At 41.2% G+C, this 144,179-nt stretch overlaps 3 protein-coding genes across 4 annotated transcripts; 1 reads left to right on the top strand and 2 right to left on the bottom strand.

The window, feature by feature from the left end:
* Positions 1 to 4,562: 4,562 nt before the first annotated feature.
* On the bottom strand, positions 4,563 to 6,324 carry LOC134215513 (transmembrane protein 177-like). Its single transcript, XM_062694690.1, has 3 exons — positions 6,086 to 6,324; positions 5,036 to 5,492; positions 4,563 to 4,974 (listed from the first exon to the last, which is right to left on the bottom strand). The coding sequence occupies exons 1-3, from the start codon at positions 6,241 to 6,243 to the stop codon at positions 4,648 to 4,650; spliced, it is 942 nt and encodes a 313-aa protein (XP_062550674.1). The 5' UTR covers positions 6,244 to 6,324; the 3' UTR covers positions 4,563 to 4,647.
* A 42,591-nt stretch (positions 6,325 to 48,915) lies between these two features.
* Positions 48,916 to 58,563, top strand: LOC134211228 (uncharacterized). Of its 2 annotated transcripts, XM_062687924.1 has the most exons (3): positions 48,972 to 49,001; positions 49,091 to 49,290; positions 49,731 to 58,563. In XM_062687924.1, the coding sequence occupies exons 2-3, from the start codon at positions 49,248 to 49,250 to the stop codon at positions 58,031 to 58,033; spliced, it is 8,346 nt and encodes a 2,781-aa protein (XP_062543908.1). In that variant the 5' UTR covers positions 48,972 to 49,001; positions 49,091 to 49,247; the 3' UTR covers positions 58,034 to 58,563. The 2 variants fall into 2 exon arrangements, with proteins under 2 accessions (XP_062543906.1, XP_062543908.1); XM_062687922.1 differs by having other exon boundaries at positions 48,916 to 49,290.
* Positions 58,564 to 78,622: 20,059 nt separating this feature from the next.
* LOC134215512 (sodium channel protein Nach-like) lies at positions 78,623 to 126,782 on the bottom strand. The gene is made up of 10 exons (XM_062694689.1): positions 126,496 to 126,782; positions 126,234 to 126,434; positions 95,377 to 95,721; positions 95,179 to 95,284; positions 82,646 to 82,749; positions 79,467 to 79,545; positions 79,315 to 79,405; positions 79,088 to 79,223; positions 78,881 to 78,993; positions 78,623 to 78,805 (listed from the first exon to the last, which is right to left on the bottom strand). The coding sequence occupies exons 1-10, from the start codon at positions 126,675 to 126,677 to the stop codon at positions 78,678 to 78,680; spliced, it is 1,485 nt and encodes a 494-aa protein (XP_062550673.1). The 5' UTR covers positions 126,678 to 126,782; the 3' UTR covers positions 78,623 to 78,677.
* Between the last annotated feature and the right edge of the window lie 17,397 nt (positions 126,783 to 144,179).

Raw genomic sequence — 144,179 nt, 5'->3', positions numbered from 1 at the left:
ACAGATGTTTATGCAAAACAACTAGATTTGGAAATGGTGGATGATTGTCTAATTTATAAAGGTCGGGTGGTCATTCCACATATATTGCAAAGGAAAATCCTGAAACTTCTACATGCGAACCATTTGGGAATTATAAAAATGAAACAGTTTGAACGCCGTACAGTTTTTTGGTTTGGAATAAATACCGACATAGAAAAATACGTTAATAATTGCGAAGCTTGCAACAGCATGGTCATTCCTCAAAAATCAAATAATATTTCCAAATGGATACCAACAACAAGACCTTTCAGTAGAATTCACATTGACTTTTTTTTCTTCGAACATCGTACTTACTTACTTATAGTAGATAGTTTTTCGAAATGGATTGAAATAGAAAGCATGCGGCATGGAACAGATAGTAATAGAGTTTTGAAAAAGTTAATAGCATATTTTGCTCGATTCGGTTTGCCAGATGTATTAGTATCTGACAATGGTCCTCCCTTTAGCTCCTTTAGCTTTGTAAATTTTCTTGAGAGGCAAGGCATAAAAGTATTCAAAAGTCCACCATATAATCCTTCAAGCAATGGTCAAGCCGAAAGGTTGGTGAGAACAGTTAAGGAAGTCCTTAACAGATTCCTAATGGATCAAGAGGTTAGAGAGTTGGATATGGAAGACCAGATAAATCTTTTCTATTTAATTTTAGAAATTGTAATTCGACGAAAGACGGACATTTTCCGTCCGAAATTATATTCTCATATACACCAAAGATAGTTTTAGATTTAATCAATCCTAAGAAACACTATAAAAAACAATTATGTGTACCACCACCAAATGATGAGTTTATCAATGAGCATCTAGATAGAAATTCTTCTAACAATAAAAATGATGCCCTTGACCAGCTGATACTAGGGGATGAAGTGTGGTACAAAAACAATAATCCTCATCACGCTCGCTGGATAAATGCAACCTTTGTTAAATGGTATTCTCAAAATATTTTGCAGATATCCATTGGAAGCGCCAGCGTAATGGCACACCGACAGCAAATTAGGATCGGTAAAAGCGGGTTTTCGAGGCAAGGGCCGAACGTTATCATTACGAGACACGAACGCATGGAAGATTCGGGAAGGAGTGATGAAATAGAGAGGAGCAACAGCCCAATACACACGAACGAAGAGCAAATCACAAGTAGCCTAGCAGCTGGAATGGAAATTGAAACTTCTAGGGGAACCAGAAGAAGGAAACGGCGTATTTCTGAAAACCAAACAGAGCCCCTAGTTGAACTTCAAAGATCAAAGCGTTCGAGAAAGATGAACCATTCAGATGATTTTTATTACGAGTGATTACACTATCGGATATTTTTTGAAGTGTTTCTTAAATAAGCAATTATGAATTTATTACTACTTTTTCTTAAAATGAACTATAATCGATTGACAAATGTCAGCTCTGAATTATATTTATATCTCATTAAAAGAGGGAGAATTGTTATATACCTGTAAGTAAAAACATTGATCATTTGCACAGATTTCAATACTGCGCGTTCCTAGATGAGCCAAGCGAGCCAAATGGCCCGAAATCAGGCGAACAATAAATGAGACTTCAGTCTACTCTAGAACGTAACCGTGTACAGACGTTTTCTTCTAAATACCCGGATACTAAAGAAACCCTTCACCCTTCACTGTTAGTTTCGCCTACTTGCCTTTCTCCTGTTCGTTAACCTGTGATTTGGTTTGGTCTTCTGGACGTACAATACACTCCAAATCCAATCCAAATCCAATCCAAATCCAATCTTTTAAGGCTTTGGAATCCCAAAAGGATATTCCTAGTACAGAAACAGAAAAAAATCCATTCAGATGCCCAGATGGCTCTACCCAGAATTCCAAAAATTTTCCTTTCGAAAGTCTAAAAGGAATCCGTTTGAAAGTAAGCCCAACAAGATTCCGTTCTATTTTGGAAGCCTAAAAAAATTTCCTTCAGAAATATAATGGAATGCTTTCCAGAATCCGAAATAATTTCCTTCGGAAACCCAGAGAAAGGATTTGTTTTGGGTTAATGAAGCGACATTTTTTGGTTTTCTGAACGGAGATCATTTTGGCTTTCGGAAGAAACACTTCTGGATTTTCGAATGGATTCCCTTTGCGCTTCCAAACGAAATTCTTGTAGGGCTTCGGTAGGAAACCCCACAAGCATTCTAATCAATTACTTGTCCCACCGCAGAAAAAGATTCCATTCAGAAGCCTAGAACGCTCCAATCGAAATTCCAAAAGTATTTCTTCCGAAAGTCCAAAAGTATTCCGTTTGGAAAACCAAAAGTATTTCGTTCGGAGTTCCAGAATGTTCAGAATCCCATTTTCCATTTCTTAATGCTAATATACATAGATTGTGAAATATTTAACATATATTTATAATGAAAATTAACTAGACATTCAATAGGGCAGATAAAAATGTTATATGTTTTGTCTTATGTTGCGATTTCGAATTATATTAAAATATGTTTTAAGATTTTGCCGAGACATTGTAAAGTCGATAGCTTCGCAGTGTTGATTGTAAATGTCCATTATTCGATTTAAAGGTCCAAATTTGGCATACTCGCTCACTCGAAAGGTATTGGCGATAAGACTGCAGGTCTGCTGTGGCTTCAACTGGCCCAACTCCATATTCTCGATGCACTTCGGTGAATATGCGATGAATATGTTCAGGAGACGATGGTAGTCCTTCAGCAGGTTGGCGTCAATCCATCGATGCATACATTTGGGGACTGGTCTTTCATGTACGCAAGATACAACCGAACAACCCTCATGATGGTAGGGTCACGTAGTCTGGCTTTTAAGAACCGCCCGTCGCCTTCCGTAGATTGTTGCGTCAGATGAACGATGGGTAGTCTCATTAGGTCTAGTTCGAATTGGCCGTCAGGATTTGGTGGTTGTTTTTGTTGCTGTAGTTGCTGCTGCTGCCGTTGCTGTTGATTCTGTTGAGTATTAGCGTAAGGTGGTTGTGGTGCCATTTATGATTTTTCAGTTGGATAGATGGTTTCACCCTCCTTAAAGTGGATGAAAGATTTTGCTCTAGGAGCTGATAGAGCTGCAATTGGATGTTCTATTGCTATTGGAGGACCAGAAAATTGACTTTTTGCCATTAGCAGTAGTTGCTTGTCATTTGGTTTGTTGTTGCTTTTACTGCGTCGTTTAGGTCGTTTAACCCTTTCAGTGGTTCGTTTGACATTCGTCTTGCTAACGATGTTGGTTTTGATATTGCTGCCTTGGGTATTGGTGCTGTTAATGAGACGGCCTTTTGGCACGACGCTCAGCAAAAAGCTCAGCAATGGCATTACGCGCAAGTTTATTCTTAGTGGGCGATGGGGGGTCTGGTTGCAGCTGTTGTTGTGCGCACTGTTGAAGCTGGGTGATGAGAGGTAGGCTACTATTTTCTGTTAATTCTTCCTCCAGATATTTCGATTGGCAAGTCGGTTGGAATATATTCGCGGACACAAATTTTACTTCGTCGTGAATTTCTTGAAGTTTTGATTCTTGACTCGATGATGTCAGTGTTTCTGTACTTTTTGTTAAAAGAACTACGTCATTTTGTAGGCAAATAAGCCTCTCGTTACAAAGATGGTGAATTTGTTGTGACAATGCCGTATTCGACTTGGTGTTGGCAATTGTGGAGGTCGCACATGAGTGACACGACTTCATATGTTCATTTAGCGAAATGCATATGCGTTCGTTGTTTTGCTTGGTCGTAGCCAGTATGTTTTTGACATCATTGAGCAGGTGCTCAATGTTTGTTTGAAGCCCCAAAATGGACAGGATTCTATTTGGAAGCCCAAAGTTTTTGAAAACTGAATGTCTTTAAAAGTCTGTAACTTCAATTAAAAGTCTGTATAATGTCTGTAAACTGTATGATGTATGTATGCAAGACCAAATGTCTGTGTACATACGGTACATACAGTGGTACGAAGTTTCTCCCTGCCCTCCTCATGCCCATTTGTTGACAAAAAAGAACGAACAGGACAACTTCGAGCTGCTCTTTGGACAGCACTACTGTATTTGACTTTTAAATTTAAAAACTTTTGAATTTTAAACGGCTAATTGAGTTCTACATAGCCAGAATCACCAACACTAATGTCACTGTGTAGGATGTATAAAATAAACGTGGGTGGTAATCCAGTTGCAGCAAAAACATCAAACACTGCAAGAGGAATACAGCGGAGTTACGCACACTTTTATTCATTTGGAGAGCTCAATACTCTCTCAATTCAACATATCAGTTTAACGATGAACAACAATACAATACATTGTCAAATGATAAAATTAATTGTACGAGAAAGACAAATTTGTTTCAGAATACAATCTTGTCTTGATCTAGACGCGCAATTGAATCGTTTAGAAATTTAAAAGATGTTTTAGTTACAAGATAAAGTTTGTCGCTGTCCGGAACATCTTTTGCCGGCGATGATAGGGGAGCTAAATGTCAAAAAAGGAAAATCCATACGATTTGACAGCTTGGTACCCAAAATGTTCCGGACAGCAGAACAAAGGGAACCGAAGCGACAATCTTTATCTAGTAACTAAAATATATTTTAGAAATATCTTTGGAATAAGTTCTTTTAATAAAAATTAAATGGTATCATTTAGGTGTTTGATTTTTTCTATTCATATTAACAGAAATGATTTAACTCTTTTCCTGAACAGGAATAAAATCCTTATAATCTGTTACGAAAAATTCTTTCCTAATTGTTAAGGGTGTCGCTTTCTGGCGGATCAGATAATTCACATTTCCTTTCGCAGTATAGTAGTCGTCACCCGTCAGCTTACGAACGGCAACATTTTTCTTTAGCACTTTATCGTAAAATCGCGCACCTGCATCCACCACCTCTGGGCCCAATGCTGCTAACTGTTTATCAACATCCGTATCGTAGTAAATCTCAGTCATGTCCTGTGAAAACGAGTACAAACCGTAGCCAAATAAGCTACAGATCGCATAGAGCATCAATCGCAACTGAAAAAATATATTGCGGTTAATATTGAATACATTAACATCGAACTAGCATGACACGTACGGAGAGCGGTCTCACATAGAAATTACACCTCTGGTTAATTGATGATGCGGCACTGTAAGTGAAGAACCATGAGACGGTGGGTATAATAGCCTGGATCAGTCGCTTGTTGGTGTTTAGAGTCAATATCTCACGAGCGATTCCGAAAACTTGTTCGTCCTCCGATAGTATCAGACATTCGTCCAAAAGCTTTCCTCCTTCAGAAGCCCAGTCTACCTTCCTGTTACCGATCAGCATATCGGATTTCTCGATGTCGGTTGAATTATCATACTGAAAGTTAATGGGAATGCCAACAACACCCCCGAAGCGGGCTTTCATGGAACCTGCGTTGCTTACATCGAAGCCATACACCATGAACGGGGAAACGTATTTCCGTTCGATATTGGAAAGGTTCAGAAGTTGCACTGCACGATTGAAACGCTGCTGAAGTTTATCCGATACCTGGCGTTGTTCTCCGTTTCTGCAAAGTACAATCATGAGAAATGAGGTAATATTATAGTGCTGATAGTTTTAAACTTGTTTTGCAATATATTTTAAGAAATATACGATAAAATGCATAGATTTAATGTTAGGGATTTTCCCGAGTAAAAAGCAGAAGAATAACAAATTTTACCATTAATATATGAATAATAGAATAGCAAAATTGGATGTTAGTTTGTTTGATACAGTTGCTATAAGAACAAAGCTAATAACAGACACTGTTTTAGCAAATAGCTCATAAATAACTCATTTCGCTATAACAATAACAAACCAATGGCAAAATATTCATTCAAAATATTATAAATCGCCTAATTTTACTACTCAAACAATATGACTGAATGAACTATATCAACTTATCAACCATATAACTTTCAGTATGCCTAAATATGCTGTGTATACTGATTTAGTCCAATTACCTACGAATGATATGCTTATTTCGATTGATTCCAAAATGTTTCAAACCATGGCACACTTTTGCACTACTTCAAACCATGAATGAATACCCTATAACATCTTAATTAATCCAATCAAGATATTAAGATCAAAAAAAATCATCCGATATTCATAACTTACTTGTACGCTTGAAAGAGCTCTTTATAGTATCCTATTCCGATCGTGTGTGGCAAGTAGTGTCCTGCAAACAGCCCAATGGTCAATGTCGTTGATCCATAGAACACCAGCCGGCGACCAGTTTCTGTGAGAAAGAAAGGTATTTTTCCTGCTCGGACCATTTCCGCTTATTTTACTTCTGGACAATATTATTACTTAATCACAACAAACAGTTTGTTTACGGTCTTATCATGCACGCACGTGAGTGGAATGTCTGCTGCCTGCTTGGATGCTGTCAGTTTGTAGGCGTAAATATCACACGCAGACCCCTCGTTTATTCCTATGGAGACTGCGCATCATTTTAAATTGGACGTTGTGTCGTTACCTTAATAGAAGTAAAAAAAACTAAACGGAAGATAATTAATTTGGACATATTTATTGGCGAAAATCCATAAATTTTAATTTTAAGATTTATATGTGCGTACATAACCTAACCATCGACTATACCAGGACGCATTAAAACAAATTAGTGTAATATATATATATATATATATATATATATATATATATGCAGCTGCACATATATTTCATTAACGCAAAACAATTTGTATTAGTCAAACAAAAAAACCATAACAAAAAAACCACATTTGTAATACGTGCAGATTATTCTGAGTATACAGAGGAAGATTGTTGTAGATTTTATAGTATTTATTTCATTTAATACGTGAAGTGGAATAAGCATTTTTGTTAGCATTAATCCAAATTGAATGGCTGTATATGATTAGTAGAAACATATTTACGGCTTGTATCTCCATGCGAAACTTCATACATAGGTTAACAGTTACATCCCAACAAACAAATTAAGTTGAATAAGTTAGTTTTTTAGTTGAAGAAGACTATTTTTAGTTTAATAAGCACTCTATCAGTTTCCTATGTTTGTTGGGATAGGAAATAGGTACTGTATGTGGTTTCTCATACCAATAATCTTTATAATCTTTTGTAATAATCACATAATGCAGTCCTTATTGTCGTCGGGGGTAGGGTTTTTAGTACCGACCCTTTTGGGGAGTCCCGGTACTACGGTACTGAACCCCTCAGTACCGGGAGTACCGGGAAAATACCGGTACTGGAAGTTTTCTAAAAAAAAAAGTTAAACTTTGTTCGCGAGAAAATTGGCGCCAAATCATTTTCGTTCCGAATAACTATCAATCTGTCAAAACTCAAATGGGTCGGCTTCCGAACAACCTGAGGGGAAAATAACCATCGAAGTGTCAAATTTCAACTAAAAGTTAAACGAATCAGTGGAATGGTTCACAGCTTAAATGTCAGCGAAGGAAAATGAGTACGTTTTGACAGATAGGTAGCCAACATGTTTGAAGACGATAACAAAGGGAACCGCAGCGACAATCGTCCTCTATAGTTTATTACCTCTATTGTCAGGTGTTTGAAATTTTAGTAAAAAAAAATAATATCTTTCTTACTAGCTGCTGCATTTAAATAATGTGGTTTTAACCATCGGAAGTTTTAACCAAAACTTTTTCATTAGTACCGACAATACCGGTACTTTCATTAAGCCAGTACCGGTATTTCGGTACCGAAAATTGGTCGGTACTCCCGGGAATTCCGGTACCGGTACTCCCGGTACTAAAACCCTAGTCGGGGGTGACAATGGGTCGAATGGGGTGAGAATGAGTCACTGTTTTAACTACTTAGAATGCTTGTGGAATAGATTGAATGTATCTGAGGGCAAGAAGACTGAAATATAAGAGACCGTTTTGAACGGTTTTTCCCTACGACCTCCAGCCTGTCGGTGAGAGCGCTGAACCATTTTTACCCCCCAGACCCATTGTCACCCCCGATGGCGGCAGATTTAATACCTTATTACAACAAAATCAATCGATGCTCAGAAAAAAAAAGTTCGTTTTTGGAGCGAACATATAGCCTTTACGTATACTTTGTATACGAGAAAGGCAAAAAGCTAGTTTTTGACTGAAGAATTCTTTTTTTGACTACTTGAGCGATTTACCAGCGTCCAATATTTGTTGGGATAAGATAAATTAATATTTTTCAAGTTGCAAGTAAATAGAAATCAGTAGATTTTTTTTCAGCTAATGCACGAAAACGGATTTTCGGATAAACTGACACGGTTGATCAAAGCGACGATGGATCGGGTGATGTGCGTAGTTCGAGTTTCAGGGGCATTCTCGAGTACCTTCGAAACCAGCAGAGGGTTACGTCAAGGTGATGGTCTTTCGTGTCTGCTATTCAACATCGCTTTGGAAGGGGTAATACGAAGAGCAGGGATTAACACGAGTGGTACAATTTTCAATACGACCGTCCAGCTATTTGGCTTCGCCGACGACATAGATATTATGGCACGTAACTTTGAGAAGATGGAGGAAGCCTACATCAGACTGAAGAGGGAAGCCAAGCGGATCGGACTAGTCATCAACACGTCGAAGACGAAGTACATGATAGGAAGAGGTTCAAGAGAAGACAATGTGAGCCACCCACCGCAAGTTAGTATTGGTGGTGACGAAATCGAGGTGGTAGAAGAATTTGTGTACTTGGGCTCACTGGTGACTGCCGAAAATGATACCAGCAGAGAAATTCGGAGACGCATAGTAGCTGGAAATCGTACATACTTTGGACTCCGCAAGACGCTCCGATCGAATAGAGTTCGTACCAAACTGACAATCTACAAAACGCCGGTAGTCCTCTACGGACACGAGACCTGGACGATGCTCGTGGAGGATCATCGCGCACTCGGAGTTTTCGAAAGGAAAGTGCTGCGTGCTGGTGGGGTGCAGATGGCGGACGTTACGTGGAGGAGGCGAATGAACCACGAGTTGCATCAGCTGTTGGGAGAACCATCCATCGTTCACACCGCGAAAATCGGACGACTGCGGTGGGCCGGGCACGTAGCCAGAATGTCGGACAATAACCCGGAGAAAATGGTTCTCGACAACGATCCGACGGGCACAAGTAAGCGAGGTGCGCAGCTAGCAAGGTGGATCGATCAGGTGGAAGATGACTTGCGGACCCTCCGTAGACTGCGTGGTTGGCGACGTGTAGCCATGGACCGAGCCGAATGGAGAAGACTCTTATATACCGCACAGGCCACTTCGGCCTTAGTCTGAATAAATAATAATAATAAAAGATTTTTTTTTAGCAAAAGTGAAGAATTACCGATCCTGAGATAAAAAGCGTGTTTGTTTTTCGATCCGATTTAGAAAGTTTTCTTCGAACTTCGGGTGGGAACAATTTTACCTCATATTACACAGCTCAACAAGATTTTGTCGTCAACACCACACAAATTATCGTTTGTAGTTTATTTTTGGGTGATTGATGTCATTACAATTACACAGAATAAACATGTCACAGCATATATAATGTAACAAAAAGGCTCCGTTCGATTCGACTCATTTTTCCATCATTTTTTAAAATTACAGGTCGTCGTTACTATGGAGCTTCTATTCAATATTGCATACAAGAAAAAGTTGAATGTGAAATTAAAGGCTATTGAACAAAAAAATAAACGTTTAAATATTTCCATGGCGTAGAATTTTCATAATTTTTAACTGTGTAAATATTATTTATTTATTAGTGAGATGTAGTGTAAATAAACCGTTTGTTAGAGAAAGTTCATATGTATCATCTTTGGCCAAAATGAGAATCTGAATTCTCGTCCAAAAATATGTATGTTGAGAGAAAAGCAAAGTGAACATCTCTAGTAAATCTATTCTCTACTCTCTTTTCTTTATTTTTCAATTTGTTCAGAGAATTCCTCATATGAAATTATATTGCAAGTACTCATATGGACTTGCAAGAGACTGGTTCGCGTTAAGATCGCAGTATTCGGTAACGATATTCCAATTATTTCAGTCGTCTTGCTTGAGATCCGAAAATAATTATTCCCTGTGGTCTGCTGTGGTCTGCGGTAGAAATTCCCTTAAAACTAACAGAATTGGGGGCTAAACTGGGATATCACGCGACGCACATGACCCGTATGTGACTGATGTGGTTCAGCGTGTGTTCAACATTTATCATCGTAGCTAGTGATAAAGTCGTTCATAGCCGTAGTGATAATACCACCTACTAAATTAGTGATATAGTGTCATTTATCTATAATATCCGTGTGGGGTTGAGTTGAGTAGAGTGAGCAAAGAAAAACGTGGTTCTGTGGACAAAACCAATAATTCTGTACAACAGAAGAATCAATTGTTCGTCTGCGTTAATCGTTCCTAATATTGTGCGGAACTAATACCACTGGAAAAAATAAGAGAGGATTTCAGACCAGTAACGTCGTTCTGCCTATTGCTAAAGAATGAATCCCTACAACAATCCTCCTCCTCCTCCCCTTTATGGGCATCCACAGTATGCGAACCCAAATGATAACACTTTCGCACGACTGGTAGATCAGCTCAATTTTTCAAATATGACGTTGGCGAACGTTACTACCCAGTTAGAAGAAGTGCGAGGTGAATTGAACATGTTGCGAGCAGAAAACTACAGATTACATAGTGCAATTGGCAAGCTTCGAGCTCGTCCACACGTATCCAGCACACCACAGCAACATGCTCCTATGCGAGGAGATGGATTACGTGACTATCGAAATGTTGAAAGTGAACACTCTCTCTCGAGAGTAATAGTGAACGCGGTGCGATTACGCAGATTGGACACCGTAATGTCCCACATGGTGATGGACAACGTGGCAACCGGTGTGGCGATGAAGATGATATTTTCGATGAAAATAGCGAACATGGATCAGTGAATAGTCGTGTTAATCGTGGTGATACAGCAAACGCCCGTTTTGAATCGAATACAATCGCCACCGGCAATTTGACAGTTTCGGAAGTTGAATCAGCGTTCAACGAGTTCTCCGATACTGACCTTACTTATCCAGTACTGAAGTGGATTCAAGATTTCGGAGAAATGGCTGAGTCGATTGGGTTATCGGAATTAAGGAAGTACGTTGTGGCAAAAAGAAAACTAGTAGGACTAGCGAAATCTTCATTAAACACAGTGCGTCATATTACAAATTGGAACGCATTGAAGGACTTCCTTGTGGCAGAGTTACACTGTCGAGAAAATAGTGCAGTAATCCACGATCAACTACGAAAAGGAGAAGAAGTTCCCATGAAACAGTGTTCGAGTACTATTTAGTGATGAGAGAGTTGGGTGCGAAAGTTGACCTGGAAGTGGAGGCGATTATATCATACACAGTGAACGGCATAGTGGATAATAGTGCGGACAAAACAGTGCTGTATGGGGCAAAAACAATCCCCGATTTCAAGGAGAAGCTACGAATTTATCAAAACATAAAAAATAGTAAAGATATTTCCACATATATGCAAACAGTCGAGTCGAGTCGGATATCGCGATAGTGCATATCGACCAAAAAGTGGTACTGCAGAAGTTAGACGTCCAGTCTGTTATAAGTGCCAGGAGCCTGGACATATTATGCGAGAATGCCCGAAGGATAAGCGATCAGTAAAATTGTGCAATCAAAGATCTGTGGTTGATAGTGGGACATTCCTGTCGGTTATTGTCGGTGCAGATGTTAAACAAGTGTTTTTCGACTGCGGGGCTTCCGTTTCCCTTATTCGTGAAGACGTGCATAACAGGCTGAACCTACCGTTGAACGAAGAAGAAAAGCAGGAGTTGTACACACTCAGTGGCCCTGTGTGGACCTTGGGAACGGCAGTGCTACAGATACGGATCGCTGATACAGTAATGCCGCTGAAATTCAGTGTCATGTCAATGGAACACCTTAACATGGAAATGTTGCTAGGTCGCAATTTGCTGTTATACGGTGATGTGAAGGTATCGGTAACAGGATCGCAATTCTTTCCAAAAGATGACAATTTTGTACATTGCATTGATACTGCAGACCAAAGTGAAGATGATCCCTTGGCGCATATAAATAATCCAACAATAAAAGAACAAACACTGAACCTTATAAGCAACTACAATCCCCGTGTGTCACGATCATCGGACGTCGAATTGAAGATCGTATTGAAAGATGAGACGCCAATTCAACAGCTTCCCCGTCGACTGGCTCCATTAGAGAAGGAAATCGCTCAGAAGCAGGTGGATCAATGGCTGAAAGAAGGAATCATTCAACCGAGTACATCGGAGTTCAGCAGTCCAATCGTGCTGGCTCACAAAAGAGATGGTACTAGAAGGCTTTGTGTGGACTATCGGCGGTTGAACAAAGTTTTGGTCCGCGATCATTTTCCCCTACCGTTAATCGAGGATATACTGGACGACTTACAAGACGCGCGGGTGTTTTCAACTTTGGACCTTCATGTTCCGGTAGCCGACAGCAGTCGTAAATATACGTCGTTTGTAACCCCATTTGGCCAGTACGAGTTTCTTGTCACACCATTTGGTCTTAGCACATCCCCGACCGTTTTTCAGCGATACATAAACCACATATTTCGGGATTTGATAAAAAAGAAGGTCGTAGTCGTCTACATTGACGACCTTCTCATTCCGGCGAAAGATGAGCAACAGCCGTTAGAAAAGTTGACCATGATATTGGCAATTGCAGAGGAGCACGGGTTGAGAATAAAACGGTCGAAGTGTCATTTCCTGATGCGGAAAATAGAATACCTTGGTTACGAAGTTGAGGATGGATCAACAAAACCAACATCAAACAAAACAACAGCAGTTCAAAATTTCCTGGAGCCTAAAACATTCAAGGAGATTCAGCGATACTTGGGGTTAACTGGATACTTCAGGATGTTTATACCCAATTATTCAACCATCGCAAAACCGTTGACAGATTTGCTGAGAAACGACGCTGTATTCTTGTTTGGTCCTGCGCAGAAATGATCCGTGGAGTAATTAAAGGATGCCCTTTCTAGAAGACCAACTTTGGCGTTGTATCATCAGCAAGCGGTGACGGAGCTGCACACGGATGCCAGCAGGGACGACTATGGAGTTGTTTTGTTGCAGCAAGATGCGATAGATAATAACTTCCATCCAGTTCAATACTACAGCAGAAAAACTTCAGCGGCGGAAGCTAACTACCCAAGCTACGAACTCGAAGTTTTAGCAATCGTGTCAGCATTGAAAAAGTTTAGGGTGTACCTGCTCGGAGTATCATTCAAGATCGTGACCGATTGCTCCGGGTTTAAAATGACCGAGAATCGCAGGATGGGCTCTGCTATTGGAAGAATATGACTACACAATAGAGCATCGCCCAGGGATTCGCATGAAGCATGTTGATTGTTGATGCTTTAAGCCGCTATCCAGCGGTGCATATTCTGCAAAACAACGTGATCGAGCAAGTGAAAGCAAACCAATGTAACGACCAAAGACTGCGAGCTATAATGAAAGCTCTGGAGCAAGGGAATTTCGACGATTTCTATGTGGACCATGGGGTGCTCTACAAGTATCACGCCGGTGGTAAACTTCTGGTGGTACCGTGTGTGATGCAGTATTCGGTAATTCGGCAAGCCCACGAGCAAGGACATTTCAAGGCAAATAAGATGAAAGAACTCATCCAGCGTGAGTATTGGAACGAAGGTCTACAAGCAAAACTAGAACGTTTCATAGAGAACTGCATCCCATGCATTCACGTTTCATAGAGAACTGCATCCCATGCATTCTGGGAGCTAGGAAGGCCGGGAAAAAGGAAGGACTGCTGCATCCAATCCCCAAGGATGATCTTCCACTATCGACATACCACGTTGATCACTTTGGTCCCCTAACAGCATCTAAGAAGAACTATCGTTACATATTCACCGTCGTAGACGCTTTTACCAAATTCGTCTGGATCTACCCGGTGAAATCAACGACCGCAGAAGAAGTTCTCAAAAAATTGGAAACTCAAAAAACTTGCTTCGGTAATCCGATGCGAATAATTTCCGATCGAGGGGCAGCATTTACATCCACTTTGTTTCAGGAATACTGAGAACGTTAAGGGATTCAACACCTTTTAACGACAACTGGAGTTCCTCGAGGTAATGGGCAAGTTGAGAGGATTCATGGTATTATCGTCCCTGCATTGGCAAAATTGTCAATAGATAATCCAGATAACTGGTATCGTCTCGTAGCTTGCTTACAACGTTATCTAAACAATTCCTACCAACGTTCGATCGACCGGAGCCCATTTCTTTGCTGTACCAGCTAGTAGTCAATTCTGGTCTAGCATGTATTCGAGTAGGAAACATTATCGAGTGACACTTATTCATGCAATGGAAGACATACAAATGCTTCTAATTATTAACTGCTTTAGCTTTTAATTGTGAACGCTTAGTTAAACAGCTGGGGAAATTCCAGGTGGAATGTATACGAAGAATAAATTCTACTTTTAATTCAAACATCTCAATGTTACTTTTGTTCCAACTAATGCTAGTGAAGAGTGGCCAAGGGGAAAGTTCAATCTTTATTCACTGTTCCGTGATATCAAAAAGAGGAACACTCTCACTGAAGCTTATAATTCTCGTTCATTAGTAGTAAATTATGACTTCCGACCTGAATGCAATAAGAGATTTTACAGCCAATTAAAAATATACCAGGTGTGTACAACACGTGTACTTCATAAATTAACATTGATGCCGCTAGGGAGGGTGCCATCGAAAGTATGAAGGAATAGTTATGATCAAATTTCTATGGACTAAATGTTTATCACTACTTATGCATTTTTATTAAAATAAAACTGCATGCGTTCGTGTCAAATCAACATCTAGCGGTAATGAAGAATTTTAACCTAATTAAAGCAATTTTTATTGACACCCTAACAAGCATACGATGCAGAGGCATTTTATTATTTAATTCCATCTGGTGCGACACCTGTACAATTGTTAATGTTTGCTCAGTTGGTATCTGTAATAAAACATAAGTATTCAGTGACAGTCAAAAAACATTCTGGGATTTTGGAGAGATTTAAACAAATTTTACGATATTAGATCCTTGGAATTCAAACTCCGAAGAAACCCATATCTATGTCTAATAAGCAAGTTCGAGAAGCTTTGAGACACTCTCTTCAGCCATTGATTCTCAGCGCACAGCTTTTCTATGCCGCACCGTTTCCGATAAACGCTTTGTCTAAAGGTAACATGCAACGGAGAAAGAAGCTGAAAATAGGAACAATTTTCCACTCGCTCTGGGGCATTTTCTTGATTGCAGCTTCACTGGTATCGCTGATATATAAACGACGCTGGCAGTTAATTGATTTGAATGCCCCATTCTTCACTTACATACTGTATAACATTGAGCTTTTCTTGGGAGTGCTTAACAGTACGATGGTCTGGTTCTGTTGCCGATGGAAGCAACCACGTTATAACGATGTCATTAACCGCATAGAGGATATATTGAAAGAATTTCGTAATTTTGGCGAAGAACAAGACCTAACGTGGCTTCGTTACCAATTCAACAAATACCTTCTGGTTTGTAGTTTCTGTTTCGCCGTACTGTTTCTGATTGATTTAACGTTCTATTGGAAGGCCATGGGCACTATTTGTACGGCAGGAGCTTATTTCTTGCCTAGTCTTGTCCAGTTTCTTTCGCTTCTGCAGTATGAGTATGTGGTATTATTTGCATACCGTAAATGTAGAGCCATTAATGATTTTATAACGGCGATTCGATATTCACTGAAATCGCATTACAAAAGTTACTGTCCAACAATTCGTACTATGCGAAAACAGCATATGTTGTTACATCGTTTGGTGTTTGAAGTAAATCGAGATTTTGGGGTACTTATAATCTTCGCAGTTTTCTCTGTACTCAACGCCGTCAGTATCGCATGTTTGGAAATATATCAATGTCTATATTTCAAGCAAATGACTATTTCTACCATTTACTATTTGATTTACTCGGTGTTGTGGGTTTTCATGTATGTGTGCAAATTACTTATTGTTCTTATTCCAAATCAATTGATGATGAACGAGGTAAGGATTTTAACTATATTACTTGTATTTTGAAAAAGGTTCTAAATATTTGTAGTTATTAAACAGCGCGACCTAACTGGAATGTTACTTCAGCGCCTACCGTTAGTAGAAAATAGAGAATTTACCATTGAGGTTCGTTGAGGTTGAGAAATTTAAGGAAAAAATGTTATTAATTTTAGGTGACCCATTTCAAAATATAGGTTTCCACGTTTGTTCGCCAAATTTTGCATCAAAAAGGATCGTACACAGCAATTGGAATTTTTCGGTTGGACTTATCTGTATTAGTAAATGTACGTTATATTCAAATACAGTGAAATTAATTGATAATAATTTTTATATTTTTTCCACAGATTGTTGGTGCGTTAGTGACTTACTTGGTGATATTGATTCAATTCGATCAATCATCTAGGATTTAAATGACTAACTCTAAATAAGACAGAACCTTGATTTTATCATGCTGTAAAGCTTAAGGAGGCAAGACAAAAGCGTCATTCACCCTTTATTTAAAATGGATATAAATACGTTATTCGAGTGAACAAATCCCTTTGGTTTCGTCTTCTTCAATGGTCTACATTCCGACTGGAACATTGTCTGCTTTTCAACTTAGTGTTCTATTAGAATGACCTGCCCACATTTTTTAATTGAAAGCTTTTCTATGACCGTCAATAAGTATGTATCTTGTGAAGTATGGATACACTTCGCCCAGAGAGCCGAGAATATTCCCCATTTACATCCCCGATACATTTTAAAAATAATCAGGTTTTTGTTCAATTAAAGTTAATTACCTGTTTTTTTAGTATGCCCCGCTAGGCATAAGCAGGTTAGGCATAATGGACACTAGGCATAACGGACGTTAGGCATAATGGACGTTAGGCATAAAATGACCCAAAGAACAGCCTATAACATAAAGAAGGCAGAATTATGCCAAACGTCCATTATGCCTAGCGTACATTACGCCTAACGTCCATTATGCCTGACGTTCATTATGCCTAACGTATTTACTATTATATAGGGGAGACTGGGGAGACTTGATCCCCTTTTCTGATTTCCGATGTATCACAGCCAAAAATAAATAAACATACCTGATTTCTACACAGACTATATAATAAATATTTTTTTTCCTGACAACCCTTCATCAAATCTGTCAAATCTACAAAAAATTAGAAGCATGAGAAAAGATTTATATTTTTTGAAATTTTTTCGCCAATTTTTTGTATGGGTGACTTATGGGGGATCAATTGCCTTCAAATCCAAATACCTTCAAACTTTGATGGAATGTTGACATTTAGCATATTTATGGCTTTGTGCTGTGAAAAAACGAAAACATTTGGTCATTGTTATGAAAAGTTGTTTAAATTTTGGGAGGCCGATAAAAAAATCTTCAGGAAGGTCAAAACATACAAACCGCCCTGCAGAATAAATAAGGTTGTCAATCCAAAAAATAACTCACCACATAAAGGTCATTTGTCTAGAGGATCTATACTAGAATATACGCTAGAACAAAACTACTTTAGTCCTCATCAAAAAAGGGGTGATCAAGTCTCCCACCTTCCCCTATGTTTACTTTATTTACTGTACTTATGATTTTTTGGCGAAGCAGCTGGCATTTTTTAATAATTTAAGAGGATTACGTCCTTCGGGAAGATATGGGAGGTCATGCTGCAGATTCATTTTTGAGACCGTCACGAAAAGTTGTCAGGAAGTATTAGCTAATATCTGAGCCATCTTAAAACCGATTTCGGAGATTTTCGTTTCAATCGAATGACGAGCTTTCTAAGATTTTGCCCAACTATTAAAAATAATGCGCTAAACTGTTGGAAAATTGATTTTGGCCAGGAACTGTCAAAATCGGTAAACCAACTAATCCACAAGGACAGATATAAAAATCGTGCAACTTACGGGCTGGGCTCTAATCCTCAGTTCGATGACGCCGGTTGCAGAAAGCGGATCATCGAGAGGCCATCGCCAAGAGCATCAGCACTCAAGAGAAATTTCCACCCAATGTTCGGACCATCGTTTGGTTGTTGTTAGTGATTAGAAAAGCGCATTGTGAAAAGAAATTAGCTTCTTTTCCATTTTAATTCTAAAATTCTCCTGATTTTCAAAAATGTTTACAAGATTCCAGCAAATGTCACGGACACATTTCTCTAAATAAGTAATAGTTTCAAGATATGATTACTAACTTCTTGGACTTTTAATTGACTCCAGAAATTAAATGGATCGTAGCGCTCATAAAAGATTTGTGGAGTTCAGAACTCCTCGCAAACTATATATATTTTCTGTGGCCTTAGAGATGTTGGTATGTCCTTAGATTTCCATACATTCCTTCCTAAGGTTGGATGTTCCCAAAGAAATGCTATCTGCCTGTGGCGACAAAGGCTGAAGCATGTTCGAAAGGGAGTGAAAACCCAACTTAATTCACCGAGTAGTGATACTGCTTTTCTCGCATTTAGCCAAGACACCAACCTTATATGGTGAATATGGTTCGATGTAGGTACCATTTTCTTTATAACTTTTAAACGCAATGGTCGATCATTTTAAAATTCAATAGTGATCAACTAGCCTTTGCCCCCTGTCGAATGAAACTTATTGCGATGAAATCGGTTAAGGAGTCCCGACCAGTAGATAGTAACAGGTTTATATCAGAACTTGTTATTCTGTTACAGCAAATTTTTATAACAGCGGTTGTTATAAAACATGTACCATTAGTAGTTGAAATAGCAAAATCTCTTCTAGTTTTAACAAAAATATTACTAAATATGTAATTAATTGAACAAAATTATAACTGAATGTGTTACATAAAAAGTAGTGAGAGGAGCTTATTCTATAACAAATTATGTTATTGGAAAGGTTATAATTATCCATAATGTAGGCAATTAACTTTGTCCAGCTGGTTCAACTTAGAATGTAGGTTCAAGTTATACTGAAGGTAGTAGGGGAGAACGATCCAAAATGCACCCCTTAAGCTTTTTCGATGTTTTCGCCCGTAAAAACAAAAATACCCAACGATTTCAACGTATAGGTGCAAAATTTACAAACCCAGCTACATTTCACAATGATCTTCTATTCAAAAAATAAGGTTTTTATAACTATCTAACGCATTTGAAAAATGTTTTAAAAATAGGCCTGGGGCAAAACGCCCGAATGGTGGTCTAAAATGACTCAATTGCATGTAAAATGATGGTGAACGCATGGTTGTTTGTTTTTTCTTAATGCAATGAACTAAAATCTTACGGATGTGGTGGAAGAATAGCAAATCGTTAAATTTAAGTGAATATGAAGGAATTTTGCTTAATTTTTCCGATTGGAGCTCAATGATGGATAACTGATTATGAATTGTAATGGTAATATTCGTTCAAAAATGTACTACAACAGATTATATGAGTGAGGCCATTTTGCCCCGAGGGTGCATTTTGGACCATTCTCCCCTACCTTCGTTTTTTTTCAATTCCCATCTATCAAAAATGTAGGCAATTTTTTTTCGGTAAAAATAAACATAACACAGTATGTTATAATCATGTTACGACGATCATGAAATTCTCTCTCCTACATCTTTGACAGAGAATTTATAACAAAATTATTGCAAGTTTTGTTATTTGTAACACATATTGATATAATTGTGATAAAATTTTGTTATGACTAACTGGTCGGGTTACTATATGAAAAGTTGTCTAATGTTTTTCTTAGCTTTCGTGCACACACATACACAAACACACACACAAACACATACACACACACACACATACACACATACATACACACAGGGCACGCAGCTAACCTCGAGGGTGCGTTGTGCACTGGCCCTCCTTTGAAGCATTACTTTCTGGTTGTACCGAAGGGACTATGGGCTTGGCGGCAATGGAAACGGGTCGGGGATGTAGTCCTGCCTCCCTCGTTTGCTGTTGGAGGTGGTCCCTAACCCCGCACTTCCTGGACAACCCAGGATGTCTGTTGAGCAGATTCCCCCTCCATTGCATAGAAAGAAAAAAACCCAGATTAATCCACCTAGCGGTGATGGTGCCTTTCTCGTTCGTTCAAAAGGTTTAGAAAAATCTCAAATAACACCAATATGTGGATTGGTCTTATTTTTCATATTTGTTTATATGCATAAAAAAAATTCTCGTCAAACGCAAATTGTTGCAAACAAATCGAATGAGCATAAGAGCAAAAATGGTATTTTATTTTGTTGTTTTAAAATTAGTATTTTCGCCATAACTTTTGATCCAATTGTACGATCCGGCCAAGTTTCTATAGGAAACAATGAGACAAGATTCTGCGTCGAATGCAATCTGTTGCGAGCGACCTGAGAAGCACACATATTGCACATCAATCCCAGTAACTTATATATGACCGGAATCAGTCACGATATGGTTACTGCAACCAGATTTGTTGAACTTGTGTTGCTTGGGGAATAGATGAAGTCTAAGTGCTAAAAAAGTGAGCTAGACTTTTTTGAACTCTTTTTCACAATAAATAGTAATTTGACCATAACATCTGAGCCCATAGTCCAATCTGGCCAATTTTTAATAAGAAAATATGAGACATTGTGCGTCGAATGCAATTTGTTGCGAGCAAATCGGTTGAGGAAAAGTGCCCGAAAAATGAGTGACATTTCTTACGCGATTTTTTCGTATGGATTTGTATTTTGGCCATAATTCTCGATCCCATAGTTCGATCTGGCCAATTTCAAATAGGAAACAATGGGACAGGATTCTGCGTCGAATACAACTTGTTTCGAGCAAATCGGTTGAGGATAAGTGCCCGAAAAATGAGTGACATTTTTTACGAGATTTTTTCGTATGAATTTGTATTTTGGCCATAATCTATAGGCCAAACCCATAGTCCGATCTGGCCAATTTCAAATAGGAAACAATGGGACAGGATTTTGCGTCGATTGCAACTTGTTGTGAGCAAATCGGTTGAGGAAAAGTGCACGAAAAATGAGTGACATTTTTTACGCGATTTTTTCGTATGAATTTGTATTTTGGTCATAACTCTCGATCCCATAGTTCGATCTGGCCAATTCCAAATAGGAATCAATGGGACAGGATTCTGTGTCGAATGCAATTTGTTGCAAGCAAATCGGTTAAGGATATGTGCCCGAAAAATGAGTGACATTTTTTACGCGATTTTTTCGTAGGAATTTGTATTTTGGCCATAACTCTCATCCCATGGTCCGATCTGGCCAAATCCAAATAGGAAACAATGGGACTGGATTCTGCGTCGAATGCAACTTGTTGCGAGCAAATCGGTTGAGGATAAGTTCCCGAAAAATGAGTGACATTTTTTTGTATGAATTTGTATTTTGGCCATAACTTTTGATCCCATAGTCCAATCTGGCCAATTTCAAATAGGAAACAATGGGACAGAATTCTGCGTCGAATATAACTTGTTGCAAGCAAATCGGTTGAGGATAAGTGCCCGAAAAATGAGTGACATTTGTTACGCGATTTTTTCGTATGAATTTGTATTTTGGCCATAATTCTCGATCCTATAGTCCGATCTGGCCAATTCCAAATAGGAATCAATGGGACAGGATTCTGCGTCGAATGCAATTTGTTGCAAGCAAATCGGTTAAGGATATGTGCCCGAAAAATGAGTGACATTTTTTACGCGATTTTTTCGTATGAATTTGTATTTTGGCCATAACTCTCGATCCCATGGTCCGATCTGGCCAATTCCAAATAGGAAACAATGGGACAGGATTCTGCGTCGAATGCAACTTGTTGCGAGCAAATCGGTTGAGGATAAGTGCCCGAAAAATGAGTGACATTTTTTGACTAGTTTTGCGCACACACACACACACACACACACACACACACACACACACACACACACACACACACACACACACACACACACACACACACACACACACACACACACACAAGAGGTGGGAGCTCGGGACTTGTTCCCGAGCGCCAATGAAAAACCACCAATCGGCGTTTCTCTCGGGAGATGACCGGGCCCTGGTACCAGTTCACTGGTTCCCAGCCAGCCCAAGCGGAATCTGCCTAGGGGACGTGGCGGAGGTTTGACAGTGGGCTCTGTTGAATCTCTACAAAAAACCACATGTCTACAAGCAGCTCTGTACAAGCGACCCGTGCCGCTTCCAAAGCACTTCAGCCCCATCAACAGGAGTGCCAACCGGCACATTAGGATCGATACCAGTAAGGTCCTAATTACGATATACTGGTCACGGCTTACGACAACGGACAGAATCTGGATAGTGGATTGGAAACGATGACATTGGGCTGACGGTCGTGCTGTTCTACTCCCTGAGTAAGGTAGGGTGACACCGGCTTGAAATGGCGAGTGGGCCAACAGTACGGCCGCCTCCGTCCCGGTAAAAACTAGCAGTCCTCCGAATACGTTCAATACTCGTCCACCAAGTTTCTTGGTGAGTACTAAACTCGGTTGAGATTTTCCCGATTGCTCGATCGGCTCTGAACACGGCCATATAAGTACGTCCGTATCAACCCTCGCATGGACCTCACTGCTTGCAAAGATAATTCATGGATCATAAGCGACTACGTACGACTGGTGGAGATATCGGTTTGGATGTGGACCCTGGAAAATGAATAATTCAACAAATCACGCATGAGCATTTTCAGGAGCAGCGAACCCGTTCGCCAGTAGTGGGTTGGTGAGATCACCGCCGTCAGTGGCAGTAGTGCTACAGCAACAACAGCGGCAGAAGCAGGAGCAAAAGGAGCAGAAGAAGCAGGAACAACTGCAGGAGCAACGGCCAGGGCAGAGTGAGCTGGACAAGCCCCCACAAAAGCCGAAAATAGTGGCCGCGAAGAGATTGGTGGAGGAACTTCACAATTTCGTGGATGGGAGGAACAACGTCCATAAGGAGATTAAGGACATTGTTCACAGGATCCGTAAGGCGTTATTATCGGCAGTGAACGAATTCGATACAGCAACGCTGAGGGCCGATGTAGCGGAGCGCGCATTGGCACAAACTAAGGCACATGCTGTTGCAGTTCCGCCGGAACAGGGAGGTATCAGGACATTTCCGTTATATCCTAAGAAGCAGGGGAAAGGGAAACTGCTCGGGGTGGAGAGTTCACCAGCCTCCATGACTCCCAAAAGGGCAAGAACCTCACCGGGAGATGACAGGCCAGGCGGACTCAAGAGGCAGACACGGGCGGAAGCTGTCGCCGTCGAAGGGACAGACGCTACTCCACAGGGAGAAGGATGGAGTACCGTAGTAGGTCAGAAGGAGAAGAGAAAGAAAGAGCTGAAGCGAAAAGAGGCAAGGATGGAGCAGAACGGGAAAGAAAAGCCTCGTAGAAAGACGCCGAAGGGGAAGCTGTGCTAGTAAAGGCTAACGACGCTACGACGTATGCAGCGGTTCTCAAAAAAGTAAGAGAAGATCCTGAGTTGAGGGAATTGGGCGAAAACGTGATAAGGACAAGGCGCACACAAACCGGAGAGATGCTCTTCGAGTTGAAGAAGGACCCAGCGGTTCACAGCTCGGTTATGCAGGAGCGCAATGCGAAATCATTGGGCTCAGAGGCGGAAATCAAAGCCTCAACTCCACAGATGGTGATTTTGTGCAGAGACCTAGACGAGATCACGTCGGAAGAAGAGCTGCAGGTAGCACTACAGGCGCAGTGCAATATAGGCGAGGTACAAATGTCGATCCGGATTAGAAAGGCGTACGGAGGCACACAGACAGCGATGATTCGTCTGCCAGTAACCGCTGCTCATAAGGCACTGGAAGTAGGCAAACTGACGGTTGGATGGTCGAAATGCCCATTGAAAGCCGCCCCAGAAGTGAGCAAATCTATGGAGAGATGCTTCAAGTGTTTGGGCTTTGGACACCGAGCAGGAGCTTGTAAAGGTCCAGACAGATCTAACATGTGCTGGAAATGTGGGGAAACGGGTCATCTTGCGAGAGACTGCACGCAAAGACCGAAGTGTATGCTATGCACTTCAGAGGACGGAAATGACCATCAGACGGGTGGCTACAAATGCCCAGCCTACAAGAGGGCGATCGCAGGCCAGCAGTAATGCAGATAATTCAGATTAATCTGAATCATTGTGAAACCGCACAACAACTGTTATGGCAGTCTACAGCAGAAACGATGTGCGATGTCGCGATAATTGCAGAGCCGTATCGAGTTCCCCTGATAACGGTAACTGGGTGACAGACAGAACGGGTTTGGCTGCGATACAAGTCATGGGCAAATTCCCTATTCAAGAAGTGGTGGAGAGTTCGTGCAGAAGGCTTCGTGATTGCCAGAATTAACGGCGTCTTCATATGCAGCTGCTATGCACCTCCAAGGTGGACCGTGGATCAGTTTAGCCAGATATTGGATCTGTTAACCGATAAGCTGATCGGACGAAGGCCGGTAGTCATAGGAGGTGACTTCAATGCCTGGGCCATGGAATGGGGCAGTCGAGTGACCAACACAAGAGGATATATCCTGCAGGAAGCTCTAGCGAAGCTAGATGTACGATTGTGTAATGAAGGCTCGGTGAGCACGTTTCGGAGAGATGGGAGGGAGTCTATCATCGACATCACATTCTGCAGTCCTTCGTTGATGGCAAGTATGGACTGGAGAGTTAGCGAGGAGTACACCCACAGCGACCACCAGGCGATTCGCTACCGTATTGGCCAACAAAATCCTGGTGCAACACGAAGAAGGATATCGAGTGATCGGAGGTGGAAAACGAAAGCCTTTAACAAAGACCTATTCGTTGAAGCACTTCGACCGGACAGCAGTACTGAGATCATTGTTGCGGCCGAGCTAACAAGAATGATGGTAAGGGCTTGCGACGCTACGATGCCACGAAAACTAGAACCGAGAAGCAATCGGCGTCCAGCTTACTGGTGGAACGATAGGCTCAGTACGCTACGCGCTGCTTGCCTCAAAGCTCGGAGGCGGGCACAGAGAGCAAGGACGGAACCAGAGAGAGAGGAACGCAAAGCGGTGTTCCGGGAAGCTAGGACCGCATTGAAACGGGCTATCCAGCTCAGCAAGTCAGACTGCTACAAGGAGCTGTGCCGAGAAGCAGACGCCAACCCCTGGGGGGACGCGTATCGGGTCGTGATGGCGAAGATCAAAGGCCCATCGACGCCAGCTGAAATGTGCCCGGACAAGTTGAAGGCAATTGTGGAGGGTCTTTTCCCGAAACATGAGCCGACCATGTGGCCGCCAACACCGTACGACGAAGAAGGAGAAGCAAACCCTTAGATCGACAAGTGTCCAATAGTGAGCTTGCGGAAGCGACAAAACGCCTGAAAGCGAAGAAAGCCCCGGGTCCGGATGGAATCCTGGCATATCCGGACATGTTCAGGAAGGCGCTGCAAAAGTGCCTGGACGAAGGCAATTTTCCAGAAATGTGGAAGATCCAGAAGCTGGTGTTGCTGCCTAAGCCAGGAAAGTCACCCGGCAATCCGGCCGCGTACAGGCCTATATGCCTATTAGACACGCTCGGGAAGCTCCTTGAGAGAATCATCCTCAATAGGCTGACGAAATGTACAGAGGAAGAACGCGGGTTGTCGAATATGCAGTTCGGATTCCGTAGAGCAGTTTCGACGGTGGATGCCATTCGAACAGTGCTCGAGAGTGCTGAGAAGGCGTCCAAGCAGAAGAGACGAGGAGATCGGTACTGCGCAGTGGTCACGATAGACGTGAAGAACGCGTTCAACAGCGCCAGCTTTGAAGCCATCGCGACGGCGCTGCACAGAATGCGGGTCCCCAACTATCTGTGCAATATCCTGAAAAGTTATTTTCAGGGTAGAGTTCTGACGTACGATACGAACGAAGGACATAAATCGATGCGCGTTACAGCGGGTGTTCCCCAGGGCTCCATACTTGGTCCAACTCTTTGGAACGGGATGTACGACGGAGTGTTGACTTTGCAGCTACCCAGGAAAGTGAAAATCGTGGGTTTTGCGGACGACGTGTCACTAGCGGTGATGGGCGAGACTCTTGAAGAAGTGGAGGTGTTGGTGATGGAGACGATAGCCATGATCGAGCGCTGGATGAGCGGTGTTAAGCTGCAGATAGCTCACCACAAAACGGAGGTGCTATTAGTCAGCAACTGCAAAGCGATCCAGCGGATGGAGATCGTCGTCGGAGGCCATGCGATTACTTCGAAGCGATCACTGAAGCACTTGGGAGTGATGATCGACGATCGGCTAAATTTCAACAGCCACGTTGACTACGCCTGTGAAAAGTCGGCGAAGGCAATGAACGCAATAGCGAGGATCATGCCAAACGTAGGCGGTCCAAGAAGCAGCACGAGGCGTCTGCTAGCTAGTGTCTCGTCATCGATACTGCGATATGGGGTTCCTGCTTGGGGTAATGCACTGCAAACCAAACGGAACCGGGAAAAGCTGAAAAGTGTGTTCCGGCTGATGGCCATTCGAGTTGCGAGCGCATATAGAACGATATCGTCAGAGGCTGTATGCGTTATTGCTGGGATGCAACCCATCTGCATCACCCTGGAGGAAGACATCGAGTGTTATCGGCGAAGAGACACCAGAAACGTAAGGAAGGAGGTGAGAATCCGATCGATGGCGAGATGGCAACAAGAGTGGGACAGTACGGAGAAAGGGAGGTGGACCCACCGGCTCATCCCAAACCTGTCGGTGTGGATGAACAGAAAGCATGGTGAAGTGAACTTTCACCTGACGCAGTTTCTGTCGGGTCACGGATGTTTCCGGAAGCACTCCCATCGGTTTGGACATACTAATTCACCGTTATGTCCAGAGTGCGAGAATGTCGAAGAGACTCCAGAACACGTGGTATTCGATTGCCCAAGGTTTGCGGAAGTACGTAGAGGAATGCCTGCACTAAGGGCGGACAACATCGCAGAGCGAATGTGTCACGAAGAAGGCACGTGGAATGTGGTCAGTAGAGTCGTGACGCAAATACTGTCAGAACTGCAGCGTAGATGGAGAAGTGACCAGCGAATAAGCGTAGTCTCGGGGGGAAATCCAGTGTGAGTCCAGTGAGCAGTGTTTGGCCTCGGGTCGTCGGGGCGCCAGCGAACCGGAAGTCTTCTGCCAACCGGAATCGTTGGACCGACCTCGGCACTCGAATTGCCAACCTGCTGAAGAAAGAAGAAGGAAGTGCTTCGGGTATGTAGGGCACCGCCAGTGCGGACGTCACCCACCACCGGAACTGTCGGACCACCTCTGCAACCCGAAGACGAAGACGGCGCAATGCGCGAAAGCGTCCCCTGCGATAGCCGCCGGTAGTCGGGGCACCATCAATGCGGAAGTTTCCTTCACCGGAACTGGTGGACCACCCTCGACGCCGGGGGAAGTCAGGAGGATTCGAGTCAGGAAGTTCGTTGCATGACCGTCGAGGGATCGAGACTACGTTGCAGTGGAGCAGTGGATTAGCCAGCCAGTCGGAGAACTAGCCTAAGCTAGGGGCCGGAATTTTAGAAGAAGTGCATGAGCACAGCCCCCCCCGAAGTAGTCGCAGCATCCCGTGGTCCCGGGGGGATCGAGGCAAGGAGGATAAGGGACCCGATTTATCCGGGAGGCACATTTTTAGCAGGTCGGGAGGACCCCATCCCTGTTCGCCTTCGAGCATAGTGTGGATGCTCGAGGTGTCTGTCGCGCAGATTTTGATGGCCTTTACCCTTGTAAAAAAAAAAAAACACACACACACACACACACACACAAACACACACACACACACACACACACACACACACACACATCACCTCAATTCGTCGAACTGAGTCGATTGGTATATAACACTATGGGTCTCGGGCCTTCTATAAAAGTTTGTTTTTGGAGCGATCATATAGCCTTTACCGTATACTTAGTATACGAGAAAGGCAAAAACATAAATACACACGGACAGACAGACATTTGTTCAGCTCGTCGAATGGTATTTAACACTATGAGTCTCCGAAGCTTCTATAAAAAGTTCGTTTTCGGAGTGAAATGATAGCCTTTCGGTACAACTTTGTTGTACGAGAAAGGCAAAAACGTTTATCTTTAGGTTAGTTTGCCTTTCGTGGGAGGTGGATATAAAATTTCTTTACGGAACGAAATACAAAATAAAAGCAGTCTTGAATCATGAGCTAAACGGTACAGTTTGTTTTTCTATATCACCGACCACAACTCAGCCGGCTGGCATCCTTCAGGATGTTAGGCCGGCTCAAATTATCACAATGGTGGCAGCGAGTGGTTTCTTACCACACAAATCAGTGCTTCAATAATAAAAGGACATATAGTGTCAAAGCAGCTGAAAAAATTAAAAAAAAAGATCAGGATCAAGATTTGCATCAAACAGCAACAAATTGTCTTCGAACTGGACAAACTGGTAACATGGAGCGACCATTCGGCAACTTGAAGCGGCCGAGCATTGCGTTGGTCTACGTTGGTCTACGGTTGGATTTCATTCCCAACATTTGTTGAGTAGGTATATTATTATTATTATTTAATCAGACTAAGGCCGAAGTGGCCTGTGCGGTATATAAGAGTCTTCTCCATTCGGCTCGGTCCATGGCTACACGTCGCCAACCACGCAGTCTACGGAGGGTCCGCAAGTCATCTTCCACCTGATCGATCCACCTTGCCCGCTGCGCACCTCGCCTTCTTGTGCCCGTCGGATCGTTGTCGAGAACCATTTTCACCGGGTTACTGTCCGACATTCTGGCTACGTGCCCGGCCCATCGCAGTCGTCCGATTTTCGCGGTGTGAACGATGGATGGTTCTCCCAACAGCTGATGCAATTCGTGGTTCATTCGCCTCCTCCACGTACCGTCCGTCATCTGCACCCCACCATAGATGGTACGCAGCACTTTCCTTTCGAAAACTCCAAGTGCGCGTTGGTCCTCCACGAGCATCGTCCAGGTCTCGTGTCCGTAGAGGACTACCGGTCTAATTAGCGTTTTGTAGATTGTCAGTTTGGTACGGCGGCGAACTCTATTCGATCGGAGCGTCTTGCGGAGTCCAAAGTACGTACGATTTCCAGCCACTATGCGTCTCCGAATTTCTCTGCTGGTGTCATTTTCGGCAGTCACCAGTGAGCCCAAGTACACAAATTCTTCAACCACCTCGATTTCGTCACCACCGATGCAAACTCGCGGTGGGTGGCTCACATTGTCTTCTCTTGAACCTCTTCCTATCATGTACTTCGTCTTCGACGTGTTGATGACTAGTCCGATCCGCTTAGCTTCCCTCTTCAGTCTGATGTAGGCTTCCTCCATCTTCTCAAAGTTACGTGCCATAATATCTATGTCGTCGGCGAAACCAAATAGCTGGACGGACTTATTGAAAATTGTACCACTCGTGTTAATCCCTGCTCTTCGTATTACCCCTTCCAAAGCGATGTTGAATAGCAGACACGAAAGACCATCACCTTGCCGTAACCCTCTGCGGGTTTCGAAGGGACTCGAGAATGCCCTTGAAACTCGAACTACGCACATCACCCGATCCATCGTCGCTTTGATCAACCGTGTCAGTTTATCCGGAAAACCGTGTTCGTGCATTAGCTGCCATAGCTGGTGCCGATCGATTGTATCATATGCGGCTTTGAAGTCGATGAATAGATGATGTGTGGGCACGTTGTATTCGCGGCATTTCTGCAGTACTTGGCGAATGGCGAACACCTGGTCCGTGGTGGAGCGTTCGCCCATAAACCCGCCTGGTACTGCCCCACGAACTCCCTTGCAGTTGGTGCTAGTCGACGGCATAAAATTTGGGAGAGTACCTTGTAGGCGGCGTTCAGCAATGTGATTGCGCGGTATTTGCTACAATCCAGCTTATCGCCCTTTTTGTAGATGGACACACGACACCTTCCATCCACTCCTGCGGCAAAACTTCCTCCTCCCAAATCTTGGTAATGACCCAGTGCAGCGCTCTAGCCAGTGCCTCACCACCGTGTTTAAATAGCTCTCCTGGTAGTTGGTCAACCCCAGGGGCTTTGTTGTTCTTCAGCCGGCCAATCTCCTCCTGGATTTCCTGGAGATCCGGAGCCGGTAGAATTATGTCCTGCGCGCGTTCTCCCAGGTCCATCACCATACCGCCATCTTCGTCTGCCACATCGCCATTCAGGTGTTCTTCGTAGTGCTGCCGCCACCTTTGGATCACCTCACGCTCGTTCGTAAGAAGGTTCCCGTTTATGTCCTTACACATATCAGGCTGTGGCACGTGGCCCTTACGTGAACGGTTTAACTTCTCATAGAACTTTCGTGTGTTATTAGCGCGGTACAGTTGCTCCGTTTCTTCACGGTCTCGATCTTCCTGCTGGCGCTTTTTCCTCCGGAAAATCGAGTTTTGTCTGTTCCGCGCCTGTTTATATCGTGCCTCGTTCGCCCTCGTGCGGTGTTGCAGCAATCTCGCCCATGCTGCATTCTTCTCTTCCACTAACTGCTCACATTCGCCGTCATACCAGTCGTTTCTTGGGCTAGTCTACCATCTTGTAGCCGCCCAATGTTAAGCCGCGGCGTCCGACTTCGACGCGTATTGTACACCGTCGAGAGTTTTGAGCGCAGGCATACTGCAACGAGGTAGTGGTCGGATTCAATATTCGCACTGCGGTAAGTGCGGACGTTCGTGATGTCGGAGAAGAATTTACCGTCGATTAGAACGTGGTCGATTTGGTTTTCCGTTTCTTGGTTAGGTGATCTCCATGTGGCCTTGTGGATATTTTTGCGGGGAAAGAAGGTGCTTCGGACTACCATTCCGCGGGAGGCTGCGAAGTTTATGCATCGTTGGCCGTTGTCATTCGATACGGTGTGCAGACTATCCGGTCCGATGACCGGTCTATACATTTCCTCCCTTCCTACCTGTGCGTTCATGTCACCGATGACGATTTTGACGTCCCGCAGTGGGCATCCATCGTATGTCTGCTCCAGCTGTGCGTAGAACGCTTCTTTCTCGTCGTCGGGTCTCCCTTCGTGTGGGCAGTGCACGTTGATGATGCTATAGTTGAAGAAACGGCCTTTAATCCTCAGCTTGCACATCCTTGCGTTGATTGGCTGCCACCCAATCACGCGTTGGCGCATCTTACCCAGCACTATGAAGCCGGTTCCCAGCTCGTTGGTGGTGCCACAGCTTTGGTAGAAGGTAGCCGCTCGATGCCCGCTTTTCCACACTTTCTGTCCTGTCCAGCAAATCTCCTGCAGCGCCACAACGTCGAAGTTGCGGGGATGTAATTCATCGTAGATCATCCTGTCGCAACCTGCGAAACCTAGCGACTTGCAATTCCATGTTCCAAGCTTCCAATCGTGATCCTGTATTCGTCGCCTAGGTCTTTGCCGATTATATCGAGTCGCATTATCTCTTATATTGTTCGTAATGATTGGTTTTCTAGGCGGCTTATTGGGCCAGCGCAAACCTCCTGTCTCGTCGGAGGGCCGTCGTGTCAGGGCTGTTTAGCGTCCCACCTAACACCAGGACTTGGGCTAGGTATATATCTTTCGCATTTATGCCGTGTGACATTTTTAATGAAGCTTAAGTTTGTGTGATGTATCAATGTGTATCAATGTCTTACAATAAGTTTTCATTGATCTTTTTTTTTTGGTCGCATATTAGCTAATTTATTTTGAATATTTACATACATGTTAAAACTATCAACTTCAATGAAAACCAAATTTAATTTTTGCCATGAATGTGAAACCTGTTCTCATGAATGATAGGAAACGCTTTTATTTGTTTCATATTATATGTTCTGATTTGGTATTTTAATTCCAAGAAGGAATTTATTTTTCCATTATTTTAAGCCAGATGTCGGAATCCAGAGCCAGAGAGCCAGAGGTCCGAGCCCAGAGCAAAAATACCAGTGATTAGATCCCATAGTATATTCATGTATGAGCAAAAGTGCCAGTGGTCAGATCTCATAGCACATTTATAAGATTATTTTGTTATTACAATATAAGGAAAAATATCATATAATGAAGCATATCAGACTCGCATTAAATCATATTTTTAACTTTCGAGGGAGGGAGATAGGATCACGTTTCTACATGAAATTTATTTGGTTGCCTGAAACCAAAATGTTGGGGGAAGAGGGACCTGCACTATGAGCTCCATAATTATACCATCGACCAATAACGACAGTAAAGAATAAAAAGATAGTTGTGAATAAAAAGTGAAAAAACCCGATTGAATAAGCATTTTTTAAAGTGTTTTGGGCATAAAAAATAGTATTTTCTTCAATGTTTTTAATCAAAAATTTGTAATTGAGCTAGTATTACCGAAATGTGAACCTTTTATAAACGTTTTTTTGTTCATGGGGGAGTAATGTGATGATTCACCACTCTTATTGCAGTAAATACAATAAACAACGCAAATAACAATAAACTTTTAACTAGTTATCTGTACCCACGGGAAGAATCATAAAATATTCCCAAAGAAATGCTATCTGCCTGTGGCGACAAAGGTCGGACAGGCAGAAGCATGTTCGAAAGGGAGTAAAAAAACGTTTATCTTTAGGTTAGTTTGCCTTTCGTGGGAGCAGCGGGCTTGGTAGTCATATGGCTACTGCTTCTGCCTCATACGCAGGAGGTCGTGGGTTCAATCCCAGGTCCGTTCCATTCTCCTACTTTGTATCTTTCTCTATATTTCTTATGTTCTAGCAATCGCTAGAACTGGAAATGGACTTTCATACCGTTTCCATTACTATTCCTTATACCTTCAACTTGAGTATTCTGCTAGAATTGGAAATGAACTATAGAGCTCGTTTCCTACATCCAATTAGAAATTCCATCAGTTGCTTTCTCCTATCTATCATATTGGTAGCTCGTTAACCAAGACGGACCTTTGCCTCTCGAACCTAACCCAAAAATTCCAACAAATTCCGCATGAACTAGTGGCAAGTGCAGAGGTACATTCGACTTGCAGTGGGCGAGTGATTGCATCATCATTTCCTCACCCTTCCCTACATTGACTTGCATTCTGACGTGGCAGGCGCCAGTATCCCGGGCAGAAGCCATGAACAGAATAACAAAACATGATATGGACTTGATTGATATAAGAGATAAAAGAACAAGCAACAATATCGAAAGTTTGCACCAAAATATCATTTAAATATCAAGTAATGCTATGGATAAGAACAAACTAATGGCACTTGATATCGATCACTTATTACAAATAACATATCTTGATATCCTCATGATATTTCAGTGCAAAATCTTGATATTGTCGTCTGATCTTTTATCTCTTATATCAATCATGTCTATATCTCATTTTGATATCTTATCAACATTTGATATTATTGAGCTATTTTCGTCTACTCGGGATGACCTAACAAATGAGATCACCAGTACTTGTACATTGAAGATGTGTGCTAGTCCCAAGCAAACATCTGTTGGTTCCCTGTGCAAGAACAGCTGATCTGGTCATAATGGAGTAGCAACTACGAGCAGGTCAATCAAGCTCAAGCTCAAGCTCAAGGTTAGTTTGCCTTTCGTGGGAAGTGAATATAAGATTTCTTTACGGAACGAAATACTAAATAAAAGTTTTGAATCATGAGCTAAACGGTACAGAAAAAAATACCTTTGAAACCCCCGTGGCTACGCCACTAACATACAAATATTGAGTCTAAAATTATTCCTTTCATTGACCTCAATATCTCTATCTGAACGCAAGCTGCTATTTACTCATTGAATAATTAATCATTTTACGTGTTTGCAACAGTGATACCACATAATTAAATTTGATGAACAATCTAACGATTCAATGGTTTTCATTTGCTTACCCATCTGGCGCGATACATGGAACAGTTTTATCATTGCTCAGTTAGCTTTTGGAGTCAAAAATCAACATGGTATATTGAAAATCAGTAGATATGTAGTTCAATAATCTTTAGAAATTTGCTATAATTTCAGAACCTTAAAACTCACATATCAAAGGAGGTGGATACAAAGCCCGATCAAGACATAAGAGCAGCATTAAGATACTCCCTTCAACCATTGATACTTACTGGACAGCTGTTTAATGCAGCACCATTTCCAATAAAAGCTTTATCTGGCGGTAACAAGCAATGGAGCAAAAAACTGAAAATAGGAACAATGTTACAATCGCTCTGGGCTATCTTTTGGATTGTAGCTTCATCAGTGTCACTAGTTTATAAAAGGCGTTGGCGTTTGGATAGCATGAATACCCCATTTTTCACATACATATTGTATAACATTGAAATTATTCTTGGAATGCTGCATTGCACTGTAATCTATATTTGTTGTCAATGGAAGCGACAACGTTACGACGAATTTTTAAATGAAATGGTGGAGATATTGAGCGAGTTTAAAATGCTTGGTGAAGAACAAGACCTGGTGTGGTTGCGTTACCAATTTAGCAAGTATCTTCTAGCTTGCATTTTCTATTTCATTGTAATTGTTCTTGTTGATGCTACGTACTATTGGAATGCAATCATTACAATGTGCACGACAGGAGCTTATTTCGTGCCAAACGCTGTGCAATTCCTATCGCTTCTGCAGTATGCGTATGTGATTATATTTGCATATCGAAAGTGTAAAGTTATTAATGCAATGCTCGTGGTGGTTCGATACTCACTGAGATCGAATTACAAAAGTTACTGGCAAACAATCCGCACTCTAAAAAAGCAGCAAATGCTGTTACATCGCTTGGTGTTCAAAGTGAATCGAGACTTTGGGATACTCATCATTTTGGCAGTTTTCTCTGTACTTATCGCCATTAGCATAACATGTTTGGAAATGTATCAATATACGCATACAATGGAAATGAGCATTTCAACCATACAATATGTAATCTACTCGGCTCTGTGGGTTTTCATGTATGTCTGCAAATTACTTCTAGTTCTTATTCCAAACCACATCATGGCAAATGAGGTTAGATTTGTTACTACACGATTTATAATGGCAATGTGTTTCAAAGATTTGTTTTTATGTGTACAGCGAGACCTAACCGGAATGTTACTTCAAGCTCTACCGTTTGTGAACAATGAGGAGTTTACCAGCGAGGTTCGTAGTTAAAATTTTTCTAGTAGAAGACTAATTTAATAACATATTTTAAAATTTAGACCTCGTCATTTGAACGCCAGATTTTACATCAAAAAGGACCGTACACTGCAAATGGGATTTTTGAGATAGGTTTACCAGTTTTGGCTAATGTACATTTGGTTGATAAGATGAAACATGGAGATCCGGCAAAATAATTATATTTGTTTTATTTTGCAGATTGTTGGCGCGTTAGTGACTTATTTGGTGATATTAATTCAATTCGATCAATCATCGGGTATATGAAATTGGGCTTGAGTAAAACTATGCTCTATTTTATTGATAATAGAAGTTCAGCAATCGATAATAGAGGTTTATTTTTATTATAAAAATTGAAAGAAATTACTGCTAATTCTCGTGCATATAACCATTGTAACCACAACCAGACCTCCTTAGGAGCGATGCCCACGTAGCCTTTTTTTTCTAGTTGCGTCCACTAAAGATACACGGCATTTTTTTAATTAGCTTTATTTGCTAATTATCTAATACATGCATTCAGCTCTTAGACTAGGTGTTCCGTGTTTTCTTAACACTATCATCCTTATTTGCTATGTTATATTTTTAGTTATTATTAATATATTTCAATTGCCTCTGGCAGTTAGGATTTTTTCTTTGGTTGAATTGAACCATGTAGGAATTGCAATGTTTTCAACTTAAACTAAACTTAATTTATTACTAAGGGTACAAGGAGCTAATTGTTGCAATAGAAGATTGTAACGATTTTTGTCTAAAATTGGGAATTATTTTGATGGACATTTGTTGCAATGTCTCAATATTAGAAACTCTATGATGTTCATTGTGCCATTTTGAAGTGCTTTTTTTCTGGTATTGCAGCAACTAGTCCATATTGACACAACATACCATGGCTGGTCTAAAAATTTGTTTGTAAATCAAAAGTTTGTTCTTAAGACAAAGTTTTGATTTTCTGTTTATAAGTGGATATAGACACTTGATATATTTGTTACATTTGGCACGAATGCCTTCAATGTGACTTTTAAAAGTTATTTTTTGGTCCAGCAGAAGTCCTAAATATTTAGCTTCGCTAGACCAATTAATTGTAACTCCATTCATAGTGACCATATGTCTGCTAGAAGGTTTCAAATAAGAAGCTCTCGGCTTATGTGGGAAAATTATAAGCTGAGTTTTGGAAGCATTCGGGGAAATTTTCCATTTTCGCTAGTAAGTGGAGAAAATATCCAGAGCCGTAGCGTGGAATCCCGACGCCCATGGCGAAACATTCATTGAGCACCCCTTTTCTACTAAGGTGAAAATGTACAATAGTTTACATTTGGAAAACAATTTAAAATTCAGGAATTGTAGATTGCAGAAAATCCTCCATGTTGGAATGTTCGTGATATTTTTTGACTATTCGCATAATATTCTGGGACCTTAGCAGAACTATGTTGAGAAATTTGAGAATTGTGAGGGGGCGAAAATTAAAAAAAAGATCTCAATACATTTTATAAATATTTCTTAAATTATTTCTAAAAGCCCTTTGTAGTCTATGTACGTATATGGTCAAGGGTGTATGGATTGCCAAATATCCATAAAATTCCAAAAAAATAATTTCCGAACGATAGAATATACTTACGCAAATCAAAAAGAAAACGTATTTTTTCGTGAACCCTAGTTAAGTCAACAAAATCTAACTCTGGAGTGAGATGGTCAATGGTAAGAGTCCTTGTCGGAGCTAGTTGGATCACGAAAAGCCCTATGGTCGAGATCCCGATCGGCCCTATTTGGATAAATTCTATGCCGGTCGATGATTTGAAGGAATATTACTGGACTTAGTTACATCCAACTCTGACGTAAGTAGACCGATGGTAGGAATCACCATAACCCTGCTTGTTACCCGTCTCTGAAATGGATTTGTTAATGGCCCAAATCTACTCTAAAGTATGTCCATGGTTTGGAAACACCATTGGACCTGTTAGTTCAAGTCGCTATTGGACCATCAAGAAAAACTCAACTCTTGAGTGGGTTGGTTGGTGACCGAAATCGACATCGGACCTATTCGAGCCTGTCGGTCAATTGGAGGCACTACTGGGCTATGTAAATTGTTGAGTCAATAAAATATAATTCTAAACTGAGTTGGTTGATAGTCGGAGTCGTTATCAGAAGCAGCAGGACAAGGGAAAAATACAATTTTTGACCAATATCCGATAGTTTTTTTTTCTAGGAAAAATCACTGAGGACACTGAGGACATTAAGATGATGGTCTTTTTTTCAGATCACATGAACATTTTCTGAACAAAACAAGCAAATTTATCTCAGAGATGAGCCAGTTTTGGGCTGCAAGCCTCTATAATAAAAACAATAACAATAATCTTGAGTTTACACAAAACCTATGCCGCTCATACTAGTTTTTCCTGGTAGGTGTGGTTACTATGTCTTGACTTGATTATGCATATGTACAGCATGTGATAGAATTTAGTTCAGGAAAAGTATTGGAGGGTAACCGCCCTTCGGTGGGTTTGATCCCGACCCCAGTTCGCATGACAGGTGCTTTCCCTACTAAGCACGAAGGACCTCGTCGTCCACCGCAGCTTAGCGGGTACTGATGAAACAAATTCCCAGCACCGGGTACAGCCGATCTCTCGCAATAATTTCAGAACTACTCTCAAATGTATTTTGTAGCAATGATCAACCAAGTAGGATGAGTATTTAATATGTCGGCTCCTACACTTGCTTCATCAACAACGGCGCTCAATGAAGTAGGGTTGTGTGGGTTGTGCCAGTTTGGTCGTCAGATCCCAACACGACCACACAAGCGAAGAGTCGCCACTCGAGATCAGTACACTTCAAAGTTAATTGCCTATATGCCGGGTATTAAGCCACCCGGGTGGAAATTAATTACTATGTCTGAAACTTGATTATGCATATATGTACAACATGTGATAATTTAGTTCGGAAAAGGTATTGGAGGTAACCGCCCTTCGGTGGGGTTTGATCCACGACCCCAGTTCGCATGACAGGTGCTTTCCCTACTAAGCTACGAAGGACCTCCGTCGTCACGCAGCTTAGCGGGTACTGATGAAACGCAAATTCCCAGCACCAGTACCATCTCAATACCTTTCCGAACGTATCACATATTCGAACATATGTTCCAGCAACAATGTTTTCACCGGTGCGGCATATAGGCAGTGACTTTGAATGTACTGAGTCTCAGTGGCGATCTCTCTTCGCTTGTGTGTGGTCGTGTTGGGATCTGACGAAAACTGGCACAACCTCACACACACCCTACTTCATTGAGCGCCGTTGCGTGAGAAGCAAGTGTGTAGGACGGACAATAAAATACTCATCCCTACTTGGTTGACATCTAGATTGCTTTGAGAATAGGTCGTATGTGCAAGAGATTCTCTTTGATTACGCTCTCTTTCGCTAATATATCAGCTAGTTTGGCATGTTTTGCTACATTTCACTTCAGCATGATAGACAAAGCTATTGTCTTTGTATACCTGCCAAGAAATTCGAAGTAAACTGTTGTATAGTTTCGTCATAATCGAAGAAAATAGATCAAGAGAACTCTCTTTTGCATACGACCTATTTTCAAGCCTCTAGACATTGTGCAAAATACATTTGAGAGAGTTAGTTCTGAAATTATTGCGAGATCAGCTGGTACCTGGTGCTGAATTTGTTTCATCAGTACCGCTAAGCTGCGGTGGACAGGAGGTCCTTCGTAGCTTAGTAGGAAAGCACCTGTCTATGCGAACTGGGGTCGTGGATCAAACCCCACCGAAGGGCGGTTACCCTCCAATACCTTTTCGAACTAAATCTATCACATGTTGTACATATGCATAATCAAGTTTCAGACAGTAATTAATTTCCACTCGGGTGCAATACCCGGCATATAGGCAATTAACTTTGAATGTACAGGGTATTAGTTATTAAAGCAAATAATTCCTCAGAATTTGTGTAGACCAGCCATGCACAATGGTCGGATTCGTCAAATTCGACATAAATCGATAACTCGAAAACCATCAGTGCTAGAGTTTGACGTCTTCAGAGAGAAATGATCTACACGAACAGATCTATTTTTGGTGTAAGTTGTCATTAGGGTGGCCCTACGGTGAAATTTTTTTGAAAATGTATTTTTTACCTTTTGCAGTTAGGGTTCATATGATTCTACAAAGTTGTAGAAATTTAATTCTTAGCATTTTGCTTAATAAACATTTATTTTATCTCATATAGGTAATGTTTATGATAAAATTACTAAATTTAGATAAATTGGTCCCGAAAAAAATGTTTTAGCGTCCACTTTCATCTAATTCAGAATATTTTCAAAAACTGTCTTAGCATCGCTTCACGTCTTTGGATGGCGCATCTTTTGGTTACATAAAGATGGTTGATAGCTTCATTTTCAAGCATATTATAAGCGTTTTTCATGAAAAAGTGATATTTTTCTAAGCATTATACTGCAGCTAGTGCAAATATTAAAACTTATTTCAGTCGTAATCTGAATGTATACATGCAGGCCCATCAAATTCATGAGTATTTCATTTGTCCATCTTTGTCCACTTTTGTTTGACGTGTGTATTAGATGTTTTTGGACACAATATTGTAGTAACATCGACCAGAGGTCATCAGACTGGCTTAACCCAGTGGAATCCATCGACCTGTTTACCGACGATGTGCAAGCCTTCGGATCAGCCTTTAGACGCATGGCCACAAGCCTAAAGAATCGTTCTTTAGCTAAAATATTCAAATCAACTAGTGTAAAAAGAAGTCGAAAAAAATCATTTAGGCATTTCACTACTAGAATGATTTCAGAATGTTCTCGTGAAATAAATGCTAAGAGCGCTACTTTTTGTGGCAGAAATACAAAATCAAAATACAAGTTGGTTTTCATGGCTAATTCGATAGAATAATTTCATTTTCACAGTTTCTAAGTGAGGTCGCTAATGACTACATATGTTTCGAACATTGATAATTGGTCAGTAGTTCGAAAAACACGTTTTAAAATTTTTTTTTAATGTTAATTTTTCCGACCATCCTTGATCGAAATTGGACAAAATTAAAGCGAGTTTTATTTATTTCGAAAAGAATGATTCTACCAAATATTGCGAAAATCAGAATATGGTATATGTGTTTCCCTGGAATAGCTGATTTTTCATACAAAAAGTAATATGATTATCAAACAAAGTGGACAAACATGGACAAATGAAATACCATGGATTTGATGGGCCTGCATGTATATTTCTAGATTACGATTGACATTTTGTAATATTTGCTACTAGCTGCAGTAGAATGCTCAGAAAAATATCACTTTTCACGAACTTATAATATGCTTGAAAATGAGCTATCCCATCTTATGTAACCAAAGATGCAGCCATAGCCAAACTGAAGCGATGCTAAGACAGTTTGAAAATATTCTGAATTGATGAAAGTGGACATAAAATGGCAACACGCCGTTCGATTAATATTTTACGGTCTCTCGTCATTCGTGATAACGTTTTTATTCCATTTGCCATTGACGTTAATTCGCGATTTTCTTTGTCCCAGCCGTTTGTGCCGTGCTTCGTGTGACTAGTGTTATTTATTCGCTGTGTAACCAAACGTGTTAATACGGTCTGCTAGTTCGTTGGTGATTGTTCACCAAAACAACCCCTACTACCACCTAAATTTTTTAAACCAAAGCGACATCTGTCGGTAATTTGCTGAAGCTAAATTGTACCGTTACGGTTGCGGCATCCGAAGGCGCAGCTTATCAACACTCTCGTACGTTTCACTCAACAGAAATGGATTGCTGCCAATCTTGCGCTAATGCGTTGGACTTTGGAAGTGCAATTATTGCACGCGGATCATGTGAAAGAAAAATTTTCCATTACGCTGCGTGGATCGCAAACGCGTTATTCCTCTTGGTGTGCTAAAATCGGCATGTGTACTGGTTTTGCGACCTTGTCGGTTGAATTTCGATCCTGCCGTGTACGATAGAGAAAAAACAATCATGAAAGCTTTGTGGCTGCTCATTCGTACGGATTCAATGGACACGCGCCTCAGAGTTATGGGGAAAATCTTCCGCAAATAAATAGGACTTTATTTTACCCACAGCAAACGAAGACGTCATTCAGTTCACTTCCTAATGATAATTTTTCGCAATATTGACGAAATAAATTTGGATGATACCAGGAAGATCATGTAACCGCTCTGGAGTCGTGCGATGACCTTCCTTCTTCGAAGTCTTGGATGAAGTGAACACTTCATCGCCAATATTCGGATAAGTTTGTGTTGGGACCAATAAGCGTGTGCAGATAATCGAAACCATCACCAGTTCTGGATTCAGGAAATACGCCCATACAACAGTTTCTACTCCAGCCGCTCCAACTGAAAAGAAAGGACCAATAATGAAAGTACCACCTGCTGCTGATAGCATAAATCGTTCGTTCCCGACGGCGCCACTAAGGAAAACGGTTTTCGCGGCGGTTCATGCGGTATTCCTAAAGTTAACAAAGATCAAGCCCCAGTGATATCGAATCTTCTACGTAACCGTTTGCTCCTGACCAGGAAGTTGAGGAAGTAAAGTATGTCATTGAGATTTCCAACGTCGATGCTTCTCAAGTCACCGTTACAAAGCTTGTCCCTCGCGGCAAGAACATAGACGATCTCTCTTTCGTTTCGTTTAAAGTATCGGTCTGCCAAATCGGTCACAAAGTGGATCGGTGATGCTGTATTGGCCCGATGGCATCAGTGTCGACCTTTACCTAATCAAAAAACGGATCAGCCACTCGCCTGCCGAATCTACAATAAAATTACAGCATCACCCATCCATCGTTGGAAAGGACGCGACTGCCCAAAGTCTAATGGAAGCCTCGGACCCCCATCACAGTCAGGCCATTCCAGTCAACGACCAGCAGCCGTCCCAGTCCTGTGTTTGGGAGTCGTGAAGAGATCTTCCAAAATCCTAACACGAACAGTACCTTTCTTATTCGAACTTTTCGTGTCCTGAAATATCTACGACTTCCAGCCAAACCATCCATAACCAAATAGTCGTCCAGCCACGTTTCATTCCACCTCAATAAACCATCTTTGAAACTGGGACTGCACATTGCGAACCTATGGAAGCCTTGGACCCCTATCACAGTCAGGCCGTTCTCGACGACCAGCAGCCCGTCCCAGTCCTGTGTTTGGGGTCGGTGAAGAGGACTTCAAAATCAGAATTCGGGCAAGTATAATTCTTTCTCGAACACTTCGTGTTTTGAAATATCTACGACTTCCAGTCAACCGGACGAATCTAACCGTACTGTATGCATCGAGTCACCGGGACGCACACTTGCCGCAAGCTCTATGGAAGCCTCTGAGCCACCCATCGCAGTCGAGCCCTTTCCGTCAACGACCTGCAGCCATCCTGGTCCTGCGTATGGTGTCGGTGAGGAGGTCTTCCAAAATCCTCGCGCAGGCAAGTACCCCAATGTTTCGCATTATTCCCGCATTGATTCGTCCGCCGCTTGCAGTTCCAATAATATCCGATCCAGAAGCAACATGAACGACTGCTGCTTTACTACCAAAATGTGGGCGGCTTTAATTCCATGGTCGAGGATTACCGCCTTGCAGCATCTGATCAGTGCTTCGATATCATAGTTCTCGTTGAGACTTGGCTGAATGATGACACGCTTTCCAGCCAGATATTTGGTCCTGCTTACGAGGTTTTTCGATGCGATCGAAATTCCAACAACAGTCGTAAAACAATAGGTGGCGGTGTACTGATTGCCGTGAATTCTAGTCTTAAAGCAAAAGCTGTCGAAAAATCATCGGGACTGCCTCGAGCAGGTTTGGATAACGATCGAACTTAGTGACCGTAAACTGTTTTTGTGTGCGCTATATATCCCACCTGACTGAGTCCGATACAGAATATGTTGAAGCTCACTGCAGTTCACTTTTAATATTCTAGAAATAGCAACTGCGCTTGATGAAATCATACTTTTGGGGGATTTTAATCTACCGAGCATAACGTGGCTAACTTGACCCAATGGCGATCTCTATCCAGCCACAGCTCATTCTTCTCACACACCGGAGCGGTAAAGCTTCTCGATAGTTATAGTTCAGCAGCATTAGTTCAAGTTAGTTCATCGCCAACGAGAATAATCGTCACCTTGATCTCTGCTTCATCAGTGATCATAGCACAGCCACATCTTCACTGATTGCACCTGCACCGCTAGTAAAATCAGTGGCACACCATCCGCCGCTGCTCGTCGTGGTCAACCTCGGATTGACGCATGATTTCAATACCTCTTATGAATCCGTATCTTTCGATTTCCGCAAAGCCGACCATCATAACATCACTGAACTACTGTCTTCCATCGATTGGCGTAACATCCTGGACCTAGAAGATGTGAATATCGGAGCGCAAACTTTTTGCAATGTCTTGGCGTACGTAATTGATCAACACGTTCCAAAGAAAGTTTGTCGTAAGATAGTTAGTCCTCCATGGTACTCCAGCTCGCTGCGACGGTTGAAAACTACTAAAAAGCTGCTTTACGGCAGTTTTCCAAGCATCGTTCAGTCTCACTGCGCAACCATTATGTTAGGCTCAATTATGAGTACAAGCGAGCCAGTAAGGAGTGTTACTCTCGATATCAGCTTAATATTCAACGCAACCTCAAATCGCATCCTAAACGCTTCTGGCAATACGTCAACGAGCAACGCAAGGAATCTGGATTACCTTCCTCCATGACGCTCAATGACAACACGGCATCTACGACCCAGGACATTTGTTCGCTCTTTTCCGAGAAGTTTTCGAGCGTGTTCTCAAACGAGGTACTAACAGACGTGGAAATTGAGAACGCTGCGATTACTGCTCCGACCGTCAACCAAACTCTTGGCGCCTTCGACATTGATGCAACGATGGTTATCAGAGCTTCTTCTCGGCTTAAATGCAGCTTCTCTCCGGAACCCGACGGTTTTCCTCGGTTCTACTGAAAAGACATTTGGACGTTCTGGTGACCCCGATACTTCTTCTCTTCCAAGCATCAATCAATAGTGGTATTTTTCCAGCTTGCTGGAAAACTGCAAACATGTTTCCGGTTCACAAGAAGGGTAACAAACGCGATATCAATAACTACCGCGGGATCACTTCGTTAAACGCTGTTTCCAAATTATTCGAGCTGGTTATTTTGGAGCCACTTGAGGCCCATTGCAAACCGTTTCTCAGTAACGACCAACATGGCTTCCACGTCTGGGCGATCGACAGCTACTAATTTGCTCTGCCTGACTTCCTTTATAACAAATAGTATGGTACAACGTGCGCAAACCGATGTGATTTTACACGGACCTGGCTGCTGCTTTCGATAAAGTGAATCACGATATTGTGATTGCAAAAATGAACAAGTTCGGCATTAACGGTAGCTTCCACATTGGTTCCGTTCATACCTCACAGACTGCAAGACCGCGGTTATCATTGGAGATAACCAGGCTCCCAGCTTTATTTCAACATCAGGGATACCTCAAAGGTAGCCACTTGGGTCCATTCCTTTTTCTATTGTACTTCAATGACGTGCATCTAGCTTTGAAGGGACCACGATTGTAATACGCAGACGACCTCAAGATGTTTTGTCTTTCGCTCAACTGAAGATTGTTGCTTGCTCAACCTTGAAGTGTTCGCAGATTGGTGCAGGCTCAACCATATGCAGGTACACCCGAAGAAATGTTTAGTAATTTCTTTTTCGCGGTAAAAAAATCGATTCACTTCAGCTACCGTTTGTTGAACGCAGATATCGTACGCGTGGACAATATTAAGGATCTGGAGTTATCTTGGATTCCAACTCACATTTAAACAGCATGTATCGTATGTTGTAGCTAAAGCTTCTCGATCTCTCGGATGCATCTTCCAGAATCGCCAAAAACTTCAGCGACATCTACTGCCTGAAAGCGTTATACTGCTCTTTATCGCGCTCCATCTTAGAATACTGTTCTGAAGTCTGGAGCCCAAACTACAACAATGGCGTTGAGAGAATCGAGTCGGTACAACGCAGGTTTTTGCGCTACGCACTACGCAAATTACCATGGAGAAACCCTGTTCATCTGCCGAGTTACCACGATCGTTGCCAACTAATACATCTGGAGCCCCTGTACGTGCGTAGGAATACGGCGAGGGCTTTGTTCATCGCCGACGCTCTTCAAAGTCGCTTAGACTGTCCAACGATTCTTGGGCATGTGAACATTAACGTTGCCCCTCGGTCTCGGAAATAACCTCATGCTCCGTTTACCTTTCCAACGCACCAACTACAGCATGCACGGTGCGATTACTGGATTGCAAAGGATCTTCAACAGAGTGGCTTCAGTGTTCGACTTTAGTGTTAGTCGTTCTAATCTTTAGACGAAGGTTTTCCAATTTGTTTGCTCTTCGTACATAGTTCTACTTTTCGTTTATTTTGTAACTTGTTGAACCATTAAGAGCCTGTACGCTTTAGTATTAGTTTGAATAGCATTATATAAAATCATTTGGGCTGTAAGATGCCTGTTGATAAACACATTAAATAAAATAAAATAAAGTGGACGCTAAAAACTATTTTTTTCGGGACCACCCTATCTAAATTTAGTAATTTTATCATAAAACATTACCTATATGAGATAAAATAAATGTTTATTAAGCAAAAATGCTAAGAATTAAATTCTCTACAACTTTGTAGAATCATATGAACTCCTAACTCAAAAGGGTAAAAAAATACATTTTCAAAAAATTTTCACCGTAGGGCCACCCTAATGACAACTTACACCAAAAATAGATCTCTTCTTGTAGATCATTTCTTCTGAAGACGTCAAAACTCTAGCACTGATGGTTTTCGAGTTATCGATTTATGTCGTGAAATTTGACGAATCCGACCATTGTGCCATGTAAGAAAGTAAATTATCCTCACTACTGCATTACATCACGGTCCCTGGGTGATAGTGCAAAAATGGAACTCATCCGATTAGGCAGTGCAGGTATTACACTCAAATAATAATTTGAAGATGATACTTTTGGATACTTTTTATCAAACTGGCCCCTTGTAACCGCTTCCGGAAGTCCCCGAGAAACCAGAATAAATATTGGGACTTCAAAGTTTTCCATATGACATGTTGATGGGGAAATAAAGAAATATTATTGTTTGCTCTACATTACTCAAAATATCTCTCCTATCGATCTTTGGACTTTAAAGTCCTATTTTTTGGCCCCTTAGTAAAATTGTTCTATTTCTCATACGGTGATTCTTGATTTTGACACACCCCTAGAGGCAGGCGCCAACCCGGCCAACCGCACGCTACGGTGCTGAAAATATCCAAACTTTTTTGCAATCTACTACAAATTACACGAAGGCTTCGCCCTTTGGCTGAAAGGCCCGTGTCATCTGCAAACAAAAATTGTTGACACCTTGATGGTAAATCAGGTAAGTCAGAAGTAAAAATCTTATACAATATGGGCCCGTATGCTGCCTTGGAGAGCACCAGCTCTTACAGGTAATCTATCAGATTCAGAATTCTGATAGTTTACCTGCAGTGAGCGATCTGATGAATAATTTTGGATCAGTTTAATAATGTACAGAGGAAAATTGAAATTCATGAATTTCACAATCAAACCTTCATGCCAAACACTGTCAAATGCTTTCTCTATATCAAGAAGAGCAACTCCAGTCGAATATCCTTCAGATTTGTTGAGCCGAATTAAGTTCGTAACTCTTAATAGTTAATGAGTGGTAGAATGCACATGGCGAAAACCAAATGGCTCATCAGCTAAAATAGAATTGTCATTAATATGAACCAGCATTCTATTTAAAATAATCTTTTCAAACAGTTTGCTTATTGAAGAAAGCAAACTGATTGGGCGATAACTAGAAGCCTCAGCTGGATTTTTGTCCGGCTTTAAAATTGGAACAATTTTGGCGTTTTTCTATTTATTTGGAAAGTATGCCATATTTCCCTCTTTAAGCGCTGGAATTGACTTCTGAGGTTTGTTTTAAGAATTCTTGTTAATTTTCAAAAGGGTTTCGAACTGGGAACCAATTTCGAGACATTATTCTCAAAGTTGGTATTTCTCAGAATAGCAAAACGTTTTTAATTTCATTTTGCAAATCTCGCCAAATAACTTTCAACGCGGGATCGCGAGTTCTTTGGTATTGCTTTCACCTTACATTTTTAAGACGGATCAGACGCTGAAGATCGTCGTCAATAATAATGGAGTTGAATTTAATTTCACATTTAGGAATTGGAATGCCTCTGGCTTCGACAATTAAATTTGTCAAAGATACGAGAGCATTATCAATATCACTTTTGGTATCGTGAGGAATATCAATATCAAAATTCCTATCGATATATATATGTATATATATGTTTTAAATAAATACCAATCAACTCTATGATAATTAAAAGTAGAGCTGATTGGATTATAAATGGCTTCTTGTGAGATTTCAAATGTCACAGGAAGGTGATCATAGTCAAAGTCAGCATGAGTTACCAATTGGCCACACAGCTAACTTGAATCAGTTAAAACCAAATCAATTGTCGAAGGATTTCGAGTGGATGAAAAATAAATTGGGCCATTGGGATATTGAATAGTATAATATCCCGCAGAACAATCTTCAAATTTTGCCGTTGGAATTGCTTTGAGCATTATTCCATGAACGGTGTTTGGCATTGAAGTAACCAATTACGAAGAATTTAGATTTGTTGCGAGTTAGAATTTGAAGATCAGCTTTCAACAAATTCTTTTGCTGCCCATTGCATTGAAAACGCAAGTAGGCTGCAATGAAGGAAAATTGTCCAAAATTTGTTTCAACAGAAACTCCCAAGGTTTCGAAAACTTTGGTTTCGAACGAAGAAAATAATTTATGTTTGATGACAATGGCGACCCCACCACAGGCGCTGTCAAGACGATCATTTCTGCAGATAAAATAATTTGGATCTCTTTTAATGGAGAGTCCTGGTTTTAAATAAGGGGCCATCCACAAAGTACGTCACGCTCCTAGGGGTGAGGGGGGGTTCCGAACAGCGTGACGACTCATACAAAAAATTAGGTTTAATACAAAAAGTGTGACGAAGGGGGGAGGGGGGGTTGAAAATAGCCAAATTTTGCGTGACGTACTTTATGGATCGTCCCTAAGTTTCTGTTATAATGGCATATATGCACATTATGAACTGTTAGGAAGTTGAACAATTCATCTTCTTTATCCTTTAGAGAGCGGGCATTCCATCTTAGAACTTTCACATAATTATTTGGATCCATTAAAACGGAGTCCGATAACAATTTTTGTGTGTACTTTATGCCAACCTGAACAGCTTCAGGTATGGTATTTGCTTTGAACATTGCATCAATCATGTGATGCAATTGTTTAGTTAAAAAATCAAAATCGGAAGCAGACATGCTACCTGAATCGGCAACATGACCGATATTTTCCGTTGGGATATGGGTATAAACCTCATTTTGAGAAGAGATTTGAAATTTTGTCTAGACCTTTCAAGGCGACTTTGAATAATCGTTCAGTTTTGTCGTCATACGTGAAGAATTTATGCCGCTTCTCAGTTAAATACTGAAAAAGACGTTTACGATCGTCAAAGGATCACGGCAAAACGTGGCAGTCACCCTTTCTAGCAATATGAAATGAAACCTTGATCCCCTGAAGGTTACTCAATATTTCATTCCGAAAGCCAGAAAACTCGGCATCAGATACGACAATTGGCGGAATCCTTTGCTTTTTCGCATGGATCGAATCACCTGTGCTAGAGGTAGATTCGATTTGCTCAATTTCGTCATTAATCAAATCGAACTGATTACTCACCTAGAACCAAAGTTAGGGACAAAATACAAAAGGGTGCCCATAACCGAACATCTTCCCCTTGGAAGCGTTAAGCCTCATTATAATGCGTTTTGGAGTGATTTGCTCCGTGCATTTTGTTTCATCATTGACCAGATCGCACTTCAGTTGTGAATGTCAATGTAGCGAGGTGGTAGTGCGGAAAATCATTTCGCGTGGTCGCGTGTGAAGTAGCAGAAGAAAAATAAAGAAGAACAAGCATGTTCCTCCATTCCTCCGAATCAAGCCAATCGCTATTTCGATGGAGTTAGATACGTGACGCATTCTCCCCATCCCCATCAGAATGTGAGTAACCTTTGCCGCGTATCGGGGATTTACATTCAAACAACACTCGTTGCATTGGCTTTCTAATTCATGTGAATAATACCTCTTAGTTTTTCACTGCCATCAAAGTATGATGACAAACCTATATTGAAGTGAAATGCAACGAAACGATAAGAGGTTGTTCAATTTGAGGCTAACTGCTGCACTGATAAATCGTTTAATCAGTTCTACTTATGCCGTGCGGCGCGAAGTACTTAGTTTTTTACCATGGAGATCCAATTCAAGCAGTTTAAGGAAGTGACTCATTACGGTAATTAGTTCCAGACATGGATAGAAAAGCGTTGTAGCATATGATTATAGTCTACAAGTCAAAGGTAACCAAGGTCTTTTGTCAATTTTAACTTTGAACCGGGGGAGGTGTGACTAACGTGTAATGAGTGATTGAGTAGATTTCAGTAACAAAAATCGATCAACCTGAAATGAGACTAAGTGTGTGAAAAAGAATCGGGCAAATCACAATTTACACATAACTCTTCAAATTGGTAAAACTGGCAGTAATTCAGCATCGTCTTTTCGTTGTAAATGCACAGAGAAGACAGCAAATTTTTGAGATTGCCAATTGGAATGTAAAATTGACGAGAAAAGGTACTGTTAATATTTGACTTTTAAGATCTAATCATATGCCGTTTGGAAGAATTTAAACCTAAGTGAATTTCCGATAATATCGCTTTTAATTTTTTTCAAATGCAGATTCAGTTCTTCGAAACGCCATTTGGTTGGATTGTATTGAGTTGGCGCAGCAATCACTTTCCAAGGGAGCCAACATTAACTGCCGATATGCTGATGACTGGAACACTCCGCTACACTTGGCGATTAACAATCGTTGTCGGCTGGAGGTAATAAACGAGCTGATGAGCCACAAACCTGATTACAGTTTAGTGAATGGAGATAATTTAACGGCGTGCGAGGTGGCTTTGCGGGATGGATTGGAAGAACTGGCGAGGAGGCTGATTATCGAAGAGTTCGGAAAGGTTCAGGACCCAACAGACGCGATCTACGCAATGCTGAAACGAAATTCAGCGGAGGCTCTTGAAATGCTGATTGATGGGCTGAATTTGTCGGATTGTGCATTGGCCGGCTGCTTATCAATGACATGGAACAAACTGGAGGTGATGAACGTGGTACTGAATCCTGCAGTGAAAGTATTCGTTCACTCATTGCTCATTCGGTTAGAATACGACAGTGCATTTAACCGGAAACATTGCGGGGATTCCCCGGGTGTGATGGAAGAGCAAATGAGAATGGTAATAGCTGAGATTGAGTATTTGGAAAAGAAATACGACACTGGTTTGTGTCATGATGTCACAGATGAGTTCCTGGAGCTATTAAGGCTTATTTTGAAGTACTTGTTCGTGTTGAAAAATAAGGTGAATAACTTCCCCGCGATGCAGCTGGAGTATTGTTTAGCGATTTATCTTGCAATATTCGATAGAAAGCCCGAGTTAGACCAATATCAATTGGTTGTGAATAAAAGGCTAATTATAGAGTTTTTAAAGTTGTTCAAGTCATGGTACAAGCATCCTAGTGATGACCAGAGGATGTCCTGTGAGTTGTTATTCAATTTGGTGAAGTATATGGAAGCGAACGCGGAGGAGAAATGCGAACAAATCATTTTAAGTTGGAAACTTATTGCAAAATCCACATATACTAAGAGAGAACTAGTGCTGATAAGGAATAAAACATTGAAATGCAAGCAGCTGAGAAGTCTTAGCAGTGATAAACTGAAAGAGTGCACGGAGTCAGAGTGGAACGTGTTGAAAAACGAATCGGATAACATAAATAGAATGTTTGAAAATAAGAAATCTAAACGTCAAAACAAAAATTTAATCAAAACATTTTACAGACTGAAGCAAATGTATTCTCTTCAAAAATCTATTCACTATTTGAGTGTGGTCCAAAACCTGGAACTCAATCCTGATCGCTGTTGCTATAGCGAGATGCTCACAATTCAACGAATCATACAAGTTTTAGGAGAAACGCTTAAATCGACTAAGCTATCTCCAAACATCTCGTCGAATATGAAATCTATTTTGGATTTTGTTTCTCCCGATAATTTACTAAAATGGGTCAGCAAGCTTCGACAATATTTCTCTCATAATTACTCAGCCACGAAGCACACATTCTATCGGCGATTGCGAGTCAACGATACCGAAATGATAATTTTTTTCAAAAGAGTTAAGAATGATTTGTTGAAGCTTGTCCCATTGATAAGTAACATCTACACAGATTTTCTATACAGGTGCTTTAAAAGCTTTCTGGGTAACACATTGAAAATGCAGTCTGTTGAACATATTCGCTCATATGCAGAAGCCAGTCGTGTTCGACCTGGATTTAAAGTAGATTGCTATTTTCAGAGTTGTGGTTTACGGGAAATAAGAAGTAAGCTTACAGAATTACAACAAAGCTTCGATCCGGAACGGCACAGCTCCAGCTTGGAAATATTAACGAAGATTAGTTCAAAAATTGACGTCTACGAAGAGTACTTGGAGAATAGATCAATCAACTTCATGACGGATATGGTATTGGGTTGCATTGGCGAATTAATCATCTGTAATGACTTGCAGTATCAGAAAAATTTGGCTCATTTTTATTTAGGACATTTTTCCAGTCCTAAGGAAGGTGGATTTGGTGCAATAAAATTCTTACTTCTACGTTGTAATCCATTGTTGCGAGATCTTTTGGCTTTGGAAGCAAGAATTGCAGACACAACCTCTCATAGAAGAGCAGAAATGATTCAAAATTTTCTCAAAATGGGTAACGTTGAGGACATTCAACAATTGTACGATTTGACGCTGCTGAAGGACACCACTAGTTCTCAAAGTATATGCAATACGCTAGTGGCTGACAGTCTATCGCAAGCTCAGTCCCTAGAGTTACACAAAAAACTGCGAAAATATTATGACAACTTATTCTCTATAGATGACAAATATCGGGTAGTCAAAACATTTTGTAAAAGCAATAAATTGAAATATAAAGCAGATGCAGCTGTACAGTGCCGCAAAAAAGATATAAATGAGTGCCAGGACGTGATAAAAGATCTCATCTCGGATTTGAATGAGATTGTTTCACTTCCAGAGAATATGAAGACTTCGAAGCTTGTTTCATTGATTTCATCCTGCGGAGTGTACAATATTGATAAGGTTGAACTTTTTGCGCTGGAAACTATTTTGCTTGAATTACTGGAAATCCTATCAAGTCAAGACGTTCTCACGGATAATCGTTTTATGATGACGTCTTTCAGATCAGTCGTGACAGGCCGTAATTTACGTAACTATTTAGCTCACGACGGCTTGGTTTACGAAACTATTTGCAGAAATGAAAGTCCCGTCTTAACAATACTATTGAATGCCATTTGTTTAACTAAATATTGCAATGTTGAATTGTACTCAAAAAGTAAGCAGACTGACAATAAAGAGGCTCAATATACTGGATCCAAAACACACGAGTGGATAAAAACATGTATTAATGAGAAAACAAATGTCTTTGTGAACATCGAAAAAGGTAATTTTGATCTACTAACTTCTAAGGATATCGAATTAGGAGCTAGAGATTATAACAAACGAAGTGTTTTAATGGCTTTGATTGATAACCATTCCGAGCAGATGATACGACTCTTGTTAGAAAGACCCTCAACGATAAGGTCATTGATAGATGCTTTGATCCAAAGAATGCCTAATCAAAATCATAACTTCTATGATGATGATGAGTTCACCCTGGCGCAGCTCATTAATCAACAGAGCATCCGTGAGAGTATGTCATTTTACTTAGCTATGAAGTATCATCACTTTGATTTGGAACAAGAGTTGAATGTTCTACACGGTGGTGCGTATAGCAAAGATAGTCTTCACATGGCTATCATATTCAAGAATGAGAAAAGCGCTCTGTCCATCATCAACGATGAACATCTTTATTCAATTTGCAAAGATGAAGCATGGAATTTCCGAAATACTGTGTTGTTCCATGCAGTTTTGCACAAACTACCAAATGTCGTACGACGAATATGCGAAGTTAGTCCAGAGCTAATCGAGCGCACCAACACTAATCAAGAAACTCCTCTTCGAATAGCGATCGCCGGTAGTTGTAAAGAAATAGTCGAAATACTGCTCGAATTCGGCGCAAGGATCTTCACCATAGAAAAGCCTTCAATAATATACGCTCTCCAGGTGAGGAAAGACGATCTTTTGGAAACTTTAATTCCATCCGAGGAGGAACTGATCAAAGATGAAGAGCTCCTCAATCGTTTGGTCGTTTATTCTAGCTCCAGCAATTATACCATCCTGCTAAATAGACTTCTCCCGATTGTGAAGCGTAGGTCCACTCTAATAGAATCTTTAGGTTGGGCAGTCCAGAATAACCAATTGGACGCAGTTCAAGTTCTGCTAAATTTCGATGTCACTCTTGTGAATGAGGTGAGCGAGTTCGAGACTACAGCCCTTTTTCGTGCCTGCTACTTAGGCCTAGATAAAATAGTTGCAGTACTCCTTGAACGTGGTGCGGATGTTAACTATACGAAGGAAATATCCCCACTACAATGCACTATTGACACGAACCGACACAAACAGTTTAAGATGATGATCCAGCGAGGTATAGGGGAACCAGATCTTATAAATCACATGTTCCAAGATCTGTATTCCTTGTCAAGATATAGCTGGGTTTGGACACTTCTACATGCAGGATATTCGTGTGATAAAGACATCGTTAAGTCTTCAGTAAAGAATATAATAGACCACAGTACATTAGAGTTTTTGTTTAAACTAATTCGATTTAAAAGGGAGTTGATTCAGCATATCAATACACATACATTGGCAAATGCAATTTTACTTAAAAAATTCGAATTTGTAAAATACGTACTGGAACGTTTGGATGATTGGAGTGGGTTAGATCGGACAAGGCTCTTGAACTACGCCGTCAAAGCAAACGATAAAGATATGGTTCAATTGCTCGTAGAACACGGTTGTTCAGTTAACTCTTCAGATGCGAATGGAATAACTCCTTTGGCAACTGCTGTTTCAATTGGAAAATCTGACATGGTTAGAGAGTTGATTATGGTTGGCGCAGATCCAAACCTGGAATCTATGGAACACTGTGACCAATTGTTAGATGTGTGGAACATGGTGTGTGATAATATTGATGATCTTCCCGGTGGAAAATATTATCGTACATATCCGCTTATTCTAGCTGCAAAGAACTCCTCCAGTAAGACAGCTGTGTATCTCTTGAAGCATGGTTCTGATGCGGATGTAAGTGACCAAAGTGGGTTAACTGCCTTGGTTGTGGCAATGTCTTTCGGTGACGAGGAGCTTGTCGATGCTTTGATTCGTCATGGTGCCAGTGTTGACTATGTACGTAACTATTCTCATCCTTTTTTTAAAGATGGTAACGCTTTACACTGTGCTGCCACTTATGGACACCTGGACATGATTACACGAATGGTAGGAGAATTTGGATTCAATTATATGGCTACTGATTCTGACGGAAACACAGTGCTTCATTTAGCGGCCATGAAAGGGAACGCCAACATTGTGAACTACTTTCTGCATGACAATATCTGGCATCAGATAAACAAAAATGGAGATACGCCTCTTATGCTGGCCTTGAAACATCTTGACCTAACCGTGTTTAGAGTGATCAAAGGTTTGAAGACATGCGAGAAGGAGGTAAATCAATTTCGAGGAACAGCAAACCGAACCCTTCTTCACGAAGCTGTATTGAAAGAGGACATTACCTTGGTGCAAATATTGTTGAAAGAGTTCGATATCGATATCTACTGGGCTGATAATTCCGGATATACTGCTGTCCATTACGCCGTTCGTAGGAAAAACTACGATCTTGTTAAACTTTTAGTGGAGGCCGGGACTTCGCTTACAGGTCCTAGCGAGCATAACACAATGCCCCCTTTTGTAATAGCTGTATTAACGAACCAGTTAAATATAGTTCAGTTGTACTTTGAGAAAGAAAGGAATGCAATCAATCATGTGAGGAATCACCGTTACGATGGAAAAAATTTGTTGATTTCATCTATTCTGCTAAACAATTTTGCTATGTGCAAACTCCTACAGGAAAAAGTTCAATTCGACTTGAATGAATCCTACGAAAATGGATACACGGCACTTCATGCGGCAGCTACGAGTAATTCGGTGCGAACTATTGACTTTCTTGTAAATCGTGGATCTAAAATTGATTTAATTTCGGAGGACAATAAGACAGCACTCATCCTGGCGATTGAATATGGAAATTTCCGGGTGGCACACTACCTACTGACCGAAGGCGCGTCAAAACAAACCGTTACAGACTATCGTCTCAAAGTGGACGACGCGAATCTTCTTCATCTTATGGCATCAAAGGGTCAATTGAACTCACTCAGGTTCCTCTTGGATAGAGCTTTCTTTACTAGAACGGATACCGACGCAATCGGGAGAACAATCGGACACTTTGCGGCATTTAACAAACAACATGATGTCATAGAGTATCTCATAGCATCCCAGTTTCCGTTTGATCAATTAGATAATGAGGGACGATCATGTTTGGTGTACGCTTTGGAAAATGAAGATCTTCGACTAGCGAAAAGGCTTAAATCTATTGGATCATCCTTGGAAATTGTCCAGCTTTATTGTGAAAAGAATAATTTTCTCGTTCGAGCTTTAAATAATAAGAAAATTAAATTGATGAAATTTCTTATAAAAGAATGCTACGTAAAGGTGGAATCATCGATAGAACATGTGTTGATTGGATTATCTCAATCGAACTCGAACAATGCTGCATCTATCGTAGAGTCAGAAACGTCCCAATCCAACAACGAACCCGAAAATTCTGCATTGATTGGACATTTCATTAACGGCAATCTAACTTTTGCCGAAAATCTGATCGACGATGTTGCATCTTTAGAAGAGCTTAAAAATTACCGAACGACCAACAGAGATAAGGAAACTATACTTCATGTCGTTGTACGGAATGATTGTTTATCGATTCTTAGACTATTGCTTACGAAAGGTGTATTCGATATCGACGTCGGGGACGTGGATCAGACCACTGCTCTGCAAGTAGCGGCAATGCTTGGGCGGAAAGAATGTGTAGACCTTCTGCTACAGTTCGGGGCAAACGTCGACTTCGAGGACTTGCAAAAAACTACTGCTCTAACAAGGGCTTGCATAAACTCACAGAAAGATATTGCAGATATCCTTTTGAGTCATGGCGCCAGCGCGGAGAACACTAAGGCGTACTCATTCGCTGAACGAGATGGAGCCACTTCGCTGCATATTGCCGTTCTCGGGGATTTGAGTCTGGTAGAACTTCTGGTCAGGAATTTTGGAATGGACGTAAACGTGGTAGATACCTGCGGGCGCACAAGTCTACACATTGCGTCTCAGAAAGGGTCAATTGAAGCAGTTGAGCTATTACTAAAATTAGGTGCCCGATCTGATATCATTGATCGGGATGGAAAAACACCATTTGTGACTGCACTTGTTTCAGGTTTCGAAGAAGTGGCAGAAAGGATTCTCGCTGAGACGCAAGATGTGGAATATCTCCGACATTTTCGAATGCCCCAAACACTAAAATCCATTTTACACATTGCATTAGATAGAAAGTTTACTCATTTGTTGCTATTGTTACGTAACGATTACAGACTTGATTGTAGTTCGACAGACATCGAGGGAAAATCGATTCTCCACTATGTAGTGGCAGATGGTAACGAGTCGCTTTTGAAGCAGCTACAACCTGACGCAGACATGTTTTTTCTAGAGGATAATTTTGGGAAAACACCTCTCTCAATGTCAACAGAACAGTCAAATGTGGACATTTTTATGACTCTGATTCAATCATTAGCTGAGTCCGCGACATTGAATCAGCTGATCAGTATTTTCGAGAAATTGTCCAAATTGGAGGCTACCCAATTTGTGAACTTGTACGCCAGATGGTTGCTAGACAATAAAAAAAGTTCCATTGCAAAGAATCAACAATTCGCTGGCGTGATTACTCGAACTTATACCACTGATCCTTTTCTGCACGCCATACATGGAGATCATATAGACCTTGTTGAACTATTTCTGGAATGTGGGGTCGTCAGATCCTTTGAATTTGATGCTACTACTTGGTTACATGTAGCGGCTCTGAAAGGAGTGATCCCTTTCGTGAAAGTGATGCTGGAGGAATTCAAGTTACCTGTTAGCTGTGTCGACAATCTTGATAAGACTCCCTTATGCTACGCTGTGGCAATGCGACATACGAAAACTGCTCAATATCTTTTGGAACGCGGTGCCGACGTTAATTTCCGAGACAAATTTAAACGCACTCCTCTTCAGACTGCTTTAGAGAACAACCACACGGAGATGGTTCAACTGCTTTTAAAGTATCATGCCAGTATTTCACTTTTGCAGGAGTTTCGATATCAAAACGACAATGAGCACTTAGTCCAACATTATCTCGCAGAACGTGGACTTACAGAGGCACTCGCACTAATTATTTCCGAAATTGATATCTCCCATGGGGATAAGTTCGGAATGACTCCATTGCACTACGCTGCAGGATGCAACCAACTAGAAGTTATTGACATGCTGGTGAAGGCCGGAGCTGCGATCGATTGTTTAGATATCCATAAAACAACACCTTTGATGAGAGCCCTATCCAAGAATCATTTGAAAGCGTACAATATGTTAGTTGGATTTGGTGCAAACGTCGAGCTACTACTAATGTTTCAAGATACCGATTTTGATGGTGGATCAATATTGCACATAACAGCTGAGAAAAACCGAATGGAGGCAACTAAGTTACTGGTGGAGGATTTGAAATGTGACATAGATTGTGTCGATAAAAATGGAAACACTCCTTTGCATTGTGCCATACAAAAAGAATGTTTCGAGATAGTGAAATATTTACTACAGAAAAATGCTAGCTTACATTTGAAAAACAGCAACGGTCAAACCTCACTTCAATTATTGGAAGCGGTGAGTTACGATGTTGATAGCACTACTGGAGTTCAGTTATGTAACAAATGAAAAAAGTCATGATTACTCCATTATCATTGACATTGACTGCCGCTAACCGCAAGTCGAGCACATATGTATAAGGACGCCATATACAGATGTGCTCGACTTGCGGTTAGCGGCAGTTGATAACTGTTTTATACTTATTAGGAATGCCTAGTCTAATCTGGACTAAAGTGCCTGCATTATACAAGTTATTAATCCAGCCTTTTTATTTTGGACTACACAGCCAGTTCTTGACAGATTCCTGGTAATCGATAAATTCAACCATATCTGTCACTTTTCTTTTCATTATTTATGTTTGAGGTCCATAATAAATGTACTTTAGGGACACTTCTCACGGAATCCAGATTCAGAATTGCTCGCGTTTTCAAGGGCACACCACTTATTACGGAAGCAACACACAACTGCCATTTTTATTATTTCAAGACAAAATTTTCAAAACGACTTATCTGCTTATCTGCTGTTGCAAAGATTCAAACGACGATTTGACGAATCTGATAGCTCTCCCACGCAAACTAACCAGGGGAGAAGGCGAGGCACTGAATCCCTACCCCGACATGTGCTGGTTCTAAATGTAAACAACAGTGTTAATTATCTACCACCTTTTTGCTATGGCGAGGAATTTTTTATGCACACTTTTGTTATAGCTATTTTATCAAAATTAAACACTCAATCATATAGCAATATAACGATGTGGTATGCTTGGGGCAGCAGGGACTATGTCCAAGGGCTTGACGATCCATCCCCAGGCCATCTGCGCCTGTCTAGGATGTGGTGGGGTTTGACAGTAGGTCCTGTTAAACCTCTATAAAAAGCTGCATGTATCCGCAAGTAGGCTCCGCCAAAGCGACCGTGTGCCGCTCAAAGCGCACAAGCCCAAGTCCTGGTGTTAGGTGGGACGCTAAACAGCCCTGACACGACGGCCCTCCGACGAGACAGGAGGTTTGCGCAGGCCCAATAAGCCGCCTTTAAAAACAACCATTACGAACAACATAGAAGATAATACGACTCGATACAATCGGCAACGATCTGGGCGACGAATAAAGGATCACGATTGGAAGCTTGGAACATGGAACTGCAAGTCGCTAGGCTTCGCAGGTTGCGACAGGATAATCTACGATGAATTACATCCCCGCAACTTCGATGTCGTAGCGCTGCAGGAAATCTGCTGGACAGGACAGAAAGTGTGGAAAAGCGGGCATCGAGCGGCTACCTTCTACCAAAGCTGTGGCACCACCAACGAGCTGGGAACCGGCTTCATAGTGCTGGGAAAGATGCGCCAACGCGTGATTGGGTGGCAGCCAATCAACGCAAGGATGTGCAAGCTGAGGATAAAAGGCCGTTTCTTCAACTATAGCATCATCAACGTGCACTGCCCACACGAAGGGAGATCCGACGACGAGAAAGAAGCGTTCTATGCGCAGCTGGAGCAGACATACGATGGATGCCCACTGCGGGACGTTAAAATCGTCATCGGTGACATGAACGCTCAGGTTGGAAGGGAGGAAATGTATAGACCGGTCATCGGACCGGATAGTCTGCATACCGTATCGAACGACAACGGCCAACGATGCATAAACTTTGCAGCCTCCCGCGGAATGGTAGTCCGAAGCACTTTCTTCCCCCGTAAGAATATCCACAAGGCCACATGGAGATCACCTAATCAAGTAACGGAAAACCAAATCGACCACGTTCTAATCGACGGTAAATTCTTCTCCGACATCACGAACGTACGCACTTACCGCAGTGCGAATATTGAATCCGACCACTACCTCGTCGCAGTATGTCTGCGCTCAAAACTCTCGACGGTGATCAACACGCGTCGGAGTCGTCCGCCGCGGCTTAACATTGGGCGGCTACAAGACGGTAGACTAGCCCAAGACTACGCGCAGCAGCTGGAAGTGGCACTCCCAACGGAAGAGCAGCTAGGCGCAGCATCTCTTGAAGATGGCTGGAGAGATATTCGATCCGCCATTGGTAGCACCGCAACCGCTGCACTAGGCACGGTGGCCCCGGATCAGAGAAACGACTGGTATGACGGCGAATGTGAGCAGTTAGTTGAGGAGAAAAATGCAGCATGGGCCAGATTGCTGCAGCACTGCACGAGGGCGAAAGAGGCACGATACAAACGGGCGCGGAACAGACAAAACTTGATTATTGGAGGAAAAAGCGCTAGCAGGAAGATCGAGACCGTGAAGAGACGGAGGAACTGTACCGCGCTAATAACGCACGAAAGTTCTATGAGAAGTTGAACCGTTCACGTAAGGGCCACGTGTCACAGCCCGATAAGTGTAAGGACATTCTACGTGTAAGGAACCTTCTTACGAACGAGCGTGAGGTGATCCAAAGGTGGCGGCAGCACTACGAAGAGCACCTGAATGGCGATATGGCAGACAACGGTGGCGGTATGGTAATGAACCTAGGAGCACGCGCGCAGGACATGCGACTTCCGGCTCCGAATCTCCAGGAAATCCAGGAGGAGATCGGCCGGCTGAAAAACAACAAAGCCCCTGGAGCTGACAAACTACCAGGAGAGCTGTTTAAACACGGTGGTGAAGCACTGGCTAAAGCGCTGCACTGGGTGATTACCAAGGTTTGGGAGGATGAGGTTCTGCCGCAGGAGTGGATGGAAGGTGTCGTGTGTCCCATCTACAAAAAGGGCGATAAGCTGGATTGTAGCAACTACCGCGCAATCACATTGCTGAACGCCGCCTACAAGGTACTCTCCCAAATTTTATGCCGTCGACTAACACCAATTGCAAGAGAGTTCGTGGGGCAGTACCAGGCGGGATTTATGGGTGAACGCTCTACCACAGACCAGGTGTTCGCCATACGTCAGGTATTGCAGAAATGCCGCGAATACAACGTGCCCACACATCATCTATTTATCGACTTCAAAGCCGCATATGATACAATCGATCGGGACCAGCTATGGCAGCTAATGCACGAAAACGGATTTCCGGATAAACTGATACGGTTGATCAAGGCGACGATGGATCGGGTGATGTGCGTAGTTCGAGTTTCAGGGGCATTCTCGAGTCCTTCGAAACGCGTAGAGGGTTACGGCAAGGTGATGGTCTTTCGTGTCTGCTATTCAACATCGCTTTGGAAGGAGTAATACGAAGGGCAGGGATTGACACGAGTGGTACGATTTTCAGGAAGTCCGTCCAGTTATTTGGTTTCGCCGACGACATTGATATCATGGCACGTAACTTTGAGAGGATGGAGGAAGCCTACATCAGACTGAAAAGCGAAGCTAAACGGATTGGACTAGTCATCAACACGTCGAAGACGAAGTACATGATAGGAAGAGGCTCAAGAGAGGTCAATGTGAGCCACCCACCACGAGTTTCTATCGGTGGTGACGAAATCGAGGTGGTTGAAGAATTCGTGTACTTGGGCTCACTGGTGACCGCCGATAACGATACCAGCAGAGAAATTCGGAGACGCATAGTGGCTGGAAATCGTACGTACTTTGGACTCCGTAAGACGCTCCGATCGAATAGAGTTCGCCGCCGTACCAAACTGACTACCTACAAAACGCTTATAAGACCGGTAGTTCTCTACGGACACGAGACCTGGACGATGCTCGTGGAGGACCAACGCGCACTGGGAGTTTTCGAAAGGAAAGTGTTGCGTACCATCTATGGTGGGGTGCAGATGGCGGACGGTTCGTGGAGGAGGCGAATGAACCACGAATTGCATCAGCTGTTGGGAGAAAAATCCATCGTTCACACCGCGAAAATCGGAAGTCTGCGGTGGGCCGGTACGTAGCCAGAATGTCGGACAGTAATCCGGTGAAAATGGTTCTCGACAACGATTCGACGGGAACAAGAAGGCGAGGTGCACAGCGGGCAAGGTGGATCGATCAGGTGGAGGACGACTTGCGGACCCTCCGCAGACTGCGTGGTTGGCGAAGTGCAGCCATGAACCGAGCTGAATGGAGAAGTCTTTTATGTGCAGCACAGGCCACTCCGGCCTTCGTCTGATGATAATAATGCTTGAGATACCTGCTTGATTAAAGGGACTCGAAAAAGAATTTATTTGCAGTAACTAACCGATCATAAAAATGTTCGCATTAACGATTGCGCCCTAACAGTGGTTCTAAGCTTCGATGCAGAATACACGAGCTTTGTTCGGCGTATGAGGCCCTTGAAACTAACACCATCAACAGGTAGCAGAAACCATCACCTACATAAGTTCTATAACAATACCAGAACCACAGGTACCGAAGTAAACAGAAACAAAGTTTCTAACATCCAAATTAGCTCAAAAGCCTAGAAGAATTTAGTTTGAAGACAATCACCAGAGGGCAAGGCTTGGTGGCTCCTTTACGATTGCGATCCCGAACAAAGCGGAGAATGCAAATTGAAAAGTGAAAACTTGTTTATTCAGGAATTGCGCTAGTGTAATAAGTTCGCTGCCACCGGTATTTAACTTAACATTTATTTATTTTTATTTTTATATTATTATTAGACTAAGGCCGGAGTGACCTGCGCTGCACATAAAAGTCTTTTTAACTTTTTAACTTAACATGCCTAGATTTATTTGCCCTCGGGCATTACTGTACGTCACACATTTTTAGGATACTTGCTTGAATGTGGCAATGGGGCATGCCCCGTATCCGTATCGTAGGCTGCTGCTCTGGTGTCGCTAAGTCGGTGGCCTCTCTTTAAGTAAGTACTGCATCAACACTTCCTTCCTCTCCCTAGTTACGGTGAAGATGAGCGTGGCCAGGAGTAGTAATCCTCATGCTTTTGATATTTTTGTTTAAGACTGGAATCAAGGACCACTCCCCTTCTTGATTTCTGATAGCATTCTAGATAAGGATCTCAAAAGTAAAACTAGTATCACTAGTATCCAATCTACGAATTACACCGTAACAATGCTAATGCTAATGCATAGTAACATGATGCCTCGCCAACTGTCGCCAACAGCCAGATCTCCTTTTTTGTGACCTTCACTAAGACGCTCTGCATCCAGTCATCCGGAAAAGTTGCGGTTTCCTAGATATTGCAGAATAGTTGATGTAACATTTACGCAGAAATCACGGGCTCAGCTTTAAGCATCTCTGTTTAAATGCGAACGACCCCAAGAGCTTTGTTGGATTTCATACTTCAGATGGCTGCTTCAATCTCCTGCAATAATGCAGCTTTGGAGTTGACGTGGCTAATGCGGAGTTGACGCAGCTAATGGTTGGTCGGGCGTTGAAACTTTAAGAAGATTTTCGAAGTGCTCGAACCTACGTTTCAGCTGATCAGTTGGGTCGGTGAGTAACTGACCTGTCGCGTCTTTCACCGGCATCCTCGGATTCATCCTTGCTCCACTTAGGCGTCGTGAGATATCATAGAGGAGGCGAATACCGCCAATTTTTTTTCGTCGGCCAGGGAGTCCACCCACGATTACTTGTCCTGTCTGCAGCAGCGTTTAATTAACTTCCTTCTCTAGAGCCGAATACCGCTGACGGGACTCGTACTAGGCTGCTCTGGTTCTTGCCCGCTCTATCGCGGTCTTTGCTTCCCTATGCTCCTCGATTTTCCGCCAGTTTGCATCCGTAATACTCTCCTTTCGCTGAGTGCGCAACTCTCCCAGGTTGTTTCGATAAAAGCATTCTTGATGGCCGTCCACGGATCTTTCCACGGGAGACCCACGTGACTTTGTATACTGGTCGATGGGGAAGAGCGATCCTCCAATCACCATGTCGTTATTGACGTCCCATGACTTGCTCATAGTCCGTGTTGTAGGACCCGTTCTTCGCATTGAAGTCGCCCATGTAGATTTTGATGTCACCCTTCGAAACTTTATCGAGAACGGCATTAAGATCACTGTAGAAATTCTCCTTGTCCTGTAACTCGACAACATCGGTCGGCGCCAATATTATGGATTATCGTGAGGTTCCTCATCCGTGTTCTGAATCTGGCAAAGATTAGTCTCTCATTAATTGGTTCCCACTTGATGAACGCCGCATTTGCATGGGCCCTAAGCAGGAAACCAACTCCTCGGTGCCGGGGAGCGTTGTTCCCTCGAATGCCGGAATATAACAATACCTGCCCAGATGGTAGTTTGTGTTCTCCAAAATTTGACCAACGGACTTCACTTAAGTCCAGGATACCGAGCTTTATGCGCCGTGCCTCGATGATGGCGAGTTGTGCCAACTTACCTTGCTGAGCTAACGTTAAAGCATTCCATGTTCCAATTCGTGCCCTTTGTTTCGTGCCAAAAGTCGCCGCCGTTATATTCGTTCTCGATCATTCTTCGTTGGTTTCTCGAACGGTTTGTTAAGTTTCGGGAGCAGTTAGGTCCCTGTCTACCGGGATGGGATTGTTATCTTAGATATAGCTTCCGGGGAAAAGCATTTCGTACTCAGCCGCTGGATGGCAAAACAGAGGCTGTTGGAGCCGTACCTCCTTGGTGAACAGACACTCGATCATTCGGGCCAAATTTGTTTAAAGCCCCACCCAACATCAGTACTAGGCTAGTGTGCTTTGAGCGACGCACGTTCGCTTTGATAGGGTCTGCTTGCGGATACATGCTGCTTTTTATAGAAGTTCAACAAAGCCCACTGTCAAACCCCACCTAGGCAAGCCCCCAGGTCGCATCCTATCACTCTAGCATCCTATCACTCCTATCACTATAAGCAATCTTCTATTGCAACAATTGGCTCATTGTACCCTTAGTATCAATTAGGTCAAGTTTAGCTTAAGTTTAAAACATTGTAATTCCTTACATGGTTCAATTAAACCAGTGGAAGAATCCCAACTGCCAGAGGCAATTTAAATGTTATGTGTAATGACTAAAAATGTATTATAGCAAATAAGGATGGTAGTGTTAGGAAAACATGGAACACCTAGTCTAAGAGATGAATGCATGTATAAGATAATTAGCAAATAAAATTATTAAAAAAAAAAAAATGCTGCAGAAATGCCAAGTTTTGCCTCACAACTCCTATGTTCTTCCCCGAAGTAAGTCGTGCTCAAGCAACGACGATATTTTCTGTCATGAAATTTCCAGCACGCAAAATTCCAGTTCCGGCTAGTTTCTCACCTCAAGTATGATTTTGTCAAGAACATCTTGTGATTGATATCCGGAACAAATCGTTCGAAAGCGCCTCAAAAACCCTTTGGAAACCCTGAGAAGAATTCTGGAGAATCGCATCTCCAGAAGCGCGACGGAAATTTACACTATCTATATCTACAAGAGCGGAAAAGGTCTATCAGGATACCGATGTGTCGTCGAAGGACAGGAATACTTTCAACAGCTTCGCCAACAATACCTTCTAACGGATTGCAGCAGAGTTACAACAACTTCTAGTGAAATCCAAACAGCTGCCCCTTTGTAACTACCGGGATAAGTTGGCTAAGTACGCTTTTCCTGAGGGTGCTTAAAGCCTTCCCAAGCGTATCATGTCCAAGTTGAAGCATAGACGTGTAAGCCAACTCTAAACCAGCTCACATTCAGGGAATATGATGTCCAGGAATGAGATTTTCGAGATATGGACAGTAAGTCAATTAACAACAGGTAAGTGACTTCAAGCGAAACATGAAGGTGAGTTCAATTTTAATTTTACTTTACTGAATCACGAAATGGAACAATAGCTCAAAATCAGGCTTCCAAAAATCTCACGCATACACGAATGTGACCGTGAGCGATTTTTGCGACAACTCGGCTCATTTTTGTTTTGTTTTGGAGAGGCGCAACAACAGAGCATACACAATTTTACTTATACGAATGTGCCTTGTCGCATGCACTTCGTTTTACGATGTGCCACATGGAAGCAAATCTCATCGCATCTCCTGCTCACCGTGCTTGTTTTTGAGATAGCTGTGAGACAAACTCATGTGCAACAGCGCATTGAGATATCTCATGTGCTTCTCTACTTTGCTTTGCCATCTTCTTTATGAACTACCTACTAGGATACTACATTGATGAATGGGAGAATGTTGGAGTAGCTTCAATCATACACACAATTCGTTCCGTCGCTTTTTCGTTCGGATTAAGTCCTGATTTGTAAAACTGGCAATTGGTATTTTAAAAAACAATTCCACAGAACATTGTACCTACCTACTATGATTAAATGAACATTTTTTTAGTTTTCGGCTGATTTATTTGAAGCTGGATTATGTAGGTACTTTGAAATTCATTGATTTGATTTCACGCGCGTTTTAATATATGAGACCCCGTCGGGGAACGGGGTTCCGCTAAACCGCATCAAGCGCCTTTTTGACCATATCAATTCAAGCGCACATTTTTGATGTGGTCACAAAAAAAACGGGAACTTCAATACATCAATACTTATTTATGAAAATATTAATGGTTTCTGATAAAAATGTTCATATGTGAACGAATCCTTAGAATATGCAGAAACTTGTCGCCCACACACTTACAACATGTTTACATGTTTACAGTTTACAACATGCCGGCCGTCGAAAGAGGCATGAGGCAAGTACTGAGGCGCAGATTGTACATTTTTTTTTACAAGCGAACAGGATTGTGGAAATAGTAAACGGTGGATAGTTTTAAGCGTGGAAATGTTTCGAAAACTATTAAAGGATTTTTGGTCTACTGAGCTTCATTGTATAGGCCAGAGACACGAAGCAACTCATCAATAGGAACAGAAGCATCGTCCGGAAATTGCATACGTCCAGCGATCATTTGATACATATTAAAACAAGGCCGCACGGCGGACCACGGACCGCATGATATTATTCCACCTTTGCTATCATGCGCATGTTTTTCATGGCAATCAACGAATTCCAAGGTTCACAACCCAACTTCTAACGAATCATACGAAAATTACAAAAAAAAAAGATCATTTAATTAACGTACAATGTTCTGAGGAATTGTTCTTCAATATGCAGCTTTTTTTATAACTCTACACACTTACCTCATTTCACCGTATTCGGTAAATTTTACCGAAATCTCAACAGCAGAACTGTACGGTAGTTTATTTTACAGATTTTTTGTAATTTTCCCATTGCTCAACTCACCGAAAAAAATCACCGAAAATCAGTTAAATTATTTACCGAACAGTTCTGCTGTTGGGATTTCGGTAAAATTTTACCGAATTCAGCGATTTATTTTAAGTGTGATAGGCTCAATTAGACTTCCCGAGCCAGTTTCCAGAACGAAAGAGTGAGAGAGGTGTGTTTTTTTTATATTTTTCGGATAAAAACCTCATATAAAAATCAAATCAAATGCGCTACCTTATGTAACAACCGATTACGCTAAAATTTTCTGAGATTGATTTTCTAAACCAACGACAAAATTCTGGGGGTGCCGTAGAATTATAAAACTTTTTGTATACTTGCCTGATCATGTTTCAGGTTAAAATTTGGATTCCAAGTGTTAACATCGGGTTTAAATTTCGAGTAGAGTCGATAACAAAACACCGAAGAAGTTTTCAAGACTTGTAAACTTAGTATAGAAAACGAAATACGTTGCTATAAATATCTGTTGCTATAAACAAAGTGATAATATTTGAAGCAAATTGAAGAAATGTAAAGTCTTTTTTGCAAATCCGGATCATAATACCTGGTTTACAGTTTGTGTTTAAGGTGATTATACAATGAAGCCCGTGGTGAATTTCAAACTCACCACATGTTTATCTACATATATTTCCAAAAGCCCAAATCTGGCGTAATAGTTTTCGTACAGTGCCGAAAATCAAATTATGATTGTACAGCATAACTAAGCAAACGGTCTACCAATATTTCAGCCCCATACGCATTACGGTTCTTTTATCTTGTGCTCTTGAAACATACATTGGAAAAGCACGTTGTTTACAAAATGGCCGAATTCTGGCTTGATTGTATAATCACCTTAAGTGACGGCCTACTTTTCCATACAAACTACATTTCCATACAAATGAAAAGATTGCTTTATTGAACATTATGCAACCCAAATAAGTTGCATACACAATATGCATTGCAGCACTCATTAGGGTGCTATAATGGAAAACCAACATACAACAGTTTTTTTTTCATTCAACAGTAGTTACATGATTACATTTTGCTCAATGAATCGACTGCTTTGAACGTGCTTACAGCGGCACACTAGGAGTTAATTTTCTGAAATCAGTAAGGCGAAAGGCATCTAAGGTTCGATTTCTCAAAAATAAGAATATTAATCGAAAAAATATTTGGTAGGCGTAGTAGCGGACACCATCCTTCATAACCGGTACCGAATAGATTTTCATGAAAAGTTCCTAATTTTGAGAAAACCCGCGTTAGATGTCTTTCGCCATACAAATTTCTGGCGGTTAACTCTTGCTGGCTATTTTGCGCATATACCATAGCGCCTGGATGTGGCAACGGCGGGTAGAAAATCAGAAACTGCCAATAATTCATTAGCTTGGGTGAGTGTTCAAATAATGTATTCTATGCGTCGCGTAGCAAGTGATATAATTTGATGGACATAACATCAAAATTCTCCAAAGGCAGGGTAATCTTACTCTCTATGGTTTGTCGGGCTATGCAATATGGCACGATAACGTGGAATATGAATGTTTTCTGCAAACATGATTTTTCAGCAAGATTGACCATGTGAAGTAAATGAGATTGGACCGTTTTGGTCCAAATTTATCATATTCACTCGGCAAGCCTCGTTGGTTGGAATGTACAACCAGTGCTGAAAAAATATTTTTGTTGCATCTAGTTGCACAAACTACTATCAATTAAGAAACAGACGCTCAAAAATAATCAATCATTTAAATTTCAGTTTTATATCTTCTGAAGTAAAATGCGAGCATTGTGTGTATAGATTTACTTATAGTTATTTCCTCCTGAAATGAGCAAGAGCGATCAAAATGCATACAAATTACTTCACAAGCAACACAACTTGTCGTTGTTCAGTAGTTGCAATTTATTCATAACTTTACAAAGAGGCACAATATTGTTTTCAACTTCTTAAATCCGACTACCATTGAACGAAAAAAGCGCAAGAGGTGCAGTAATTATGTAACATCTATGTTTCATTCTATCTGTTAAAGAAGCAAAAAAAAATGAACGTCTTCATAACGCCTGATTTAGCTAATAGACTAGCTGTCAATATTAATTTCAGTTTATTTATATTTTTTCTCCATAAAATATGTTCATGAAAATACCATGAAGATTCTATGGTGGAAGTAATTAAGTCAGTCAAAATTAGTAAGTATCTTTTTGGTAGAGAATAACCCAAAAACAGTATGAATATCAAATTCAGAAACACAGAAAGCGATAAGGTTCATTTAAACATTTCATTTTAATCATAGATGTGAATCTGTTTTCCTAAACAGATATGACTTTGAAAAGGTACCACGCGTACCAAAAGTGCCATTTACAGAGTTACATACATCAAAAAACAGAAAACCGAAATTCTCAGTTCCAGAATTACGAGGTGAAAAGTTAGAATGAGACGAAAAATAGGAAAAATAACACGGTATGTAGTGCCTCCCCGAATCACCTCAAACTTTATTGCTTAAATAGTAAAGTTAAGCGAACCAATCACGTACTGAATTTGCACCAGTCCCCAGCCCCCAGTCCCCCTCCGCCAATGGCGCCATTTCAAAAGGCTAGTAAGGAAACGTCCACAAATTACGTAGCGCTTAGAGGGGGGAGGGGGAGTGAAGTGTGACGAACCATACAAAAATTTCAGATGCTTCATACAAAAAGTGTGACATAGGGAGGATGGGGGCTCGAAAATACTCATTTTTTCGTTACGTAATTAATGGATCTTCCCTAATGGTCGAAATAATAACACAGGAGTAAATTCAGTAAATCAGAAGAAAGCCATTTTTATCTCGAATCGATTGACCTAATCGTAGAATCGAAAAATAATTTATAAAAGAGTAAAATTGTAACTTTTATGCATGGAGAAAACTGATCATGAGTTGAACTAAAATATACCGTGATTTGAACTTGTCATTGCCGCCAAATTCTATTATTGTTCGTATTGCAAGCCCCCGGCGGAAATAATTTGTTAACATTTTGAATATAAAAAAACAATTTTCATATCGATAATTAGGGCGATTGACATTTCGAGTTACTAATCCAATGCAATATGATGCACAGGTAACCAAATTTGCTTCCTTATTGATTTTTGCAGTATTTCATACATGAACTTATAAAGAAAGTAATATAATTATTAGGTTTTTTCAAAGAGATTAATCATAATAGTGTAATTCTAAGATGTTTTCAGGTTTGCTGCAATAAAATGTTTCTATGCATAACTATAATAATTATAACTAGGGGTGGCGGAAGCCGCGAAATCCGCGAAATTTGATATTAGCCGCGATATTTCAAATTTTAAAAATAGTTGGAGACGTAAAAAATATGGACTCTTTAGGAAAGTTTATCCTAAATAAGAGAATTGATCGATTGCCTCAATAAAAATGTTTGATGGGAAAAGTCAATTTGGCCTAAAAAAATATACAATTATTCGGAATGTGCGCGCCAAACTGCCACCGAACGCTGTTTGGGCTGTTAGTTTGAAGCACACAAAACTAACAACACGAATCAATATAAGCTACACACGATACTCTGATTTGCGTGTACTTGCGGTCCAACTAAGTGCTTTTGACCAGTATTACAAAGAAAAAAAAATAATTAATAAACGCAACAATTTAAATAAATATGGAGTCTACATCATCTACATTGTCTTTTTTAATTTTTTGTACCGAAATTAATTTACCGCGAAAGGGCCGCGAATTTTCAGATTTTCTGAATTGGCTATCCGCAAAATTTTGAAAATTTTGCCGCTAGTTTCCACCTCCCCTAGTTATAACCAACGACACGCCAAGCGCCTACATTTTGGTTCAAAACATGGTTGGATAGCCTACACTCACCATATTCCACCACCACATCGCTCGCGTTCACTTCTCTTCCGTTCACTCCAACGCGAATTGAGTAGGTAGGAATAAACAAACTTTAAGGTGGTTATACAACAAAGCCACAAATCGGCCATCTTGGAAACCACGTGCTTTTTCTAGTGATTTTTCAAGAGCACGAATTGAGAGAACCACAACGCCCATGGAGAGGAAATATCCGTAGATCGTTTGCTTACTTATGCTAAACAATCGACTTTAATTTCAGCATTGTACGAACATTATTACGCTAGATTTGAACTTTTCATAATAGGAGTAGAAACCGTGTGGTGAATTTGAAATTCACCACTTGGCTTGATTGTATAATCACCTTAACAGCTAGCAGGTCGACAGTTGTACGGCTCAAGGCAGCACATGTGACTGCCTCATGAGCTGTGTCTCATGATATGTCGCATGTGAAACGGTAGCATGATGCACACTCTTCGTAGAATGCGATGCGTAAATCAATCGCATAGCACTCAGGGTCTGTCTCATTTGGAGAATTAAACTTAAAAGTGACAGTTCGAAAATTAAAAAATCACCCCGTTATAAGAATGGCTGGTGCTACCCAGCAATTCCAATAGGACATCGATGGAAAATGATTCGATATCTGTCAAAAGTAATCTTGCTCTGCGAGCAGGGTTATTTGATAATTATTGAAATGTCACTTTTAAGTTTAATTTCAGTTTAATTATCCAATTGAGACAGACCCTCAGAATGCCATGTACGTGAGATGCGATGGAGAGAATTACAGAGAGACCGCAAAAATCTCATCTCACCTACACGAACTAACTGTGATCGTGCAACAAATTTTGATGTGGCTCACGATGCGCAATGTGCGCTCTGGAAGCCTGCTTGGTACCAAATAAGATAAAGTATGGTGACCGCATAGCTTGGTAAAGATTGTTTACTCTACTGTATTGAGAAGGCACTAAATCAACTAGAGCTTGTATTTTGACTCAAAATACAAGCTCTAGTTGATTTAGTGCCTTTCTCAATACAGTAGAGTAAACAATCTTTACCAAGCTATGCGGTCACCATACTTTATCTTATTTGGTACCAAGAGAGTTTAATTGATTTTCATGTTTAACTACACTTAGTAAGGAGTCCAATAACGGTATTAGGTATGCATCCTTACTTATACCTTCAAATATTGTACTAGGTCCAAACATTTTGTTAAATTCATCCACTTACCTATAACTAACCGTAACCGAAGAATTTAGATTTTCACATATTCAGATGATTCTTTCCTCATTTCAAATCACAATCATTCTTCTAATTTGTGCTGTTTTCTTCCACCCACGAATATCAACCGTCCAGTTGTTTTTATTATTATGCTGAAGACGATATACGCTTTGTGCTCATTTTCCTTCTTTTTACTGCTTGTATTTTCGGCGAAGGCCTACGCCTCAAAGACAAATGCTACCACCCCGAACTTCCTCAATGAACTGGTAATTTTAACGGATTTGGCCAGCTGTCTAACAACTTTGAAGGCAGAAAATTCTCAACACCCGTTATTCAACTTCAGTTCGTATTGTACCACATTGAATTACATCTCATATTGTTATTGCCATTTCACATTATTCTGATATATATTATTGACTTACTTTTTTTAAATGAAATTCATCATATATCAAACAAACAAAAATTATTACTTACATTTCCTAAAACCGTATTCTTTACAATTGTTTTTTTATACACGTTTAAAATGTGGGCTATAGTTAATTTAATAATTATCGTGTACATGTGTACAATGATGATAAAATATAAAGATTTGGTTTAAAGACTAAACCATGCAATTTTCTGGTCGATGGACAATGTTTCGTAGTTTGTGGTGAAAAACATCTTTGAGTCACTCCTCTTTTCTCTATAATGAGCCTGAGAAATAAACGAAAATTGGGTTTCTTGTTGTTTTTTTTCGTTTCTTCATTTTTACTCCTCACTCACTTTTCGCGAAAATTTGTGGTAAGCAATTTCACTAAATTGTGTTTTGACGGTAGTTATTGAAAAAGAACGATTCTAAGCTAGGAAAATATGGAAATGTTGTAAGTAAAAAATATAGTATAATTTTATCGTCTTATCAGTTTTCTCTTGTTTTTCATCGCTTTTGTTTCTTTTCTTTTTCTCGTTCCAGAGAGCGAATAATGGCGCTTAAACCTAGTCCTATATGTACACTGATGTACATAAGTATTCGTCATGTTTTCATTGTAATCTATCTAAATTTATGTGAATGCTTTTGCTCATCAGTGTATAAGCCAGGACACTAGACTAAAAACTGTGTCCCATCCCAAGACGTCGAGGACCCAAGGAGTGTACATCCCCCTGAAGGTGAAACGGTTGGTACGGCTGTCCCCGTTTCTTCCTTTCGTAGATTCAAAACTCTTCGTTGATCATGTTATTTATTACTAAATAATCTGATTGCCGGGGAGTTATGGATTATCTCCCAAATTCAAGCCTGCGCCTGCACCAAGCCAGCCTGGTGGGCCTGGTCGTTTTAATACTTTTGTCATATTTATGATATGCTGCAAATATTAATGCAGACAAGAAAATGCTCGGAAATACAACCGACATTTCCAGGATGCTTTTCAATACTGGCTGTGCATGTGCTAAGACAAGGCAAGACAAGACAAGACAAGACAACTCCTATGGTCTTCCCCAGTTTATCGATATCTGCTTTCTCCCGTTATCAATCTCTTTTTACTCTTTTATATCTCAATTTCAACTTATCATAAAAGTATCATCGTGTTTGCCTCATGATGTACGAATGCAAGAATGGTAACAGGCTAAAAAACCTCGCGGTTAATAACTGAAAGTGCTGTAATGCCGGGACATACGATCAAGGGCACAGCGAAACTTTTCGTGAAATATTCAACCTGGACTTATGAGGGTTGTGCTTACCCGACTAGAAGGTCATATCAAAATTATATCAACATATGTTATCATGTTATACTAAATTTTTATAACAAAATTTGTTAGAAACATGGTGCAGGATATTGTTAAAATATCTAAACTTCTATCAAAAATTACACTACTTCAAACAAAAAACTTTCAAATTTTGTTACAGTTTTATCTTAAAAATAACATATTTTGTTAGAAATTTATAAAAGATCAGATACAAAATATATTGTTTACTGTGCAGTTGAATCCAAAGAAGTGGTTTGGAAGCTGTTCGTTGTAGGTACATATCGATTTTTCAAAATTAGATCAAGAACAAAACAATCATGTTTGCCACAGAACTAATTTAGAGTACCCGGAACTAATTTTGGGTACCCGGAACCGGTTCCGCGGAATATCTGGCGATATAATTCTGGATACGTTCAAGCCACACCAATCTTAAACGTTTTTTTTCCTACGAAATACATAAGGAGCAAGGCTCGTTTAACCGAAAGTAGTTGAGCCACAAGATAGACCGAGAGTAGTCTAGCCCAATTCCATTTAGCCGAATTGAACTTTGACCGGAACAGTTACTAGGCTTAAAACAAGTTGACCGAATATTTCAATCGGACTAATAAGAGGTTGGTTGAAGAAGCCATTTGAACGAAAAAGTCATTTGGCCTCGATAGAAGTTTGACGGGACAGATTATTCGACCAAGTATGTCGTTTGGTCGAAAATGACTTCAAGCCGACCAGGTAATACGGCCGAAAATATATTTTCGCGTTCACCGATTAAGTCATTTGGTCAAAAATGTTATTGGCCAAACACAGCATACCCCGAGAGAGATTTGGCCGAAAAACTCGTTAAACTTGAAACATGTTTTAAACCTAGACCACAGACAAACAAACATAACACATTGAACATTTACTCATCAAATTCATCGTTTCAAACACTAACGACATATGTTGATTTCAGTTAGTTGGGCAAATCACGAACCAGATGGCGGTAGTGAGCAAATTTCAAGCTCGAGCAAAAACGATGCGCGCGCCACGAGTGATCGATTGGCCAACTAATGATTATGAATTGACCAGTAAATCAGTGAACGATGGAAATTTGATGAGTGTTATGTCTGTTTGTCTGTGCCTAGACCATACATTCTACCAAATAGGTCGATTGACAGAATAGTCCATTTCGGCTTAAGCCGTATATGGCTCGGAGACCCGGAGACCGGAGTTCAATCACTCATTGTTATAAGAGACCGAGGAATGCTCTGCATCTCCGTGAGCGCCACGGGAAAGGAATCTTTGGTTAGTTGAAAAGGTAATTCAAGTGAAGTCACCTTGGTAAGCGACTAAATATTTATTGTAAACGAAGTTATTTTGAAGACTCGGAGACGAAAATGTTTCAAATCAATCCAACGCAAAATCAAGGTGATCCAAAAGCTTTTACAACACGATTGATAGAACTTTTTGACAAAGTTCTACACCCAAAACAATTCTGTGTGACATTCTTTGTATTAAGCATTTTGTATCAAATCTCGCATTCAAACCGATCAGAGAATGTCATACTTGTTATTACAGCTCATTGCATTGAATCGGTTTATTTGGTTTCGATTAATACATCCAAACGAATCTCGTTGGCTCCTCCTAGAACAAGTATATGAATCGTGTACAGCAATATAACTTTAACCCACACAATCTTCCTGATTCCATTTAGCTTGATAACGGAAAAGGACACAAATATGCATGGTGCTTATTCCACTCGTATCACTCATTGCTATCCCTGTTACCCTTCCACTTGTCACATCCGCATAGCATGAAACGTGGATTATGATTGCCTTTGGTCGCGTCGTTCCTCATCTGGTAAATAGTCCAGATGGTTAGCGCGTCAGTCTAGATGTGCTAAGTGTGGAGGGTTCGGGTTCAATTCCCGTCTTTGACCGAATTTTTTTGTATGGTTGCTGATGTTGTCGAGGTATACAGCATTTTACTCCTCGATGGGGGATTGTAAAATTAGATTCAATGTAGACACTAACACAACCAGTTCTTATTTTCTCGTGACCGGGTACCTAATACAAGGGTCTACCGTTGACTTAATACAAGCTGTGCATATGTCGCAAATTATGGCAAACTGTACGCGGAATTAATGCATGATTGTAATAAAATGTTGCAGTCTCTGGTTGGGTGTACTAATCTGATTCATATCTAATTCCATTAAAAAAAGACAGAACACCGTGTCTTCGACCAGAGGGTCGTACAGACTGAACACTTGACACCTAGACAACGGACAGGACACATAACACCCAGTGGACCGGTGGAGAATTTCTCGATCACGAAAAGTTTCCTCCTTACCGGGCGGGAATCGAACCCACGCTCCATAGCCCATGCGTCTAGACGATTGCCGTCGCTAACCGCACGGCCACGTAGCCCACCATTACAGTTCAAACCTGACGCCTTAAATTTTTTTTTATTCCTTTATTTATTTGGTAGGCACTCTGTGTTACATAACCGCTACTGTGCCGAGACCTACTGTGGTATTCTGCAGCCAGAATCCACACAGAATCTATTTTCAGATTTTACATTATTCATTGTTGCTGTCGTTGCTGGTTCATCTCGTCGTGAGTCCATTGTGTTCGTTTTGTCCATGTCGTGTATCCAATGATCGTTGCATTGTCCGGTTGCCATTTATCCGGGTAACGTTGGAGGAATGCCTCCGAGAAGAACAAGTTGTCAGCCGTCATCAGGCAGCCGTGACGGTGAGGCGTGCACCCCAATACGCCACTGCATAGGCTGCACATCCAGCGACTGGTGAGGGTTTTGTGGAGGGGCTGGTTATCAAACCCATGACCATTCGTTTGAAAGACGAACGTGTAGCCAACTACGCTACGGGACCCCCCGTCTTAAATATTGAGTCGGATCACTTTTGAAAAAAATAGGATAAAATAGTTAAGGATACTTTTCGTTTTCTGCTAGACATTTCTAACAAAAACTGAACTTCCGCTAACCGCAAGTCGAGCACATCTGTATATGACGAAACGAAATCAAGAAATCAGAGTTTGCCATGCTCAAATTCAGCGAGATTCCGGGGAATTTTCGATCCACCTGAAACGAAATTGTATGCTTAGATCGAAATATTTGGACAACTAGTTATCACTGGAACTGGTTCCGGGTGCCCAAAACTGAGAGAGTGCCCAAAAGTGAGAATTTTGGAAGAGCATTGTAAAGCGCGAAGTGGGAAGACACACGCCTCGCTCATTTATAACATCTTTATCTTATTGTTCATATCTCACCATTTCTATTTTCTCATAGTAAGAAGTCAAAAGTTTGAACTCATAAGTCTAAGTTAAACGAGTTTTAACGTTTGTTCTTTTAAACATTTTTTTCGGCCAAGTCACCCGTTCTGGAAAATAACATTTTTGACTATATGAATCGTTTGGCCAACTGAGATTTTTGGGTTACGATCTGTTCGACCAATTTACATTATGCCCCTTTTGAGTGAACCAAGTAACTTGTTCAGCCAAGTAACCTGTTCGACTAAAGGACCTATGCGACCGTAGGACCCATTTTTCCAAATTACATTATCGACAAAATAACATTTTCGGGTAAATTGCATGTTCGGCCGTATGATCTGTTCGTCCTTGCTACATTTTCGGTAAAATTACTTTTACGGCCATATGAGCTGTACCGCTAAACGCCGTTTTTGACCAAATGCATCTCTAAAATTATTTCAATGAATAGCTGTCAGAAATCATTTTTTTCAGTTTTATATGATTTTGTGTACAGTGAGTGTTTTGGGGGCTCAAAATAGTGAGTTGACATCCAGGAAGGGGCGTTTCTGTAAACGAGAGGCCACAACAGGTCGAAGAGCTACAAACGATATCAAGATCAGTTTATTATTCAATTTCTATTTGCCATCATACTGTGTGCACCGAAAAAATATGTTTCAGAGCATATCCTCCATGGAGGTTGCAAAGAGATACTATACAGGTAAGTTTCCACTTGTGCGATTAAGCGACCCTGAGATAACAAATCTATGCCGAAGGCGCATGGGCGTTATCGGCAGTAACATTGTCTAGAGTTGAATTGAGCTATAAGGGTCCCGCTGTGCATTTATGAGAAGTATGGATTTATACCTACGTATTGTTTTTCCATTTTAATTCTATAAATAATGTGTTCTTGATATGGAAATGCTAATATCATCTTCCAAACTTGGACGTACATGTTCATGATAGAATTAGAGGCGAAAGTATAGAATTGATAGTTCCGTTAGGATACGGCAGGCATGAAGAATGTTTTTATAGAAATCGATTTGAAAGCAAGCGAAGGGCAATATTTGTGATGGCACATATCACACGACCTTCCTTCTGCCAAGCTCCCGTATGAAGGGGGAGTGAAGAATATCAGTGTGGAAGCCTATATTAGCATTTCCATATCATTGTAAATCGTTTAACTTCACGTAGAAGTAACACACACGAAATCATTAATTTAATGTGTTCTTATTTTTAAACATTCATTTATAAATTCACAATTATCTGCATTATGTACGGTTATCCTACTGTTTCTTTCCTCGAAGTTCCCGTATGAAGGGGGAGTGAAGAATATCAGTGTGGAAGCCTTCATACGGGAGCTTGGCAGATGGAAGGTCGTGTGATATGTGCCATCACAAATATTGCCCTCCGCTCGCTTTCAAATCGACTTCTATAAAAACATTCTTCATGCCTGCCGTATCCTAACGGAACTATCAATTCTATACTTTCGCCTCTAATTCTATCATGAACATGTACGTCCAAGTTTGGAAGATGATATTAGCACTTCCATATCATTGTAAATCGTTTAACTTCACGTAGAAGTAACACACACGAAATCATTAATTTAATGTGTTCTTATTTTTAAACATTCATTTATAAATTCACAATTATCTGCATTATATGTACGGTTATCCTACTGTTTCTTTCCTCGAATCAAAACGATTACTCGTTGTATTGCCTCCGTGGTCAAAAATATAGGTAGCTCAGCAAACGCTAGCACATCCTTTCCAACAAACAGTGAGATGGCTCCGCCAAATGACACTAAAAATAAACAACGGGTAATTCTGTTATATAGATATACCTCCATGCGGATCTAACAATGCTGAAAAAACCAACCAAGTAAGTCTTCGAAAGTAAACAGCACATCTCGCCGTTGTCTGGTTTTCGGCTGCACCATTTCCCATCGGAAAGAAGCCTTCTGCTTGAATGGAATGCCCTCTTCTGGGGACCTGGCAGTGAAATAATCAAGTTGAATCTCGGCTTTCATCTTCAGAGAAAGCATCATCTTCCTGTGCGCAATGCGGGCATACAAACTGAACTTACCAATGGTTTATGTTGGAACCCGCGACGTAGTACACAACATCGGTACAAGGCTTCAAACAGCGACATGACTGCTTATCGTACCAGCTGGGGTGCTTTTCCAGGCAACGTAATCCATCGATAGTGCACACGGGAGCATCTGCCAGGCAAGTAGAAATTGGTTTCCATGTGAACAACTTTGCTTAACACGACCCACTCTCCTAACAAATGTCAGACGGTACGGCACTTACCTACAAATGGATAGAAATGTGGCTTGCAGCGGCAAAATTCCAAAGCTTTGCTGGCGCGGCAACGCATTATGCAGAGGTTGTAGCTATAAATCTGCCGGAATGATGAGACCTGTGTTAATAAATTCGACAGTAATGTATACTGGACGTCATACTTCGGCTTCTTGATAATTTTCATCACGGAAAACGCAGTTGCGTTGTTTTACCGATAAATATCGCAATCTATCGCTGGCTCTGGCGGAAACAGAAAGGTCGAACATCAGATTATCATTTATTATACCTTCAAACATATGCATCTAATCCATCCCGAAACTGTTTTGAAGCTTATCAAGTTTCAACCAGTTTGAGAAGCACGTAATTTATTCGTAATTGGTTGGTTTCATTCAATTGAAAAGTGCACTCTGGTTTTGATTAAACATGCAAAAGAGAATTCTGTTTAATGGAATTGTTTTCCTTACATCACAGTGGTTCGCTAATACTAGGAGGATCGTAGTGCATCTGGCGCTGGCATGTAACTTGTGAACAAAGTTTATGTTGGACTAATCCTGAGCAGAAGCGACGACCTCTATAACAAAAGTTGGTTGGTATGGTGCATAAGAGTTAAAATAGCAAAAAAATAATACAAAAAAAGAATAACAAAAAATAATTAATAAGCAAAATATTTTGAGCATACCATACTTCGATATTTTTAGGAATCAAACAGTTTAAGAAGTAAACAGTTACATGAAGTTGTTTGAAGGGTTGACCAAAAATGAAAGTTTCCAAAATTATAACATGAGCAATGAGCATCTGTCAGATCAGAATAAATGTTGGCATATCCTCTTTGCGCCACTTTACTATCAGAAACCACATCACGCTTTTGGCTGTACAAATTTCTAAAAATATGTTTCTAATTTCCGGAAAGTTACAGATCTATAACCATCATCGTGCAGGAGAGGTCAAAGGTCCGGTTTGAGCTAAATCGTTACATATATGGTCGGGGTTCAGCCAAACCGCACCAAGCGGCTTTTTGACTGACTTGTGATATTTTGTTCGTTCAAGGACAACGGAAATTTTTGCATATCAATTTAAGCATACATTTGCAGTAGAATATCCTCAGTTATGGGGTTGAAAGATATCCAATATGATTTGCGATCAATTAAATCTGATAATCGAAAGTTTGAGCAGAAAAATCGGTAATTTTTGGTTGGCGTTTGGTGTGCTTTGGCTGAACCCCGACCATATGGCACTCTATCAGTATTACTTGCTACATTCAACTAATGAAAACGATTCTGTTTATTAATGATTGAATCTAGATCAACATTTGAAAAGGGCGTAACAGCCAAAATTTATTCCTTCTGATTCTTCGTCTACATATACAGCAGTGGTGCTCAGCATTTTGTGCGTTTTTTGTCTTAATTTGCTTGTCACACAATAAAAATAAGCTTCCAACATACAAGTTAGTACTTGGACGAAAGCTTTCAAATATATCTATCAGCTGAGGGTAATAAAACGAATATTGGTGTTAAAATCACTCCACACGACTTGATCAAAGTAAAATTACACAGCGGCCCGCGGGCCGCACTTTTGTTTTAATTCGATCGTTTCGTACGGAGTGAATTTAACACCAATATCCGTTTTATTACCCTCAGCAGATAGTTATATTTGAAAGCCTTCGACCAAGTACTAATTTGTATGGTTAAAGCTCATTTTTATTGTATGAGAAGTAAATTAAGGAATAAAACGCCAAAAGTGCTGAGCACTACTGATATATAGCTATAAACGTGGACAAAGAATCAGAAGGAATAAATTTTGGCTGTTACGCCCTTTTCAAATGTTGGTCTAGGAATGTTAACTATTGCTGAATTGCCATGGTGATGTAATTTTTCATGTGCAGTATAGGGCACTGCACGGACTGCTTTGTCTCTTTTTCGCTGCAAAGACTTTAGAAAACAACAAGGCCAAATTTGATGAAGAACGAAAGAGAAAGATACTCGTCCGTGCAGTGCCCTATTTAAGCTTTCAAAACAGAAATCGGCACAATTAATCCGCCTAATACTCGAGGATCTCAGTGATTGTGTACGGGTTGAATTGATGATTTATCTAAAAATTCGATTTTTGAGTATTTTTTTTTAAATTGGATCATGGTCGGGTAAAAAGGACACGTTATGGTGTAGGTAATATTAATCGTTATGAAATACATACATTTTTCCACCGAGATTTTTTTTGGAAGGTTTGTTTTGTTTACCTCTGAAAACGCCAAGCATTCATTAGGAAACTCAAATTTTCGAGTTTTGTTCAGACCAATGGCAATGATTTTTGATTTTTATTATTGGCATGTTTTTAGTGAAATCATTGTTAGTTACCAAATTAAGTATCAATTATTATTCAACGATTTTATTTCAAGAGGCACATTTTATAAATGTTTGGTCTATGCATTCAATTCATCAACTGAATTCATTGATTATTCTGGTTTTTATTCTGGTTTTCATCGCCATAAAAAAAATGATTGTTTTCCACTAAATTGACTTCAAGCTATCGCAGTACTTCAGTTTAAGATTCTCGTAAATTAGGCACCCAATTACAACGTTTTCCATGTGAAATTGACGCGATTCTTTAGGTTGTCCATATTACCGCCAGCTCCTCTATCATGTAGTCGCGCATGTTCGTGAAGCACTATTTCTAGACCAGCATTTGAAAAGGGCGTAATGTTGGTCTAGATTTGACCACACAACAAGCTTCTTCTCTTCTACTACTTCTTATTGGCAATACATCCCCACTGGAACATTGCCGCCTCGCAGCTTAGTGTTCATTTAGCACTTCCACAGTTATTAACTGCGAGGTTTCTAAGCCAAGGTACCATTTTTGCATTCGTTTATCATTATGCTAACACGATGATACTTTTATGCCTAGGGAATTCGAGCCAATTTACAAACCCAAAATTGTATAGACCGGCACCGGGGATCGAACCCAGCCACCCTGGGGTCGTACACATATTACGTAAGCATTTTTGCTGGGTTTTTTCGACCCCCTCTCCCCCCATGTAAGATTTTTTTCATACAAATGATTTTGCATTTATATGATGCGTAAGAATATGACGGACCCTCCCTCCCCCATAAGTGCTTACGTAGTATGTGTACGCCCCCCCTCAGCATGGTCTTGCTTTGCAGCCGCGCATCTTACCGCTAGGCTAAGGAGGGCTCCAAACGCACAATAAGCATTGTTTGCTGCCACAATATAAAACTCAAATGATCGGATTCCTTAGTATTCATCATAACATTTTTGGCCAAAAGAACTAGGTCGTTGTAACACAACTTATTGAACAGATATTGTAGTTTGGGAAATTCTGACTTACACCGTTTCCACCACAACATAGGAGGAGACAAGTTCATCGGTTTCGCTCATCACAGCAAATTGTTCTTCACTTGTGGCCAACTCGTACGGGGAATGCAGCAGATACTGTTGAGGGAAGTTCAGATGTTGAAATATTTGCTTCGTTGATTAAAGTGTTATTGCACTAAATTCAATGTATCTGATACGATGAAAAGAGATACAGGGTTGGGCCAAAAGGTCTCAGATTTTCATAAAACTTTTTCCACATGCAGATTTAATGGATTTATGAACAAAAATAAAAAAAATATCTGAGTCTCCTATTTTCCCAAAAAAATCTAGTGGTTTTTAATTTTCATTATATATACACCGGGTTCTTTTTTTACACGGGTGGGTTTTCGTTGATTACGACCTTCAGCGTTGATGAAACTATGAGTGAACCCCATGAAAAAATTCACAAAAAATCAAAGAAAATTCAGGTGGTATTTAAACAGCTGTGAAAAATCAGGTTGACCGAGAAATTAAAGAAAACCAACCGTGTAAAAAAATATTGGGTGTACCGTGATTATCTCAAGAAATATCCGCTTTAGCAGGAATTTGTTTTTTAATGTTTGTTTAGAAAATGAAGTACTTACGCCCAAAGCGAAATTCGATCCAGAAAAAAAACACTGCATTATTTTTTCATTAAAAGAATTTATGCCCGACCCCGCAAAAAAAATGCAACATAATATTTTTCAAAAGAGAATATTTTTAGCACCAACCCATGACATTTTAGGATAACCTTTTCATTTTCATTTGTGAGCTAAGCTAATTTTGTGAAAATATCTTAATTTTGATAATAATCATATGGCGCACATGTTTATTTTTCACAAATTTATTCATAACTCAAAGACGTTCTTAAAATTTTTAGTTAAAGTCTCTTCTAAAAAATCTTCTTCTACAATGGCTCTACATTCCAACTGGAGGAGCATGGTTTTCAAATTAGTAATCTATTAGTATTTCCTCAGTTATTAACCCGTTAACGCCCAGTGATCTATTTATAGATCAGTTACATTTTTTATACCTGTTTGCAAGTTTTAGCTCAAAAGCTATACATGTCTTCGTCAATATTGTTCTATGAACTAATATCTTTCATATGGTGAACAATTTAAATCGGAACTGACTCACTAGGTGGCGTAGGCGTCCATAGAAAACTTTGCCATAGTCTTCAGCAAAGTTGTTCAGAGTACCTTGGCGGGTCAAGAACTGATCCAAATAATTCTGAATTTTTGTACGAGGTGGCGCTAGTGAGCATCCAAACTTCTTCTACATAAAACATCAATCTGTATCTCAAGAACCTGACTAGTTAGCTATATGGAGTCTTCAGCAAAGTTGTTCAGAGTATCTTGGCGGTTCAACAACTGATCGAGCTAATTCTGAATTTTTCCATGAGGTGGCGCTAGTGAGCATCAAAACTTCTTTTACATAAAACATCAATCTGTATCTCAAGCTATATGGCTATATGGAGTCTTCAGCAAAGTTGTTCAAAGTACCTTGGCGGGTCAAGAACTGATCCGAATAATTCTGAATTTTTGTACGAGGTGGCGCTAGTGAGCATCCAAACTTCTTCTGCATAAAACATCAATCTGTATCTCAAGATTCTGACTAGTTAGCTATATGGAGTCTTCAGAAAAGTTGTTCAGAGTATCTGGGTGGTTCAAGAAATGATCGAAATAATTCTGAATTTTTGCATTAGGTGGTGCTAGTGAGCATCCAAATTTCTTCTGCATAAAACATCAATCTGTATCTCAAGAACCTGATAAGTAAGCTATATGGAGTCTTCTGCAAACATGTTTGGAGCATCTTGGCGGCTCAAGAAATGACCGAAATAATTCTGAATTTTTGCGTTAGGTGGCGCTAGTGACGATCTAAACTTCTTCTGCATGAAACATCAATCTGTATCTCAAGAACCTTATAAGTAATGAGGTGGCGCTAGTGAGCATCCAAACTTCTTCTGCATAAAACATCAATCTGTATCTCAAGAACCTGATAAGTAAGCTATATGGAATCTTCAGCAAAGTTGCTTAGAGCATCTTGGCGGCTCAAGAAATGACCGAAATAATTCTGAATTTTTGCATTAGGTGGCGCTAGTGAGGATCTAAACTTCTTCTGTATGAAACATCAATCTGTATCTCAAGAACCTGACTAGTTAGCTATATGGAGTCTTCAGCAAAGTTGTTCAGAGTATCTTGGCGGTTCAACAACTGATCCAAATAATTCTGAATTTTCGCATGAGGTGGCGCTAGTGAGCATCCAAACTTCTTCTATATTAAATATCAATCTGTATCTCAAGAACCTGATAAGTAAGCTATATGGAATCTTCAGCAAAGTTGCTTAGAGCATCTAGGGGGTTCAAGAAATGATCGAAATTATTCTGAATGTTTGCATTAGGTGGCGCTAGTGAGCATCCAAATTTCTTCTGCATAAAACATCAATCTGTATCTCAAGAACCTGATTAGTTAGCTACATGGAGTATTCAGCAAAGTTGTTCAGAGTACCTTGGCGGGTCAAGAACTGATCCAAATAATTCTGAATTTTTGTACGAGGTGGCGCTAGTGAGCATTCAAACTTCTTCTGCATAAAACATCAATCTGTATCTCAAAACCCTGACTAGTTAGCTATATGAAAACAACGTTGCATCCTTCTACTATGCTCGCATCAATATTCGATAATACTCCTAGGAACACGAATATCTCCATCCAATACTAGATCATCATTGGCGGAACTTTCGTCGCTGGATTGTTCTGGTGCTGGTGGCAAAGCAACTATCTCCCGTTGAACCTTTTCAATGATATGATATGATATAATCGATGGCAGCTTCAAATGTTTTGAATTTCATCTCAAGCAATCAGAATCTTCATAATTTTAGTAATATATATATACTGCTGATAATTATTATTATATAAAACCTACCAGTACACCGACCGGATAGAGGAAAATAATCAAATTATACTCCACTGCGCACTTCTAAAGATCCTTCCTCAAACAAACTCGTTGTGAAACAAGGAAAGTTGCGGAAGACACATAAAAACCAGTTCGCTAATACGCGTACCAATTCTTATTGACCGATTTCGTAAACATGCTCAAGGAGGAATAGACGAAATCATTTTGTTGATGTTATGGAGGTACCGATTGAATTTGATATGATGTTCCTAGTTTGCAGTCATATGTTATATTGGTTTCAAAGCAGCCATATTGAGCAAGTCATGAACACCATGGCCGTAATAAAACCAAACAGTGCAGTACGGATCGTTATGTAGAGAAGAAATCTTTTTCAAAGCTTCGAAACCACCACCAATGAAGTTTGCTTCGAGTGATCCGTGAGTGTGCGTGTGTTGAGCTGTTAGAACATTTTTCAACAATGTGCGTCGCATAAAAAAAGGATGTGACGATGAATGAATTTGCTTCTTTATGCAATGAGCAACCAAATGTTGTAGGGAAAAGTATGGGTGAGAACGAGAGATAGCGAGAGAATGAGTGAGAGAGAGAGATAGAGTGAGTGTGAGAGAGATAGAGTGAGAGACAGAAAGAGTGAAAGAGTGAGAAGAGAAAGAGTGAGAGAGAGAAAGAGGAGAGAGTGAGAGAGTTAGAGAGAAAGAGTGAGAAAGGGCGAGAGAGAGAAAGAGTGAGAGAAAAGCAAGAGAGTGAGAGAGAAAGAGTGAGAGAGAAGAGCGAGAGACAGTGAGAGAGAAGAGCGAGAGAGTGATAGAGAAAGGGTGAGAGGGAGCGAGAGAAATAGTGAGAGGGAGAGAGAGAAAGAGTGAGAGGGAGAGAGAGAAAGAGTGAGAGGGAGAGAGAGAAAGAGTGAGAGGGAGAGAGAGAAAGAGTGAGCAAGAGTAAAATTTTCAATTACTTGATTCGTTCTCGAGTCAGGCACAAAAATGTGGTTCATTTGCGTGGGAGCCTCTGCCAAAACCCCCCCCTCCCCCTACCCAAAATGTAGAAGGGATTTCCAACTAGCATTAGGACTTTCTCCGGTCTCCCTGCGTCTCCCAAAAACTATATGATGCTTGTGCCGATTGTAATTGCTATCGAATATACTGCTCAATCGGTACAATCATTTTCAGCACATATGGCCCACCGTGCTAAAAAAAATTGTGACCGTAGATTTTCAATTAAATTATTTTAAGTTTATTATTTTAATGTGTTGAGATGTTCCTGAAAAAATCAAGTGATTATCATGAAAGTGAGTTAATTCGGGCGTTAATGGGTTAATTTAAAGCTTTTCCATTCCCGCCATTGTATGAGTATGTATCTTGCAGGGTTTGTATACCGGGAGTACCGGAACCGGTAATACCAACAGAATTTACAGTACCGATATACCGGTACTGGCCGTAGGAAAAACCGGTATTTTCGATAGTGATAAATTATTCAATATTTCTAATACGCTTCTCAGTTTACAAGAAAAACAACAATGAAAAATGTCCATGTCCTTTTTGTTGCTTACCCCCAACTTGAAAAATAATCTAAACGGCCGATGCAAGAGCTCTTGCACGTCGAAATAAAGTTTAGGATCCACTTCGATTTTAAATGCGTTTCTAATGCCTTAAATATGTTGTCTTATTTATTTGAAGCGATTCATCAATTGAAAATACAATTTCAGGTTTAGGTTTCAAATCGACTAAGTTCTTCTTAGTGATATATGTGCAAAACACTTTCGGATCGTTTTTGGTTCGCTCGCTGTAATAAACCAATCATCATTTTTGGCATGCATTAGTTTTGATTGGCACGACAAATGCGGGGTAAAGCGTACCATTGGTACTTCGTGTACCTGAAGGAATAAAATAGACCCCATTTCGTGGTCCACATCATGTTGCATCGTGTCAGCAATCCTGAAGGCAGCCCCTTCAACGCGATGCAGGTAGCGCAACCCCGGTAAGGTAGCCGAAGATTCTACAGTTATCAAGAAAGACAAAAGTAGAGCAAACGGATTGATTCAACGGCAACAGACAGAGAACGTGAATTCCGGGCGGTGGATCCCATAGCGAACACTTCATTTAAGTACCACATCTACCATAGAGGCGGTGACAGAGCAGAACGAGGAGTTGGCTTCATGCTGATCAAGAAGCAGATCAAGCGTGTTATCCGGTGGAAGCCGATAAGCGACCGCATTTGCATGTTGAGAATAAATGGCAAATTGTTCAACTATAGTCTGATCAGCATCTATGCCCCAACGAACGATAAGCCTGATAAGGATAAGTTCTATGAGAGCCTTGATAAGACCTACGGAGAGTGCCCAACACACGATGTAAAGATTGTCATCGGGGAGGCAAATGCGCAGAACTGAAGAGAAAGTTTCTTTCGCCCTGTCATTGGTACGGAAAGCCTTCATTCCGCTACCATGAATAATGGTCTGCGACTTGTAATCTTTGCTGCAGCTAGAGGGATGGCAATAAGCAGTACCTATTTCGCACGTAAGAATATCCGCAAACACACCTGGCAACATCCGAATGGAGACACTTGCTCACAGATAGACCACGTGCTGGTCGACGGACGACATTTCTCGGATGTTATAGATGTAAGGTCCTTCAGAGGTCCGAACATCGACTCGGATCACTATCTTGTAGTTGCAAAAATTCGGGCGCGACTTTCCAACGTCACGAATTCACAAAACAACAGAACGATGCGTTTCAATATCCAACAGTACCACCAGAAGCTGGACGAGCGGATAGGAGATACCACCGGATCTGGCGACGTCAACAGATTGTGGGAAAATATCCACGAAGCTGTGACTACACAAAAATCTTCATCTCATTCCACGTCGAGCATCCGTGCGAGACGGTTGTAAGTCCGCGTACGGTCTGCTTCTCATTCGGTTTTTTTCCTGAAGTACAGGTAGTGGTTTTTTTTCCGAAAGTGTTTTGAAGCATAGTGCTTGAGTGGAAGTGGTGCTTAGCTGTAGCAGGTAAGTAGCCATTTCGTTGGTTTTGCAACTACGCAAAACTTTGCAGTTTATTCGGCGTCCATCGCAGGCGCAGGCATCATCGTCCCACGCCGACAGTCATCATCCATCGTGCGTCTCCACCAACACAGACGCCGCCGTCCTGCCACCATCCATCCACCCAGTTGCAGTGTTGGGTGCGGCGAGAACACCAACAATAGCGTGGTTCGCTTCGACCGCACCACAGGCGAGTGTCCATCGAGCTAGTGTGTGCTGCCAGAACTGTTAGCCGGCAACACAGCAGTGTGAACGCAAGTATTTAATTGAGCTCCCTCTCATTGTTCCCCTCTCTTCTCCATCTTATTGGAATAGTTTTTTTTTCTTTTTTTTTACTCGTCTTCCCCTCTGTCCCAAATCGTTATTTTGTTTGTGTGTGTGTTTTTTTTCTGCCCTTGTGATAATTGTTTAGTTTTAAAAGAGATTGTGCCTCGCTGCAGCGGCGCATTTCGTGTCCGCAATGCGCGAAGGCGAAGTTGGCGGGGGTACTTCGTATTCCATGTCAGATGTTTCGTTGCATTCGGGTGTTCCAAACCAAAGCCCCCGTCCCAAGGTCTACCCTCACGACTCTAGTGGGCCGTATGTTGTTTTCTTTCGACCCAAAGGCAAACGTTTGAATATCAGCCAGATTAGCAAAGATCTGGAAAAGCGATTTTCGTCTGTCACGACCATTGACATGGTTGGGTCCAGTAAACTCCGTGTCACGGTCAGTTATCAAAAACAGGCCAACGAGATTGCCACCTGTGAGCTTTTCACTCTCGAATATAAGGTGTATTTACCGTCAGCAGTTTGTGAGATCGCGGGGGTGGTGACGGAGGAAATATGACATGCGACGATTTGAATCAAGGTTTCGGTCGTTTCAAGAAAGTTTCTTTGCCTCCTGTTGCGATACTGGATTGCAAACAAATGTATTCGGTGTCGCAGGAGGGAGATAAGCGGAGTTATTCCCCGTCTGACTCTTTCTGCGTCACTTTTCCGGGTCCGCACTGCCTGACTACGTAGTGATTGACAAACTTCGTCTACCTGTTCGGCTGTATGTACCGAAGGTGATGAATTGTGTTATTTGCAAGCAGCTGGGCCACACCGCTCAGTACTGTTGCAATAAACCTCGCTGTGCATCATGCGGAGAGAAGCATGTGGAGGAGCGTGCAAGACGGCACCGAAATGTGTCTATTGTAACGAAAGCCCTCCACATGCTCTTGAAGCTTGCCCAACGTACATACAGCAGCGAATCCACCAGAAGCGGTCTCTTCAGCAACGTTCTCGGCGAAGTTACGCCGAAATGTTGAGGAAGGCCGCTCCTCCACTCGTTTCTGACACCATCTACTCGTCTCTTCCTTTGGACGATCAAGGTAGCTCTGACTCCGAGGTTGGAAATGGGGTTCCCTTTGTTTTCAATGGCTCAATGAGGAAGAGAATAAAACAGAGCCAGCGTCCCTCGAAAAAGCCTAGAAAACAGCCTCAAAGTGAGCCCCAATCCAACATGGTTAAATTCAAAGCGGGAGGAAATTTTCTAAAACGATCAGTTTTGTGGTTTCACATCGGGATGATCGAGAGTTTCCACCGCTTCCGGGAACATCTAAAATCCCAGATACCCCATTTTTTGCGATTTCTCAGCCAGAAAGAGAGCATACAGAGCGAGCAGAAGAACTCCCGAGCGCTCCAATGTTCACACTTTCTGGCATCGTGGAGCTCATCCTCAACTTCTTTGATGCTTCCGACCCCGTGAAGAACATGGTCAAAACTGTTCTTCCTATTCTGACTCCTCGAGTCATTTGTATCCTTCGATGGCTAACTTAGTCAATAAGGGTAACATGATTTCGATTCTACAGTGGAACTGTCGAAGTATTCTTCCAAAATAATATATTTTTAAATTTTTAGTTAACAAATTACAATGTGATGCTTTTGCTTTATGTGAAACATGGCTAACACCAGATGTGAACCTTAATTTTCCTGATTTCAACATAATCCGTCGCGATCGGGCAAATCCATATGGAGGGGTGCTTTTAGGGATCAAAAACAGCACTGCTTCTATAGAGTCGATCTTGCGCCGATGTCTGGCACCGAAGCTGTCGCATGTCAGGTGACTATTCCAGGAAAAGACCTCAGTATCGCCTCGATATATCTTCCTTCATACACCGCGATATCTCGTAGAGATCTCTCGCACATCTGCTCGGTTATGCCCGAGCCACGGTTGCTCCTGGGAGATTTTAACTCCCACGGAGTAGGCTGGGGGAACTATACGACGACAACCGTTCATCAAAGATATACGACCTCTGCGACGACTTCAATATGTCAATTTTGAATACAGGAGAAGTTACACGAGTGGCTCCTCCAGCAAGAGATAGCCGTCTAGATCTTTCCATTTGTTCGAGCTCATTATCGTTGGACTGTACTTGGAAGGTGGTCCAAGATCCCCATGGTAGTGATCATTTGCCGATCGAAGTTTCGATTTCCAATGGACATAAGCAATCTGCTTCCATCGATCTTTCATATGACCTCACGAAGCACATCGATTGGGGCAAATATGCGGACGCCATCAGCGATAGCATACAGTCGATAGAAGCACTTGCCCCGCGGGAAGAGTACAAGTTTCTATCGCAGTTGATTCTTGAAAGTGCTCTTCAGGCACAACGTCGGCCGGTGCCAGGAGCTTCGGTTCGTAGGAAACCCTACAGTCCGTGGTGGGACATCGAGTGTACGCAACTTTATCGCGAGAAATCCGCCGCGTTCAAAGAATTTCGGAAACACGGGGCGATCGTTCTTCACAAACGATACACCGCGCTCGAAATCCAGTTCAAGAAACTGGTCAAAGTGAAGAAGCGCGGATATTGGCGCACTTTTGTTGAAGGTTTATCGCGCGAGACTTCAATGAAAACTCTGTGGACCGTCGGGAGAAGAATGCGCAACGCGTCGTCCGTAAACGAAGATCGTGAAAACTCGTCGCGGTGGATACTTGACTTCGCAAAGAAAGTTTGTCCGGATTCGGTACCGGTGAGGCAAGAGCTACGTGATGCTTTTGCAGACAGGGATGATATGGATCGTCCCTTTTCGATGATTGAATTCTCACTTGCTCTCCTTTCATGTAACAATTCCGCTCCAGGGATGGATAGAATCAGGTTCAATTTGCTCAAAAACCTCCCAGACGTCGCGAAGAGGCGCATATTGAACTTGTTCAATCAGTTACTGGAGTGCAACATTGTTCCGGATGATTGGAGGGAAGTGAGGGTGATAGCCATCCAGAAGCCCGGAAACCGCGTCGGATTGTAACTCGTATCGCCCCATCGCATCGCGATGCTGTCATGTCTTCGGAAGCTGTTGGAAAAGATGATTCTCTTCCGGCTAGACAAATGGGTTGAATCGAATGGTTTGTTGTCAGATACACAATTTGGTTTCCGCAGGGGCAAGGGAACGAACGACTGTCTTGCGTTACTTTCTTCAGAAATTCAACTAACTTTCGCTAAAAAAGAGCAAATGGGCTCAGTGTTTTTGGACATTAGGGGGATTTTGATTCAGTTTGCGTCGATGTCTTATCTGACAAACTCCACGCGTGTGGACTTTCACCACTTTGGAACAACTATTTGTACAATTTGTTGTCAGAGAAGCGTTTGAGTTTTTCTCATGGTGACTCAGCAACTTCATGAATTAGCTACATGGGTCTCCCTCAGGGCTCATATTGAAGCCCCCTTATTTACAATTTTTAGATGAATGTCTCATGCCAAATTGCTCGATGAGACAGCTTGCAGATGATTGTGTTGTATCCGTTTCGGGGCCAACATCGGTTGATCTGCAAGGACCATTGCAAGATACTTTGGACAATTTGTCTACTTGGGCTACGAAGCTGGGTATCGAATTTTCTCCGGAGAAAACTTAGATGGTTGTCTTTTCAAAAAAACTTAAGCCGGCAAAGTTCCCGCTCCAACTGATGGGTAAGACAATCACTCATAGCATATCTTCTAAATACCTCGGGGTCTGGTTCGACTCGAAATGCACCTTCGGGAAGCACATTGTGTATCTGACACAAAAATGCCATAAACGGATCAACTTCATGCGAACAATAACCAGAACATGGTGGGAGCGCATCCTGAAGATCTTATGACGTTGTATAGAACAACCATTTTGTCGGTCCTCGAATACGGTAGTTTCTGCTTCCAGTCCGCGGCTAAAACACACATGCTGAAGCTTCAAAGGATTCAGTACCGCTGTCTCCGTATCGCGTTAGGATGTATGAATTCGACACATACAATGAGCTTGGAAGTACTTGCGGGAGTACTGCCACTAACAGATCGTTTCGCGGAATTATCGCTCCGGTTCCTCATCCGCTGTGAGGTTCTCAATCCATTGATCATTGATAACTTCGAGAAGCTGCTCGAACAAAACCCTCAATCTCGATTCATGAGTATTTACCACTGGTACATAACGCTGGAGGTAAGCCCTTCTTCGGTAGATACCAATCGTGCTAACTTCTTAGACTCTTACAGTTCCTCTGTTACTTTTGATCTGTCCATGAAGCAGGAGGTTCATGGAATACCAGACTTTCTGTGTGCGGAGGTCATACCTCCATTATTTGCAAGCAAATACGGGCACGCCAGTGAGGAGAGAAGCTCTTTTACAGACGGGTCAAAAATTGATGACTCCACTGGTTTCGGTGTTTTCAACGGTGTTTTCATCACTTTAAACTCAAAGAGCCTTGTTCCATGTATACTGCTGAGCTATCAGCTGTACACTATTAACTCGAACAAATCGCATCCCTACTTCCTGCCCACTTTTCATCTTCACAGTCTAAGTTCCTTGGAGGCTGTTCGGTCATTGAAACTCAGTTAAGCACTCAGCGTATCTTCTGAATGGGATACGGAAAGCTTTGAGTGCCTTATCACAACGGTCTTACACAATCACCATGGCTTGGGTCCCTTCTCATTGCTCGATCCCGGGAAATGAGAAAGCGGACTCTTTGGCTAAGGTGGGCGCGTTGGAAGGTTATATTTACGATCGGAAAATCACCTTCGATGAATTTTCCACATTAGTTCGTCAGGAAACCTTGAACAACTGGCAAAAGAAATGGACAAATGGGGTGTTGGGTAGATGGCTGTATACAATTCGCCCGCAGGTGTCGAAGCATTCAAAAAATTAAATATGGGACGATACTTCATTTGAACCATGTGTCGTCTAATGTCCAATCACTACACTCTAAATGCACATCTTTTCAGAGTGGGGCTCTCGGAAGGAAATCTCTGTGTTTGCGGCGAGGATTATCAGGACATCGATCATGTCGTGTGGGCGTGCGAGGAGCATCGTGACCCCAGATCTGCGCTAACTGAACATCTCCGGGTCCGAGGAAAACAACCAAAGCCTATTAGGGAAGTGTTGTCGGGCCTTGATCTCGAGTACATGTCCCTGGTCCACCAATTTTTGAAAGTTGCTGATGTAAAACTGTAATTATTGTCTGCCCATTCCCTTGTCTGTCGTACCCCATATCGAATGTCTTCCTCTTGTTGTACATTTCCATGTCTGTCGTTAATCCCTTCCGTATGTATTCCTCTCGTCGTTGTCTCAAAAAAAAAGTTTGTTTATCCCGTTACAGATGTAAAAATGCGAGGAATGTCAACTTTGTGAACATCAGCATCGTAATTACTTGAGCACCCTAAAATCCTTTCCTATCCTACTGTATTATTGTATTCCCTAACCTCGACTAAACCGCGAGTCTTTCGGTTCCCCAAAACTAACACTATGTATAAGAATCAAGAAATGTATTGTTAAACTTGATTTCGGCTCCGTAACGCTTCACGGCAAATGAGCCTTCCAAATAAACGAAAGATAAAAAAAAAAAAGCTGTGACTACAACAGCGCAGTAAATGTTAGGCACTGCACAGCGACGCCAACGAAATGGTCTGTTTGATGAGGAGTGCCAGCGAATGACGGATGAGAAAAATGTTGCTAGGTGTCGAATGCTAGTGACTCGTACCCGTTCCAACAGAGAGCGGTACAGTGTAGCAAGGGCAGAAGAGAAACGAATCCACCGCAGAAAAAATACAACACGAAGAGAGTGTGATAGCTGAAGCACAGGAAAACATGGATAGAAACGATATGCGGAGGTTTTACGCAACTGTCAATGGCACGCGGGATAAGACTGCGCCAATGCCCGCCATGTGCAATGACCGAGAGGGGAATTTGCTGACAGACAAGACTATGGTGGCAGCCAGGTGGAAGGAGCACTTTGAAGATTTGTTGAACGGTGAAAATGAAAGTGTATTAAGGAGCAGGAAAAATATTTTCTGTAATTTTTTAATGGATTTATGCAGTTTCCGCCAATTCTTCATTAATCTACGTCACGGTGAAAAGGAATTTTTCAACAGGTTATATGTTTTCAGATTGCTGGAAAAACTGATGTTTCATTCATTCACGAACCAGTCTTTTTTCATTTATCCATAAACCCTGTTTCTGGAAAACGTTTTATGAAAATGGTAGACCCTTCAGACCAAAACCTGTACGGCGGTTAAAAAACCCCAAGGGATACATGTGGATAAATAACTGCGAGTCACGCTATATTTTTGTTCATCCCTGCAAAAGGTTAAAAAACTTACCGACATAGTTGATTCAAAAGTATCGATTTTCATATAGCATTGGTTTTTTGAATAGGCACAAGTTATTGGCTCATTAGGCATATCTTCGTGAATATCAATATTATGGCTGAAAGTTAACAAATAGAATAATAAAATCATTTTATATAAGTTCATATGGCCAAATAACTAAACACAAAAATAATTCATGTCAGAACCGACCTTCCTTTTGGGATGTACTGAAGCCGCGAGAGCGGAGCATTGAGCGTGTAGCAGATACCACGTTCTGTTATGACTTGCTTTATGGGCAAATCGTTGTAAGCAGGATCGAAGCTGTTTATGGCCACGTCAACGTGCGGATGTACGGCACTGACCACCGACAGGATGTCAACGTTGGACAGCAACGCCGACATGAATAACGACGGTGAGTTATGCGTATAGTTGCTATCGTTGGCCACGAATGATGCTAATGGGTTGAAATCCGAAACGGTTAGGTTGACAAGTGTTTGGAACAAAGTCAGGATGCGTTCGATGCGCTCTGTGTCTCCCGTTCTGGATAAGTTGTTACTGAAGAAATGAGAGGGACATTCATGTGTTTAATATTGTTGATATAATATAAATTAAAGTAAGACTATTAAAAAAACCAGATTAATCCACCTAGTGGTGATAGTGCTTTTCTCGTTTCTTTCAGTGAGTAATTTCTACGCACTTTTGGTATGATAAAAAGTATTTTGACCATAACTTCTGATCCTATAGTCCGATCCGACCAATTTTCAATAGGAAACAATGGGACCGAGGAAAAGCCATAAGCCCCACTCTGCAACTTCCTGAGAGAAAATCGGCTGAGGGTACATTTTTGAAAAATGTATTTTGACCATTACTCCGAATCCCATAGTCCGATTCCGCCAATTTTTAATACGAAACAATTGGACAAGATTCTACGTCGAAAAAAACTTGTTGCGAGTAAATCAGCTAAGAGTAAGTGCCAAAAAGTGAGTGAGAATTTTTCTTATAAAAAAATATATTTTGGCCAAAATTCCGAAGCCCATAGTCCGATTGGGGCAATTTTCAATACGAAACAATGAGACAAGATTCCGCGTCGAATGCAACTTGCAAATCGGTTAAGGATAAGTGCCTGAAAAATGAGTGAGATTATTTTGCGCACACACATACACACACACATACACACACACGCACACACAGACATCACCTCAATTCGTCGAGCTGAGTCGATCGGTATATAACACTATGGGTCTCCGGGACTCCTATCAAAAGTTCGTTTTTGGAGCGAACATATAGCCTTTACGTATACTTTGCATACGAGAAAGGCAAAAATGAATTTTGGCCATAACTTCGAAACCCATAGTCCGATTGGGCCAATTTTCAATACGAAACAATTGGGCAAGATTCTACGTCGAATGAAGCTTGTTGCGAGTAAATCAGCTAAGAGTAAGTGCCTAAAAAGTGAGTGAGAATTTTTCTTATAAAAAATATATATTTTGGCCATAATTCCGAAGCCCATAGTCCGATTGGGCCAATTTTCAATACGAAACAATGAGACAAGATTCCGCGTCGAATGCAACTCGTTGCAAGAAAATCCGTTAAAAATAAGTGCCTGAAAAATGAGTGAGATTATTTTGCGCACACACATACACACCCATACACACAGGCAAAAAATATAAACTTTGGCCATATCTGTTTAATACCGATCTGTTTAATTTTCAATACGAAACAATGGAACAAGATTCTGCGTCGAATGCAACTTGTTGCAGGCAAATCGGCTAAAAGTAAGTGCCTAAAAAATGAGTGAGAATTTTTCTTGTCAACAAATGTATTTTGGCCATTACTTCGAATCCCATAGTTCGATTCGACCAATTATCAATACGAAACAATGTGACAGGATTTCGCGTCGAACGAAACGTGTTGCGAGCAAATCGGTTAAGGATAAGTGCCTAAAAAATGAGTGAGAATTTTGTACGTGTTTATCATGTGAAAAAGTGGATTTTGGCCATAACTGAAATCCATTGTCCGATCTGTCCAATTTTCAATACGAAACAATGGGACAAGATTCTGCGTTGAATGAAACTTGTTGCGAGTAAATCAGCTAAGAGTAAGTGTCCAAAAAGAGAGTGAGAATTTTTGTTGTAAAAAAAATATATTTTGGCCATAACTCCGAATCCCATAGTCCGATTGGGCCAATTTTCAATACGAAACAATGGGACAAGATTCCGCGTCGAATGCAACTTGGTTAAGGATAAGTGCAAATCGGTTAAGGATAAGTGCCTGAAAAATGAGTGAGATTATTTTGCGCACACACATACACACACACATACACACACGCACACACAGACATCACCTCAATTCGTCGAGCTGAGTCGATCGGTATATAACACTATGGGTCTCCGGGACTCCTATAAAAAGTTCGTTTTTGGAGCGAACATATAGCCTTTACGTATACTTTGTATACGAGAAAGGCAAAAATGAATTTTGGCCATAACTTCGAAACCCATAGTCCGATTGGACCAATTTTCAATACGAAACAATTGGGCAAGATTCTACGTCGAATGAAGCTTGTTGCGAGTAAATCAGCTAAGAGTAAGTGCCTAAAAAGTGAGTGAGAATTTTTCTTATGAAAAATATATTTTGGTCATAATTCCGAGGCCTATAGTCCGATTCTGCCAATTTTCAATACGAAACAATGGGACATGATTCCACGTCGAATGCAACTCCTTGCGAGAAAATCCGTTAAAAATAAGTGCCTGAAAAATGAGTGAGATTATTTTGCGCACACACATACACACACACACATACACACACGCAAAAATATAAACTTTGGCCATATCTGTTTAATACCGATCTGTTTAATTTTCAATACGAAACAATGGAACAAGATTCTGCGTCGAATGCAACTTGTTGCAGGCAAATCGGCTAAAAGTAAGTGCCTAAAAAATGAGTGAGAATTTTTCTTGTCAACAAATGTATTTTGGCCATTACTTCGAATCCCATAGTTCGATTCGACCAATTATCAATACGAAACAATGGGACAGGATTTCGCGTCGAACGAAACTTGTTGCGAGCAAATCGGTTAAGGATAAGTGCTTGAAAAATGAGTGAGAATTTTGTACGTGTTTATCATGTGAAAAAGTGGATTTTGGCCATAACTTCGAAATCCATTGTCCGATCTGTCCAATTTTCAATACGAAACAATGGGACAAGATTCTGCGTTGAATGAAACTTGTTGCGAGTAAATCGGCTAAGAGTGAGAATTTTTCTTGTAAAAAATATATATTTTGGCCATAACTCCGAATCCCATAGTCCGATTCGGCCAATTTTCAATACGAAACAATGGGACAAGATTCCGCGTCGAATGCAACTTGTTGCGAGCAAATCGGTTAAGGATAAGTGCCTGAAAAATGAGTGAGATTATTTTGCGCACACACATACACACACACACACACACATCCACACAGAAGAGGAGCGTGTTGAACGACGGGTGGCGTTCGTGGCTGCTAGAGCCGCTCTGAAGACTGAGATTAGATCAAGCAAAAAAGCCTGCTTCGAGGGCCTGTGTCAAAGTGCCAACGCGAATCCATGGGGTGACGCCTATAGGGTCGTAATGGCCAAGACACGTGGGGCGATGGCCCCTACAGAGCGGTCTCCAGAGATGCTGGAGAGGATCATCGCGGGGCTCTTCCCACGTCACGATCCAAGTCCCTGGCCTCCCTTTGTGGAGCTGCCACGGGCCAGGGTGGCCGACGAGGGAAGAGTAACGGTGGCGGAACTTGCGGGGATTGCACAGTCCCTTAGTGTAGGTAAGGCGCCAGGACCGGATGGTATTCCGAACCTGGCCATCAAAGCGGCCATTGCCGAGGCTCCCGAGATGTTCAGATCTGCCATGCAGAGATGCCTGGACGAGGAGTCTTCCTGAAGCACGGAAAAGGCAGAGCTTGGTCCTATTGCCAAAAGCGGGATCACCGGGGGATCCGTCGGCATATAGACCAATATGCCTGCTTGATACGGCGGGGAAAGTGCTCGAGAAGATCATCCTCAACAGGTTGTTGATACGCACGGAGGGTGCGGATGGCCTATCGAGTAACCAGTTTGGCTTCCGAAAGGGTAAGTCGACCGTAGACGCTATCTTGTCGGTTACCAAATCCGCGGAGATAGCTATTCAGCGTAAGAGGAGGGGAGTTCGCTATTGTGCAGTAGTGACTCTCGACGTGAGGAATGCTTTCAATAGTGCCAGTTGGGCAGCTATTGCAGATGCGCTCCTGCGTCTTGGAATTCCTGAGTACCTGTACAAGATTCTCGGAAGCTACTTCCAGAATCGAGTACTGGTATACGACACGGAGGCGGGTTGGAAGTGCGTTGACATAACCTCAGGGGTTCCGCAAGGTTCCATACTGGGTCCGGTGTTATGGAACGTCATGTACGACGGTGTCTTGAGGTTGAAGTTCCCGGTGGGCGTGGCAATCGTCGGCTTTGCTGACGATATTACGCTGGAGGTCTACGGCGAATCGATCGAAGAGGTGGAATTGACTGCAGCCCACTCGATCGCAATTGTGGAGGAGTGGATGAGTTCCAGGAAGTTAGAACTGGCTCACCACAAGACTGAGGTGGTTGTTGTGAACAACCGAAAGTCGGAGCAACAAGCGGTGATAAGGGCAGGCAACTGCACGGTCACCTCTGAACGCTCCATCAAACTCTTGGGGGTAATGATCGACGATAAGCTCACCTTTGGTAGCCACGTCAAGGCACTGCAAGCGTGCCTCCACAGCTATAGCGGCATTGTCCCGGATGATGTCCAATAGCTCTGCGGTTTATGCCAGCAAGCGCAAGCTTCTGGCTAGCGTTGTTCTGTCCATACTGAGGTATGGGGGGCCAGCTTGGGGCACGGCCCTGCGTATTAACTGCTACAGAACTAAGTTAGAAAGTACGTATAGGCTCATGTGCCTAAGTTGCTTTGGTTTGGTTGGTTTGGTTGCCATGGTTGCTTCAGACAGTACCTACACCGGTTCGGACACTCGGCCTCGCCCGAGTGTCCGGTGTGCGTAGGTTTAGAGGAAACGGCGGAACACGTGTTGTTCGTGTGCCCGCGTTTTCGCACAATGCGTGACCACATGCTTGCCACATGTGGTCTGGATACTACCCCGGACAACCTAGTCCGGAGGATGTGTAAAGATGAAGTTGGCTGGAACGCCGTTTTATCGGCTATCGTCCAAATCGTCTCGGAGCTACACAGAAGGTGGCGCGTGGACTCGAGGAATGGCTAGTTCAGGCGCAAATAAGAGGTGGTCCAAGGGTTCGGAGTCGGCTTCATGGGTCATACCGGTGTCCTGTGGTCGAACTCGATCCTTTTATCGAACAAGTGGCCGCGTGAAAAACAACATGGTATCGTCGCTTTCGCGGCGTCGGTCAACCGGGCGGGTTCCGAGCCCGAGGACGGAAAGGGGTCCTCGTCAAGGCTGGGGCAGGCGTAGGCACCGCGTCGGCAAGTCCCTCTGTGTGCTGGCGAATAGGCCCTATCGCAGAAAGGTCAATTTGGGGTGCACGCGACATCATCATTCTTGATACCAGTCGTGCAGAGGGAAGCAGGCGCGAAGTCGACCCTGCCCACCTTCCGAGGACATAGGGCGTGGTAAGGCCACCTGGAAAGCCGGCAATGCGCTGGCACGATACCATGGTGTTCTTCTAAAAAGCGAGTCACGATGTTCGATGCTGCAAGGACACGCAGCTAACCTCGAGGGTGCGTTATGCACTGGCCCCCTTTGAAGCATTACTTTCTGGTTGTACCGAAGGGACGATGGGCTTGGCGACAATGAAAACGGTTTAGCTGGTCGGGGATGCAGTCCTGCCTCCCTCATTGGAGGTGGCCCCTAACCCAGCACTTCCTGGTCAACCCAGGATGTCTGTTGAGCAGATTCCCCCTCCATTGTTTAGGAAGAAAAAAAAAAACACACATACACACACACATACACACACATACGCACACACATACACACACACATACGCACACACATACACACACACTCGGGGGCAGCAGGGACTTTGTCCAAGGGCTTCACGACCCCTCCCCATGCCCACTGCGAGTTAGACCGGGACCATCGTCCCTAACCCCTAATCCCAAGGCGTCAAGCGACCCGTGCCGAGAGGATGCATGGCCAGGGGGGTGAAATAATAAGCTAGGCCTTTAACGGAGCCTGTGGGGTACCTGGGCACCCTCCACAGTAATTGTCCCTTACCGCGTTATGCTGGGCTCTGGCGTGGTGGACCTCTTTTCCCGAGCAACTCGTGGGACCAAAATGGAAAACCAAGTCAATTCTTCAATTAGTGGTAGTAGTCTAGGCGACAACCCCTTCGCAAGAGGTGGGTTGTTCAGGTCTCCGCCTAGGAGGCCAGAGGCAATAGTCGGCAGCTCAGTGCGCAGCGCCAGCGTGGGTCACTCAACCTTCCTCTCGGCTATAAAAACACCGGAAGGGGTTATTGACGGCCCATGGCTTGTGAAGGCGATGAACCGCAAACGCGATGGGCTTTCGGCCTTCGAGGTGGCGACGGAACAGCTGGACGCCATCATCGACTTTGCGTCATCGAAGCATAATATCAGCAAGGACCTCAAGAGGAGCTTGCAGAAACTTCGAAAGTCGATGCTGGACGCCAAGCTGGAGAGGGCGGTCGGGAAGGCCAAGTGTAAACCCGTGAAATCGGTGGAGTCGAGGTCTACCCAGACTGAGGCCCAAGGATTCGCGGACTCGGGCAAGGTCGAGTCGACCGAAGGCGTGCCAGCTAAGACGGTGGTGCCAAAGTCTACCCAGACTGAGGCTCAAGTATTTGCGGGTACGTCGGGGTGACTACTCCAACGGAGCAGACACAAAACGGGGAGACAGTCTCAGGGGATGAGCTCCCTGGTGGCCGCTCTAAAACGCGGAGGGTTACTACCCCGAACAAGGGTAGTGGGGCTGGGAAGCTGAACCCCGGTCAGGTACCTCCAAAACCGGGGGAGGAAGGACCTGGAAGGGTCCGTCCACTCAGGCAAGACGGTGGTAAGGGGTTACGGCAGGCTGAAAGTTCTCAGCCGCACCAGACCAGGGAAATAGAGGGGAATGACGCCTCCTGGACCCTGGTCAAGAACAAGAGGAAACCGAAGACGTCAAGGGCCGAAAAAAAAAAAAAAACACACACATACACACAGACATCACTTCAATTCGTCGAGCTGAGTCGATCGGTATATAACACTATGGGTCTCCGGGACTCCTATAAAAAGTTCGTTTTTGGAGCGAACATATAGCCTTTACGTATACTTTGTATACGAGAAAGGCAAAAAGGCAAAAAAATAAACTTTGGCCATATCTGTTTAATTTTCAATACGAAACAATGGAACAAGATTCTGCGTCGAATGCAACTTGTTGCAGGCAAATCGGCTAAAAGTAAGTGCCTAAAAAATGAGTGAGAATTTTTCCTGTCAACAAATGTATTTTGGCCATTACTTCGAATCCCATAGTTCGATTCGACCAATTTTCAATACGAAACAATGGGACAGGATTTCGCGTCGAACGAAACTTGTTGCGAGCAAAACGGTTAAGGATAAGTGCCTGAAAAATGAGTGAGAATTTTGTACGTGTTTATCATGTGAAAAAGTGGATTTTGGCCATAACTTCGAAACCCATAGTCCGATCTGTCCAATTTTCAATACGAAACAATGGGACATGATTCTGCGTTGAATGAAACTTGTTGCGAGTAAATCAGCTAAGAGTAAGTGTCTAAAAAGTGAGTGAGATTTTTTGTTGTATAAAAATATATTTTGGCCATAACTCCGAAGCCCATAGTCCGATTCGGCCAATTTTCAATACGAAACAATGGGACAAGATTTTGCGTCGAATGCAACTTGTTGCGAGCAAATCGGTTAAGCATAAGTGCCTAAAAAATGAGTGAGAATTTTGTACGTGTTTATCATGTGAAAAAGTGGATTTTGGCCATAACTTCGAAACCCATAGTCCGATCTGTTCAATTTTCAATACGAAACAATGGGACATGATTCTGCGTTGAATGAAACTTGTTGCGAGTAAATCAGCTAAGAGTAAGTGTCTAAAAAGTGAGTGAGAATTTTTGTTGTAAACAAATATATTTTGGCCATAACTCCGAAGCCCGTAGTCCGATTCGGCCAATTTTCAATACGAAACAATGGGACAAGATTCCGCGTCGAATGCAACTTGTTGCGAGCAAATCGGTTAATGATAAGTGCCTGAAAAATGGATGAGATTATTTTGCGCACATACACACACACACACACACACACATACACACCCGCATACCCACACCCAGACTCACACGTACACACAGACATCACTTCAATTCGTCGAGCTGAGTCGATCGGTATATAACACTATGGGTCTCCGGGACTCCTATAAAAAGTTCGTTTTTGGAGCGAACATATAGCCTTTGCGTATACTTTGTATACGAGAAAGGCAAAAATGATATATATTAAATGAAATTCTTCATCTTCAATGGCTCTACATTCCGACTGGAACTTGGTCTACTTTTCAATTTAGTATTATTTCAGCATTTCCTCAGTTATTAATTGAAAGCTTTTCTATGCCCGCCATTGCATGAGTATTTGAGATTCCAGCCATTTTCGCTGTCCCGGGATGACATTTTTCCGGTATCCCGGGAAATCCTGGGATCACTATGTTTGCCTTTCTCGTACAACAAAGTTGTATCGAAAGGCTTTAATTTCACTCCGAAAACGAACTTTTTATAGAAGCCACGTAGGCCCAAAGTGTTGTATACCAATCGACTTAGCTTAATGAGCTAAGCAAATGTCTGTCAAGTTGCATTCGACAGGAGACAAAACCTAGTTGATCACTATTAAATTTTATAACGATCGACCGTTGTGTTAAAAAGTTATAAAGGAGATGGTATATTTAACCATTTTAGCACCATACAAGGTTGGTGTCTTGGCTCAATGCGAGAAAGGCAATATCACTACTCGGTGAATTAAGTTACGTAAGGCAACAGGATCGTAAATGCTATAGGATCACTCCAAAACCGAACTTTTGAAAGAAGGCTCGGAGACCTATAGTGTTATACACCAATCGACTCAGCTCGACGAATTGAGGTGATGTCTGTATGTGTTTTTTTTCTTCCTAAGCAATGGAGGGGGAATCTGCTCAACAGACATCCTGGGTTGACCAGGAAGTGTGGGGTTAGGGATCACTGAGGGAGGCAGGACTACATCCCCGACCCGCTAAACCGTTTCCATTGCCGCCAAGCCCATAGTCCCTTCGGTACAACCAGAAAGTAATGCTTCAAAGGGGGGCCAGTGAACAACGCACCCTCGGGGTTAGCTGCGTGTCCTTGCAGCACCGAACATCGTAACTCGCTTTTTTAGAAGAACACCATGGTATCGTGCCAGTGCGTTGCCGGCTTTCCAGGTGGCCTTACCACGCCCTATGTCCTCGGAAGGTGGGAAGGGTCGACTTCGCGCCAGCTTCCCGCTGCACGACTGGTATCAAGAATGATGATGCCGCGTGCACCCCAAATTGACCTTTCTGCGATAGGGCCTATTCGCCAGCACACAGAGGGACTTGCCGACGCGGTGCCTACGCCTGCCCCAGCCTTGACGAGGACCCCTTTCCGTCCTCGGGCTCGGAACCCGCCCGGTTGGCTCCGTTGGAGCAGTCACCCCCGACGTACCCGCAAATACTTGAGCCTCAGTCTGGGTAGACTTTGGTATCACCGTCTTCGCTGGCACGCCCTCGGTCGATTCGACCTTGCCCGAGTCCGCGAATCCTTGGGCCTCAGTCTGGGTAGACCTCGAATCCACCGATTTCACGGGTTTACACTTGGCCGTCCCGACCGCCCTCTCCAGCTTGGCGTCCAGCATCGACTTTCGAAGTTTCTGCAAGCTCCTCTTGAGGTCCTTGCTGATATTATGCTTCGATGACGCAAAGTCGATGATGGCGTCCAGCTGTTCCGTCGCCACCTCGAAGGCCAAAAGCCCATCGCGTTTGCGGTTCATCGCCTCCACAAGCCATGGGCCGTCAATAACCCCTATCGGCGTTTTTTTAGCCGAGAGGAAGGTTGAGTGACCCACGCTGGCGCTGCGCACTGAGCTGCCGACTATTGCCTCTGGCCTCCTAGGCGGAGACCTGAACAACCCACTTCTTGCGAAGGGGTTGTCGCCTACACTACTACCACTAATCGAAGAATTGACTTGGTTTTCCATTTTGGTCCCACGAGTTGCTCGGGAAAAGAGGTCCACCACGCCAGAGCCCAGCATGACGCGGTAAGGGACAATTACTGTGGAGGGTGCCCAGGTACCCCACAGGCTCCGTTAAAGGCCTAGCTTATTATTTCACCCCCCTGGCCATGCATCCCCTCGGCACGGGTCGCTTGACGCCTTGGGATTAGGGGTTAGGGACGATGGTCCCGGTCTAACTCGCGGTGACCATGGGGAGGGGTCGTCAAGACCTTGGACAAAGTCCCTGCTGCCCCCATGTCTGTATGTATGTATGTATGTATGTATGTGTGTGTGTACAAACAAAATGTGAGAAACACTTTTTCGTACGTAGCCTTATCCGGTTTGCTTGCAACAGGTTGCATTCGCCATGGAATCCTTGCTAATTTTTCGCTATTGAAAATTGACCCAATCGGCCATTGCATTCTGGAGTTATTGAAAAAAAAACATTGTTTTTTCCCATTTTTCCCAAGGAAAAAAAATTCAAAATCGGCATGAAATCGAATAAAGCCCCAGGGGTCGACCGCATATCAGCCGAGATGCTCAAAGCTGACCCCATGACATCCGCTCAACTACTGCATCGTTTATTTCGTAATATCTGGGACACCGCAACTTTCCCGGTCGACTGGATGCAAGGTATCTTAGTGAAGGTGTCCAAAAAGGGTGACCTGACTGTATGCGATAGCTGGCGAGGCATTATGTTGCTGTGTACCGTTCTCAAACTTCTGTGCAAAATTATTTATTTATTTATTTTTGTGGACCTGTGTGGACCATATTGTCACGCTCCGCATAATTCTGGAGCAGGTCAACGAATTCCAAGAGTCCCTTTACTTGGTATTCATTGACTACGAAAAAGCTTTCGACCGTCTCAATCACGAGAATATGTGGGGCGCCCTGAGACGCAAGGGGGTTCCTGAGAAAATCATCGGCCTCATCAAAGCACAGTACGAGGCCTTTTCGTGTAGAGTGCTGCACAATGGGGTCCTGTCCGACCCTATCCGGGTCGTAGCTGGTGTGAGGCAAGGATGTATTCTATCGCCGTTACTGTTCCTCATCGTAATCGATGAGATTCTGGTACATGCGATTGACCGTGAACCAAACCGCGGGCTGTTATGGCAGCCTATAACCATGGAGCACCTAAACGACTTCGAATTGGCGCTCTGATATGCAGAGTAAGCTCAACGACCTTGCCGAGCGCTCCTCCTCGGCAGGTTTAGTCATCAACGTCAACAAAACCAAATCGTTGGATGTAAACACGGTGACTCCTTCCAGTTTCACAGTAGCCGGGCAACCAGTGGAGAATGTTGAAAGCCAAATGGCGTCAGACGGCGGTACCAAGATCGACATAGGCGCACGGATCAAGAATTCAGGAAATATCTGGAAGAACAGGCAGATAAGTGAATGCACCAAAATACGAATTTTCAACTCTAACATGAAATCTGTGCTGTTATACGCTAGCGAAACATGGTGTGTATCAGTGGAGAACACTCAACGGCTGCAGGTGTTCATTAGCAGATGCCTGCGGAATATAATTCGGGCCTGGTGGCCTCACAACTGGATCTCAAACAACGAGCTCTATCGTCGTTGTCACCAGAGGCCGATAGCAACAGAACTTCGGGATCGGAAGTGGGGTTGGGTCGGCCACACTCTACGTAGGGACGGAAACGAAATCTGTTAACAAGCATTATACTGGAACCCAGCGGGACATCGCAGCAGAGGCAGACCCAGAGGCTCATGGCGGCGAAGCCTCAATAAAGAAATAAAAGAAGTCGACCGAAATCTAACCTGGCCACAGGTTAAAGCGATAGCCGGGCAACGCTCAGGATGGAGATCTTTCAAGTCGGCCCTTTGCACCACCGGAGGTGTACAGGATCCATAAGTAAGTAAGTAAGTAACCTATTTTAGGGTCTCCAAAACGGCATGGAGTTCAGAACATACGATCTACCCGATCAACCAAGTCCTGAACGATGTTTACGTGCAACGCTAAACATTCCAGCAGGTCTATTGAGCCGAAAGGATTTCACTCATTACTTTTACAAACTACTACAGGCCTTTAGAGTTCTCCAAAATGTCCTGGAGTTTAAAACATGCGATCTACCCGATCAACCAAGTCCTGATTTAAGTATCCGCGCATTGTTAAACATGCCAGCCATTGAGTTGATAGAATTTCATTCATAATGTTTACTAGCTGCTACAAGTCTTGTTGGTTCTACAAAAAGATCGGGAGTTGAAAAGATGCTACCTACTCTATCATCCAAGTCGTGAACTATGTATACGTGCAACGCTAAACATCCCAGCAGGTTCATTAAGCTGATAGTTTATTTATCATCAGACTAAGGCCGGAGTGGCCTGTGCTGCACATAAAAGACTTCTCCATTCAGCTCGGCTGATAGTATTGCACTTATTACTTTTACAAGCTACTACAGGCCATTTTGGTTTTCCAAAACGTCAAAATATGCGATCTACATGATCAACCAAGCCCTAAACAAAGTATCCGTGCATCGATAAACATCACAGTAGGTCCATTGAGCCGATAGGCTTTCACACAATACTCTAAAAGCTGCTGCAGGCCTTTTTGGTTCTTCAAACCGGCCTGTAGCTCAGAACGTGCGATCTACCTGATCAACCAAGTCCTAAACGATATATTCGTTTAGCGCTAAGCATCACAGCAGGTCCATTGAGCTGATAGAATTCCACTCACTGTGGGCTGAACTCCAGAACTTTTTTTTAGTACCTTGAACATCTCGTATTTAACTAAATTGGATTTGCATGATGCGTATATACTTATTGAACCAGATTGAGTGTTTACCAGTGATGAGGGAATTGCAATAACATTTGTTGGTCCGGTAGATACAGTAGCCTGATCTCCAGAACGTTTTGGAGTACCTTGAGTACATCGTATTCTTGAAAGTTATCACAGACATAACGTTCAGGATGACTCAACTTGCCTGATTATTCAGACCTGTCAAACAATGTGATTTAGGATTCAAACATGTCAGATTCATTTGCATGCTCTCAGAAGCGAAATCTTCCCAAGGTTTCGGCTATTTCCAGGGTATAGGCAAACCCCTCGATATTTTTCCTGCAAAGCCAGCATCCCGGCGATCAATTTTGCTGAAGAAAGTGGGGACCTATCTCTCATCCATGATTTTACACAGTCAATCTATAACGCTGGGCATATATGACCCATCCGTTCTGAAAGGGTTAAGCTGGAATACTCAGCAATGATTGATGTTAACTTTGATTAATTGAAAAGAAGAATTCAATAGTATTGAGAGAGCTAAGGCTTTATCTGTAAACTCCAGTATCGTATTGTATAAGCAGTATCATGTAAGTTGTCAATGCGCCAAATATCTAAAAGGAAAACATATAGTCATTATAGATAATCGTTTTAGGATATTTCTGATCAGCATACGGGAGACAGAATTTGCAAGTCTAGTTCTACAATACCGCAGGCCATATAATAACCATCATTTAATAATAATTGACGTGAGAATTTCTCTACCTAGAATTGATAAAATAAATGCTGTTATGCTGAATATAATAATACAAAGAAACATATTGTTTCACTTACTACTTCATTTAGCTTCAGGTTCTCCACACCACAAAGATTGAGGCCAATTTTTTTCATCTGAGATATCAATTACTGATATTAGAGATTAACTGCATAAGAAAAATATCACAATTTATATCGCTCTTACCTCATACTTCACTAGATGATTTGGGTAAAGAAACAGCATAAGGTAGCCAAATTGCAAGATGATATAGGAAATTGTGTACATGAAATAAATAAGGCTTTCCATCGATGTATTTTTTTGATGACTGAACTGATAAACTTCTAAGAACAGCACGCTAGATACAACTATCACCATAAATATTGTGTTCAGCAAAAACCATCCGAATATCTTATTCACGTCATACATCAAATGATTGATTAGAAGAGTTTTTTGTTGAAGAAATTCTAATGTATTGAAAGTATCTTTCTCGTTTGCTGTATGCTGATTAATAATTTGCTCCTTCAGAATGCGGTTCGAGTACTTCGTGATCTGATGAATCACGCTTACAAAATATGTGTACTGGATCATGGCCGTGAATGTAATCAAATGTGGTACAATGTATGATCCCATGGAAATAAGACTTTTGGACAAATTTGCACTTGAGCCAATGTCGCAGATGACTTCGAACGTAAACAAGATCAGTGCGCTAATGAGAATCATCTTGAGACTATGTTTGGCATTCTGTAATATTTTGTTTTCTCCGTATGACTCGTACCCACAGAGCAGTTCAACTAACTTTCGTGCAATAAGGCGATACTGTGCCGAATGGAATCGGCAACCGATGAATACCATTGACATGCTGATTGAAGATGGGAAAATCACTAAATAGAACAAAAATTTGGTGAAAAATGGCAGATTCAAATGCGTCGTCTGCATGATGGTATGATAGGCACAGTATAGGTGACATCCATACAGTATGACGGTCCAACAAACTTGCACAGTGGTATAACAGATTAGTTTAAAATCGTTCCTGTGGAGTGGGTTCGATATGCCCAGTAGGTCTAATGAATAAGGAATGGTTCCAAAAAACTGACAGGTTCTTTGAATAATAGCAAATGATTTGGATAGCTCATTGCCCAAATGGAAAGTCCCTGTACTTGGGGACGTCATTTTCACTACTGATGTGATGTTCACCCTGCATTGATGCACATATGTGACGATGAATTATTTATTATCTCCTTTGGTGGTTTTCAACTCTTTTATTACAGTATATTACCAGCGAGATATAATCTCATACAGTTGAAATTGAAGGCCAGGGGTTCACCTCCGCTGGAATCGCTGTCTCCTGAGCTGAGAACGAAATGTTAGCGATTGGACAGATAAATGCCCAAGGTAGGAAGGAAAAATAAACACCTGTGATAATCTTCTTGAATAGTTTATTTCCTATATTGTTATTATTTTTTATTGTTTATTTTTTGGGAGGCTCGTTTTCCGTGAAGCATAAAGTCTAGCATAAAGCATAAAGTAAAGCAGCTAAAGTCAGGACTTTCTATATAATTATACATAAGGTTAGTTTTACGGATCCGAAAAAACTTACGGTTTGGTCGAAGTTAGAAAAGTACAGTAATACAGTAGTATAGAAAGGGAATTTAAGGGGCTTAAGTAATTACCAAATACCATGCAGATGTTTACATAGTTGACATTCTTGGTGATATTTCATCTGTATAGGGACATTTACGAGAGGTTATTTGCCTGCTGTAAGAATTATATCGGTCCGTGTCAACATGGTTTCTTTTCTGGTCGGTCTGTGGAAACGAATCTCATAAGCTTTACATCGTTTGGCACAACGTGAGCAAAAAGTATCAAATCGATGCCGTGTATACGGATATTAAAGCAGCGTTTGATAAAGGTAATCATATATACTTCTCGCTAAATTGGGGAAAATTGGATGCTCTATAGCTTTCTGCAATTGGCTTAAATCCTTACGTCATCATAGGAAACTACTCATCTCACTGTTTCTCGAACGGCTTGGGTGTCCCTCAAGGAAGTACGCTTGGCCCATTGCTGTTTTCGCTCTTCGTGAAAGATGTTACCTTCATCTGACAATGTGGGGGCTTGCTGTTGCTTGCGGATGATCTCAAAATGTATCTCGTTGTTCGAAAATTGGCGGACTGCCAAGAACTGCAGAAGCTTTTGGACATCTTCAAGGATTGGTGTGATCGGAATATGATGGTTCTTGCTGTCTCCAATTGCTACGACATTAGCTTTCGCCCGACAGTCGAGACTTTGGTTTTCGATTACAAGATTGCAGGAATTACTTTTCAACGCTTTGACCATGTTAAAGATCTTGGTGTCCTACAGGCTAACTTACAGTCATCATCTAACAACTACCATTGATATAGCAATTCGTCAGCTTGGATTCATTTTCAAAATTTCCAGTGAATTCCGTGAACTTTTGTGCTTCAAATCACATTACTGTTCGTTAGTACGCCCTCAACTAGAATTTGCTTCTGCTGTTTGGAATCCTTATCAAGCAGTATGGGCCGCTCGGTTTATTTCTGTTCAACACAACTTCGTCAGATATGCACTGCCCCATGTACCTGCTATCGGAGTATGACGTGCCTGATTTGCTAGGTAAGATTCAACTTTATGCCCCTTCTAGAACACTTCGACCTAGAGCTTTGCTGTATGAAGCAGCACAAACCACCAACTATGCTGCTAACAGCTGCTTCGTTGTCATGATTCGCCGTTTTAACGAAGGTTCCATTGTATTCGATTTCAACATCAGCACATTAGAATTTCGGCAACGTCTTTTAAGCTTTTATAACAACTGACACTGTTTAGCTTTAAGTTTTTATGTAGACAACACAGTCAGATGAAAAATGATACAAATAGGTATATAAATAAATAAATAAACAAGCATTTTCTTGAGAGACAACAATGAGAGGAGGACATGCAAAGGGGACTAACGGCAGATACCAAGAAAAACAAGAAGAAGACATATGGAGGGATTACGATAGAGCGGGGATGGGCAAGCGAACGAGGACCCAAGTCTAATATCAGCAACTTTGCAAAATAGAAGGACAAAAGACAAATATTTGAGATCAAGACCTGTCAACATTTTCTTAATAGGTTTTGGTTTTTTCCTTGGACACCAATATGTTCTGTTAGGGCAGTTCTGAGGCCACGATGCTCTACGGACGCCCACATGACATGGTAAACATCTTGATAATCAACTTCGCAAACGCAGAGATTGCCTTGCTCTACGCTGAAACAATTTGCATTTCAAGTGAAGGATTACGTAAATTGTGAATTTTTGAATTTGAAATATTGAATATGTTTACTAAGGGGCCGTACAAAAATTACGTACAATAATTAAGTATTTTTTCTGGTTTTTTTGACCCCTCCTTCCCCCATGTAAGATTTTTCCCATACAAATAAATTATAATAAGTGCTTACGTAATTAGTGTACGACCCCTAACAATGATCGGCAGCAGTCATCAGGCGGTTGTGTATTGCACTTTGAAGAAAACTACTGGCAAGACTATATCATGTAGTGTAAACTATGGCGCTGAAAAAAAACGTTTTACTTTTAATAGTGCGCCTTTTCAATCAATAACAGCAATCGAACGATACCTGTGAGAAAATGTTACTTCACTGCTGCTAACGCCGAAAAAAGCTTTCCAATGATTTTAGATTTTCTCGTATACAAAGTATTGGGATGAACTACTGCGTCCATTTCATTGAACTTTTGTGGTAAACCCATGGCATTTGTTTAGTGCATGGCTTTCTGCTCCATTTCTATTGAGAAAAAATGAAGTAGGGGATGTGTATCGGTTTTGGCCACCTTAGTGCCTAATTTGGCTAACCCTGAGAAATGCATTTTTTTCAAAAACTTTCGATAAGTTTCCACAGCGAAGAAACGTAAGGGGTATATTTGCTGGATCTCTTGGAGATTCATCGGCTTCGAAACTAGCCTGAGGGTGAAGCCAGATAATAACAATAATTGTTATTTTTTTTTCGTGAGTCGCACCGCGTCGCGTCGCACGTCGCGTTTTCTCTGGCGGGAACCTTAATTAAGTTACTATTCCGCTCTCCGTGAATTAATTGAATTGAGGATTAGAACTCAGCTTGCTAGTTGATCGATTTTGATGTCTGTGCTGGAGATGCACATACGGGATTGGTTGGATAACCGATTCTTAACAGTACCTGATAAAATTCAATTTTACATTTCCAATACAAACAAGCGGCACAATCGGTCGTGTTATTCACTCGCGCTCTGTTTTCGTTTTCGTTTTTGCTACAGTTCTTTTCTCGCGATTCCGCGCTTCCCGCGTGACGTCTCGCCTGCTCTAGCTACTCTATTTGAGGTAGCAAGACTAAAAGCGTCGCTGCAATCATCGGCAGCTGTGGCAATGGGTCGGAAGGAATAAAATCGGCAGCTCCGGCGGATGAGCAACGACCGAGTGGCTCCAAACGGCTGCGTCACGACGATACCGACCCGTCGTTGATTAACGACAGGCTGCTTGAGAAGAATAAGTATGCAGGCTTACCGGTCGAGCAAGTCTCCGCCAAGGTAAAGATTCCACCCCTCTTCACCTAGCAAAGGATGTCGCCATGCTTCGCACAAAGCTTGGCAAAAACAGATATACCCTGTGTTCAAGCCCAAAATCATCAGTGTTATACCCAAGATCATCTGTAACACCTCAGCCGACTACCAGTATGTTGGCAAGCACCTGCTGTCCCAGAAATGTGAGAACCAAGCCTCTGAAGGCCATTATTCGTGGCTTCCCAGAGTACACTCCGGAGGCAATTGTCGATGAACTGCAAGCTAATAAGTTGAAGCCGATCAAGGTGTTCCCCATAGAGCGAGCCGATTGAAACAACCACCGGGATGTGCTGTACCTGGCACATTTGGAGAAGGGTTCCGTCTCAATGGCGGACCTTCGGAAAGTGAAGTGGGAGAGGTACCGCCCGAAGAAACGTGACGTAACGCAATGTGACAACTGTATTGCGTGCGCCGCAGCGCATCATACCTCAAAAAGCCAACCGACGGAACAAGCAGCTGATTGCGATGCTAATCACGAGGGCAGCAGTCGTGCCTGCCCAAAGCGTGCGGAGTTCATTGCCATTCGCAATGAAGCCTTTTCCAAGAATATGCCAGGGCGACGACGCGATCCTCAACCACCGTTGAATGAGCAGCAATTTCCTCCTCTGTGGTGTGCTTTTCCGAACCTCCCTCCACTCCAGCCAAACCATCATAAGACATCCCGTGTCCCAGTTTCCTCTGTGCAGGAACGCCTCGAGGCAGTCGCTACTCCGCCGTTGCGGAATCCTCTTCCATCTGTCTGGGGGAACGATGATCCCACTGACCAACAGTCCGAAGACCTCTACTCCCCGCAGGAAATCAAGGAGCTCGCCAGCTGCGAATTTGCTGAAAAGCATTTCGACGCCGCTCCTTCGGTGGTCATGACGTTTCTTCTAAATATGGACCCTGAAGGTTCCATTAAGATCCCTTATTGGAACGCTTGTTCAGTCAAGAACAAAAGCATTGAACTGACCGACTTCCTTAACGAAAAGGACATCGACATCGCAGCCATCACCGAGTCTGATGTAACTGTCCACATGTGGACTTTTGATTCGACTTGTGAGACTCGATCGGTCTGGCTCTGGAGGAGGAGTGGCTATCGCCTTACTTCGAAACATCGACTTCCGTTTGCTGCCAAGTTTTCAGTTGGAAATTGTTGAAGCCATAGGAGTTGAGGTAACTATTACTGTCAGCCCAATTACCATCATTGCGGCGTATTACCCCAGACAAGCAAGCTTACGGGATGGTTCCGCTGTGGCCCTGAGACAAGACATCATCAAGCTAACCAGGCGGCGTGGGCGGTACATCATCGCTGGTGACCTTAACGCGAAGCATTGAGCCGGGGGAACAGTAGGTTGAACCAAAATGGCACCATCCTTCAACAAGACCTGGACGAAGGACACTACATCATATTGAGCCCGGATGCTCCCACCCGGTTGAGTACATCTGGTGCTCATGTAGTCCTCGATATCTACCTCACCAACATGGACAACAACGCTACCTACCTGCCCTAGCAGTACACATGTTCCACATAGATTACTACAACTTATATGAGATCGGATTCAGTCACAATCAAGTCGCTGCAACCATTTTTGTCTGACTTGTGCTGCTCGGGTGGTGGTGTATCAGGAACTCATCTCTGACCACTAACCTGTTCTTCTGGAGACGTAACTACCATAGTACCAACTGGGATCGGTTCCCGCGTTGCGTGGATAAAAACATCAATTACGAAGCGCATCCCGAGACGCCCGAAGACATCGATCAGCAACTACATTCCATTTTTTTTTTTTTTTTTTTTTTTTTAACTAATTTTATTTGCTAATTATCTAATACATGCATTCATCTCTTAGACTAGGTGTTCCGTGTTTTCTTAACACTATCATCCTTATTTGCTATGTTACGCTTTTAGTTATTATTAATACATTTCAATTGCCTCTGGCAGTTAGAATTTTTTCCTCTGGTTGAATTGAACCATGTAGGAATTACAATGTTTTCAACTTAAACTAAACTTAACCTATTTAAAACTAAGGGTACAAGGAGTTAATCGTTGCAATAGAAGATTGCAACGATTTTTGTCTGAAATTGGAAATTATTTTGTTGGACATTTGTTGCAATGTCTCAATATTAGAAATTCTATGAAGTTCATTGGTACTATACCACGGAGGCAACTTCAGAATCATTTTCAAAATTTTATTTTGAATCCTCTGGAGTGCCTTCTTTCTGGTATTGCAGCAACTAGTCCATATTGGCACAGCATACAACATGGTTGGTCTAAAAATTTGTTTGTAAATCAAAAGTTTGTTCTTAAGACAAAGTTTTGATTTTCTGTTTATAAGTGGATATAGGCACTTAATATATTTGTTACATTTGGCTTGAAGGCCTTCAATGTGATTTTTAAAAGTTAATTTTTGATCTAGCAGAAGTCCTAAATATTTAGCTTCGCTAGACCAATTAATTGGAACCCCATTCATAGTGACAATATGTCTGCTAGAAGATTTCAAATAAGAAGCTCTCGGCTTATGTGGGAAAATTATAAGCTGAGTTTTGGAAGCATTCGGGGAAATTTTCCATTCTCGCAAGTAAGTGTAGTGAATATCCAAACTTTTTGCAATCTACTACAAATGACACGAAGGCTTCGCCCTTTGTCGGAAAGGCCCGTGTCATCTGCAAACAAAAATTTCTGACACCCTGGTGGTGAATCAGGTAAGTCAGAAGTAAAATGTTATACAATATGGGCCCCAGTATGCTGCCTTGGGGACACCAGCCCTTACAGGTAATCTATCAGATTTAGTATTCTGATAGTTTACCTGCAGTGAAACGATCTGATAAATAATTTTGGATCAGTTTAATGATGTACAGAGGAAAATTAAAATTCATCAATTTTACAATCAAACCTTCATGCCAAACACTGTCAAATGCTTTCTCTATATCAAGAAGAGCAACTCCAGTCGAATATCCTTCAGATTTGTTGAGCCGAATTAAGTTCGTAACTCTTAATAACTGATGAGTGGTTGAATGCCCATGGCGAAAACCAAATTGCTCATCAGCAAAAATAGAATTGTCATTAATATGAACCATCATTCTATTTAAAATAATCTTTTCAAACAGTTTGCTTATTGAAGAAAGCTAACTGATTGGGCGATAACTAGAAGCCTCAGCTGGTATTTTGTCTGGCTTCAAAATTGGAACAACTTTGGCGTTTTTCCATTTATCTGGGAAGTATGCCAATTGAAAACATTTGTTAAATAAATTAACCAAAAAGGATAAAGAGCTCTCAGGAAGTTTTTTGATAAGTATGTAGAAAATACCATCATCACCCGGGGCTTTCATATTTTTAAATTTTCTAGTAATAGATCTCACTTCATCCAAATTAGTTCCCAACGAAGGGTCAAAAACATTATCTTGGTTGAGAATGTCTTCGAAGCTTCGTGTAACCTGATCCTCAATTGGACTAGTGAGACCTAGACTAAAATTATGGGCACTCTCGAACTGCTGAGCAAGTTTTGAGCCTTTTCGCCATTTGTTAATAAAATTTTATTTCCCTCTTTAAGCGCTGGAATTGGCTTTTGAGGTTTTTTAAGAATTTTCGTTAATTTCCAAAAGGGTTTCGAACTGGGATCCAACTTGGAGACATTATTCTCAAAGTTGGTATTTCTCAGAATAGCGAAACGTTTTTTAATTTCATTTTGCAAATCTCGCCAAATAACTTTCAACGCGGGATCGCGAGTTCTTTGGTATTGCCTTCTTCTCACATTTTTAAGACGGATCAGTAGCTGAAGATCGTCGTCAATAATAATGGAGTTGAATTTAACTTCACATTTCGGAATTGCAATGCCTCTGGCTTCGACAATTAAATTTGTCAAAGATACGAGAGCATTATCAATATCACTTTTGGTATCGAGAGGAATATCAACATCAAAATTCCTATCGATATACGTTTTATAGAAATCCCAATCAGCTCTATGATAATTAAAAGTAGAGCTGATTGGATTATAAATGGCTTCTTGTGAGATTTCAAATGTCACAGGAAGGTGATCAGAGTCAAAGTCAGCATGAGTTACCAATTGGCCACACAGCTGACTTGAATCCGTTAAAACTAAATCAATTGTAGAAGGATTTCGACTGGAAGAAAAACAAGTTGGTCCATTGGGATATTGAATAGTATAATATCCCGCAGAACAATCTTCAAATAAAATTTTACCATTGGAATTGCTTTGAGCATTATTCCATGAACGGTGTTTGGCATTGAAGTCACCAATTACGAAGAATTTTGATTTGTTGCGAGTCAGAATTTGAAGATCAGCTTTCAATAAATTCTTTTGCTGCCCATTGCATTGAAAAGGCAAGTAGGCTGCAATGAAGGAAAATTGTCCAAAATTTGTTTCAACAGAAACTCCCAAGGTTTCAAAACTTTGGTTTCAAACGAAGAAAATAATTTATGTTTGATACGTCTATTAATGACAATGGCGACCCCACCACAGGCGCTGTCAAGACGATCATTTCTGTAGATAAAATAGTTTGGATCTCTTTTAATGGAGAGTCCTGGTTTTAAATACGTTTCAGTTATAATGGCAATATGCACATTATGAACTGAAAGGAAGTTGAATAATTCATCTTCCTTACCCTTTAGAGAGCGGGCATTCCAATTTAGAACTTTCACACAATTATTTGGATCCATTGAAACGGAGTCCGATAACAATTTTTGTGTGTACTTTATACCAACCTGAACAGCTTCAGGAATGGTATTTGCTTTGAACATTGCATCAATCATGTGATGCAATTGTTCAGTTAAAAATCAAAATCGGAAGCAGTCATGCTACCTGAATCGGCAACATGACCGTTATTTTCCGTTGGGACATGGGTATAAACCTCATTTTGAGAAGAGAAATTTGGTCTACCAGCAGCGATGTTTGCATACGTAGGTACATTGGAAAAATTGGAATTTACTGAAGTGCTTGCTACCCGTTGACGAGCGGCAAAATTTGTTTGTGAATTGTGGTGGGTATGAATTGCTCGACCGGTAACCGGTTTCGAAATTTGAGCGTTTGAAAAATTTCTACCCGTCGAATCTGGGATCCGATTGGAATTTCCCGTCATCAATTTTGTACGGGAATTCAAAACTTTTTTGCGTGAAGGGCATTCCCAGAAATTGGATTTATGATTGCCCCCACAATTTGCACATTTAAATTTATTGGAATCTTCTCTCACAGGACATGCGTCCTTGGCGTGAGAGGTTCCACCACAAATCATGCATTTAGCATCCATGTGACAATGTTTGGTTCCATGACCCCACTTTTGGCACTTAGGGCCAGGCCTGCGGAAATGTTCCCATGTAACACGGACATGGGACATAATACAGGCCTTTTCCAAACTTTTCATATTATTTAGTTCACTTTTGTTAAAATGAACTAAATAAAATTCTTGAGAAATGCCCCTCTGGGAAGTACCAACACAACAACACATACCACCGGTGGTCCGTCAGGTAAGCAATGCTCTGAACATTGGTACAATCACCAAAGATTTGAACCGTCTGCGGAATGTCAAGCAAAGACAATTCCAACGCAACAATCTGCCTTCCTTAAAAACGGACTGTAATCGCTTGACTAAAATTTTCAAGGCCAGAATGGTGGACCTCAGAAGTAGTGATTTTTCTGCTAAGATCACTGCTCTCCCAGTCCGTGCTAAGCCGATCTGGAAATTGACGAAAATTTTGAAACCAAAACCACATCCCTATCCTCCGTCGATCCCATTAAACAATAATGGCTCTATAAATCGTTTAATAGCACTTTTCGGAGGAGTTGTCGAGAACAGCTGCCGAACTGACGACCTGTGTCAAGACCTCTAAAAATATAACGGCCCCGAGTTTCGACAACATCTTCAACATAGAACTCAAGCACTTGAGTGAGCCGTTTTTTGGACGTCTTGCCATACACTTCAATCAATGCCTCCGTCATAGGTACTTCCCCTCTGCCTGAAAATCAGCCAAAGTGATCCCAATCATGAAACCTGGGAAGGACCCAATCTCCCCTAAAAGCTATCGACCAATCAGCCTTCTCTCAGCGTCATCTAAGCTGTTTGAAAGAGCGATTTTCCGTCGGCTACTTGAATCTTCCGACTAACAAAACATCTTGCTCGAGGAACAGTTTGGTTTCCGTCAACCGTATATTAACTGACCCGAGTCCAGAACAACCTCAGTCGGAACAAGTCTGACAAGCCTTTGACAAAGCCTTTGAAAATGTCTGGCATGAAGGTCTGTAGCACAAGCTTTAAAGATACAATCCTCTGGTTTGCTGGTTTTATAACACTCTTATAGAATAAATTATGGTCTTTTAGAGCGTTATAAAACTTAAAATGTTACTTGGGACATCATCTATACTCAAAGAGTGATTAGAATCCTCACATCGAAGCTTCAACGGGGCCTGGATGTCCTGATAGTTAAGAAAATTATTATGAGCGTTTTAGTGGACTGTCTTCACTTGTCATACAACGAGTTTGTACAATCCCATTTAATTCCACCACTTAATTGTACCTTGACAGATACGCATTTCGACCTCAACAGTAAGGTCGTCTTCAGTGTCTCGTACTTGACTCGGCTTAAGTCGGGAGCAGTGATCTTAGCAGAAAAGTCATTATTTCTGAGGTCCACAGACTGAAGACCTTACTGTTGAGGACGAAATACGTATCTGTCAAGGTACAATTAAGTGGTGGAATAAAATGGAATTGTACAAACTCGTCTTATGACAAGTGTCATGATAGAATATTTCACCAGATGGAAGATTTGTATCAATGCGTCAAAGACCAAGACTATCCTCTTTCCGCATTCATGATCCCCTGGACTTGTTCCGGCTGGAGATTGCCAAATACTCCTCTTTATACTTTACCAACATGAATTTTAAGATAAAACTTGGGTAACTGAGGGGATAAAATAGAGCCGCGTGTCACTGACATGATAGCTCGAATATTTCGTTTTATTTATCCAAAATCGTTTGGAAGACGGCTAATTATTAGTCCATACTTCATGACCACTTATCATGACGATCTCAAATTTGATTCTGCAGAATAACAACCTATCTCTTTTCCCGAAGGACGTTATCTAACATCAAAATAACTTGAGTTCTGTTAAAATCTTAAGCCTCAATTGTGGATAATTTGATAAAACTTCGAATAGAGTTTTGAATGGTATTCCGGGAGGGGTCCCATCCCCAGCACATGCTAAATAATTAAATATGGGATTTTTTTACCATAACTTCTCCATAATCGTGTGTGCTTACTCGAGAAATTACGATGCAGCTAATTGAAATTCAACTTAAAGATGTAATTGCGGCCTTAGAATTACTATACCCTGATGGGGATACCAGCCGATTTATATGGAAAATATTCCAACAGAGAGAAACCAAGTGAATTAATTTATAATGTGCTTATAGGGTAAGACGGTATAATATGCCCCCCCTAAGGCAATACCTATAAAAACTTTTTACTTTTCAACATAATTTATGCAAACTTTGTGTTATTTGGTAGTTCAACAAGTCGCAAATGCATTACCTGTGAGTAGTCATATGAAAATATTACTGAGAACACGTAATAAAGCTTTTTTGAAAAGTCGTGAAAAACTGGATTTCAAAAAGTGCCTGGGCAATACGCCCCACCGTAATCAAACACGTTTCATAGCCCTTCATTAGTATTTTATCTATCCCATAATAAAAAGGTTACAAATCCTTATGTGCTTGACATTAAAAAACCAACATAAGTCCATTCAAGCAGGTGTGAATTACATTTCAATATTGTCCATACAATTTGGAAGCAACTGCTGCAGGCTCGCTGCGCTTGTGTACAGTTGGTAAGGGCATACCGTCCTGCCTACACTGGGGCGTTTTGGCCAGTGAAACATGTTTTCGAAAATCGTTACATTTTTCAAGATGGAAGCAATTTTATATCATATTAATCACTGAGAAAAGTTATTTTGTTGCCCAAATGAGTGTTCCAGTGCAAGTTTTTCGGACAGTATGCTAGAGTCGCTCCAGAATGTTGAGCAAACAAACATGAAAAGTTACATCAAAACTGTAACTTTTTGTATTTTGCTATTATTTTCATTGTGTAATAGAAAAATACTTCCACATTCACATAGTATGATGGTTTTACAAATATTTATAGGTTCCAATTGATTTTTACCCTTAGTTAGGAATAGTTTTCTAGAAATCAAAGGGGGGCGTTTTGGCCAGGTGGGGCGCATTATACCGTCTTACCCTAATGTGTTCAAGTCTAAGTTAAATATTCCACAATGGTGAGCACAAATTTTTACGTTTCTTTTTTTACAGTACAAGCTCCCAAGTGCAGTTTGCGATGGTCGGTTGAGAGCATCTGGAATCCGTTTAACTGGTTTGAACTTAGATAAAAAGGAACATGCATTTAATAATAGGCTTTGATTGCATGTTATTGCACTATCAAAGCGCCACTATAATTTTATAGTACCCATCATCGCAGTTTTAAGCAGGATGCCTTCAAAGTGTGCATCTGCTGCGTAAAATATAACTTTTGCCATTGTACGGCGAGTACCTACAAGCCTACTACAAGACTACAAGGTGGCTATTTCTCATCGATGGTCACGCGTGAATTTGGTTCTTCCTAGTGTTAAGATGCGCGGGCACAAAGCAAGGCTGGGGTGAACTCAAATTAGATATACATATTACATGAGTGGGCCTTCCTTAGCCGTGCGGTAAGATACGCGGCTACAAAGCAAAACCATGCTGAGGGCGGCTGGGTTCGATTCCCGGTGCCGGTATAGGAAATTTTCGGTTTGGAAATTTTATCGACTTCCCTGAGCATAAAAGTATCATCGTGTTAGCCTCATGATATATGAATGCAGAAATGGCAACTTGACTTAGAAACCTTGCAGTTAATAACTTTGGAAGTGCTTAATGAGCACATTTAAGCTGCGCGAGGCGGCAATGTCCTATGTTATGTCAATGAAGAAGAAGAAGAAGACAAATAAGACAAGAGTGTCGATTAGAATTGATTCAATTTTTCTACAAATTTTTGACCAATCAAAAATTATTGATCGTTTAAAAGCAATTCCAACTGAATACTTGAATGTGCAATACTGTGGGGTTTGAGTAAAATACCTTCAGCGTGTGTTAATAGATTCACACCTCAGCGTGTCAATCGGCGAGCAGCAAGCCATGACTCTGCCACTTCTAGTCAGATCTCCGCGGCATGCACACGCATCCACGGAGAGTCGCTGTCATAACTTCGTTCCGGCCATTTAGGGTCACACATTTTGGCGATCCTGCCAGTCTATTTTTTGGTTCCTGTCGCTAATTTCATGAGGTGAGTTTAATTCAAGTGGTTGAATTGTGACGAGTGACATATTTTAGTTTGCAAAATCACAAGGCGCGTCTAGGGATCCTATAATGAGAGATATGCGAAAGCGGCCTGTCGAAAGTGTGAGCCAAATGAACATTGTTATTGTTGCAGATTGAGAGGTATTGCGATTATGAGATAGATTTTAAAAAAAGTTTCTTCGACAAAATAATTTGTTTTAATTTTACCAGTAATAGTAATCTGGTTTATGTATCGTATTTCGTTCATTTATATTCCATTTTAATTTTAGTGACAATGCTCATTTAAACACTTTTGGTGGAAAGACAAACATTTTTAAAATTGTCATCAAATGCAAAGTTATATACAAGCTTCAACATTTTGCGCTACAGCAAGTGCAGGCAGCGTTTGCTAACATAAGTTACAGCGTTGCTAAATCGTTTGGAAAAGTATTTGTATATCTCTCATTATAGGATCCCTAGGCGCGTCTCAAAGACCGTCGGAAAATGGTTTGCGGTTTGCAAAATCACAAATCGCGTCTCGAAGGCCGTCGGAAAATGGTTTGTGGTTTGCAAAATCACAAGACGCTTCTCGGAAAATGGTTTGTCGTGGCGCGTCTGAAAGTTGTAACGGTTTATTCCGGTGGAGTCATCATAAAATTATCAAAATAGTGAAGACGAACAAATTCCGCTTAAAAACTTGGCTTTTGCGCCAATTCCTCGAAAGGAATTGCCAAGATTCATTTTAATTTGCCCAGCTTGCTAGTCGGCCACGTCGTGGTCCGAAAACCGTTATTGCGGAATCTGTTCTCTACACTTTCAATTTAACAATCGAGCCACAAACACTTTATTCATTCCTCAAAACTATTCCGATTCAAACTATCTCACGGCATTTATACACAAAATTGAGTTGACTCAGCAACTCCAAAGAACCGACCGCATTGCGCTGCGAATCAATAACAAACACTAATTTTCCGATCGCATTTACACAATTTCACTTTAACTTACGTCGGTTCCAGTTGTGCGTATGATACCACTCGCCCCTCTCAGCCACACCACATGTTGCAAAATTATTTAATTACTCTTAAAATTTCGGTTGTAGTGACAACTACAAGTCCCAACCGACTCCTGCTGACCGTTGGTGGTGGGCGGGTATGCGGTACGATGCCGAGAGCACGGCCTGCTGCGAGCTGCGATCAGCCAGATGATCAACGGCAAACGATGAGATGATCGCCCGATGCGAATCCATCCTACCCAGGCTTGGGTTTTCGGCTGCAGCTGCTGCTGGTCGATATTTGCCTATCGACGGGAACTTTCTGACCTCGATGTGACGAACGGCGGCTCTTTTATAGTGCATAGGTAGAGAAAATGCGCTCTACATTGCTCGGTGGCAACGTTTGAATCGTATGTATTTTTTATTTACTTGAATGAGGATGGGCAAAATTGCACTGTGGCTTAAAATTGAAATTTCTTGAAACAAAACTATTACAAAGTCCGCTGGAAAAATGGGTTGTGGTTTGAAGAACATCGTCTGAGAGACCGTAAGAAATTGGTTTGTGGTTTGCAAAATCACAATGCACGTTTGAAAGATCGGTGGAAATGGTTTGTGGTTTGCAAAATCACAAGACACGTCTCGAAGACCGTCAGAAAATGGTTTGTGGTTTGCAAAATCACAAGACGCTTCTCGAAGTCCTCGAAAAATGGTTTGTGGTTTGCAAAATCACAAGACGCGTCTCGAAGACCGTCGGAAAATGGTTTGTGGTTTACAAAATCACAAGACGCGTCTCGAAGACTATCGAAAAATGGTTTGTGGTTGGCAAAATCACAAGACGTTTCATGAAGACCGTCGGAAAATGGTATGTGGTTTGCAAAATCACAAAACGCGTCTCGAAGACCGTCGAAAAATGGTATGTGGTTTGCAAAATCAGTAGACGCGTCTCGAAGACTGTCAGAAAATGGTTTGTGGTTTGCAAAATCACAAGACGCGTTTCGAAGGCCGTCGGAAAATGGTTTGTGGTGGCAAAATCACAAGACGCTTCTCGAAGTCCTCGGAAAAAGGTTTGAGGTTTGCAACATCACAAGACGCATTTCGAAGACCGTCGGAGAATGGTTTGTGGTTTGCAAAATCACAAGACTCGTCTCGAAGACCGTCGAAAAATGGTTTGTGGTTGGCAAAACCACAAGACGCTTCTCGGAAAATGGTTTGTCGTTTAAAGAACATCTTCTGGAAGAATTGGTTTGTGGTTTGCAAAATCACAATGCACGTTTGGAAGATCGGTGGAAATGGTTTCTGGTTTAGAAAACTATAAGGCGTGTCTGAAAGGTGGGTATGGAAGACCAACAGGAAAATGGTCTAAGATCTAGAATTGATTTTAATTGACCTTTCGCGTCAAAAATCAGCTTTCTCAAAGAAACCATATTTTTTTAAGGCTCTAACTGTTTTCAAAATTGAAAACAAAAATTGAAAAAGTGCTTTTTTTTAAGATTGGCCCGATTTTGAATGAACATCGGGTGAATTTTTCAGGCTGGTTCACACGTGCAGCACTTTTTCGGTTTTAGTTTTCGATTTTGAAAATAGTTAGAGGCTTAAAAAATGATGGGTTCTTTGGCAGTTATTGGCTAGCAGTACTAGTTGATGGCAAATGATTGATGGTGTACTATACGCGAAACTAAAAGTTGGATTAAATGTACGTATTTGGATTGGATTTGAAATAGATTTGAATTGGATTTGGATTGGATTTGTATTGGATTTGGATTGGATTGAATTGGATTTGGATTGAGTTTGCATTGGTTTTGATCTGATTTGACCATTGGATTAGCATGAATTTTCTTATTTTTATTAGGTTGTTCTTTAATCTTATTAGTAATAAAGTTCAACACCGCTTAGTTTTGGATTGAATTTGGGTAAAATTTGGAATGTTTTTTGGAAGAAATTGGAACTTCATTATATTTGACAAACAAAAGAAGGCCATTGGCTTCGTAAATTTGTTGTTCTCTAATCATCCAACGAAAGTATGAATCACGTTTTATCTTTCGCGACCCTCAGTTTAGGAACCCATGCTCTGAATTATTGTTATGGTATTAAAACATGTTGAGACAAGTTTATTTTGGTGTGCAGTTTTCAAGTTAATTGGTTGCTCAAATCCAATCGTTGTTCACCTTCGTCTCATTTAAAAAACCCAGGAGAAAAACAAGCATTGCATCCTATACTAGAAGATATTTTTTTGCGTTTTTAATGAGGGAAGAAGGGGAATGTGGGGTTTGTAGAAATTTCCTTCAGTGTGTGTTAATAGATTCACACCTCAGCGTGTCAATCGGCGAGTAGCAAGCCATGACTCGGCCTCTTCTAGTCAGATCTCCACGGCGTGCACCACGGAGAGTCGCTGTCATAAATTCGTTCCGGCCATTGAGGGTCATACAAATACTAGACTTGAATTTTTACATACCGGTGAATGTATTCGATGGCTTTTGCGCGATCGAAACGATTGCGGAAGCAAAATGTAGCCGCTGGCATAGTTCCGATCCATTCCCGGTAATTTTTATCGAACTGCATTACAGTTGGGTTGGCATAGAAACGATCCAATTGATACATGCCTATGAAAATGGCTCCATAAATGGCCCATCCGGTTATAACAATCCAAAATATCCTACGGAGTGTGAAATTTAAGTCGCATCGATTTCTATTATTATCAAATCAATTGTACTTACCGTTCTATTGGATGCTTCCGCTGATCAAACATATATTGGACACTTTCAATTCCCAGCGCCGCGATTAACTTCCGGCGGGAAGTTTCGTGCCCTGAAGCTGGAAATCGGCTTCGAACACATTCCATGACGGAATCGGTGCGCTCGAGAAACTGCAGATGATTACTTTTGGTGGCCTCCACCATTCTGACGACTTTGTTGGTTCGCTTCTATGGTCGGTAGACGTAAGCTTGTGGCAAGGATTTCCAGCGAATCGGCATGGCTACCATACCGGAGCAAAACTTTCTGGAAGTTGCACCGACTGTTAGGCTGCCACTGACGATGTGCACCGACCGGTCGGTGATGTGGCCCCGTAGACAAACTTCTATCACCTGGGCATGGGGAAAACTTTTACTATTAACCCCGGGCTACGCGTGACTGTCGGATGATGAATGCTTTTCGGTGGAAATCAAAAGAGTCGATTTAGATGGGAATGGCTTTTGTGTGGGAGATAAGTCTAATTGGATGGTTAATTAACTAGGGATCAAGGTATGTATTATTTTCAGAGACCGAGAGACCGATTCGGTTCAACTTTTCAAAACAGGAAATGTGATATAATAAATGAATAAAGGTATCGTTTCGTAAGAAAGTTTCGTTTTATTGTTACTCAATAAAAGATACACATGATATAATGCTTCATAAGTTTACGTAATGTATGGATAGTGAGGCCATATGTTATCTCCGAGATAATTGATAATAATGCTAACATCACATAGAATCTTCCTATTAAATATTTAACACTACTTTCGTTTCATTCTAAAATAGTTTGAGATTAAAATTTATGAAAATACTACATTCTTTTATTTTTTATACCACTAGTTTTGTTTGAAAATGGGATAAAAGTTCAGCTACTAATCTTCAGTTAGGTTTATATTCCATGGATCCATCGAATGGTAAAATTATTATCGTATTATTATACAAGGCTCAGGATAAATTGTGAGATTTTTTTTATCAAGTGTGGTCCTCAATGTATGTTTTCGTAGTTCAAGAAAAATTATTATTAAAGGGTTAGCATATGGGTTAACAGTAGAAGATTATTAGGCATAGAAAACAACGGTAGATTGATTGGTAGACAACAATAATAGAATGATAGAGTTAGATTAGATACGATAATTTGGACAGTAGTGCCATTTGTATAGGTGCTGTTACAGTCACATGTGGTTTCATTCCGCATTTCGATGGTGTTTCAAAATTGTGTTTCTATTCTTAGTCTCAAGGAATAGTAAGGCGTGGTTTAAATGTTATTTATTTATTACTTCGTATTGGATATGGCAAATTTATTCTTGTTTACTCATTGTGGCCCAGTTATACGTTACTATGTAAGGACATATAAAAATACGGATACAATTATGTCGAATGTATGGTATGTTTGATAAATCCTGGTATCTGTCAATCCACATTTGTACGGTCATAAATGTCACTTCTTTATGGATGGATTCTAGGACGAGGAACTAAATGTCGGGTGTCACGCGTACTTTGTCTTTGATGTAGTTTCATTATAAGTTTTCCAATGCTTCAAATGTTATTAGTGTTAATATTGTTTCATCCTTCTTCAAATTTATGCTGCTTTTGGTTTCTTGTGGCCCATTTGTATAGTGGGTAGAAGGATCTCCTGTTTCAAAAATAATTCTGCCACATTTTTTACTTATCAATGTAAATAATTTCAATCTGTGTTGTTATATGACAGTGAGACTTGGTGTGTACTAGCTTCAAACAGTGGCACCGGGAGTGTGTAGGACAAGTAGGACATTTTCCTACCCATGATTCTGGTGACAAATAACGCTCGATATTATCGCTTGTTATTTTAGTTGCAATACCGTCTGGTAGGTCTGATTTGTAGATGTAGAATAATATCATCAAATATCAGGCATTCCGACGTATTATTAGTCTAAATAGATTCCGCGGGAAAAAGTTTTGTAGAAAACCTGAAAGGATTTATTGAACTCTAAGAAATCACAAACATTCCTAATTCCGCATGGAATCTGGTCCGCAAGGGGTTCTCCCCATAAAAAAAATTTAGTCTTTTTCCTATACATTACCATCATTCTTGAAGCAAAGATTGTTGAACTATTTGACTCTCCTTATCTCACATTGTCTATCGTTTTTGATTTGACCCTTTCAGGCCCACGAGGTCTGAGCTAAGCTTAAGATCTTAGATTCTATGCTAACGACCTACAATTTTCCAAAACTGACCTTCCAAGAGATGTAATACTCATGAATGAATACATACATACAAATTCTGTGACGAAAAAAACTTTTTAGTAGCAGTAGATCTGAAGCCCAGAACTCAATGACAGTTTTGGTGACCTACAGTAGCGTTTCTTGTCACCCAAGGTCTCGAAGTATGTTCAAATGTGTTTATCATTGGAAGGCAAAAAACTACCGTTAGATTGTTCTGGGATAGTATAAGTAATTCAAACTTGTCTTGAGTTCGGACCTTGCGATCAACAGTTGATAGTAGCTTTTTGCTTTGTACCAAATTTTAATACGAGTTCAACCACTGGCCATTACATCTTCTAGAAGTATAACATACAACAGCATCTGACCATTACTCTTGATGTTCAGGAACATGCTATAGATATGGCTGAATGGATATCAAAGCTTCGAGCGACGAAAAAAAATAGTGTCGTGGCTGTAGATCAAAGACAATTTGGATGACCCAGGATATCCCAAAACCATCTGACCATGTCTACTGATCTTCAGGAATATGTTATGGATACATATCCAAGCTTGGAGTGACGAGAAAAGCTAGCATGGTAACTGCATATCACAAGACAGCTTGGATGATTTAGCACAGGGCTGCTCATCGTACGGCCTGTGGGCCAGATGTGGCCCTTGGCTCAATTTTTGGTGGCCTGCGGCTTGTGAAAAAAAATACTCTAGAACCGGCCCGCAACTTTTATTGATTTAACCTATTGGTGGAAGAGTGGATTACCGAAGCAACAAACTATCTTCATTCGGGTGAACACGAAGTCGAAAGTTGTAGTACGGACCAGTCTGGCTGTTACACGCAAAAAAAAGTGTTTCCGAATTCGTGAACCAGCAAAAATACACCGTGATTTAATTCATGGATTCGGGAACACCAGTCACGTTTTCCCGAATCCGTGGCTGTTGTTCACGAAAAAATACACCGTAAACTTGTTAGTTCACGAATTCATGAACGCTTTTTTTTGCGTGTTGTGAGTGCCGTAACTTTGCATCACCCAGCAACGAAATCGTTTCAAAACTGACTTTTTGACAAGGATGTTACCGATCATTCAGTAATCTGCGTTCGATCATTTAGTAGTTTGTCAATAACTCATTCCAGAGGCTAAATTTCAAAATGTGTTGAATGGTCGACTTTTAGTGCGAAGGTTTTTCTACAACTCTCCTTAACAGGTCGATGTTCGAATTCCACTGCTAAAGGAGTTACGGTGCTAGTTGCTATACTTATACTAAATGTTAACCAAATATGCAATCATTTAGTCTAAGTTACTGCTACTAGCGCTATAGCTCCGTTATTAGTGAAATTCAAACAACGAACTGTTAGACAGAGTTGTAGATAAACCTTTGCACTAAAAGTCCACCATACAACACATTTTGAAATTTAGCCTCTGGAATTAGTTATTGAAAAACTACTAAATGATCGAAGGCAGATTACTAAATGATCGATAACATCCTTGCTTTTTGATTTTAAGAAACGAATGAAACCCTTCCAGGCAGGTGAACTTGGGAAGCACTGCATATCTGCTGTTGTTGACATCGTATGCAACAACAAAAAAGCCTCCTTCCGTAACATTAGTTTGTCGCAGAACATGGTGAAGTGTAAAATTTCTTGCATACAGCCAGCGTGTTCGTGGCCTTCTACGAAGTCACCGGCCTCTATCCGGTTTTCTGCTGAATATTGTTTTCGCAATTATTTCTTCCAACATTCACACTAAGTGACCAGCCCACTGAAGTCTGTCGTATTTTATACGATTCACAATATTTTCTTCTTCTTCACTTCACAGCAAAATGAAATGTGGACATGATGGACGAAATGTGTTGTGTGTAAACTCTACTACTTTTTATTCATAAGACCCATTGTACCTTGTATGGTCACAACAGTCCCCCACTCAGATGTTGTAAGCTCTTCAACGATGTGTATCTTCGATTCCCGAGCAGACGAAAATAGCTTAATAATATCAAATCTTGATTAGACAGCAAAATAAGATGTGGACATGATTGATATAAGAGATAAAAGATCCGACGACAATATCAATATTTTGAACTGAAATCTCGCTTAACTTTTCAAAAGGACCTAAGTAACATTTTTTTCATGAATTAATTTGAATAGCGCAATCAACAAAACAGCATGAAAGCTTTTGATTGCAGCACTCAAATTAATTCATGAAAAAAATGTTACTTAGGTCCTTTTGAAAAGTTAAGCGAGAAATATCACGAGAAGATCAAGTATAGCTAATGGTCATGGGTTTGATTCCCAGCCCCTCCACCAAAACACTTGTCACTCGCCGGAAGCGCAGTTCGTATGGTGGCGTTTTGGGAAACGCGCGTGACCGACACGGCTGCCTGATGACGACTGACAAAACTGTTCTTCTCGGAGGCATTCCTCCAACGTACCTCGATAAATAGCAACCGAACAAAGCAACGAACATTGGATAACACCATACGGACAAATGGACACAATGGACAACATCAAGTATTGCTATTTGTAAGAAGTGATCAATATCGTGTGCTATTAGATTGTTCTTATCCATAGCATATAGGGGAACTGTTCCAATCTCCATTTCACTGTACATATATCAATCTCATCGCTAATCAAAGAAATACGGCAGCAAATTCGTCGCTTTTTGTCTTTTTGTCAACATGCGTGCTCACTGCTGAAAAAATCACAAAAATAATAAACAAACCAAATTTATTTCCATTGCTTTGTTTTTGATGGGATGGAAATAGGAGCTATGAGATGAAGTGGCGAACCGTTCCCCTATTGATATTTAAATAATATTTTGGTGCAAATTTTTGATATTGTTGCCTGTTCGTTTATCTCTTACTAGGCGAACCGGCCCGATCTCACTCGTGTTTTTGCCTTTCTCGTATACTAAGTATACGGTAAAGGCTATATGATCGCTCCAAAAACAAATTTTTTATAGAAGGCCCGGAGACCCATAGTGTTATATACCAATCGACTCAGTTCGACGAATTGAGGTGATGTCTGTGTGTGTGTGTGTGTGTGTGTGTGTGTGTGTGTGTGTGTGTGTGTGTGTGTGTGTGTGTGTGTGTGTGTGTGTGTGTGTGTGTGTGTGTGTGTGTGTGTGTCTGTATGTGTGTGTGTGTGTGTGTGTGCGCACAAAACGACGCAAAAAATGTCACTCATTTTTCGGGCACTTATCTTCAACCGATTTGCTCGCAACAAATTGCATTCGACGCAGAACCCTTTCCCATTGTTTCCTATTGAAAATTGGCCAGGTCGGACTATGGGATCGGAAGTTATGGCCAAAATACAAATTTATACGTAAAAATCGCGTAAAAAATGTCACTCATTTTTCGGGCACTTATCCTCAACCGATTTGCTCGCAACAAATTGCATTCGACGCAGAAACCTTTCCCATTGTTTTCTATTGAAAATTGGCCAGGTCGGACTATGTAATCGGAAATTATGGCCAAAATACAAATTTATACGTAAAAATCGTGTAAAAAATGTCACTCATTTTTCGGGCACTTATCCTCAACCGATTTGCTCGCAACAAGTTGCATTCGACGCAGAATCCTTTCCCATTGTTTCCTATTGAAAATTGGTCAGGTCGGACTATGGGATCGGAAGTTATGGCCAAAATACAAATTTATACGTAAAAATCGCGTAAAAATGTCACTCATTTTTCGGGCACTTATCCTCAACCGATTTGCTCGCAACAAATTGCATTCGACGCAGAATCCTTTTCCCATTGTTTCCTATTGAAAATTGGTCAGGTCGGACTATGGGATCGAAAATTATGGCCAAAATACAAATTTATACGTAAAAATCGCGTAAAAATGTCACTCATTTTTGGGCACTTATCTTCAACCGATTTGCTCGCAAAAATTGCATTCGACGCAGAACCCTTTCCCATTGTTTCCTATTGAAAATTGGCCAGGTCGGACTATGGGATCGGAAGTTATGGCCAAAATACAAATTTATACGTAAAATCGCGTAAAAATGTCACTCATTTTCGGGCACTTATTCTCAACCGATTTGCTCGCAACAAATTGCGCTCGACGCAGAAACCTTTCCCATTGTTTTCTATTGAAAATTGGCCAGGTCGGACTATGTAATCGGAAATTATGGCCAAAATACAAATTTATACGTAAAATCGCGTAAAAATGTCACTCATTTTCGGGCACTTATCCTCAACTGATTTGCTCGCAACAAGTTGCATTCGACACAGAATCCTTTTCCATTGTTTCCCATTAAAAATTGGTCAGGTCGGACTATGGGATCGGAAATTGGCCAAAAATACGAAATTTATACGTAAAATTGCGTAAAAATGTCACTCATTTTTCGGGCACTTATCCTCAACCGATTTGCTCGCAACAAATTGCATTCGACCTTTGTCTTATTGTTCCGTGTACCATGAAGCTCTGGCCATCCGGAAGATGCTCCCTGACGAACCACAACTGGAGCACGACGCTACGCTACAACGTTTTTGACGTCAAATACCCGGATGAGCAGCTGAAATACCCCAAACCAAAATCCCAACCCTGTCCATCCTGAAATTACGCAATCTAACCTTGAGTCACCACGAGTATCTTGGTCAATGTCCCTTTCCCCTACTAACTGTTAATAATAATGATATAGTTTTTAAATATCATAAAGAGTCTCGGCTCCGTTAAGTGTTATACACGCCTGAGCCTGTCAAATAAATGCAATAGATAAAAAAAAAAAAAAAAATTGCATTCGACGCAGAATCCTTTCCCATTGTTTCCTATTGAAAATTGGTCAGGTCGGACTATGGGATCGGAAATTATGGCCAAAATACAAATTTATACGTAAAAATCGCGTAAAAAATGTCACTCATTTTTCGGGCACTTATCTTCAACCGATTTGCTCGCAACAAATTGCATTCGACGCAGAATCCTTTCCCATTGTTTCCTATTGAAAATTGGTCAGGTCGGACTATGGGATCGGAAATTATGGCCAAAATACAAATTTATACGTAAAAATCGCGTAAAAAATGTCACTCATTTCTCGGGCACTTATCTTCAACCGATTTGCTCGCAACAAATTGCATTCGACGCAGAATCCTTTCCCATTGTTTCCTATTAAAAATTGGTCAGGTCGGACTATGGGATCGAAAGTTATGGCCAAAATACAAATTTATACGTGAAAATCGCGTAAAAAATGTCACTCATTTTTCGGGCACTTATCCTCAACTGATTTGCTCGCAACAAATTGCATTCGACGCAGAATCCTTTCCCATTGTTTCCTATTGAAAATTGGTCAGGTCGGACTATGGGATCGAAAGTTATGGCCAAAATACAAATTTATACGTAAAAATCGCGTAAAAAATGTCACTCATTTTTCGGGCACTTATCCTCAACCGATTTGCTCGCAACAAATTGCATTCGACGCAGAAACTTTTCCCATTGTTTCTTATTGAAAATTGGCCAGATCGGACTATTAGATCGGAAGCTATGACCAAAATACAAATTTATACGTAAAATCGCGTAAAAATGTCACTCATTTTTTGGGCACTTATCCTCAACCGATTTGCTCGCAACAAATTGCATTCGACGCAGAATCCTTTCGCATTGTTTCCTATTGAAAATTGGTCAGGTCGGACTATGTAATCGGAAGCTATGGCCAAAATACAAATTTATACGTAAAAATCGCGTAAAAAATGTCACTCATTTTTCGGGCACTTATCCTCAACCGATTTGCTCGCAACAAGTTGCATTCGACGCAGAATCCTTTCCCATTGTTTCCTATTGAAAATTGGTCAGGTCGGACTATGGGATCGAAAGTTATGGCCAAAATACAAATTTATACGTAAAAATCGCGTAAAAAATGTCACTCATTTTTTGGGCACTTATCCTCAACCGATTTGCTCGCAACAAATTGCATTCGACGCAGAATCCTTTCCCATTGTTTCCTATTGAAAATTGGTCAGGTCGGACTATGTAATCGGAAGCTATGGCCAAAATTCAAATTTATACGTAAAAATCGCGTAAAAATGTCACTCATTTTTCAGGCACTTATCCTTAACTGATTTTCTCGCAACAAGTTGCATTCGACGCAGAATCCTTTCCCATTGTTTCCTATTGAAAATTGGTCAGGTCGGACTATGGGATCGGAAATTATGGCCAAAATACAAATTTATACGTAAAAATCGCGTAAAAAATGTCACTCATTTTTCGGGCACTTATCTTCAACCGATTTGCTCGCAACAAATTGCATTCAACGCAGAAACCTTTCCCATTGTTTCCTATTGAAAATTGGCCAGGTCGGACTATGGGATCGGAAACTATGACCAAAACACAAATTTATAAGTAAAAATCGCGTAAAAAATGTCACTCATTTTTCGGGCACTTATCCTCAACCGATTTGCTCGCAACAAATTGCATTCGACGCAGAATCCTTTCGCATTGTTTCCTATTGAAAATTGGTCAGGTCGGACTATGTAATCGGAAGCTATGGCCAAAATACAAATTTATACGTAAAAATCGCGTAAAAAATGTCACTCATTTTTCGGGCACTTATCCTCAACCGATTTGCTCGCAACAAGTTGCATTCGACGCAGAATCCTTTCCCATTGTTTCCTATTGAAAATTGGTCAGGTCGGACTATGGGATCGGAAATTATGGCCAAAATACAAATTTATACGTAAAAATCGCGTAAAAAATGTCACTCATTTTTCGGGCACTTATCTTCAACCGATTTGCTCGCAACAAATTGCATTCAACGCAGAATCCTTTCCCATTGTTTCCTATTGAAAATTGGTCAGGTCGGACTATGACATCGGAAGCTATGGCCAAAATACAAATTTATACGTAAAAATCGCGTAAAAAATGTCACTCATTTTTTGGGCACTTATCCTCAACCGATTTGCTTGCAACAAGTTGCATTCGACGCAGAATCCTTTCCCATTGTTTCCTATTGAAAATTAACCAGGTCGGACTATGGGATCGGAAGTTTTGGCCAAACTACTTTTTGCCTTTCTCGTATACTAAGTATACGGTAAAGGCTATATGATCGCTCCAAAACAAACTTTTTATAGAAGGCCCGGAGACCCATAGTGTTATATACCAATCGACTCAGTTCGACGAATTGAGGTGATGTCTGTGTGTGTGTGTGTGTGTGTGTGTGTGTGTGTGTGTGTGTGTGTGTGTGTGCGCAAAACTACTCAAAAAATGTCACTCATTTTTCGGGCACTTACCCTTAACCGATTTGCTCGCAACAAGTTGCATTCGACGCAGAATCCTGTCTCATTGTTTCCTATTTGAAATTGGCCAGATCGGACTATGGGATCGAAAGTTATGGACAAAATACAAATTCATACGAAAAAATCGCGTAAAAAATGTCACTCATTTTTCGGGCACTTATCCTCAACCGATTTGCTTGCAACAAGTTGCATTCGACGCAGAATCCTGTCCCATTGTTTCCTTTTTGAAATTGGCCAGATCGGACTATGGGATCAGAAGTTATGGCCAAAAAACAAATTCATACGAAAAAATAGCGTAAAAAATGTCACTCATTTTTCGGGAACTTAACCTCAACCGATTTGCTCGCAACAAGTTGCATTCGACGCAGAATCCTGTCCCATTGTTTCCTATTTGAAATTGGCCAGATCGGATTATCGGATCAAAAGTTATGGCCAAAATACAAATTCACACGAAAAAATCGCGTAAAAAATGTCACTCATTTTTCGGGCACTTATCCTCAACCGATTTGCTTGCAACAAGTTGCATTCGACGCAGAATCCTGTCCCATTGTTTCCTATTTGAAATTGGCCAGATCGGACTATGGAATCAGAAGTTATGGCCAAAATACAAATTCATACGAAAAAATCGCGTAAAAATGTCACTCATTTTTCGGGCACTTATCCTCAACCGATTTGCTTGCAACAAGTTGCATTCGACGCAGAATCCTGTCCCATTGTTTCCTATTTGAAATTGGCCAGATCGGACTATGGAATCAGAAGTTATGGCCAAAATACAAATTCATACGAAAAAATCGCGTAAAAAATGTCACTCATTTTTCGGGCACTTAACCTCAACCGATTTGCTCGCAACAAGTTGCATTCGACGCAGAATCCTGTCCCATTGTTTTCTATTTGAAATTGGCCAGATCGAACTATGGGATCGAAAGTTATGACCAAAATACAAAATCATACGAAAAAATCGCCTAAAAAATGTCACTCATTTTTCGGGCACTTATCCACAACCGATTTGCTCGCAACAAGTTGCATTCGACGCAGAATCCTGTCCCATTGTTTCCTATTTGAATTTGGCCAGATCGGACTATGGGATCGAAAGTTATGGCCAAAATACAAATTCATACGAAAAGATCGCGTAAAAAATGTCACTCATTTTTCGGGCACATATCCTTAACCGATTTGCTCACAACAAGTTGCATTCGACGCAGAATGTCTCATATTTTCTTATTGAAAATTGGCCAGATCGGACTATGGGCTTAGATGTTATGGTCAAATTACTATTTATTGCGAAAAAGAGTTCACTTTTTTAGCACTTAGACTTCATTTATTGACGCTCGCAACAGATTGCATTCGACGCAGAATCTTGTCCCATTGTTTTCTATTGAAAATTGGCTAGATCGGACTATGGGATCGGAAATTATGGCTGAAACACCATTTTTGCCTTTTTCTACGAAAAGGCTGTATGTTCGCTCCAAAACCAAACTTTTACAGAAGGCCTGGAGACTCATAGTGTTATATACGTATAAGCTCGATGAACTGCGATGATGTCTCTGTGTGTGTGTGTGCGCGCACCAAAAGTGCGAAAAGTTTAGCTCACTTTTTTGGAACTTATCCTCAACCGATTTAATTCCAACTATGAATAGTATAATAGATAGATGAGCAAAAGCATGGCTGAGTCGATTTTTCTGCCCGTGCACACGCACATATGACGTCACAGCCCTTAACGTTTCCATTGAAATCGTGACGTCATGCTCGTTTGGAGACACGTTTGACAGTTCGTTTGGAGACAGAGGATTTATCTTCACTCATCTATATATTCCACTATCTATAATTCCAACAAGTTTCATTCGACGCGGAATCCTGTCGTATTGTTTTCTATTGAAAATTTGGACCATGGGCACAGAAATTATGGCCAAAATATACTATGTGTTATAAAAAGCGAGTAAAAAGTCTAGCTGACTTTTAATGGACTTACCCTCAACCGATTTACTCACAACAAATTGCATTAGATGCGGAATCCTGTTCTATTTAGAAAGTTGGCCAGATTGGACTATTACCTTTGAAATTATGGCCAAAATACTTTTTGCCTTTCTTGTGCAACAAAGTTGTACCGAAAGGCTATAATTTCTTTCCGAAAACGAACTATCGGATGCTTCCACACTGATACACTTCCCTTCCTCTTCATACGGGAGTTTGGTAGAAAGACGGTCATGATATTTATATCATAACAAATATTGCCCTCCGCTCGCTTGATGGGAATGACATTTTCGTTTTCTTTTTGTGTAGTCGGAGCTTCAGTTCAATTTACATCCAAAAGTGATATCCTTAAAATATATGACTGGGTAAAATAAAACAGGGTTATGTACGTCAAAAAGATTGGAAAAGGAAACAAAAATGTCGAAATTCTTATTAGCATATTGTAGATCAAGCTGAAAACCGAACTGAGGTTTCGCGACAATCGCATTTTCTCGCATTTCCGGATGTTGCAACTGCATCGCGAGTAGTGCGCAACTGTGCCATAGTCGGGCACCACTCGCGATGCAGTCGCGACATCCGGGAATGGGACAAAATATGATTTTCGGTTTTCAACTGGATCTACAATATCTTTGCCATAAATAATCTGATTTTCATAGAACGGACAAAGAAATTTGTCTTTTTTACTCCTAGCTACTAGCTCATCTATTTTCAAGCACACACATTTTACGAAGGTCGAGAAAGGCACCATCACCGCTAGGTGGATTAATCTGGGTTTTTTAATAGAAAAATCACAAAAAAATGTCACCTATTTTTCGGACACCTAACCTTGATCGATTTACACGCAACAAGTTGCATTCGACGCAGATTCCTGTCCCATTGCTTCCTATTGAAAATTGGCCAGTTATGGCTAAAATGCAAACTTTTACGAAAAAATCGCGTAAAGAATGTCACTCATTTTTAGGCATTTATCTTCAGATTGTTTGCTCGCAACAAGTTGCATTCGACGCATAATCCTGTCCCAATGTGTCCTATTGAACATTGGCCAGATCGAAATATGAGATCGGAAGTTATGGCCGAAACACCATTTTTGCCTTTTGTCTACAAAGTATACGAAAAGGCTATATGTTCGCTCCAAAACCAAACTTTTACAGAAGGCCTGGAGACCCATAGTGTTATATACCAATCGACTCAGCTCGATGAACTGAGATGATGTCTCTGTGTGTGTATGCATGTGTGTGCGGTGCGCGCACAAAAAGTGCGAAAAGTTTAGCTCACTTTTTTTGGTACTTATTCTCAACCGATTTACTTGCAACAAATTCCATTCGACGCGGGATCCTGTCGTATTGTTTTCTATTGAAAATTTGGAAGATCGGACTATGGGCACAAAAATTATGGCCAAATTCCTTTATGTTATAAAAAGCACGTAAAAAGTCTAGATCATTTTTAATGCACTTACTCTCAATCGATTTATGGATGCGGAATCCTATTCTTTTATTTTCTATTGAATTTTCTACCTTAGAAATTATGGCCAAAATACTTTTTGCCTTTCTTGTGCTACAAAGTTGTACCGAAAGGCTATAATTTCTCTCCGAAAACGAACTATCGGATGCTTCCACACTGATACACTTCCCTCCTTCCTCATACGGGAGTTTGGCAGAAGGACGGTCATGAGATTTATATCATAACAAATATTGCCCTCCGCTAGCTTGATGGGAATGATATTTTCGTTTTCTTTTTGTGTAGTCAGAGCTTCAGTTTAACAAACATCCATTGTTTAACAAACATTGTTTCCTATTTGAAATTGGCCAGATCGGACTATGGGATCGAAAGTTATGGCCAAAATACAAATTCATACGAAAAAATCGCGTTAAAAATGTCACTCATTTTTCGGGCACTTATCCTGAACTGATTTGCTCGCAATAAGTTGCATTCGACGCAGAATCCTGCCCCATTGTTTCCTATTTGAAATTGGCCAGATCGGACTATGGGATCGCAAGTTATGGTCAAAATACAAATTCATACGAATAAATCGCGTTAAAAATGTCACTCATTTTTCGGGCACTTAGCCTTAACCGATTTGCTCGCAACCGGTTGCATTCGACGAAGAATCCTGTCCCATTGTTTCCTATTTGAAATTGGCCAGATCGGACTATAGAATCGAAAGTTATGGCCAAAATACAAATTCATACGAAAAAATCGCGTAAAAAATGTCACTCATTTTTCGGGCACTTATCCTTAACCGATTTGCTCGCAACAGGTTGCATTCGACGCAGAATCCTGTCCCATTGTTTCCTATTTGAAATTGGCCAGATCGGACTATAGAATCGAAAGTTATGGCCAAAATACAAATTCATACGAAAAAATCGCGTAAAATATGTCACTCATTTTTCGGGCACTTATCCTTAACCGATTTGCTCGCAACAGGTTGCATTCGACGCAGAATCCTGTCCCATTGTTTCCTATTTGAAATTGGCCAGATCGGACTATGGGATCGCAAGTTATGGTCAAAATACAAATTCATACGAATAAATCGCGTTAAAAATGTCACTCATTTTTCGGGCACTTATCCTTAACCGATTTGCTCGCAACAGGTTGCATTCGACGCAAAATCCTGTCCCATTGTTTCCTATTCGAAATTGGCCAGATCGGACTATGGGTTATGGCCAAAATACAAATTCATACGAAAAAATCGCGTAAAATATGTCACTCATTTTTCGGGTACTTATCTTCAACCGATTTGCTCGCAACAAATTGCATTCGACGTAGAATCCTGTTCAATTGTTTTCTATGCGATTTATTCGTATTGGCCGTATATTGGCCAGATCGGATCATGGGATCAAAAGTTATGGCCAAAATACATTTTTATACGAAAAAATCACGTAAAAAATGTCACTCATTTTTCGGGCACTTATCCTGAACCGATTTGCTCGCAACAAGTTGCATTCGACGCAAAATCCTGTCTCATTGTTTTCTATTTGAAATTGGCCAGATCGGACTATGGGATCAAAAGTTGTGGCCAAAATACAATTTTTTACGAAAAAATCGGGTAAAAAATGTCACTCATTTTTCGGGCACTTATCCTCAACCGATTTGCTCGCAACAAATTGCATTCGACGTGGAATCCTGGCCCATTGCTTCCTATTGAAAATTGGCCATATCGAACTATGGGATCGAAAATTATACCTTTTTGCCTTTCTCGTATACTAAGTATACGGTAAAGGCTATATGATCGCTCCAAAAACAAACTTTTTATAGAAGGCCCGGAGACCCATAGTGTTATATACCAATCGACTCAGTTCGACGAATTGAGGTGATGTCTGTGTATGTGTGTGTGTGTATGTGTGTGTGTGCGCAAAACTACTCAAAAAATGTCACTCATTTTTCGGGCACTTATCCTCAACCGATTTGCTCGCAACAAGTTGCATTCGACGCAGAATCCTGTCCCATTGTTTCCTGTTTGAAATTCGGACTATGGGATCGGAAGTTATGGCCAAAATACAAATTCGTACGAAAAAATCGCGTAAAAAATGTAACTCATTTTTTGGACACTTATCCTCAACCGATTTGCTCACAACAAGTTGCATTCGACGCAGAATGTCTCATTGATTCTCATTGAAAATTGGCCAGATCGGACTTTGGGCTTAGAAGTTATGGTAAAATTACTATTTATATTGAAAAAGAGTTCAAAAAAGTCTAGCACACTTTTTTAGCACTTAGACTTCATCTATTCCCCAAGCAACACAAGTTCAACAAATCTGGTTGCAGTAACCATATTGTGACTGAATCGGGTCATATATAAGTTACTGTGATTGATGTGCAATATGTGTGCTTTTCAGGTCACTCGCATCAGATTGCATTCGACGCAGAATCTTGTCCCATTGTTTCCTATAGAAACTTGGCCGGATCGTACAAATGGGTCAAAAGATATGGCGAAATGACTAATTTTAAAACTACAAAATAAAATGCCATTTTTTGCTCTTAGGCTCATCCGATTTGTTTGCAACAAATTGCGTTTGGCGAGATTTTTTTTATGCATATAAACAAAAATGAAAAATAAGACCAATCCACATATTGGTGTTATTTTAGATTTTTCCAAACCTTTTGAACGAACGAGAAAGGCACCATCACCGCTAGGTGGATTAATCTGGGTTTTTCATATAACTGTCAATTGTTTGTTTGGTTGCAACGTGGCACTCTAGATTGATTTGAATTCGAGAAGATGGCTTTCTTGAGAACTCATGAAAATGTTGTATTTTGACAGTTTTTCAACTTTGTCCGTCAAATGCACCAACATTTTGTATATATAAACACCGCTTATCTTAAGGCGGATCGATTAGTGACGAAATCTTGCAAATCGGTCCATCCGTTCTTGAGTTATATTGCCTCAAATGAAATGTCAACTCATTTTTATATAGATAGATAGATAGATAGATGGATATCAATCGAGTCCATATCTTGTTTTGATATTCTGTTAATGGCTCCTGGCATCTTTTGTAGGACATTTATGAACGAATATTACCATTTCAATTTAATATTAGTTATTCATTAATGAACTGCAATGGGGAAAATGAGCAAAATCCCTTCACTTTCAATCAAATTTAACGATTTGCAATTCTTTCACACCACCCGTAAGATTGTCGTTCAACCCATTAAGACAAAACAAACAACCATGCGTTCACCATTAGTTTATATGCAATTGAGCCATTTTACTCCACCATTCGGACGTTTGTATGATGTCTCATGAACAATTCGTAACACTGATCATAATTATTTCGTTCGTTTCAACTTTTAAGTCTGTCTATATTGTTAACGTATCAGTACCCTTGAGCACCTTTTAGATAGAAAGAACTGTGCTTTCCGTTTATGCTATCCAAAAATTGAATCTTTATGATACAATTATAGGTCCCACCCCTATCAACATAGCTTCATCTTCTTTGCCGTCGTCACATCCGCAAAATCGAGACTACAAACTCTATGAATAGACTTATAAATAGTGTCCAAACATTACCATTTCAAAGCTAATTGGCGTTGGCTTGAGCAAACACAGGTTACGACCTTTTTCTATAATGGAGATTTAATTGGAGGATACTTTAAAAAGGATTCCAGTGAATTTCATGGATAGCGTAGCCTGGGTTTCGTCCAACATAGGCTGATGCTGTTTTCAGACCGTGTTTTGTGTAAAATGTACTGCGAGGATGATGGGAAAAGGCCGTTCTATGTTTATCTTGATCTGTTTTTCATCCTGTGCTACATTGTGGTGACTTGCTGGCCGCAACGAATTTGTGATTCAACAGGGCAAGTATCGCAATTATGTTTTCGACTCGAAACGATCAGTGGCGTTCTTTCTCCTCGACTTCGTCGATGTCGGATGAAAGTGAACCGTGGCTATGGAAAACAGAAAATGAAATTAAAATATCCCAAGGGGAGAATGGTGTTATTTATATATTCTGATCAGATAGCTGCTCAACATTTCCCACGATATTCAGATTGTTTTCATATGCAATAGTTAGAAAGCTATAGGTCGTTGGGTTAGATGGATCTAATTTCAATTAATCATCAGAGCTTTCACAAACCTTATTGAAATTACCATATTTTAAAACTAAAATTCCATGCGTAATAAACTGAATACTCCCAATGAAAGCAAAACTTTTTCTAACAAAACAATATTTTTTCCTATAAAGAAATCAAAACTAGCGACAAATATTTGAGAGACTCTATACAAAAACAAAAATTTGCAAAAACAAAGAAATAAATTTCCAAACCAAAAATGGTCAGCATTATTTTATTTATTAATCATTTTTGTTCTAGCATTGAAATCGGATAAATAGTATATTGAACCTATTATATTAAATATGGCATAAAAAACAGATACACTAGAGTCGTCTTCAAAGTTTCATTGAATCCAGCGCCCAGCAACAAGCAAAACAATATAAAACATAATTGGACACTTGCTTGTAAAATGAATTAAATGAAAACAAAACCAGAGAAGGAACAAAAAAGCACAAATGGTTGGCGAATGACTGGTTTGTTGCGACCGGCTATCAGAGAAAGAGTTGAAAATAACAATATTGGGAAATGGTACATACTTCATCCCAGGGATACTTTGCCAGAGCGTACACAAGCATCTTTTGTAAGAGCTGCTTCGCCTGATATTCCCATAACGATCCCATGTCAGTTTCCTCCGTGTTGAGGAATTTGCTGCTGATATTTTGAAACTCGTTTTACATGGAGAAATACATGTTACAGTTGTAAAATAAATGGTCGATGAGAAGACCAGTTCGA

Source organism: Armigeres subalbatus, chromosome 2, assembly GCF_024139115.2.
Source record: "Armigeres subalbatus isolate Guangzhou_Male chromosome 2, GZ_Asu_2, whole genome shotgun sequence".
In the NCBI taxonomy this organism is placed as follows: domain Eukaryota; kingdom Metazoa; phylum Arthropoda; class Insecta; order Diptera; family Culicidae; genus Armigeres; species Armigeres subalbatus.
The sequence above is the reverse complement of the archived record's forward strand: the minus strand, read 5'-3'. Positions and strand labels throughout refer to the sequence as shown.

Excerpts from the sequence above, each read along its gene's own strand:
- LOC134211228 (XM_062687922.1), top strand. The coding sequence starts at position 49,248 with ATGGAGATCCAATTCAAGCAGTTTAAGGAAGTGACTCATTACG. Across the intron at positions 49,291-49,730 it reads TAAGGAAGTGACTCATTACG|ATTCAGTTCTTCGAAACGCC; the intron begins GTAATTAGTTCC and ends TTTCAAATGCAG.
- LOC134215512 (XM_062694689.1), bottom strand. The coding sequence starts at position 126,677 with ATGGTGGAGGCCACCAAAAGTAATCATCTGCAGTTTCTCGAGCGCACC. Across the intron at positions 95,722-126,233 it reads GCCATCGAATACATTCACCG|TAACAACTTATCCAGAACGG; the intron begins GTATGTAAAAAT and ends TCATTTCTTCAG. Across the intron at positions 78,994-79,087 it reads GGTTCCAACATAAACCATTG|GTCCCCAGAAGAGGGCATTC; the intron begins GTAAGTTCAGTT and ends TTTCACTGCCAG.
- LOC134215513 (XM_062694690.1), bottom strand. The coding sequence starts at position 6,243 with ATGGTCCGAGCAGGAAAAATACCTTTCTTTCTCACAGAAACTGGTCGC. Across the intron at positions 5,493-6,085 it reads GAGCTCTTTCAAGCGTACAA|AAACGGAGAACAACGCCAGG; the intron begins GTAAGTTATGAA and ends TGTACTTTGCAG. Across the intron at positions 4,975-5,035 it reads TCTATGTGAGACCGCTCTCC|TTGCGATTGATGCTCTATGC; the intron begins GTACGTGTCATG and ends ATATTTTTTCAG.